The following is a 144,179-nucleotide window of genomic DNA, read 5'->3' as shown; positions in this document are numbered from 1 at the left end:
TTTCAAGTCAGAATGAGCCTTTTCAGTGTGTTTCTAGTTTTGGACACAAAAAGTCATTTTAGAGCTCAAAAGCACAATTTGCTTAGTTCTTGACTTTTTTATGAGCAGAAATGATGTTTTAGTGCATTTGAGCAAATGAACTCAAAACATGCCTAGAAGTGCTTTTTAAAGGCTGTTTCTCAGAGAGAAAGCTTTTTCATGCAGTTTCAAGTCAGAATGAGCCCTCTCTTTTTCAGTGTGTTTCTAGTTTTCGGCACAAAAGTCATTTTAGAGCTCAAAGCACAATTTGCTTAGTTCTTGACTTTTCATGAGCAGAAATGCTAGTTTTAGTGCATTTGAGTAAATGAACTCAAAACATGCATAGAAGTGTTTTAAAGGCTGCTTCTCAGCGAGAGAAAGCTTTTCATGAAGCTTCAAGCCAGAATGAGCTCTTTTCAGTGTGTTTCTAGTTTTGGACACTAAAAAGTCATTTTAGAGCTCAAAAGCACAATTTGCTTAGTTCTTGACTTTTTATGAGCAGAAATGATGTTTTAGTGCATTTGACAAATGAATCTTCAAACATGCATAGAAGTGCTTTAAAGGCTGTTTTCAGCGAGAGAAAGCCATGTAAAGCCAATAGAATGAGCCTTTTCAGTGTGTTTTTAGTTTTGGACACAAAGTCATTTTTAGAGCTCAAAAGTACAATGCTTAGTTCTTGACTTTTTATGAGCAGAGAGAAATGATGTTTTAGTGCATTTGAGCAAATGAATCCAAACATGCATAGAAGTGTTTTTTAAAGGCTGCGCCAAAGGAGAGAAAGTTTTTCATGCAGTTTCAAGCCAGAATGAGCCTTTTCAGTGTGTTTCTAGTTTTGACACAAACGTCATTTTAGGAGCTCAAAAGCACAATTTGTTTAGTTCTTGACTTTTTATGAGCAGAAATGATGTTTTAGTGCATTTGAGCAAATGAACTCAAAACATGCTCTAGAAGTGCTTTTGTGTTACAGCCGCGAGAGAAAGCTTTTCATGCAGTTTCAAGCCAGAATGAGCCTTTTCAGTGTACTTACAGTTTTAGCCACAATAAGTCATTTTAGAGCCTAAAGCACAATTTGCTTTCTAGTTCTTGACTTTTATGAGCAGAAATGATGTTTTAGTGCATTGAGTAATTAACTCAAAACATGCATAGAAGTGCTTTTAAAGGCTGTTTCTCAGCCAGAGAAAGCTTTTCATGCAGTTTCAAGTCAGAATGAGCCTTTTCAGTGTGTTTACAGTTTTGACACAAAAGTCATTTTAGAGCTCAAAAGCACAATTTGTTTAGTTCTTGACTTTTCAGTTGAGCAGAAATGCTGTTTTAGTGCATTTGAGCAAATGAACTCAAAACATGCATAGAAGTGTTTTAAAGGCTGTTTCTCAGCGAGAAAGTTTTTCATGCAGTTTCAAGTCAGAATGAGCTCTTTTCAGTGTATTTCTACTTTTGGGCACAAAAGTCATTTTAGAGCTCAAAAGCACAATTTGCTTAGTTCTTGACTTTTTGTGAGCAGAAATGATGTTTTAGTGCATTTGAGCAAATGAACTCAAACATGGTTAGAAGTGCTTTAAAGAAGGTTTTCAGCGAGAGAAAGCTTTTTCATGCAGTTTCTGCCAGAATGATTTTAGTGTATTTACAGTTTTAAGCACAAAAGTCAATTTAGAGCTCAAAAGCACTATTTGCTTAGTTCTTGACTTTATGAGCAGAAATGATGTTTGGTGCATTTGAGCAAATGAACTCAAACAAGTCTAGAGGTGCTTTAAAGGCTGTTTCTCAGCGAGAGAAAGCTTTTTCATGCAAAGTTTCAAGTCAGAATGAGCTTTTCAGTGTGTTTCTAGTTTTGGACACAATAAGTCATTTTAGGAGCTCAAAAAGCACAATTTGTTTAGTTCTTGACTTCTTATGAGCAGAAATGATGTTTAGTGCATTTGAGTTAAATTAACTCAAAACATGCATAGAAGTGCTTTAAAGGCTATTTTCTCAGCCAGAGAAAGCTTTTTCTATGCAGTTTCAAGTCAGAATGAGCCTTTCAGTGTGTTTACAGTTTTGGACACAAAAGTCATTTTAGATTCAAAAGCAATAATTTGTTTAGTTCTTGACTTTCAAGGAGCAGAAATGCTGTTTTAGTGTAACATTTGAGAAAATGAACCCAAAACATGCATATAGAAGTGCTTAGAAGGCTGTTTCTCAGCGAGAGTTTTTTCATGCAGTTTCCAAGTCAGAATGAGCCTTTCTGGTGTGTTTTGGCTTTTGGGTACAAAAGTTTATTTTAGAGCTCAAAAGCACAATTTGCTTAGTTCTTGACTTTTTGTGGAGCAAATGATAGTTTGAGTGCATTTGAGTTAAATGAACTCAAAACATGCATAGAAGTGCTTTAGCGCTGTTTCTCAGCGAGAGAAAGCTTTTTCATGCAGTTTCAAGCTGAATGAGCCTTTTCTGCATTTACAGTTTCACACAAAGTCAATTTAGAGCTCAAAAAGTACCATATTTGCTTAGTTCTTGACTTTTATGAGCAGAAATGATGTTTAGTGCATTTGAGCAAAAATGAACTCAAAACAAGTCTAGAGGTGCTTTAAAGGCTGCTTCAGCGTGAGAGAAAGCTTTTTCATGCAGTTTCAAGTCAGAATGAGCCCTTTTCAGTGTGTTTTAGTTTTGGGACACAAAAGTCATTTTAGAGCCTTTAAAAAAGCACAATTCGTTTAGTTCTGACTTTTCATGACAGAAATGTTGTTTTAGTGCATTTGAGTTAAATGAACTCAAAACATGCATAGAAGTGCTTCTTTGTGCTACTGTTTCTCAGCGAGAGAAAGCTTTTTCATGCAGTTTGTCAGAATGAGCTTCTTCAGCAGGTTTCTACTTTGGGCACAAAAAGTCATTTTAGAGCTTCAAAAGCACAATTTGTTTAGTTCTTGACTTTTCATGAGCAGAAATGCTGTTTTAGTGCATTTGAGCAATGAACTCAAAACATGCATAGAAGTGCTTTAGTTATTGTTTTCATGAGAGAAAGTTTTTCTATGCAGTTTTCAAGTCAGAATGAGCTCTTTTCAGTGTGTTTACAGTTTTGACACAAAAGTCATTTTTAGAGTCAAAAAAAGCACAATTTGCTTAGTTCTTGATTTTTTATGAGCAGAAATGATGTTTTAGTGCATTTGAGCAAATTAACTCAAAATAAATCTAGAAGTGCTTTAAAGGCTGTTTTCTCAAAGGGAGAAAGCGCCATGCAGTTTCAAGTCAGAATGAGCTCTTTTTCAGTGTGTTTATAGTTTTGGATAATAAAAAGTCATTTTAGAGCTCAAAAGCACAATTTGCTTAGTTCTTGACTTTTTCATGAGCAGAAATGCTGTTTTAGTATTTGAGTTAAATGAACTCAAAACATGCATAGAAGTGTTTTTAAAGGCTGTTTTCTCAGCTGAGAGGAAAAGCTTTTTTCTGCTTGTGCTCAAGTCAGAATGAGCTCTTTTCAGTGTGTTTCTACTTTTGGGCACAAAAAGTCATTTCAGAGCTCAAAAAGCACACCTAAGTTTAGTTCTTGACTTTTTATGAGCAGAAATGATACTTTAGTGCATTTGAGTTAAATGAACTCAAAACAGATGCATAGAAGTGTTTTTAAAGGCTGTTTCTCAGCGAGAGAAAGCTTTTTCATGCAGTTTCAAGTCAGAAATGAGCTCTTTTTCAGTGTGTTTCTACTTGGGCACAAAAGTCATTTTAGAGCTCAAAAAGCACAATTTGTTTAGTTCTTGACTTTTTATGACAGAAATGATATTTTTAGTGCATTTGAGCAATGAACTCAAAACATGCATAGAAGTGCTTTAAAGGTTGTTTCTCAAAGGAGAGAAAACTTTTTTCATGTGCAGTTCAAGCCAGAATGAGCTCTTCAGTGTATTTACAGTTTTGGGACACAAAAGTCATTTTAGAGCTCAAAAAAGCACACAATTTGCTGGTTCTGACTTTTATGAGGAGAAATGCTGTTTTAGTGCATTTGAGCAAATTAACTCAAAACAAATCTAGAAGTGCTTTAAAGGCTGTTTCTCAGCGAGAGAAAGCTTTTCATGCAGTTTCATGTCAGAATGAGCTCTTTTTCAGGTGTTTACAGTTTTGGATAATAAAAAGTCAACATTTGAGCTCAAAAAGCACAATTTGCTTAGTTCTTGACTTTTCATGAGCAGAAATGCTGTTTTAGTGCATTTGAGCAAATGAACTCAAAACATGCATAGAAGTGCTTTAAAGGCTGTTTCTCAGCGAGAGAAAGCTTTTTCATGCAGTTTCAAGCCAGAATGAGCCTTTTCAGTGTGTTTCTAGTTTTGGACACAAAAAGTCATTTTAGAGTTCAAAAAGCACAATTTGCTTAGTTCTTGACTTTTTATGAGCAGAAATGATGTTTTAGTGCATTTGAGCAAATGAACTCAAAACATGCATAGAAGTGCTTTAAAGGCTGTTTCTCAGCGAGAGAAAGCTTTTTCATGCAGTTTCAAGTCAGAATGAGCCTTTTCAGTGTGTTTCTAGTTTTGGACACAAAAAGTCATTTTAGAGCTCAAAAGCACAATTTGCTTAGTTCTTGACTTTTCATGAGCAGAAATGCTGTTTTAGTGCATTTGAGCAAATGAACTCAAAACATGCATAGAAGTGCTTTAAAGGCTGTTTCTCAGCGAGAGAAAGCTTTTTCATGCAGTTTCAAGCCAGAATGAGCCTTTTCAGTGTGTTTACAGTTTTGGACACAAAAAGTCATTTTAGAGCTCAAAAAGCACAATTTGCTTAGTTCTTGACTTTTTATGAGCAGAAATGCTGTTTTAGTGCATTTGAGCAAATGAACTCAAAACATGCATAGAAGTGCTTTAAAGGCTGTTTCTCAGCGAGAGAAAGCTTTTTCATGCAGTTTCAAGTCAGAATGAGCCTTTTCAGTGTGTTTCTAGTTTTGGACAAAAAGTCATTTTAGAGCTCAAAAAGCACAATTTGCTTAGTTCTTGACTTTTTATGAGCAGAAATGCTGTTTTAGTGCATTTGAGCAAATGAACTCAAAACATGCATAGAAGTGCTTTTAAAGGCTGTTTCTCAGCGAGAGAAAGCTTTTTCATGCAGTTTCAAGTCAGAATGAGCCTTTTCAGTGTGTTTCTAGTTTTGGACACAAAAAGTCATTTTAGAGCTCAAAAAGCACAATTTGCTTAGTTCTTGACTTTTTATGAGCAGAAATGATGTTTTAGTGCATTTGAGCAAATGAACTCAAAACATGCATAGAAGTGCTTTAAAGGCTGTTTCTCAGCGAGAGAAAGCTTTTTCATGCAGTTTCAAGTCAGAATGAGCCTTTTCAGTGTGTTTCTAGTTTTGGACACAAAAAGTCATTTTAGAGCTCAAAAGCACAATTTGCTTAGTTCTTGACTTTTCATGAGCAGAAATGCTGTTTTAGTGCATTTGAGCAAATGAACTCAAAACATGCATAGAAGTGCTTTAAAGGCTGTTTCTCAGCGAGAGAAAGCTTTTTCATGCAGTTTCAAGTCAGAATGAGCCTTTTCAGTGTGTTTCTAGTTTGGACACACAAAAGTCATTTTAGAGCTCAAAAGCACAATTTGCTTAGTTCTTGACTTTTCATGAGCAGAAATGCTGTTTTAGTGCATTTGAGCAAATGAACTCAAAACATGCATAGAAGTGCTTTAAAGGCTGTTTCTCTCAGAGAGAAAGCTTTTTCATGCAGTTTCAAGTCAGAATGAGCCTTTTCAGTGTGTTTCTAGTTTTGGACACAAAAAGTCATTTTAGAGCTCAAAAGCACAATTTGCTTAGTTCTTGACTTTTATGAGCAGAAATGCTGTGTTTTAGTGCATTTGAGCAAATGAACTCAAAACATGCATAGAAGCTTTTTAAAGGCTGTTTCTCAGCGAGAGAAAGCTTTTTCATGCAGTTTCAAGTCAGAATGAGCCTTTTCAGTGTGTTTCTAGTTTTGGACACAAAAAGTCATTTTAGAGCTCAAAAGCACAATTTGCTTAGTTCTTGACTTTTTATGAGCAGAAATGCTGTTTTAGTGCATTTGAGCAAATGAACTCAAAACATGCATAGAAGTGCTTTAAAGGCTGTTTCTCAGCGAGAGAAAGCTTTTTCATGCAGTTTCAAGTCAGAATGAGCCTTTTCAGTGTGTTTTCTAGTTTTGGACACAAAAAGTCATTTTAGAGCTCAAAAGCACAATTTGCTTAGTTCTTGACTTTTTATGAGCAGAAATGATGTTTTAGTGCATTTGAGCAAATGAACTCAAAACATGCATAGAAGTGCTTTAAAGGCTGTTTCTCAGCGAGAGAAAGCTTTTTCATGCAGTTTCAAGTCAGAATGAGCCTTTTCAGTGTGTTTCTAGTTTTGGACACAAAAAGTCATTTTAGAGCTCAAAAGCACAATTTGCTTAGTTCTTGACTTTTTATGAGCAGAAATGATGTTTTAGTGCATTTGAGCAAATGAACTCAAAACATGCATAGAAGTGCTTTAAAGGCTGTTTCTCAGCGAGAGAAAGCTTTTTCATGCAGTTTCAAGTCAGAATGAGCCTTTTCAGTGTGTTTCTAGTTTTGGACACAAAAAGTCATTTTAGAGCTCAAAAGCACAATTTGCTTAGTTCTTGACTTTTTATGAGCAGAAATGATGTTTTAGTGCATTTGAGCAAATGAACTCAAAACATGCATAGAAGTGCTTTAAAGGCTGTTTCTCAGCGAGAGAAAGCTTTTTCATGCAGTTTCAAGTCAGAATGAGCCTTTTCAGTGTGTTTCTAGTTTTGGACACAAAAAGTCATTTTAGAGCTCAAAAAGCACAATTTGCTTAGTTCTTGATTTTTTTATGAGCAGAAATGCTGTTTTAGTGCATTTGAGCAAATGAACTCAAAACATGCATAGAAGTGCTTTAAAGGCTGTTTCTCAGCGAGAGAAAGCTTTTTCATGCAGTTTCAAGTCAGAATGAGCCTTTTCAGTGTGTTTCTAGTTTTGGACACAAAAAGTCATTTTAGAGCTCAAAAGCACAATTTGCTTAGTTCTTGACTTTTCATGAGCAGAAATGCTGTTTTAGTGCATTTGAGCAAATGAACTCAAAACATGCATAGAAGTGCTTTAAAGGCTGTTTCTCAGCGAGAGAAAGCTTTTTCATGCAGTTTCAAGTCAGAATGAGCCTTTTCAGTGTGTTTCTAGTTTTGGACACAAAAGTCATTTTAGAGCTCAAAAGCACAATTTGCTTAGTTCTTGACTTTTATGAGCAGAAATGCTGTTTTAGTGCATTTGAGCAAATGAACTCAAAACATGCATAGAAGTGCTTTAAAGGCTGTTTCTCAGCGAGAGAAAGCTTTTTCATGCAGTTTCAAGTCAGAATGAGCCTTTTCAGTGTGTTTCTAGTTTTGGACACAAAAAGTCATTTTAGAGCTCAAAAAGCACAATTTGCTTAGTTCTTGACTTTTTATGAGCAGAAATGATGTTTTAGTGCATTTGAGCAAATGAACTCAAAACATGCATAGAAGTGCTTTAAAGGCTGTTTCTCAGCGAGAGAAAGCTTTTTCATGCAGTTTCAAGTCAGAATGAGCCTTTTCAGTGTGTTTCTAGTTTTGGACACAAAAGTCATTTTAGAGCTCAAAAGCACAATTTGCTTAGTTCTTGACTTTTATGAGCAGAAATGATGTTTTAGTGCATTTGAGCAAATGAACTCAAAACATGCATAGAAGTGCTTTAAAGGCTGTTTCTCAGCGAGAGAAAGCTTTTTCATGCAGTTTCAAGCCAGAATGAGCCTTTTCAGTGTTTTCTAGTTTTGGACACAAAAAGTCATTTTAGAGCTCAAAAAGCACAATTTGCTTAGTTCTTGACTTTTTATGAGCAGAAATGATGTTTTAGTGCATTTGAGCAAATGAACTCAAAACATGCATAGAAGTGCTTTAAAGGCTGTTTCTCAGCGAGAGAAAGCTTTTTCATGCAGTTTCAAGTCAGAATGAGCCTTTTCAGTGTGTTTCTAGTTTTGGACACAAAAGTCATTTTAGAGCTCAAAAAGCACAATTTGCTTAGTTCTTGACTTTTCATGAGCAGAAATGCTGTTTTAGTGCATTTGAGCAAATGAACTCAAAACATGCATAGAAGTGCTTTAAAGGCTGTTTCTCAGCGAGAGAAAGCTTTTTCATGCAGTTTCAAGTCAGAATGAGCCTTTTCAGTGTGTTTCTAGTTTTGGACACAAAAAGTCATTTTAGAGCTCAAAAGCACAATTTGCTTAGTTCTTGACTTTTCATGAGCAGAAATGCTGTTTTAGTGCATTTGAGCAAATGAACTCAAAACATGCATAGAAGTGCTTTAAAGGCTGTTTCTCAGCGAGAGAAAGCTTTTTCATGCAGTTTCAAGTCAGAATGAGCCTTTTCAGTGTGTTTCTAGTTTTGGACACAAAAAGTCATTTTAGAGCTCAAAAAGCACAATTTGCTTAGTTCTTGACTTTTCATGAGCAGAAATGATGTTTTAGTGCATTTGAGCAAATGAACTCAAAACATGCATAGAAGTGCTTTAAAGGCTGTTTCTCAGCGAGAGAAAGCTTTTTCATGCAGTTTCAAGTCAGAATGAGCCTTTTCAGTGTGTTTCTAGTTTTGGACACAAAAAGTCATTTTAGAGCTCAAAAAGCACAATTTGCTTAGTTCTTGACTTTTCATGAGCAGAAATGCTGTTTTAGTGCATTTGAGCAAATGAACTCAAAACATGCATAGAAGTGCTTTAAAGGCTGTTTCTCAGCGAGAGAAAGCTTTTTCATGCAGTTTCAAGTCAGAATGAGCCTTTTCAGTGTGTTTCTAGTTTTGGACACAAAAGTCATTTTAGAGCTCAAAAGCACAATTTGCTTAGTTCTTGACTTTTCATGAGCAGAAATGCTGTTTTAGTGCATTTGAGCAAATGAACTCAAAACATGCATAGAAGTGCTTTAAAGGCTGTTTCTCAGCGAGAGAAAGCTTTTTCATGCAGTTTCAAGTCAGAATGAGCCTTTTCAGTGTATTTTCTAGTTTTGGACACAAAAGTCATTTTAGAGCTCAAAAGCACAATTTGCTTAGTTCTTGACTTTTATGAGCAGAAATGATGTTTTAGTGCATTTGAGCAAATGAACTCAAAACATGCATAGAAGTGCTTTAAAGGCTGTTTCTCAGCGAGAGAAAGCTTTTTCATGCAGTTTCAAGTCAGAATGAGCCTTTTCAGTGTGTTTCTAGTTTTGGACACAAAAAGTCATTTTAGAGCTCAAAAAGCACAATTTGCTTAGTTCTTGACTTTTCATGAGCAGAAATGCTGTTTTAGTGCATTTGAGCAAATGAACTCAAAACATGCATAGAAGTGCTTTAAAGGCTGTTTCTCAGCGAGAGAAAGCTTTTTCATGCAGTTTCAAGTCAGAATGAGCCTTTTCAGTGTGTTTACAGTTTTGGACACAAAAAGTCATTTTAGAGCTCAAAAAGCACAATTTGCTTAGTTCTTGACTTTTTATGAGCAGAAATGCTGTTTTAGTGCATTTGAGCAAATGAACTCAAAACATGCATAGAAGTGCTTTAAAGGCTGTTTCTCAGCGAGAGAAAGCTTTTTCATGCAGTTTCAAGTCAGAATGAGCCTTTTCAGTGTGTTTCTAGTTTTGGACACACAAAAGTCATTTTAGAGCTCAAAAGCACAATTTGCTTAGTTCTTGACTTTTCATGAGCAGAAATGCTGTTTTAGTGCATTTGAGCAAATGAACTCAAAACATGCATAGAAGTGCTTTAAAGGCTGTTTCTCAGAGAGAAAGCTTTTTCATGCAGTTTCAAGTCAGAATGAGCCTTTTCAGTGTGTTTCTAGTTTTGGACACAAAAAGTCATTTTAGAGCTCAAAAGCACAATTTGCTTAGTTCTTGACTTTTTATGAGCAGAAATGCTGTTTTAGTGCATTTGAGCAAATGAACTCAAAACATGCATAGAAGTGCTTTAAAGGCTGTTTCTCAGCGAGAGAAAGCTTTTTCATGCAGTTTCAAGTCAGAATGAGCCTTTTCAGTGTGTTTCTAGTTTTGGACACAAAAAGTCATTTTAGAGCTCAAAAAGCACAATTTGCTTAGTTCTTGACTTTTTATGAGCAGAAATGCTGTTTTAGTGCATTTGAGCAAATGAACTCAAAACATGCATATAGAAGTGCTTTAAAGGCTGTTTCTCAGCGAGAGAAAGCTTTTTCATGCAGTTTCAAGTCAGAATGAGCCTTTTCAGTGTGTTTCTAGTTTTGGACACAAAAAGTCATTTTAGAGCTCAAAAAGCACAATTTGCTTAGTTCTTGACTTTTTATGAGCAGAAATGATGTTTTAGTGCATTTGAGCAAATGAACTCAAAACATGCCTAGAAGTGCTTTAAAGGCTGTTTCTCAGAGAGAAAGCTTTTTCATGCAGTTTCAAGTCAGAATGAGCCTTTTCAGTGTGTTTCTAGTTTTGGACACAAAAAGTCATTTTAGAGCTCAAAAAGCACAATTTGCTTAGTTCTTGACTTTTATGAGCAGAAATGATGTTTTAGTGCATTTGAGCAAATGAACTCAAAACATGCATAGAAGTGCTTTAAAGGCTGTTTCTCAGCGAGAGAAAGCTTTTTCATGCAGTTTCAAGTCAGAATGAGCCTTTTCAGTGTGTTTCTAGTTTTGGACACAAAAAGTCATTTTAGAGCTCAAAAGCACAATTTGCTTAGTTCTTGACTTTTTATGAGCAGAAATGATGTTTTAGTGCATTTGAGCAAATGAACTCAAAACATGCATAGAAGTGCTTTAAAGGCTGTTTCTCAGCGAGAGAAAGCTTTTTCATGCAGTTTCAAGTCAGAATGAGCCTTTTCAGTGTGTTTCTAGTTTTGGACACAAAAAGTCATTTTAGAGCTCAAAAGCACAATTTGCTTAGTTCTTGACTTTTATGAGCAGAAATGCTGTTTTAGTGCATTTGAGCAAATGAACTCAAAACATGCATAGAAGTGCTTTAAAGGCTGTTTCTCAGCGAGAGAAAGCTTTTTCATGCAGTTTCAAGTCAGAATGAGCCTTTTCAGTGTGTTTCTAGTTTTGGACACAAAAGTCATTTTAGAGCTCAAAAGCACAATTTGCTTAGTTCTTGACTTTTCATGAGCAGAAATGCTGTTTTAGTGCATTTGAGCAAATGAACTCAAAACATGCATAGAAGTGCTTTAAAGGCTGTTTCTCAGCGAGAGAAAGCTTTTTCATGCAGTTTCAAGTCAGAATGAGCCTTTTCAGTGTGTTTCTAGTTTTGGACACAAAAAGTCATTTTAGAGCTCAAAAGCACAATTTGCTTAGTTCTTGACTTTTTATGAGCAGAAATGCTGTTTTAGTGCATTTTGAGCAAATGAACTCAAAACATGCATAGAAGTGCTTTAAAGGCTGTTTCTCAGCGAGAGAAAGCTTTTTCATGCAGTTTCAAGTCAGAATGAGCCTTTTCAGTGTGTTTCTAGTTTTGGACACAAAAAGTCATTTTAGAGCTCAAAAGCACAATTTGCTTAGTTCTTGACTTTTTATGAGCAGAAATGATGTTTTAGTGCATTTGAGCAAATGAACTCAAAACATGCATAGAAGTGCTTTAAAGGCTGTTTCTCAGCGAGAGAAAGCTTTTTCATGCAGTTTCAAGTCAGAATGAGCCTTTTCAGTGTGTTTCTAGTTTTGGACACAAAAAGTCATTTTAGAGCTCAAAAGCACAATTTGCTTAGTTCTTGACTTTTTATGAGCAGAAATGATGTTTTAGTGCATTTGAGCAAATGAACTCAAAACATGCATAGAAGTGCTTTAAAGGCTGTTTCTCAGCGAGAGAAAGCTTTTTCATGCAGTTTCAAGTCAGAATGAAGCCTTTTCAGTGTGTTTCTAGTTTTGGACACAAAAAGTCATTTTAGAGCTCAAAAAGCACAATTTGCTTAGTTCTTGACTTTTCATGAGCAGAAATGCTGTTTTAGTGCATTTGAGCAAATGAACTCAAAACATGCATAGAAGTGCTTTAAAGGCTGTTTCTCAGCGAGAGAAAGCTTTTTCATGCAGTTTCAAGTCAGAATGAGCCTTTTCAGTGTGTTTCTAGTTTTGGACACAAAAAGTCATTTTAGAGCTCAAAAGCACAATTTGCTTAGTTCTTGACTTTTCATGAGCAAAAATGCTGTTTTAGTGCATTGGAGCAAATTAACTCAAAACATGCATAGAAGTGCTTTAAAGGCTGTTTCTCAGCGAGAGAAAGCTTTTTCATGCAGTTTCAAGTCAGAATGAGCCTTTTCAGTGTGTTTCTAGTTTTGGACACAAAAAGTCATTTTAGAGCTCAAAAGCACAATTTGCTTAGTTCTTGACTTTTTATGAGCAGAAATGCTGTTTTAGTGCATTTGAGCAAATGAACTCAAAACATGCATAGAAGTGCTTTAAAGGCTGTTTTTCAGCGAGAGAAAGCTTTTTCATGCAGTTTCAAGTCAGAATGAGCCTTTTCAGTGTGTTTCTAGTTTTGGGCACAAAAGTCATTTTAGAGCTCAAAAAGCACAATTTGCTTAGTTCTTGACTTTTTATGAGCAGAAATGATGTTTTAGTGCATTTGAGCAAATGAACTCAAAACATGCATAGAAGTGCTTTAAAGGCTGTTTCTCAGCGAGAGAAAGCTTTTTCATGCAGTTTCAAGTCAGAATGAGCCTTTTTTCAGTGTGTTTACAGTTTTGGACACAAAAAGTCATTTTAGAGCTCAAAAGCACAATTTGCTTAGTTCTTGACTTTTTATGAGCAGAAATGCTGTTTTAGTGCATTTGAGCAAATGAACTCAAAACATGCATAGAAGTGTGCTTTAAAGGCTGTTTCTCAGCGAGAGAAAGCTTTTTCATGCAGTTTCAAAGTCAGAATGAGCCTTTTCAGTGTGTTTCTAGTTTTGGACACAAAAAGTCATTTTAGAGCTCAAAAGCACAATTTGCTTAGTTCTTGACTTTTCATGAGCAGAAATGCTGTTTTAGTGCATTTGAGCAAATGAACTCAAAACATGCATAGAAGTGCTTTAAAGGCTGTTTCTCAGCGAGAGAAAGCTTTTTCATGCAGTTTCAAGTCAGAATGAGCCTTTTCAGTGTGTTTCTAGTTTTGGACACAAAAGTCATTTTAGAGCTCAAAAGCACAATTTGCTTAGTTGACTTTTTATGAGCAGAAATGATGTTTTAGTGCATTTGAGCAAATGAACTCAAAACATGCATAGAAGTGCTTTAAAGGCTGTTTCTCAGCGAGAGAAAGCTTTTTCATGCAGTTTCAAGTCAGAATGAGCCTTTTCAGTGTGTTTCTAGTTTTGGACACAAAAAGTCATTTTAGAGCTCAAAAGCACAATTTGCTTAGTTCTTGACTTTTTATGAGCAGAAATGCTGTTTTAGTGCATTTGAGCAAATGAACTCAAAACATGCATAGAAGTGCTTTAAAGGCTGTTTCTCAGCGAGAGAAAGCTTTTTCATGCAGTTTCAAGTCAGAATGAGCCTTTTCAGTGTGTTTCTAGTTTTGGACACAAAAAGTCATTTTAGAGCTCAAAAGCACAATTTGCTTAGTTCTTGACTTTTTATGAGCAGAAATGATGTTTTAGTGCATTTGAGCAAATGAACTCAAAACATGCATAGAAGTGCTTTAAAGGCTGTTTCTCAGCGAGAGAAAGCTTTTTCATGCAGTTTCAAGTCAGAATGAGCCTTTTCAGTGTGTTTTACAGTTTTGGACACAAAAAGTCATTTTAGAGCTCAAAAGCACAATTTGCTTAGTTCTTGACTTTTATGAGCAGAAATGATGTTTTAGTGCATTTGAGCAAATGAACTCAAAACATGCATAGAAGTGCTTTAAAGGCTGTTTCTCAGCGAGAGAAAGCTTTTTCATGCAGTTTCAAGTCAGAATGAGCCTTTTCAGTGTGTTTCTAGTTTTGGACACAAAAAGTCATTTTAGAGCTCAAAAAGCACAATTTGCTTAGTTCTTGACTTTTCATGAGCAGAAATGCTGTTTTAGTGCATTTGAGCAAATGAACTCAAAACATGCATAGAAGTGCTTTAAAGGCTGTTTCTCAGCGAGAGAAAGCTTTTTCATGCAGTTTCAAGTCAGAATGAGCCTTTTCAGTGTGTTTTACAGTTTTGGACACAATAAGTCATTTTAGAGCTCAAAAAGCACAATTTGCTTAGTTCTTGACTTTTCATGAGCAGAAATGCTGTTTTAGTGCATTTGAGCAAATGAACTCAAAACATGCATAGAAGTGCTTTAAAGGCTGTTTCTCAGCGAGAAAGCTTTTTCATGCAGTTTCAAGTCAGAATGAGCCTTTTCAGTGTGTTTCTAGTTTTGGACACAAAAAGTCATTTTAGAGCTCAAAAGCACAATTTGCTTAGTTCTTGACTTTTTATGAGCAGAAATGATGTTTTAGTGCATTTGAGCAAATGAACTCAAAACATGCATAGAAGTGCTTTAAAGGCTGTTTCTCAGCGAGAGAAAGCTTTTTCATGCAGTTTCAAGTCAGAATGAGCCTTTTCAGTGTGTTTCTAGTTTTGGACACAAAAAGTCATTTTAGAGCTCAAAAGCACAATTTGCTTAGTTCTTGACTTTTTATGAGCAGAAATGATGTTTTAGTGCATTTGAGCAAATGAACTCAAAACATGCATAGAAGTGCTTTAAAGGCTGTTTCTCAGCGAGAGAAAGCTTTTTCATGCAGTTTCAAGTCAGAATGAGCCTTTTCAGTGTTTCTAGTTTTGGACACAAAAAGTCATTTTAGAGCTCAAAAAGCACAATTTGCTTAGTTCTTGACTTTTTATGAGCAGAAATGATGTTTTAGTGCATTTGAGCAAATGAACTCAAAACATGCATAGAAGTGCTTTAAAGGCTGTTTCTCAGCGAGAGAAAGCTTTTTCATGCAGTTTCAAGTCAGAATGAGCCTTTTCAGTGTGTTTCTAGTTTTGGACACAAAAAGTCATTTTAGAGCTCAAAAGCACAATTTGCTTAGTTCTTGACTTTTCATGAGCAGAAATGCTGTTTTAGTGCATTTGAGCAAATGAACTCAAAACATGCATAGAAGTGCTTTAAAGGCTGTTTCTCAGCGAGAGAAAGCTTTTTCATGCAGTTTCAAGTCAGAATGAGCCTTTTCAGTGTGTTTACAGTTTTGGACACAAAAAGTCATTTTAGAGCTCAAAAGCACAATTTGCTTAGTTCTTGACTTTTCATGAGCAGAAATGCTGTTTTAGTGCATTTGAGCAAATGAACTCAAAACATGCATAGAAGTGCTTTAAAGGCTGTTTCTCAGCGAGAGAAAGCTTTTTCATGCAGTTTCAAGTCAGAATGAGCCTTTTCAGTGTGTTTCTAGTTTTGGACACAAAAAGTCATTTTAGAGCTCAAAAGCACAATTTGCTTAGTTCTTGACTTTTCATGAGCAGAAATGATGTTTTAGTGCATTTGAGCAAATGAACTCAAAACATGCATAGAAGTGCTTTAAAGGCTGTTTCTCAGCGAGAGAAAGCTTTTTCATGCAGTTTCAAGCCAGAATGAGCCTTTTCAGTGTGTTTACAGTTTTGGACACAAAAGTCATTTTAGAGCTCAAAAGCACAATTTGCTTAGTTCTTGACTTTTTATGAGCAGAAATGCTGTTTTAGTGCATTTGAGCAAATGAACTCAAAACATGCATAGAAGTGCTTTAAAGGCTGTTTCTCAGCGAGAGAAAGCTTTTTCATGCAGTTTCAAGCCAGAATGAGCCTTTTCAGTGTGTTTCTAGTTTTGGACACAAAAGTCATTTTAGAGCTCAAAAGCACAATTTGCTTAGTTCTTGACTTTTCATGAGCAGAAATGCTGTTTTAGTGCATTTGAGCAAATGAACTCAAAACATGCATAGAAGTGCTTTAAAAGGCTGTTTCTCAGCGAGAGAAAGCTTTTTCATGCAGTTTCAAGCCAGAATGAGCCTTTTCAGTGTATTTACAGTTTTGGCCACAATAAGTCATTTTAGAGCTCAAAAAGCACAATTTGCTTAGTTCTTGACTTTTTATGAGCAGAAATGATGTTTTAGTGCATTTGAGCAAATGAACTCAAAACATGCATAGAAGTGCTTTAAAGGCTGTTTCTCAGCGAGAGAAAGCTTTTTCATGCAGTTTCAAGTCAGAATGAGCCTTTTCAGTGTGTTTCTAGTTTTGGACACAAAAAGTCATTTTAGAGCTCAAAAAGCACAATTTGCTTAGTTCTTGACTTTTCATGAGCAGAAATGCTGTTTTAGTGCATTTGAGCAAATGAACTCAAAACATGCATAGAAGTGCTTTAAAGGCTGTTTCTCAGCGAGAGAAAGCTTTTTCATGCAGTTTCAAGTCAGAATGAGCCTTTTCAGTGTGTTTACAGTTTTGGACACAAAAGTCATTTAGAGCTCAAAAGCACAATTTGCTTAGTTCTTGACTTTTCATGAGCAGAAATGCTGTTTTAGTGCATTTGAGCAAATGAACTCAAAACATGCATAGAAGTGCTTTAAAGGCTGTTTCTCAGAGAGAAAGCTTTTTCATGCAGTTTCAAGTCAGAATGAGCCTTTTCAGTGTGTTTCTAGTTTTGGACACAAAAGTCATTTTAGAGCTCAAAAGCACAATTTGCTTAGTTCTTGACTTTTCATGAGCAGAAATGCTGTTTTAGTGCATTTGAGCAAATGAACTCAAAACATGCATAGAAGTGCTTTAAAGGCTGTTTCTCAGCGAGAAAGCTTTTTCATGCAGTTTCAAGTCAGAATGAGCCTTTTCAGTGTGTTTCTAGTTTTGGACACAAAAGTCATTTTAGAGCTCAAAAGCACAATTTGCTTAGTTCTTGACTTTTTATGAGCAGAAATGATGTTTTAGTGCATTTGAGCAAATGAACTCAAAACATGCATAGAAGTGCTTTAAAGGCTGTTTCTCAGCGAGAGAAAGCTTTTTCATGCAGTTTCAAGTCAGAATGAGCCTTTTCAGTGTGTTTCTAGTTTTGGACACAAAAAGTCATTTTAGAGCTCAAAAGCACAATTTGCTTAGTTCTTGACTTTTTCATGAGCAGAAATGCTGTTTTAGTGCATTTGAGCAAATGAACTCAAAACATGCATAGAAGTGCTTTAAAGGCTGTTTCTCAGCGAGAGAAAGCTTTTTCATGCAGTTTCAAGTCAGAATGAGCCTTTTCAGTGTGTTTACAGTTTTGGACACAAAAAGTCATTTTAGAGCTCAAAAGCACAATTTGCTTAGTTCTTGACTTTTTATGAGCAGAAATGATGTTTTAGTGCATTTGAGCAAATGAACTCAAAACATGCATAGAAGTGCTTTAAAGGCTGTTTCTCAGCGAGAGAAAGCTTTTTCATGCAGTTTCAAGTCAGAATGAGCCTTTTCAGTGTGTTTCTAGTTTTGGACACAAAAAAGTCATTTTAGAGCTCAAAAGCACAATTTGCTTAGTTCTTGACTTTTCATGAGCAGAAATGCTGTTTTAGTGCATTTGAGCAAATGAACTCAAAACATGCATAGAAGTGCTTTAAAGGCTGTTTCTCAGCGAGAGAAAGCTTTTTCATGCAGTTTCAAGTCAGAATGAGCCTTTTCAGTGTGTTTACAGTTTTGGACACAAAAGTCATTTTAGAGCTCAAAAAGCACAATTTGCTTAGTTCTTGACTTTTCATGAGCAGAAATGCTGTTTTAGTGCATTTGAGCAAATGAACTCAAAACATGCATAGAAGTGCTTTAAAGGCTGTTTCTCAGCGAGAGAAAGCTTTTTCATGCAGTTTCAAGTCAGAATGAGCCTTTTCAGTGTGTTTCTAGTTTTGGACACAAAAAGTCATTTTAGAGCTCAAAAGCACAATTTGCTTAGTTCTTGACTTTTTATGAGCAGAAATGATGTTTTAGTGCATTTGAGCAAATGAACTCAAAACATGCATAGAAGTGCTTTAAAGGCTGTTTCTCAGCGAGAGAAAGCTTTTTCATGCAGTTTCAAGTCAGAATGAGCCTTTTCAGTGTGTTTCTAGTTTTGGACACAAAAAGTCATTTTAGAGCTCAAAAGCACAATTTGCTTAGTTCTTGACTTTTTATGAGCAGAAATGATGTTTTAGTGCATTTGAGCAAATGAACTCAAAACATGCATAGAAGTGCTTTAAAGGCTGTTTCTCAGCGAGAGAAAGCTTTTTCATGCAGTTTCAAGTCAGAATGAGCCTTTTCAGTGTGTTTCTAGTTTTGGACACAAAAAGTCATTTTAGAGCTCAAAAAGCACAATTTGCTTAGTTCTTGACTTTTCATGAGCAGAAATGCTGTTTTAGTGCATTTGAGCAAATGAACTCAAAACATGCATAGAAGTGCTTTAAAGGCTGTTTCTCAGCGAGAGAAAGCTTTTTCATGCAGTTTCAAGTCAGAATGAGCCTTTTCAGTGTGTTTTACTAGTTTTGGACACAAAAAGTCATTTTAGAGCTCAAAAGCACAATTTGCTTAGTTCTTGACTTTTCATGAGCAGAAATGCTGTTTTAGTGCATTTGAGCAAATGAACTCAAAACATGCATAGAAGTGCTTTAAAGGCTGTTTCTCAGCGAGAGAAAGCTTTTTCATGCAGTTTCAAGTCAGAATGAGCCTTTTCAGTGTGTTTAGTTTTGGACACAAAAAGTCATTTTAGAGCTCAAAAGCACAATTTGCTTAGTTCTTGACTTTTTATGAGCAGAAATGCTGTTTTAGTGCATTTGAGCAAATGAACTCAAAACATGCATAGAAGTGCTTTAAAGGCTGTTTCTCAGCGAGAGAAGCTTTTTCATGCAGTTTCAAGTCAGAATGAGCCTTTTCAGTGTGTTTCTAGTTTTGGACACAAAAAGTCATTTTAGAGCTCAAAAGCACAATTTGCTTAGTTCTTGACTTTTTTTGCTGTTTTAGTGCCTTTGAGCAAATGAAGCAGCGTCATGTTTTAGTGCATTTGAGCATTGTTTGCAAACCGCTGCATAGAAGTGCTTTAAAGGCTGTTTCTCAGCGAGAGAAAGCTTTTTCATGCAGTTTCAAGTCAGAATGAGCCTTTTCAGTGTGTTTCTAGTTTTGGACACAAAAAGTCATTTTAGAGCTCAAAAGCACAATTTGCTTAGTTCTTGACTTTTTATGAGCAGAAATGCTGTTTTAGTGCATTTGAGCAAATGAACTCAAAACATGCATAGAAGTGCTTTAAAGGCTGTTTCTCAGCGAGAGAAAGCTTTTTCATGCAGTTTCAAGTCAGAATGAGCCTTTTTTCAGTGTGTTTCTAGTTTTGGACACAAAAAGTCATTTTAGAGCTCAAAAGCACAATTTGCTTTAGTTCTTGACTTTTATGAGCAGAAATGATGTTTTAGTGCATTTGAGCAAATGAACTCAAAACATGCATAGAAGTGCTTTTAAAGGCTTCTCAGCGAGAGAAAGCTTTTTCTCAGTTTCAAGTCAGAAAGCCTTTTCAGTGTGTTTGCAGTTTCAAGCTCAAAAGAATGAGTTCTTTTCAGTGTGTTTTAGTTTTGAGACTCAAAACAGTCATTTTAGAGCTCTGGGGACACAATTTGCTTAGTTCTTGACTTTTTATGAGCAGAAATGCTGTTTTAGTGCATTTGAGCAAATGAACTCAAAACATGCATAGAAGTGCTTTAAAGGCTGTTTCTCAGCGAGAGAAAGCTTTTTCATGCAGTTTCAAGTCAGAATGAGCCTTTTCAGTGTGTTTCTAGTTTTGGACACAAAAGTCATTTTAGAGCTCAAAAGCACAATTTGCTTAGTTCTTGACTTTTTATGAGCAGAAATGATGTTTTAGTGCATTTGAGCAAATGAACTCAAAACATGCATAGAAGTGATTTTAAAGGCTGTTTCTCAGCGAGAGAAAGCTTTTTCATGCAGTTTCAAGTCAGAATGAGCCTTTTCAGTGTGTTTCTAGTTTTGGACACAAAAAGTCATTTTAGAGCTCAAAAGCACAATTTGCTTAGTTCTTGACTTTTCATGAGCAGAAATGCTGTTTTAGTGCATTTGAGCAAATGAACTCAAAACATGCATAGAAGCACAAGGCTTTTCTCAGAGAGAAAGCTTTTTCATGCAGTTTCCGAGTCAGAATGAGCCTTTTCAGTGTGTTTCTGAGTTCATTTTGACTCCAAAAAGCATTTTTTCAAATTGCAACTTTGCTTAGTTCTTGCCACCAGTGTGTTTCAGTGTGTTTTCTAGTTTTGGACACAAAAGTCATTTTAGAGCTCAAAAGCACAATTTGCTTAGTTCTTGACTTTTATGAGCAGAAATGCTGTTTTAGTGCATTTGAGCAAATGAACTCAAAACATGCATAGAAGTGCTTTAAAAGGCTGTTTCTCTCAGCGAGAGAAAGCTTTTTTTTCATGCAGTTTCAAGTCAGAATGAGCCTTTTCAGTGTGTTTCTAGTTTTGGACACAAAAGTCATTTTAGAGCTCAAAAAGCACACAATTTGCTTAGTTCTTGACTTTTTATGAGCAGAAATGCTGTTTTAGTGCATTTGAGCAAATGAACTCAAAACATGCATAGAAGTGCTTTTAAAGGCTGTTTCTCAGCGAGAGAAAGCTTTTTCATGCAGTTTCAAGTCAGAATGAGCCTTTTCAGTGTGTTTCTAGTTTTGGACACAAAAAGTCATTTTAGAGCTCAAAAAGCACAATTTGCTTAGTTCTTGACTTTTTATGAGCAGAAATGCTGTTTTAGTGCATTTGAGCAAATGAATGAACTCAAAACATGCATAGAGTGCTTTAAAGGCTGCTTTCTCATGCAGTTTCAAGTCAGAAAGCTTTTTTCATGCAGTTTCAAGCCAGAAAGCCTTTTCAGCACAATTTGCTTAGTTTTGCTTTTCATGTCAAGTTTCAGCCACTTTTTGGTTACCTGTGCATTTGAGCAAATGAAGTGTGTTTAGAAGTGCTTTAAAGGCTGTTTCTCAGCGAGAGAAAGCTTTTTCATGCAGTTTCAAGTCAGAATGAGCCTTTTCAGTGTGTTTCTAGTTTTGCACAAAAGTATTTTCTCAAAAGCACAATTTGCTTAGTTCTTGACTTTTTATGAGAGAAATGCTGTTTTAGTGCATTTGAGCAAATGAACTCAAAACATGCATAGAAGTGCTTTAAAGGCTGTTTCTCAGCGAGAGAAAGCTTTTTCATGCAGTTTCAAGTCAGAATGAGCCTTTTCAGTGTGTTTCTAGTTTTGGACACAAAAAGTCATTTTAGAGCTCAAAAGCACAATTTGCTTAGTTCTTGACTTTTTATGAGCAGAAATGCTGTTTTTAGTGCATTTGAGCAAATGAACTCAAAACATGCATAGAAGTGCTTTAAAGGCTGTTTCTCAGCGAGAGAAACTTTTTCATGCAGTTTCAAGTCAGAATGAGCCTTTTCAGTGTGCTAGTTTTTCAAGTTTTTGACTCAAAATCAGATTTTAGGACTGGTCAAAAGCAAAATAGATCTTTTAGTGCATACTTCCATATATCCATTTTCTGTTTCTCAACACAGGAAGTTTCTCAAAACATGCATAGAAGTGTTGCTGTTTCTCAGCGAGAAAGCTTTTTCATGCAGTTTCAAGTCAGAATGAGCCTTTTCAGTGTGTTTCTAGTTTTGGACACAAAAGTCATTTTAGAGCTCAAAAGCACAATTTGCTTAGTTCTTGACTTTTCATGAGCAGAAATGCTGTTTTAGTGCATTTGAGCAAATGAACTCAAAACATGCATAGAAGTGCTTTAAAGGCTGTTTCTCTCAGAGAGAAAGCTTTTTCATGCAGTTTCAAGTCAGAATGAGCCTTTTCAGTGTGTTTCTAGTTTTGGACACAAAAAGTCATTTTAGAGCTCAAAAAGCACAATTTGCTTAGTTCTTGACTTTTTATGAGCAGAAATGCTGTTTTAGTGCATTTGAGCAAATGAACTCAAAACATGCATAGAAGTGCTTTAAAGGCTGTTTCTCAGCGAGAGAAAGCTTTTTCATGCAGTTTCAAGTCAGAATGAGCCTTTTCAGTGTGTTTCTAGTTTTGGACACAAAAGTCATTTTAGAGCTCAAAAGCACAATTTGCTTAGTTCTTGACTTTTTATGAGCAGAAATGCTGTTTTAGTGCATTTGAGCAAATGAACTCAAAACATGCATAGAAGTGCTTCAGACCAATGAGTCACAATAGTTTTCAGCGAAAAGTCATTTTAAAGCTGTCAGCACAATTTGCTTAGAAGTGCTTTATGAGCAGAAATGATGTTTTAGTGCAGAGCAAAGCTTTTCATGCATAGAATCAGGCTGTTTCTCAGAATGAGCTTTTTTTCAGTGTGTTTCTAGTTTTGGACACAAAAGTCATTTTAGAGCTCAAAAGCACAATTTGCTTAGTTCTTGACTTTTATGAGCAGAAATGCTGTTTTAGTGCATTTGAGCAAATGAACTCAAAACATGCATAGAAGTGCTTTAAAGGCTGTTTCTCAGCGAGAGAAAGCTTTTTCATGCAGTTTCAAGTCAGAATGAGCCTTTTCAGTGTGTTTCTAGTTTTGGACACAAAAGTCATTTTAGAGCTCAAAAAGCACAATTTGCTTAGTTCTTGACTTTTTATGAGCAGAAATGCTGTTTTAGTGCATTTGAGCAAATGAACTCAAAACATGCATAGAAGTGCTTTAAAGGCTGTTTCTCAGCGAGAGAAAGCTTTTTCATGCAGTTTCAAGTCAGAATGAGCCTTTTCAGTGTGTTTCTAGTTTTGGACACAAAAGTCATTTTAGAGGTCTCAAAAAGCACAATTTGCTTAGTTCTTGACTTTTTATGAGCAGAAATGCTGTTTTAGTGCATTTTGAGAAGAATGGAAAGCTTTTTCATGCAGTTTCAAGTCAGAATGAGCCTTTTCAGTGTGTTTCTAGTTTTGGACACAAAAAGTCATTTTAGAGCTCAAAAGCACAATTTGCTTAGTTCTTGACTTTTTATGAGCAGAAATGATGTTTTAGTGCATTTGAGCAAATGAACTCAAAACATGCATAGAAGTGCTTTAAAGGCTGTTTCTCAGCGAGAGAAAGCTTTTTTTCATGCAGTTCAAGTCAGAATGAGCCTTTTCAGTGTGTTTCTAGTTTTGGACACAAAAAGTCATTTTAGAGCTCAAAAGCACAATTTGCTTAGTTCTTGACTTTTATGAGCAGAAATGCTGTTTAGTGCATTTGAGCAAATGAACTCAAAACATGCATAGAAGTGCTTTAAACATGCATAGAAAGCTTTTTCATGCAGTTTCAAGTCAGAATGAGCCTTTTCAGTGTGTTTCAGTTTTGGACACAAAAGTCATTTTAGAGCTCAAAAGCACAATTTGCTTAGTTCTTGACTTTTTATGAGCAGAAATGCTGTTTTAGTGCATTTGAGCAAATGAACTCAAAACATGCATAGAAGTGCTTTAAAGGCTGTTTCTCAGCGAGAGAAAGCTTTTTCATGCAGTTTCAGTCAGAGCCTTTTGTGTGTTTCTCAGTTTTGGACACAAAAGTCATTTTAGAGCTCAAAAGCACAATTTGCTTAGTTCTTGACTTTTCATGAGCAGAAATGCTGTTTTAGTGCATTTGAGCAAATGAACTCAAAACATGCATAGAAGTGCTTTAAAGGCTGTTTCTCAGCGAGAGAAAGCTTTTTCATGCAGTTTCAAGTCAGAATGAGCCTTTTCAGTGTGTTTCTAGTTTTGGACACAAAAGTCATTTTAGAGCTCAAAAGCACAATTTGCTTAGTTCTTGACTTTTCATGAGCAGAAATGATGTTTTAGTGCATTTGAGCAAATGAACTCAAAACATGCATAGAAGTGCTTTAAAGGCTGTTTCTCAGCGAGAGAAAGCTTTTTCATGCAGTTTCAAGCCAGAATGAGCCTTTTCAGTGTGTTTACAGTTTTGGACACAAAAAGTCATTTTAGAGCTCAAAAGCACAATTTGCTTAGTTCTTGACTTTTCATGAGCAGAAATGCTGTTTTAGTGCATTTGAGCAAATGAACTCAAAACATGCATAGAAGTGCTTTAAAGGCTGTTTCTCAGCGAGAGAAAGCTTTTTCATGCAGTTTCAAGCCAGAATGAGCCTTTTCAGTGTTTTTACAGTTTTGGACACAAAAGTCATTTTAGAGCTCAAAAGCACAATTTGCTTAGTTCTTGACTTTTCATGAGCAGAAATGCTGTTTTAGTGCATTTGAGCAAATGAACTCAAAACATGCATAGAAGTGCTTTAAAGGCTGTTTCTCAGCGAGAGAAAGCTTTTTCATGCAGTTTCAAGTCAGAATGAGCCTTTTCAGTGTGTTTCTAGTTTTGGACACAAAAAGTCATTTTAGAGCTCAAAAAGCACAATTTGCTTAGTTCTTGACTTTTTATGAGCAGAAATGATGTTTTAGTGCATTTGAGCAAATGAACTCAAAACATGCATAGAAGTGCTTTAAAGGCTGTTTCTCAGCGAGAGAAAGCTTTTTCATGCAGTTTCAAGTCAGAATGAGCCTTTTCAGTGTGTTTACAGTTTTGGACACAAAAAGTCATTTTAGAGCTCAAAAAGCACAATTTGCTTAGTTCTTGACTTTTCATGAGCAGAAATGCTGTTTTAGTGCATTTGAGCAAATGAACTCAAAACATGCATAGAAGTGCTTTAAAGGCTGTTTCTCAGCGAGAGAAAGCTTTTTCATGCAGTTTCAAGCCAGAATGAGCCTTTTCAGTGTGTTTCTAGTTTTGGACACAAAAAGTCATTTTAGAGCTCAAAAAGCACAATTTGCTTAGTTCTTGACTTTTCATGAGCAGAAATGCTGTTTTAGTGCATTTGAGCAAATGAACTCAAAACATGCATAGAAGTGCTTTAAAGGCTGTTTCTCAGCGAGAGAAAGCTTTTTCATGCAGTTTCAAGTCAGAATGAGCCTTTTCAGTGTGTTTCTAGTTTTGGACACAAAAAGTCATTTTAGAGCTCAAAAGCACAATTTGCTTAGTTCTTGACTTTTCATGAGCAGAAATGCTGTTTTAGTGCATTTGAGCAAATGAACTCAAAACATGCATAGAAGTGCTTTAAAGGCTGTTTCTCAGCGAGAGAAAGCTTTTTCATGCAGTTTCAAGTCAGAATGAGCCTTTTCAGTGTGTTTCTAGTTTTGGACACAAAAAGTCATTTTAGAGCTCAAAAGCACAATTTGCTTAGTTCTTGACTTTTTATGAGCAGAAATGCTGTTTTAGTGCATTTGAGCAAATGAACTCAAAACATGCATAGAAGTGCTTTAAAGGCTGTTTCTCAGCGAGAGAAAGCTTTTTCATGCAGTTTCAAGTCAGAATGAGCCTTTTCAGTGTGTTTCTAGTTTTGGACACAAAAGTCATTTTAGAGCTCAAAAGCACAATTTGCTTAGTTCTTGACTTTTCATGAGCAGAAATGCTGTTTTAGTGCATTTGAGCAAATGAACTCAAAACATGCATAGAAGTGCTTTAAAGGCTGTTTCTCAGCGAGAGAAAGCTTTTTCATGCAGTTTCAAGTCAGAATGAGCCTTTTCAGTGTGTTTACAGTTTTGGACACAAAAAGTCATTTTAGAGCTCAAAAAGCACAATTTGCTTAGTTCTTGACTTTTTATGAGCAGAAATGATGTTTTAGTGCATTTGAGCAAATGAACTCAAAACATGCATAGAAGTGCTTTAAAGGCTGTTTCTCAGCGAGAGAAAGCTTTTTCATGCAGTTTCAAGTCAGAATGAGCCTTTTCAGTGTGTTTACAGTTTTGGACACAAAAGTCATTTTAGAGCTCAAAAAGCACAATTTGCTTAGTTCTTGACTTTTCATGAGCAGAAATGCTGTTTTAGTGCATTTGAGCAAATGAACTCAAAACATGCATAGAAGTGCTTTAAAGGCTGTTTCTCAGCGAGAGAAAGCTTTTTCATGCAGTTTCAAGTCAGAATGAGCCTTTTCAGTGTGTTTCTAGTTTTGGACACAAAAAGTCATTTTAGAGCTCAAAAGCACAATTTGCTTAGTTCTTTGACTTTTCATGAGCAGAAATGCTGTTTTAGTGCATTTGAGCAAATGAACTCAAAACATGCATAGAAGTGCTTTAAAGGCTGTTTCTCAGCGAGAGAAAGCTTTTTCATGCAGTTTCAAGTCAGAATGAGCCTTTTCAGTGTGTTTCTAGTTTTGGACACAAAAAGTCATTTTAGAGCTCAAAAGCACAATTTGCTTAGTTCTTGACTTTTATGAGCAGAAATGATGTTTTAGTGCATTTGAGCAAATGAACTCAAAACATGCATAGAAGTGCTTTAAAGGCTGTTTCTCAGCGAGAGAAAGCTTTTTCATGCAGTTTCAAGTCAGAATGAGCCTTTTCAGTGTGTTTCTAGTTTTGGACACAAAAAGTCATTTTAGAGCTCAAAAGCACAATTTGCTTAGTTCTTGACTTTTCATGAGCAGAAATGCTGTTTTAGTGCATTTGAGCAAATGAACTCAAAACATGCATAGAAGTGCTTTAAAGGCTGTTTCTCAGCGAGAGAAAGCTTTTTCATGCAGTTTCAAGTCAGAATGAGCCTTTTCAGTGTGTTTCTAGTTTTGGACACAAAAAGTCATTTTAGAGCTCAAAAGCACAATTTGCTTAGTTCTTGACTTTTTATGAGCAGAAATGATGTTTTAGTGCATTTGAGCAAATGAACTCAAAACATGCATAGAAGTGCTTTAAAGGCTGTTTCTCAGCGAGAGAAAGCTTTTTCATGCAGTTTCAAGTCAGAATGAGCCTTTTCAGTGTGTTTCTAGTTTTGGACACAAAAAGTCATTTTAGAGCTCAAAAGCACAATTTGCTTAGTTCTTGACTTTTTATGAGCAGAAATGATGTTTTAGTGCATTTGAGCAAATGAACTCAAAACATGCATAGAAGTGCTTTAAAGGCTGTTTCTCAGCGAGAGAAAGCTTTTTCATGCAGTTTCAAGTCAGAATGAGCCTTTTCAGTGTGTTTCTAGTTTTGGACACAAAAAGTCATTTTAGAGCTCAAAAAGCACAATTTGCTTAGTTCTTGACTTTTCATGAGCAGAAATGCTGTTTTAGTGCATTTGAGCAAATGAACTCAAAACATGCATAGAAGTGCTTTAAAGGCTGTTTCTCAGCGAGAGAAAGCTTTTTCATGCAGTTTCAAGTCAGAATGAGCCTTTTCAGTGTGTTTCTAGTTTTGGACACAAAAAGTCATTTTAGAGCTCAAAAGCACAATTTGCTTAGTTCTTGACTTTTTATGAGCAGAAATGCTGTTTTAGTGCATTTGAGCAAATGAACTCAAAACATGCATAGAAGTGCTTTAAAGGCTGTTTCTCAGCGAGAGAAAGCTTTTTCATGCAGTTTCAAGCCAGAATGAGCCTTTTCAGTGTGTTTACAGTTTTGGACACAAAAAGTCATTTTAGAGCTCAAAAGCACAATTTGCTTAGTTCTTGACTTTTTCATGAGCAGAAATGCTGTTTTAGTGCATTTGAGCAAATGAACTCAAAACATGCATAGAAGTGCTTTAAAGGCTTGTTTCTCAGCGAGAGAAAGCTTTTTCATGCAGTTTCAAGTCAGAATGAGCCTTTTCAGTGTGTTTACAGTTTTGGACACAAAAGTCATTTTAGAGCTCAAAAGCACAATTTGCTTAGTTCTTGACTTTTTATGAGCAGAAATGATGTTTTAGTGCATTTGAGCAAATGAACTCAAAACATGCATAGAAGTGCTTTAAAGGCTGTTTCTCAGCGAGAGAAAGCTTTTTCATGCAGTTTCAAGCCAGAATGAGCCTTTTCAGTGTGTTTACAGTTTTGGACACAAAAAGTCATTTTAGAGCTCAAAAGCACAATTTGCTTAGTTCTTGACTTTTTATGAGCAGAAATGCTGTTTTAGTGCATTTGAGCAAATGAACTCAAAACATGCATAGAAGTGCTTTAAAGGCTGTTTCTCAGCGAGAGAAAGCTTTTTCATGCAGTTTCAAGTCAGAATGAGCCTTTTCAGTGTGTTTCTAGTTTTGGACACAAAAAGTCATTTTAGAGCTCAAAAGCACAATTTGCTTAGTTCTTGACTTTTTATGAGCAGAAATGCTGTTTTAGTGCATTTGAGCAAATGAACTCAAAACATGCATAGAAGTGCTTTAAAGGCTGTTTCTCAGCGAGAGAAAGCTTTTTCATGCAGTTTCAAGTCAGAATGAGCCTTTTCAGTGTGTTTCTAGTTTTGGACACAAAAAGTCATTTTAGAGCTCAAAAGCACAATTTGCTTAGTTCTTGACTTTTTATGAGCAGAAATGATGTTTTAGTGCATTTGAGCAAATGAACTCAAAACATGCATAGAAGTGCTTTAAAGGCTGTTTCTCAGCGAGAGAAAGCTTTTTCATGCAGTTTCAAGTCAGAATGAGCCTTTTCAGTGTGTTTCTAGTTTTGGACACAAAAAGTCATTTTAGAGCTCAAAAGCACAATTTGCTTAGTTCTTGACTTTTTATGAGCAGAAATGATGTTTTAGTGCATTTGAGCAAATGAACTCAAAACATGCATAGAAGTGCTTTTTAAAGGCTGTTTCTCAGCGAGAGAAAGCTTTTTCATGCAGTTTCAAGTCAGAATGAGCCTTTTCAGTGTGTTTCTAGTTTTGGACACAAAAAGTCATTTTAGAGCTCAAAAGCACAATTTGCTTAGTTCTTGACTTTTCATGAGCAGAAATGCTGTTTTAGTGCATTTGAGCAAATGAACTCAAAACATGCATAGAAGTGCTTTAAAGGCTGTTTCTCAGCGAGAGAAAGCTTTTTCATGCAGTTTCAAGTCAGAATGAGCCTTTTCAGTGTGTTTCTAGTTTTGGACACAAAAAGTCATTTTAGAGCTCAAAAGCACAATTTGCTTAGTTCTTGACTTTTTATGAGCAGAAATGATGTTTTAGTGCATTTGAGCAAATGAACTCAAAACATGCATAGAAGTGCTTTAAAGGCTGTTTCTCAGCGAGAGAAAGCTTTTTCATGCAGTTTCAAGTCAGAATGAGCCTTTTCAGTGTGTTTCTAGTTTTGGACACAAAAAAGTCATTTTAGAGCTCAAAAGCACAATTTGCTTAGTTCTTGACTTTTCATGAGCAGAAATGCTGTTTTAGTGCATTTGAGCAAATGAACTCAAAACATGCATAGAAGTGCTTTAAAGGCTGTTTCTCAGCGAGAGAAAGCTTTTTCATGCAGTTTCAAGTCAGAATGAGCCTTTTCAGTGTGTTTCTAGTTTTGGACACAAAAAGTCATTTTAGAGCTCAAAAGCACAATTTGCTTAGTTCTTGACTTTTTATGAGCAGAAATGATGTTTTAGTGCATTTGAGCAAATGAACTCAAAACATGCATAGAAGTGCTTTAAAGGCTGTTTCTCAGCGAGAGAAAGCTTTTTCATGCAGTTTCAAGCCAGAATGAGCCTTTTCAGTGTGTTTCTAGTTTTGGACACAAAAGTCATTTTAGAGCTCAAAAGCACAATTTGCTTAGTTCTTGACTTTTTATGAGCAGAAATGCTGTTTTAGTGCATTTGAGCAAATGAACTCAAAACATGCATAGAAGTGCTTTAAAGGCTGTTTCTCAGCGAGAGAAAGCTTTTTCATGCAGTTTCAAGTCAGAATGAGCCTTTTCAGTGTGTTTCTAGTTTTGGACACAAAAAGTCATTTTAGAGCTCAAAAGCACAATTTGCTTAGTTCTTGACTTTTTATGAGCAGAAATGCTGTTTTAGTGCATTTGAGCAAATGAACTCAAAACATGCATAGAAGTGCTTTAAAGGCTGTTTCTCAGCGAGAGAAAGCTTTTTCATGCAGTTTCAAGTCAGAATGAGCCTTTTCAGTGTGTTTCTAGTTTTGGACACAAAAAGTCATTTTAGAGCTCAAAAGCACAATTTGCTTAGTTCTTGACTTTTCATGAGCAGAAATGCTGTTTTAGTGCATTTGAGCAAATGAACTCAAAACATGCATAGAAGTGCTTTAAAGGCTGTTTCTCAGCGAGAGAAAGCTTTTTCATGCAGTTTCAAGTCAGAATGAGCCTTTTCAGTGTGTTTCTAGTTTTGGACACAAAAAGTCATTTTAGAGCTCAAAAAGCACAATTTGCTTAGTTCTTGACTTTTTATGAGCAGAAATGATGTTTTAGTGCATTTGAGCAAATGAACTCAAAACATGCATAGAAGTGCTTTAAAGGCTGTTTCTCAGCGAGAGAAAGCTTTTTCATGCAGTTTCAAGCCAGAATGAGCCTTTTCAGTGTGTTTACAGTTTTGGACACAAAAAGTCATTTTAGAGCTCAAAAAGCACAATTTGCTTAGTTCTTGACTTTTCATGAGCAGAAATGCTGTTTTAGTGCATTTGAGCAAATGAACTCAAAACAAGTCTAGAAGTGCTTTAAAGGCTGTTTCTCAGCGAGAGAAAGCTTTTTCATGCAGTTTCAAGTCAGAATGAGCCTTTTCAGTGTGTTTCTAGTTTTGGACACAAAAAGTCATTTTAGAGCTCAAAAAGCACAATTTGCTTAGTTCTTGACTTTTCATGAGCAGAAATGCTGTTTTAGTGCATTTGAGCAAATGAACTCAAAACATGCATAGAAGTGCTTTAAAGGCTGTTTCTCAGCGAGAGAAAGCTTTTTCATGCAGTTTCAAGCCAGAATGAGCCTTTTCAGTGTATTTACAGTTTTGGCCACAATAAGTCATTTTAGAGCTCAAAAAGCACAATTTGCTTAGTTCTTGACTTTTTATGAGCAGAAATGATGTTTTAGTGCATTTGAGCAAATGAACTCAAAACATGCATAGAAGTGCTTTAAAGGCTGTTTCTCAGCGAGAGAAAGCTTTTTCATGCAGTTTCAAGTCAGAATGAGCCTTTTCAGTGTGTTTACAGTTTTGGACACAAAAAGTCATTTTAGAGCTCAAAAAGCACAATTTGCTTAGTTCTTGACTTTTCATGAGCAGAAATGCTGTTTTAGTGCATTTGAGCAAATGAACTCAAAACATGCATAGAAGTGCTTTAAAGGCTGTTTCTCAGCGAGAGAAAGCTTTTTCATGCAGTTTCAAGTCAGAATGAGCCTTTTCAGTGTGTTTCTAGTTTTGGACACAAAAAGTCATTTTAGAGCTCAAAAAGCACAATTTGCTTAGTTCTTGACTTTTTATGAGCAGAAATGATGTTTTAGTGCATTTGAGCAAATGAACTCAAAACATGCATAGAAGTGCTTTAAAGGCTGTTTCTCAGCGAGAGAAAGCTTTTTCATGCAGTTTCAAGCCAGAATGAGCCTTTTCAGTGTATTTACAGTTTTGGACACAAAAAGTCATTTTAGAGCTCAAAAAGCACAATTTGCTTAGTTCTTGACTTTTTATGAGCAGAAATGATGTTTTAGTGCATTTGAGCAAATGAACTCAAAACATGCATAGAAGTGCTTTAAAGGCTGTTTCTCAGCCAGAGAAAGCTTTTTCATGCAGTTTCAAGTCAGAATGAGCCTTTTCAGTGTGTTTCTAGTTTTGGACACAAAAAGTCATTTTAGAGCTCAAAAAGCACAATTTGCTTAGTTCTTGACTTTTCATGAGCAGAAATGCTGTTTTAGTGCATTTGAGCAAATGAACTCAAAACATGCATAGAAGTGCTTTAAAGGCTGTTTCTCAGCGAGAGAAAGCTTTTTCATGCAGTTTCAAGTCAGAATGAGCCTTTTCAGTGTGTTTCTAGTTTTGGGCACAAAAAGTCATTTTAGAGCTCAAAAAGCACAATTTGCTTAGTTCTTGACTTTTTATGAGCAGAAATGATGTTTTAGTGCATTTGAGCAAATGAACTCAAAACATGCATAGAAGTGCTTTAAAGGCTGTTTCTCAGCGAGAGAAAGCTTTTTCATGCAGTTTCAAGTCAGAATGAGCCTTTTCAGTGTGTTTCTAGTTTTGGACACAAAAAGTCATTTTAGAGCTCAAAAAGCACAATTTGCTTAGTTCTTGACTTTTTATGAGCAGAAATGATGTTTTAGTGCATTTGAGCAAATGAACTCAAAACATGCATAGAAGTGCTTTAAAGGCTGTTTCTCAGCGAGAGAAAGCTTTTTCATGCAGTTTCAAGTCAGAATGAGCCTTTTCAGTGTGTTTCTAGTTTTGGACACAAAAAGTCATTTTAGAGCTCAAAAGCACAATTTGCTTAGTTCTTGACTTTTCATGAGCAGAAATGATGTTTTAGTGCATTTGAGCAAATGAACTCAAAACATGCATAGAAGTGCTTTAAAGGCTGTTTCTCAGCGAGAGAAAGCTTTTCATGCAGTTTCAAGCCAGAATGAGCCTTTTCAGTGTATTTACAGTTTTGGACACAAAAAGTCATTTTAGAGCTCAAAAAGCACAATTTGCTTAGTTCTTGACTTTTCATGAGCAGAAATGCTGTTTTAGTGCATTTGAGCAAATGAACTCAAAACATGCATAGAAGTGCTTTAAAGGCTGTTTCTCAGCGAGAGAAAGCTTTTTCATGCAGTTTCAAGTCAGAATGAGCCTTTTCAGTGTGTTTCTAGTTTTGGGCACAAAAAGTCATTTTAGAGCTCAAAAAGCACAATTTGCTTAGTTCTTGACTTTTCATGAGCAGAAATGCTGTTTTAGTGCATTTGAGCAAATGAACTCAAAACATGCATAGAAGTGCTTTAAAGGCTGTTTCTCAGCGAGAGAAAGCTTTTTCATGCAGTTTCAAGCCAGAATGAGCCTTTTCAGTGTATTTACAGTTTTGGACACAAAAAGTCATTTTAGAGCTCAAAAGCACAATTTGCTTAGTTCTTGACTTTTTATGAGCAGAAATGATGTTTTAGTGCATTTGAGCAAATGAACTCAAAACATGCATAGAAGTGCTTTAAAGGCTGTTTCTCAGCCAGAGAAAGCTTTTTCATGCAGTTTCAAGTCAGAATGAGCCTTTTCAGTGTGTTTCTAGTTTTGGGCACAAAAAGTCATTTTAGAGCTCAAAAAGCACAATTTGCTTAGTTCTTGACTTTTCATGAGCAGAAATGCTGTTTTAGTGCATTTGAGCAAATGAACTCAAAACATGCATAGAAGTGCTTTAAAGGCTGTTTCTCAGCGAGAGAAAGCTTTTTCATGCAGTTTCAAGTCAGAATGAGCCTTTTCAGTGTGTTTCTACTTTTGGGCACAAAAAGTCATTTTAGAGCTCAAAAAGCACAATTTGCTTAGTTCTTGACTTTTTATGAGCAGAAATGATGTTTTAGTGCATTTGAGCAAATGAACTCAAAACATGCATAGAAGTGCTTTAAAGGCTGTTTCTCAGCGAGAGAAAGCTTTTTCATGCAGTTTCAAGTCAGAATGAGCCTTTTCAGTGTGTTTCTAGTTTTGGACACAAAAAGTCATTTTAGAGCTCAAAAAGCACAATTTGCTTAGTTCTTGACTTTTTATGAGCAGAAATGATGTTTTAGTGCATTTGAGCAAATGAACTCAAAACAAGTCTAGAAGTGCTTTAAAGGCTGTTTCTCAGCGAGAGAAAGCTTTTTCATGCAGTTTCAAGTCAGAATGAGCCTTTTCAGTGTGTTTCTAGTTTTGGACACAAAAAGTCATTTTAGAGCTCAAAAGCACAATTTGCTTAGTTCTTGACTTTTTATGAGCAGAAATGATGTTTTAGTGCATTTGAGCAAATGAACTCAAAACATGCATAGAAGTGCTTTAAAGGCTGTTTCTCAGCGAGAGAAAGCTTTTTCATGCAGTTTCAAGTCAGAATGAGCCTTTTCAGTGTGTTTCTAGTTTTGGACACAAAAAGTCATTTTAGAGCTCAAAAAGCACAATTTGCTTAGTTCTTGACTTTTATGAGCAGAAATGATGTTTTAGTGCATTTGAGCAAATGAACTCAAAACATGCATAGAAGTGCTTTAAAGGCTGTTTCTCAGCGAGAGAAAGCTTTTTCATGCAGTTTCAAGTCAGAATGAGCCTTTTCAGTGTGTTTCTAGTTTTGGACACAAAAAGTCATTTTAGAGCTCAAAAAGCACAATTTGCTTAGTTCTTGACTTTTCATGAGCAGAAATGCTGTTTTAGTGCATTTGAGCAAATGAACTCAAAACATGCATAGAAGTGCTTTAAAGGCTGTTTCTCAGCGAGAGAAAGCTTTTTCATGCAGTTTCAAGTCAGAATGAGCCTTTTCAGTGTGTTTCTAGTTTTGGGCACAAAAAGTCATTTTAGAGCTCAAAAAGCACAATTTGCTTAGTTCTTGACTTTTTATGAGCAGAAATGATGTTTTAGTGCATTTGAGCAAATGAACTCAAAACATGCATAGAAGTGCTTTAAAGGCTGTTTCTCAGCGAGAGAAAGCTTTTTCATGCAGTTTCAAGCCAGAATGAGCCTTTTCAGTGTATTTACAGTTTTGGACACAATAAGTCATTTTAGAGCTCAAAAAGCACAATTTGCTTAGTTCTTGACTTTTCATGAGCAGAAATGCTGTTTTAGTGCATTTGAGCAAATGAACTCAAAACATGCCTAGAAGTGCTTTAAAGGCTGTTTCTCAGCGAGAGAAAGCTTTTTCATGCAGTTTCAAGCCAGAATGAGCCTAAAGCACAATTTGCTTAGTTCTTGACTTTTTATGAGCAGAAATGATGTTTTAGTGCATTTGAGCAAATGAACTCAAAACATGCCTAGAAGTGCTTTAAAGGCTGTTTCTCAGCGAGAGAAAGCTTTTTCATGCAGTTTCAAGGTAGAATGAGCCTTTTCTTTATGTTTCTAGTCTTGGATATATAAAGTCATGTGAGTCCTCAAAGGCACAGTTTGCTTATGGCTTCTATGAGCAGAAGTGCTGTTTTAGTGCTTCTAAGCAAATAAACAAAAATTAAGCCCACATATGCTGAAAAACTTCCTTCTTGGTGGAGCAAAGCTTGAAATATGAAAAATATTTCTTATAAAAATATTATTTTGAGTATATTAAATATGAATTAAATGAAAATTTAAATGAAAAGTCTCATAATATTATTTAGAATATATTATTTATAAAGACCTCTTCTTGCTGTAATTATTTTGAAATAAGGAAGTAGAAACCTCTCTGTAGTGTGATCTGACACTCATTCTAAATGTACTGTATTAAACGTGTCTACCTTATAAAATGAAATCTTATTTGGAATGTAGAATAAGCCTTGTCAATGTGTTTCTTGTCAATGTCTCTATTTTTAGCACAAAAGCCAAGAACTAAGCAAACTGTGTATTTGAGCAGACAGTCAGAGAGTTAAATACACAGTCAAATAAAGAGTTGGGATTTTTGACTGTTGACAAAAGAGCGTTGTTTTTAAAATTGGGTTTGACAAATTCAATTTTAAATAACGTGGTTCCAAATTATTTAAATAATTATTATCTTCTGGTGAGACAACAGTATTCGTATGATATACGGGGGAATACGGGGAAGATAGTCTAATATTTCTCCATGTAAATTTAGTGTGGTAGAAAAAAATGTATTTGTATATATTAGTGCCATTGCATGAAATAAATTACAGTGTCAAAGTAAAAGATTTTATGAGTTTTAAAAGATTGCTTTGAAGATGGTTATTTGTTGAAGTCAACTGGCCTGTTTAAAGATGGGGTGGTGTTAAATATGGGGAACTATTTTATATAGTTTATATGTGCTGCACACAGCCATAGCATGTGGATTAACACTGAGGACCTCAATGGAAATAAGCCAAGGGCTTTATTGTGTTATTTATCCTTCTTTATTAACAGTTTTTTAAAATGTATGGGATACCTGTATGTAGTACAATTTTATTAAATTGTCAAATAAATTATTCAATTCAATAACAACAGAAATTGATTCTGAAGAAATGAATAGAAACGTAGCCCATATATGATGTGTGAAAAAAATTACATGCTTACACGTGTCAAAACTTTCTTTTCTTTTACCGCTACCACTACATGTCAAGGCAGCATATTATCAAATGTATATGCATACTTAGTAAGTACTTCACATATACAAATGCAATATTTATCTACTCAATTTTTAAATGAAATAAACATAAATAAAAGACACATTTTTCTTTCTTTATTTACATAAACTATAATACATCTCTATTTAAGAACAACAAAACAACTCTTGGTCAACAAAAGTCTCAGCATCCCCCCCACCCGATGAACTAGGTTCATACTCTTATTTTGAGGGTGTTTGTTTAAACTAATTCCAAGGGATATTAGCTGTACATGTCTTCTTGTCGCCAGCGATTCCAAAAGGTTGTTAGCAGTCTCTGCCGATACTTCCATCGCCGGTTTGCATGTTCTTTAGTCAAGTTTGAATAGCTGGACACTGAGACCATAGCCTTTGGCGACAGAAATGGGAAGGTGTCAAAGGTTTGGGCTCATCTGCATCACTGTGTAGGTATGAAAGTGGCCTAGAATTTAAAACTGCTTCTACTTTGATCAAAAAAAGTAAAAAAAGAAGCTTTTCCTAGGACTTTCTTCAGACAATTCTTTACTGACCTCCCTTACAAAAACGTAGTATACCACAAGTTTATTGTATTAAGTATACTGAATTGGTTCACTTCAGTATATAAAAGTTTACTTTTAAGTATATGTTAAGTATTTTTAAGTAACAGTAATAAACTTTTAATACTATCAGTAAAGGAGAATTTTTTAAATTACCATTATGGTGGTCAGTGTTTGCTTTAGTTGGCCTCTTGACCCTTGACTCCTGATTGACTGCTTGGACTAAATTATAGCAGCTAGGCACACCAAATGAAACAGTGATCAGGTGTTGGTTTTGTTTTGCTATTGCACCAGCATAATTAGAAACTTTTCAACAGCACCTTTCAGCAAATTGAAAAAAAAAGCTAATTTTCACAGACATGGAAGCAACTGTTCATCCCAACCACTCTTTCCCACATTTCTTGAAGAAGACATTTCACTGTAACAGTCAAGGGAGTCAGAAATCCAATAGGGTCAGAAATATATAGTACTTAAAAATATACAGTTGCTTGAAATCAAACTTTTTCTGGTCTACATACTAATAACTTCAGTAAATTTCCACTACTATCTGGTACTAGGTTTTACATCTCCTGTCCATCTTGTTTTGAGTTCAGGTGAATTTGTCAACAGCTTCTTAGCAGGATGTCTCTGGCAGCTGTGAAAATGCTACAACATTTTACTACTGTAAAAAATGTTACAGTACAGTTACAGTACAAAATAATGTTACAGTAAAAAATACATGTTACACAGTATAATACTGCCAAGTATTTGACTGCCATTTACTTTAATCACATCTGCTGTAATCTCCAAAAACTGTTTAACATGTTGTAACACTGTTAGAAGCTGATGATTAGAAAAAGACATTACAATCGCAGAATTTTCACTGAAAATTGTTTGCAAACAAATGGCTCAAACAAAGATCATCTTTAAACATTACACTTTTATTTAAATGGTCACATTTAAACCATTTTTTAATATTCTGCTTCACCAGTGACATAATACTGTGTCATCACACAACCATCCTGCTGCAGAATAAAATGCAGTGATATTGTTATGATGCTATGATGCACTAGGCAGAGTGGGATCCTTTTACAGCTTTATTAAGGTATGTTGTTTAGGCACACTGCAAACCAGCAAAAGCCAGCAAACAGATTACATTGCTACCCCTGCCATCGGACAGCTTGTTGCGGGTGAGTGTGCAGTTGGTCCCAAAATTGTTCACTCTGTAGCAGCCAGTCACTCCCAGAGGGAAGGTCAGTGGGTTCCCCTGACCAGGGAAACACAGGCATTCTGTCTGGCCATTGGACTGAGGGTGGTAGCCTGAGGTGAGACTTTGGAAGAAGTTAGACCATACTCATGCCATGATGTTTCACAAATTTCTGAATTTGTAGAGGGTGAAGAAATGGAGAGGTTTTTTTTGTTAGTTTCAAATGCATAGCAAGAACTTGGGGGTGGTCAAGAGTGGGCCACTAAAGTGATTATCTTGATAGGCAAGGCCTTGGAGGCATATGCTGGGATGGATGAGCAGAGAGCTGGTGACTACGAGGACATCAAGGCGGTGGTACCCGAGACAAAGACCAAATATCAAATTGGAAAGACCATTATTCTGGAACAATAACAATAGTTTACCAACATGAAAACTATAGGTATGTTATAACTGTATCAGTAAATGGTCAGTCAGCAATAGTAGACACAGGAAGTACCCAAATATTGGTGAAGCCTTATTTATTGAGTGGTGTAATGTTGACTTATGGGGAAACAATATTTTTGGGATGTGCTCATGGGGAAAAGATTTACCCAACTGTTGATGCAACAATAGTTGTGGAAGATCAAGCAGGCACTCCTTTTGATCGCATATGCATGGACATTGTTGGGCCATTAGTAAAGAGTAGCTCCGGGAACCAATTTGCTTTGGTAATCTGTGATCTAAGTGAAGACATAACTATACAAAAACTGGGAATAAAGGGTATTAGGACAACAGTGTTTCACCCCCAAACTGATGGCTTAGTAGAATGGTAGCAGTCTGTAGCACTCTGAAAAACATGTTAAAAAAGTTTTGAGATGAAACGGGTAGAGACTTGGATAATTGGATCCTTTTCCTATTGTTTGCATACAGAGAAGTTCCTCAATGTTCAACTGGATTCTCTTTTTTTGAGTTGTTTTATGGCAGGCAAATTCGAGGGCCCCTGGACATGCTCAAGGAGGGATGGACAGCAGATGAGCCAGCCCAGTGCAGTGTCGCCAGCCAGCCCAGTGCAGCCAGCCCAGTGCAGTGTCCTACATATTGCAGATGAGAGACAAACTGGAGAAGTTCTGCCATATGGCTCAAGAGAACCTGCAAATGGCCCAAAAGAAACAGAAGGTATGGTATGACAAACATGCCAGAGACAGAGACTTACTGCTTGGGGAAAAAGTACTGTTACCTTCTGGCACTTGCAAGTTGCTAGACAAGTACTGATATAACCCAGCAGGAGTACGGAAGGCAGTGTATGGCTGGCAAGTAGCAAAGACCCTATATAGTTAATCAGAGGTTGGGCCCTATAACATAGGAGATTCTGTGTCCCGAAAAGAAACATCCTAAGCAGATCCTATATGTCAACTTGCTGAGAAAGTTCAAGGACAGTTTACCTCAATCCAAGGAACAAGTGATGATGTTGGTGCAGGCTGTGGATGAGGTAGAAATGGAATCAGACCATCAGAGGAAAATTCAGACCTCTATACACATCTGAGACCAGGGCTGACACAGGCTATCACCCAGTTCGACAGAACAGTGGCTACCCCAGTTCGACAGAAACCTGTTCTGGAACAGATGGTAAAGAATCTAAAGACTGAGGTCAAGATGATGTAGAGATGGGAATTATTGAACCCTCACAGAGTGAATGGTTAAGTCCCATCCTTTTGGTTCCCAAGAAGGGTGGCGGAGTGCGATTTTGCACAGACTTTAGGAAGCTCAATGCGTATCCTGCTTTGATTCATACCCAATGCCCCGCATAGACAAACTCATAGAAGGACTAGATAAAGTCCATTATATGACCACCCTTGACTTGTGTATAGGGTATTGGCAAGTGGCACTCAAACCTACTTGCTGGCCATACACTGCCTTCCGTACTCCTGCTGGGTTATATCAGTAATGTCGTTTGGGTTACATGTAGCTCTAGCAACCCTTCAGAGACTTATGGATTGGGTACTTGCTGTACTTATGTACTTGGGTACTGTATGCAGCAGCATATTTGGATGATGTATAGTCAGACATGGCTGGAACATTTAGATCATCTTGGTGATGTCCTATAAAGGCTTCAAAAAGTTGGACTCACTATTAATTCTGCTAAATGCGTATGGGTCCAATCAGAAGAAAAGTATCTGGGATACCTTCTTGGTCACAGTCAAATTAGGCCACAAGTCAAAAAGCTTAAAGCCTACCAAAACATCCTAAGACCACAAACAAGTGAGATTGTTCCGTGCAGTGTAATGTATTTTTTTTTTTTTTTTTTTTTTTTTAATTTCTCCAGTCAAATGGAAGGTGGCCAGTCCAGCGTCACTAATGTTTGTGGGAGTGAAAGTTTGGAATTCTGTAAAAAAAAGAGAGTACATGGACATTTGAACAATTAACATTATATTGACTGAATTTCTGGTTTTATTTGTCTTACCTCTTCCTTTGGTGCTTCTTAGTAGGAGAGGCCAGCCCACAAAAACAAAGCCCTATTTATTTCATCCATGGAGGTGAGAAGTCTACTCGCTAAGTATGCGGATAATGTTTTATCTTGTATGTCTGTAAAATATGTTTGTTATGGGGAACAAATAAAATCATTAAAAGCATATGTTAATGTGATGTTTGTAAAATTATTTTGCAAAGCAATGTACACTTACAGTTAAATAGTTCCTAGTGATAAACATGGGATTTTTCCATTTGAAACTGAGGGGAGAAGCCTCAGTTAGACAGGGGACTGTTAGTCTCCAGGTGGCACCACAGAGTAGCTGACTGACAACGCTAATGACGACTCTCAAGACAGAGAGCAAGATTAATCATCTAATGGTTTGCCACCTACCCTGAAGTTCATCGACCCTTGTAAGGTGCTCAGACACAGGCATTAAATTCATCCACTTCCTGACCTTTTGTGTTGATCTCAATGGAATGTTCACCCAGCAAAACCCCTTGCTGAATGAGAGCGGAATGAAGCATATCAGATCCCACTGGATCTATTGTGGTCAGACTGTTCTGTTAGAGAAAATAGACAGAATTCAGATGTGGGTAACAAAAGCTTTAATGAACGGAAAGTATAGCGTGGATAGCTTCAGCAGAGAGTCCAAAAGATATAATAGTTGGGACCACAGCACTGGAGATTGGCTTGAAAAGCTGCCTCCAAATCTGAGTGAAACCTCCAGAGAGCCGGCAGAGATCCAGGAGCAAGCAATATACATATAATGTCCATGAAGAGCACAGCAAGATGCAAAGAAACCAATTTACAACTACAAGCACAGGAGCCTGAACGAGACGTGACAGGACAATGGTTTTAACCATAACAGTCTGACAAAAAGACAGTGAAACATAAGAAGCTATAAGGGAGAAGATAATGAGAACAGCAAGAACCAGGTGCGAGAGAAGATGAGCTAACAAGCCGGAAACAAGTAGGGGCGGAGACACAACAACAAGCATGTGGTGAGCTGTCAAAACAAAGCCATGTGCCAACACAAAACATGAACACAATGACAGCCAAGAGACAGGTGATCAGACCCAAGACCCGATAGGGCCAGGTATAGACACTACAAGAATATGATTATTCGCCCTTCAAGCAGGTTATGCAATCTCTGGATTAACTATGTCAGAGAATTTTTAGCCATAGCTAATTTCACAGACTTACCAGATATTATTACAATAGAGATTTTCTGTGATGGCATCCATGAACCTTTCCAGGGTCCGCTATCATAACTAGCCCACTAGTTAGAAGAACCTCCCATCCTGTCACAGCTATGCAAGCCATTTATGAGTCTCCATTTTGCCCAGTCACAGCTATGGAGGCCACCTATGAACTCGCAGACTGTCCTTTCTCAACTTCAGAGGCTGTTGTTAACCTCTCTGTGTCTGTGTTTTACAGTCCCACCTGCTCCATGTTGGTGCCCTTTAGCTCTATTCTGGCTTCCTGTTCCGCCCTGGAATTCTCTTGTGCCATCCTGGAGAGCTTCAGCATCGCCCTAGCGGGCTCCAACCCTGTCTACTCAGCCCTTGTGGGTCCCTGCTCTACCTGTGCCGTTGTGGCTTCCTGTGCCACTCCCATTGCTCGATGGCCCAAGACATCCACTGCTTCACTGTCTACCAAGGCTCCATCCTTTAGGCCTACCATCACTCCAAGCTCCAGGTCATAGTCCACTTCTGCATGGACCTGGCCCCTCAAATGAAAAAGCATGCTATATGACATTTAGTCCATTAATATTTATTTTGTGCATCTTTGTCCTCTGTCCTCTGCTTCATTATTAAATGTTAGAGATGGGAAATACACTCACCTTGCAATAAATGCATCCCACAAAGCAAATGAAGAAATATTCCATCCAAAAGTTCAAAATTCCTGAACTTACCTCTGCTTCAATTTCATTGGGTTGAGTTTTTAAACCAAAAATCTTTCTGCCCTCAGAACATGTTTAAGTAAAACTCCCATCTGCGAGATGCTATAATGAAATATGGTGTTAGCTTTCACTGTTATGTTCATGATTTTTTTTTTTCGGCTCGGTGAATCACTAGTTTGAGAAACGAACAGAATGCATCTGAAAAGAAACTTCTTAATGCTAAATTCTGAAATTCTTAATCATCAGACCTAAAACCCCCACATGTAATAACTTAGATCACTGTCTAACACTTATTCATCAGTTAGGAACCTAGGTGTGCTGTTTGATAGCAATCTTTCCTTTGAAAACCATGTTTCATCTCCAAAACATATCTACATTGCAACCTATGCTCTCAATGTCAACTGCAAAAATGTTAATTTGACCATTGTTAATGTTAATAATGACCATTACTGGAGACTTGAACACCTTGATAAGCTCCATGGACAGATCACGGAACCAGACAAATAAACACATACGCACACGCACACGCACACACAACACACACACACAATTGAACTGGAAATTAAGTGCTGGTCGTCCAGGCAGAGGAGAATTGCTTTCTCCCAAGGTTTTTTTTGTTTTTATTTTATTTTGATGGGGTTTTGTTTCCTTGCCACTGTTGCCTCTGTCTTTCTTAGTGGGGGACAGTTAATTTCTAGCTATTCTAGTGATTATCATTGATTTTATTACATACACCGTCTCTGCATTTAATAAGGAAGTGTCATTAATCCTGTCATAAACATCGCAATTTTTTGACCATTAGTATACCAGAAGCGGCATTGTAATCCATTTACCTCATGTACCACAGTTCTCGAGATTCTGCAGTATTTTTGATTATGGCAAAAATGTTTAAAAAAGATGTTTAATGTTAATAGGCATGTAAATATGAAGATACTATTTGTTTCTTGTTGTACACAAGTGTATTGACAGTGTGTAGTATGTCTTGCTAGCATTAATAAATTGATATAATGTTGCAGTGACCTTGCTGTCCTTTTTTGTTTGTGTTGTAGTTAAATTTTGTTACACAGGGAGATTAGGTGTGGTAGGATTAAAATATAAAATACGCTGGCTTTATTGATAAAAATTATGTAAATTTTGTAAGCACATTTGTTACAATCAGCACATTCTCACAACCATCTGAGGCAGGTTTGAGCACTGTATAATCCACAGCCACCACTTCCAAGGTTCCTTGAAGCTAGAAATGGTTTCATAGGGGGTGAATTTTTACCTGGGGCATATTAGTTATAACAAACACTGACATTTTTTGACCCAGGTCTCAACCTCTTTGTACATACCAACCCAGTAGAATATCTGCCTCAACAAGTTAAGTGTGCGTTTGATACCCTGGTGTCCCATTTTATCATGGACACTCTCAATGACTTGATCTTTTAAACTGGTTAGCAAGAGCAACTTCTAACACTTACCAAGACAAGGATCATCTACCATGAGCCCTGTGGACAGATCACTGGAACCAGATGCACACACACTCGCACACTATAAGTTCTTGCACAATCGGACATAGCTGCATTAAAAATTTAACTGGAAATCAAGCCTGGTTTCTCCCAAGGTTTTTTTTTATTTTTTTTATTCTGTAATGGATGGGGTTTTGGTTCCATGCCACTGTAGTCTCTGGCTTGCTTAGGTGGGGAAACCCTTCAAATGTACTTTTTAATAAACTATTCACCCAACACCCGTCAAACAGACATTTTTGGTTTACAGAACACTGAACAAGTTTATTGGTCATTGTTTGTTGTTTATTTGGATCCCCATTAGCTTGCACAGAGTGGATGATAGTCTTCCTGGGGTCTACAACTTAATCCAAAACAAACAGTTGTGCAAAAAATACAAAGTCACTTATCACAACACAAACTATAAATCTTCATATGGAAGCCAAATACCAAGGGACAGAACCTCAATAAAATAGTCTTTTTCATGAAATTCGTTTGATCCTTACTCACTTGATGTCTCATGTCTGAGTCTCACAAACAAACAAGCTTTTCAAAGAAAATACAAGGTGTGTGATACTTGAATAACTGAATACTTAAATAATCTTCACAGGTAGCTGCAAAAACTGAAGAGTGTGGTGAGAGTGGCATGATAAATCTGGAACAAGTTGAAAAAGAAAAATGCATGTGTCAGTATCTATGCATTTTGTCTAATGACAAAAAAAAAATAAAATACAAAAACAGAAAATCTCTCACTATTTCTGACTAAATCATGTTTGTAACTTTAATAGGAATACATCTATATTTACTTTACACAGTGAAGAGATTTTTTTTGACAAACTGAGTAATATTTTTGTGATATTTTGTGAAACTTTTATGAAATTTCAATAGTATCAAACATTTATATCAAAAGCCATATTTGAAGAAAACTACATTGTACAATAACATTCTTAAAGAGGCCTATAAACCGTAACTCAGCATATCTTGGACTGGTCCAGTATAGTCAAAGCAGGCTGTATAATAAGGGAGTACAACTGATTTGCATCCCATTGCAAATCAGTTGTACTCCCTTATTAAACAGTGCATGTACTGTTCCCGATATCTAGTTCTTAATTAAGTAACAAGGGCCCTTTGAGGTCACACAAGGAGTTCGGAATTTCAATTATGAGCTTATAGACAAATTGTGCAGCATGTCAGATGAAACACCTCCATCTCAAGAGATTTTGGAATTAGGTGGTACTGATTGTGCCAACAAAGGCAGTGGAGAGGACCATCTTGGATCAAATCCAATCTTCTTGTTCTGATCTTGGGAGCTCGGCCCACTGATGTAGCCAGGTTGCACACCAAGTTTGCGGATGTGTTCCTACGTGGCAATACAAATGTCATCCATGAACATATTGAGGCAGTCCAAGAGGTGATGCAGAGCCTGAACACTGAAGTTTAACACAAGTGCAGAATGATGTCTCCCATTTTACCCAACAGATATGGAGAGAGACACTCCTAATTCCTGCCAAGTGACTGTAAACCAATTACTTTTTTTGTATTTTGTGCCATTTACTTTTGAATTTATAAAAGTTCTTTATGAGTGCTGGTGCCCCTTCTGATTGTCTTTACTTTTTATAAGTCAAGACATAACAGTAGTGAGCATAAAAACTGCATTTTTAATACTTTAAAAAATATTAAAAATATTTTTGTGTCATGATATTTATCATGAATTTGGTTTTGACATGGGTCTTTAAAAGCATAGCTCACTCCAAAAAGGAAAATTCTGTTAGTAATTACTCACCCTAATATGGTTATAATCCTTGAGAACTTCAGAACACAAATTATGATATAAATGACGAAATCTGAGAGCCTTCTGACCCTACACAGACAGCAAGAGTGCTACCATGATAAAATCACAGAAAAATATAAAGGACAAATATAAATTTCAAGTATCTTATGAAATTGTTAGACTGATTTATTAGGAATTCTTATAATTCAAAAGTTTTATTTAGTACAATAAATTCTGTATTAAATCAATTTACAATTAATGCAATTCACTAATAAATTTTTTATCAGTAATATCAAGATAAGCAGAGCTAGCATTCAGCCTACCTCTCATTATTCCTTATTAGCATTTAAGACCCACAAATTATGTATCAGATGTAATTTCCTCTTGTGTTCTTCGAGTTTTAGATGTTGTAGGCCCAAACATTATCAGTATTATTAACAGCAGCCTCATAAATGTTATAGTTCTGTTTTGCCTAAAACATGCTATAATACAACCTCTTTTGAAAAAGACTAGACTGGATCAGTATTAAATAACTATGACCCTATTTCTAAGCTCCCTTTTAAATAAAAATATCAATTAATTATAATTAATATAATAATTTATCATCTGATTCTTAAAAATTTAGTTTAAGATAAATTTCAGTCTGGTTTTAGATCAAAATAAAGTACAGAGACTGCCCTTTAAAAGTCCACAATGACTTTTAGAATACTTCCTCTAGATTCAGGAAAGGGTGCCATGTTTATTCTTCCTGAACTAAAGGCAGCATTTTAATCATGATTAATCATGATGTCCTTTTAAATCAAATAAGTCAATGGGTGGGCATTCAGGAAAATGGTTTGCCTCTTACTTAAAATACAGCAGGTCTGTAGTTCAGTTGGGCAATTACTTGCTTCGTTTTGTGGGGTTCCTCAGGGATCAATTTTGGGGCCCATTTAATTTTCTTTATATATGCTTCCGCTTGGTTTTATTTGTCAGAATTACAATATATCATATCACTTTTATGCAGATGATGCATAACCTCATCTTCCACTGAATGCAGGTATAACGCCTGGCCACCAGAGGGAACCCTCACCCTAATACTAGCTCGACTCATCCGTTACCGCTTCATGGGTAACTTCCTGTTTTGAGAGCTATTTAAACTCTTCCACCTATGCTTTGTGAAGTATTGCTAGTCTTACTGCCTTACCGAGTGTTGTTTCCCATTGTTCTGATTGCTACCACAGGTATGACCTTGCCTGTTTGATTCTCCTTCGTCTCTTGGATTCTGTTTGCCTGTTGTGTTTGCCTACTGACATCGTATTCGGATCTTCCTCAAGTCTGTTTGCTGTTTGGACTGTCTTCCTGGTATCAACCCTGTACTGTTTTACTGTTTATGTCTATTGTCTTAGTCTTCATTAAAACTTCCAAACATGGATTCTACCACACCTTCTGCGTCCTCATTACACCAGGTAATTGTGATGAGTCAGGTATACTTGCTATTATGAGATTAGGTTATGGATGGCACAATTTTCTACAATTAATTGAGACAAAAACAGAATGCCTATTATGTCTCTATTATACTGTCATCTTTATGTTTACTGGTCCTACTGAAAATTTGCATAAGCATGTAATAAAACTGGGAGTGTTTTTTTTCCAGTTCAGAACTTAAATTTGATAAACTAGTAAACTCTGTGGTAAAGGCAGGATGTTTTCAGTTATAAAAAATATCACAAACATATAAACTTTCTTGGTTTTGTTTTTTTGATGCTGGTTAAACATGCTTTTATTATGTCAAGATTGGACTACTGTAATTTATTATTCTGTTAAATCATCTACAAATGTAATATTTGTAGATGATTTAACAGAATAATAAATTACAGTAAAACAGACAATCAGACTTGCCAATGGAAATTAGATGTTGTACACCCCTAGGTCATAAAACACTCCTGAGAAGGCACTTATTTGCCAGGGCATATACTTTGTGATAGTTGGTATATATCTGAGGATCTTGTGTTTATTGTCTATCTAATATTGTTTTGTTTTTTTTATCTTCCTGCTATTTTATTTTTCTTGTGTCTCCCCGAACTGCCTGCTGAAGATGGACGTGAGCTGAGTCCCATAGCCTCTCATGCTCACGGAACCAGTAATCTACCGCTGGGTCTTGATCTCCAGTCCAGGAAAACAGAGGGGGTTAGTAACCAAGGGGTTAGACCAGTGGTGCTTTGAGGGAATTTTGGGCATATTTGTCCTAGGGTAGAAACTGGCTCCAGCTATCCTTATGTTGATATCAACCAATTTCTTGGACTTGGGTGACGTGACACCAGTGTTCAGGCAGATTGGGTAAGTAGATAAGGATATGATCAATCTAGATGAGTACAAACCATCTCAAATTTGTGTCTCTGAAGACTTTATTCATGAAATTTCGAAAGATGGAAGGTAAGTTTGAAAGCCCATGCGGCATCACCCGATATTCATAGTGCCCAGCAGGGGTTATGAAGGCTGTCTTCCACTCGTGCCCTTTGTGGATCCGAATGAGGTTATATGCACAAGTCTAATTTACTGAAGACCCTGTATAGGCTGATGTAATACTTAATAAAGTAGTATTTGTTGGTTGAGTTATTATGGATGTAGAATGTTAAAATAGGGGTGTCCTGTAAAAATGTTGGGAACCTGCTACAGAGGACAGAAGGGTCAAACCAACATGAAAACACTATTACAGTGCAACCTTGGGTGGATATAGTAAAAACTGAAAAGAAAAATACAAATATTTTCAACTACAGTATGTCAGGTAAATTCATATCAATATTAGGCTACTGTCATTGTCTCAAATCTCCAAATCAAAGTGTTCCTTAAAATAGGCAAGAACATGGAAAAACACTTCTAAGTTGATGGTTGAGATCATTATACTGATCCAAAAAGTGAGGGGAGGAAGGATGTGTACACGTATAGTAACAGTACCCCACACTACAGCTGACGATTACCATACATCAGGGGAATTACATAAACAGAGATGTCATCCCCAGAGCCAAGTCGATCATTGCTGATTCGCCAGCCATGCTCCCTGAGAACCCCTCTGGCACGCATTACCAGGTCTTGGGCTGCCATTGTGTACCTATGAGAGAAAAAACAGGTAAAGTATATGCCCTGAGAACAATTGTTTTTAGGTAAGAATTTTTATGTAATTCTTAAATAAAATGTCTGTCAGTGATATCATTGTGTTATGCTATGCTATTGGCATTCCTTTAATCAGTAAACACTGAAGAGGACATGTATCATTTGATATTCTTGATGCTGCATTGCTGCACTGTATGTTGTGAAATGTTACAAAAATGTTATATTTAGACTGGTCAGCAGTCTATTTGTTTGAATTCCAATGTGATGCTTCAGTTTTAATGGTGAAAGAGTTCAAGGTAAGATACATGCTAGTTGTCTTATGTACAAATTGTAAATAACCAGTACCACAAACTACTCAACATCATGGGATTTTGATTTTGAATCACAAGGCCGTGTGATAATACTTTGCACAGCCCTTGCAACAGCTCTGTACATAAATGTAAAAACCTGTGAAGGTCATCAGGATCACAGTTGACCAGGAATGAGGTGACAGTCTCTGCTACTTCCTCATTGGAAAGTACATCCCACAGGCCATCAGTTCCCATCACTAAAACATCATCTGCTCCATGCTCATATTGTGTCAAGTTGTACACTTTCACCTGCAGAGGAAGTATAGCTCAATTCAGCAAAGTTTTAGGCTAGTGATTAAAAAACACAAAGTGAGAGATCCAGATAGTGAGTTTGGCATGCCAAATTTTTTTTTTAAATTGCACTCTTTATGTGATATATTGAATCTTATCTTGTTCTTTCTAATTGCATATTACTAGCCTGAATCCTTCAGTTAAAAACTAAGTTAGTTTAACCAGAATTCATCACTTTGCATATGTTTTATTTGGCTTTATTCTGTCATGCCGTCTCACATGTTCAGTAGTTGCAAAAGTAACATGTAGATTTGGCTTGCATGAACTTTTCAAAGGCAATATTTTCCAAAGACATAATTTGAACTGATTTTGCAAGTGACTTCATAGCATTACTCACCCCAGCTTATTTTTGCCCTAATTTTTTATTACTTTTTAATTTTTGTTAATTTTAAACCCTGCTCACCTCTGGAAAGCATGACAGAAATGGTTTAATATAGATGTTGGAGTCATGGACTTTGAGGTCATGGTCTCCTAAACCACGCGTCACTCCTATGGTGGCCATCACTCGTGCCTGTGAGTGAGAAATAATAATTTCAAACATCATAATCATAGCTTAGTAACCAACCACAAAACCACAAGAATAATAAAGTACATACCCTGAGTATAGACTGTAAAAGCAGTGTGATATACCTAATCCTGCCCCCCGTCTGTGAAATTATGGATTAAAATTTAACAAAAATATTTTAGCAAAATCAACAGCAACAAGTATTATTACAGTGCCCTGAGCCTTATACTTTAAAATAATGAGTTAATTTACCCATTTATGTTATCCTTTGCTTTGCCAGGGAAGGTTACCAACAGTCAATCTGTGTTAACAAGCATGATCAGCAAGCATTTATCAGATAAGTGTTTTGATTGTTTGGTTAACAAACTGGTTATCTTATCTGGTTATCTAGCTTTACCAATTTAGGCAGGGAAGGTTTACATCAGTTCCCTGTTTGTCCATCACTACGAGTTATGTCGTGGCGACAGACTGGGCTCTTGCTTGGAGCCCTGATTAGTTCTGATTATAAGAAAATGCCAATAAAATTTGTCTAGTGGTTAACTAATCCTGAGCCCCTCGCCGTTACGTGGGTATAGGTGTAAACACTCATTGAAATGTGCTTCAGAGCCGACAGTTTTATGACTACGAGCTTTGAAGTGCTATGCAAACAAAGTCGAGAAGCTGAAACAGAAGCTGTTCCAGGTGGTGTCGAAGGCACAATCAGCAGCATCCCTGAGTCAAACTACAGGAGTGAGGTGAGCCACCTGGCTGAGTGGTGCAGACACAACAATCTCATTCTGAACGTGGAAGACGAAGACGATTGTTGTTGACTTCAGGAGAGTGAACACCCAGCATGCTACTCCACACCATCAACAGTGTGGCTGTGAAGACAGTGAGCAGCACTAAGTTCCTGGGTGTTCACATCACAGCACTGGCCAGTAAAGCACAGCAGCATCTCTACTTCCACTGCAAAATGAGAAGAGCCAGAGCCCAGCACCCATCATGTGCACCTTCTACAGAGGCACCATCAAGAGCATCCTAACCAGCTGCATCAAGCCTGCAACAAGTCCTGCCGAAAGGCCCTCCAACGCATAGTGAAAGCAGCTGAGAAGAACATTGGCATCTCTCTCCCATCCCTCCAGGACATTTATAACACCTGTCTCACCCGCAAAGCCCTTTGCATTGCAGGTGATTCTACCCACCCGACACACAGCTTCTTCAGTCTACTGCCATCAGGGAGAAGACTGTGGACCAGTAGATTAAAGGACAGCTTCATACATCAGGCTGTCAGGAAGCTGAACTCTCTTCCATCCCTGCCCCTTCTCCCCCTCCTCTCCTTGCCCCCATGCACCACTGACCACTGAACCTCATACTCTCACATCCCAGGACCAAGTAAAAACATCGGACTTATCTCTGAGTATATTTTACATCGATAAGCTGTTTGCTGGTTTGCACTCCAATCTGCCAAGTGCCTTTATTTATTTATACTATCCATATCTGTATATAATTGTATAGTTGTTCTTATATATATATATATATATATATATATATATATATATATATATATATATATATATATTTTTTTTTTTTTTCATTTATCTGTAATATGTATATTTTTATTGTTCATCTAGGGTCTGAGAGTAACACAATTTGAATTCTCTGAATGTCCACACGGACAATACTGCGGCTGTGTCATATGTCAACCACCAGGGGCCTTACGATCACACCGCATGTCACAGCTCACCCACCATCTCCTACTCGGAGTTCAGATCATTGCACACTGCAGTTTTCCCAGAGAATGGTGACTCCACCCCAAGGCGATCCAGATGATTTGGAGTCAATTTGGAGAAACGTGATTTTCTACAGGTTGTGGTGAACACTATTACCCTAGCTAAAGCTAGTCAATCAATCAATCAATCAATCATTTTTATTTATATAGCGCTTTTAACAACACAGGTTGCATCAAAGCACTGTACAGTATAATGACAGGGATATATAGTGACGAGAGTGACCAATTTCTTATTAAATGCAGAGACGGTCTCTGTAGTCAATTCAACGATAGTCACTAGAAGTTAAGTGTCCCCAACCAAGCAAGCCAGAGGCGACAGCGGCAAGGAAACAAAACCCCATGCATATAGAATGGAGAAAAAAAAACCTTGGGAGAAACCAGACTCAGTTGGGGTCAGTTCTCCTCTGACCGGACGCCCAGCACTTAACCTCCAGTTCAATTTTAAACGCAGCTGTGTCAGGTAGTGTAAATGACTTAGTGTGTGCGTGTGTGTGTGTGTGTGTGTGTGTGTGCATCAGGATCTGGTGATCTGTCGACGGGCGCATCTAGGTTTTCTGGTCTCTGATGAACATAATCTCTGGGTGCTGATCCACCATCTAGTCTGGATACAAACTGTGAAAACAGATTGAGAAAGAAACAGGACTAATATTAGCGTAGATGCTATTTCTTTTACGATGTCACAAGTACATCGTATTTTTAGAGTAGTGTTCCCGGTTCCAGCAAATCTAAGTAATGCAGCCTAAAAATCCTTTAACGGATTTGAATAATAAAAGGTGTGTTGGTGTGTTATGTGTAGGCTAAGTTAAAAAGATGTGTCTTTAATCTAGATTTAAACTGGCAGAGTGTGTCTGCTTCCCGAACAGAGTTAGGGAGATTGTTCCAGAGTTTAGGTGCTAGATAGGAAAATGATCTGCCGCCCGCAGTTGATTTTGATATTCTAGGTATTATCAAATGGCCAGAGTTTTGAGAACGCAGCGGACGTGCAGGACTATAATGTGATAAGAGCTCGCTCAAGTATTGAGGAGCTAAACCATTCAGGGCTTTATAGGTAATTAATAGGATTTTAAAATCTATTCGATGTTTGATAGGGAGCCAGTGCAGTGTTGACAGAACCGGGCTAATGTGATCATACTTCCTAGTTCTAGTAAGGACTCTGGCTGCTGCGTTTTGGACTAGCTGAAGTTTGTTTATTAAGCGTGCAGAACAACCACCCAATAAAGCATTGCAATAATCTAACCTTGAGGTCATAAACGCATGAATTAATATTTCTGCATTAGAGGTTGAAAGCATAGGTCGTAATTTAGATATATTTTTAAGATGGAAAAACGCAGTTTTACAGATGCTAGAAACATGATTTTCAAAGGAAAGATTGCGGTCAAACAGCACACCTAGGTTCCTAACTGACAATGAAGAATTAACAGAGCAGCCATCAAGTGATAGGCTGTGTTCTAGATTATTATATGTGGGGTTTTTAGGTCCAATTATTAGCACCTCTGTTTTTTCAGAATTTAACATTAAGAAGTTACTCATCATCCAGCTTTTTATATCGACTATGCATTCTGTTAGATTCTCAATTTGGTGTGTATCACCAGGCTGCGCTGAAATATAGAGCTGAGTATCATCAGCATAGCAGTGAAAGCTAACACCATGACTAATGGTAATTGAACAAAACTTGGTTTACAAACTTGTATTTTCTGTCTTACTAATAATGTGGGCCATAACAAAACCTTGACCAAAAGGGATTCAAACAGCCAGCAGTAAGATCCTGATTTAAAGTCTTCATGCAGACAAGAGAACAAACAATGGCAATGCTGGAAAGGAGGAGAAAGATATAAATGTATGTGGAGCAAGATAAAGGGCTCAGAGTAGGGTTTGACACTGTACCATCAGTAGCTGGGTTGTTCTCAGCCCGAGATGTAGTGAGACAAAAAAGAGACCAAAGACTGAGGTAAACAACAACCCTGTTTTTGGTCATCTCTCCCTGTTATTTTATGCAGGGTAACCGTTCAGCAGTGGACTATGCCATAGAATTTTGAATTCTCGCTGCACAAAGTGGATGGAATGGTGTGGCCCTAAAAGCTACGTTTCGTAACAGTCTGTAACCAGATCTACAAACTGAGGTAGCATGTAAGGGTGAGGATTTGTCCTATTCAGATTTCGTCACCTTAACCATTAAGATCAACAATCTGATGCGACACCCTAGACGCAAAAAACATCACCACGAATCCATTTCCACTTTCCAGTCAGCTGCCTCACCAGAACCCACCTCTGAGGAACCCATGCAATTCAATAACTCCCGACTATAAAAGAGAGAGAGAGAGAGAGAGAGAGAGAGAGAGAGAGAGAGGAGCCGCATTCATAAATTGTGATATTACTGTGGTGAAGCAGGTCATCACAGCATGGGTGTGTCTGCCTTCTGCCATGCTCACTGTTTCCCTTATAAACCTGCACCCTGTATGACTACCAGTATTGAGAGTCCGGCCATTCAACAGCCAGATAACATCCCCTTATGCTACCAGGACCTCCTAGATGTGTTCTGTAAAGTTAAAGCAACGCAGTTACCCCCTAATCAGACATGGGACTGTGCAATAGACCTCCTGCCCAATGTCATGCCTCCATGGAGCAAGGTGTATCCTCTTTCCAGAGTTGAAAGTCAGGCAATGGAGGAGTATATAGAAGAGGCCCTGCAGTCCGGTTTTATTCTATATTTCATGCTTCAAAAGGGTTAAGAAAATCACTCTGGGTTTAAAAGGGTGATAGCCACCACATTTTGGAAGACGTGAAATAACATGTGCGTATTCGTAATAATAGATCCCTCAAATGACTCAAGGGGGTGAATAAAGTCTTCCTGTAGTGATTCTATGCATTTTTGTACAATAAATATCCATATTTCTTGATGAGCACTTAATGAGCACTTTTCTGGAGCACACATCTGAAACATCTCCAGTTTGATGTGATTGTACAGACATTTTGCAATTGAATAAATACTCTTCTTGTCAAGACAAAACTGACAAATATAACAGTTATTAGTGGGTTGGCCAACTATGCCAGCAGTAAATAATTTTAACAGATTTAAATTACAACATTAATTGCCTACATTAACAAGCTAATAAATGAAACCATTAGTTATATTCTAATCACCTTTCCCTGTTCCTGTTACCCAAATACACCCCCATCATCTGAAACCCACTGTGAGGGCTGTTAAAGTTTGGCTGGAAGAATCAGACTACAGCAGTTTCAAAACACAGACTGGAATGGGTATGCCTTTCGAGCCACACTGGACTTCGACACAGATATAAATACCTAACGCAGCTCTGTTGTGCATCATATCAACAGATACGATGACAAGAAATTAAATTGTACCCCAATCAGAAACCCTGGATGAAACAAGGAAGTCCAGCTCCTGCTGAAGTCATGCGACGCTGCTTTCAAATCTAGTGCTTTCAAAACTATAACTTATCCAGTTTCAGTCTGAAGAGGGGAATTCAGTCTGCTAAATACTATTACAAACTGCGCAGTGAGAATAGATTTAAAAACAACGACTCTTGGCACATGTTGACTGGCATCCATGACCTCACAGTCTATAAACCAGCAAATAGCACACCCCAAACCAGCAATGCCACACTCCCGGATGAACTGAACAACTTTTATGCTCGCTTCAATCATGGAAACACAGGTCCACACATCAAAGCTGTGTTCCCTTCCTGATAACCTGCTGCTCACACTTTCCACTAGTGACGTGTGCTCAACCTTGTGAAAGGTGAATATACATAAAGTTATTGATACTTATTGGTAAGTGCTTAAGATCAGCTAGCTGAGGTCTTCACATTTAATTTTAAACCTTACCTTGGCACAAGCCATTGCTCCCAACGGCTTTAAAAATGCAACCAATTCACCTGTAACAAAACATGCAGTTGCAGTGGCCCTCAATGTCATCTGTCTTGTTGCTCTTATTCTCTTTGTTGCAACGTGTTTTAAAAAGTTTGTCCTCTCTCATCTAAAAACATGTTTGCCCTCAACATTGGACCCATATCAATTCACCTACAAATCCAACTACGGATGCAATGGCTCTCCACTCTACTCTGATGCACCTGGATATAGGCATATGTCAGGATGCTATTCCTTGATTTCAATTATGCCTTAAATTCTCTGATGCCATCAAAGCTGATCTTTAATCTCTGTGATCTTGGATCTCTGTGACCTCCCTCTGTAACTGGACCCTGGTCTTTCTTACAAACAGATCACAGTCTGTTAGAATCTCTAATCAGACCTCCACCATCCTCACCTTAAACACTGGGGTACTACAGGGCTGTATGCTGAGTCCAGTCCTCTACTTTCTTTTCACCCATGACTGCATACCTGTGCATGGCTCATTATCAAGTTTGCAGATGACACCACAGTGATTGTCCGCATCTAGCAATGTGGTCTGCCAACAACAACCTTGTTCTTAACACCCAGACGACCAAATAACTTATTGTAGACCACCAGTGAATTGAAAAAGACCACAGCACCATTTACATTGATGTGGCTAAAGTGGAGCACATGGCTAGCTTTAAGTGACTTGGTGTCCATCTCTCTGAGGATCTTTCCTGGACTCTTAATACCTCTACTCTGATCAAAAAGGTGCAATGACACCTTTACTTCCTCAGTAAACTAAGGGAAGCTCACGTGTCCCCCTACATCCTACTTGACTTGACTTTTACTGTTGCCCTGAATCTGCATTACAGTGTGGTTTTAGACCAGAAAGCCCTCCAGCGCCCAATACATCACTGGTTTTGTGTTACCCTTAACAAATGCTGCCTAAGAACAGGGAGAAGTATCATCAAAGACTCCTTTACCCCAACCACAGATTGCAAGTATTGTACATTTAACGTAACAAAACAGAGGTTTAATATAAGCAGTAGACCCCATTATAGATTTTACTCAGGTGGCTGACTTTTTTCATAGCTTCATTCTCTGGTTTTCCTACCAGGAAAATATCCTTTCTTAGAGTTGATACAAACTTACACCGAACAGATTAGTTAATAGTTTAGAAATTTAATCCTGCTACATTACTACTGGAAGCTGATATAAATCATTAAAAATTTATCAAAAATAATTGTAATTATTTATATATATTTCCCTTTTGAGCTAACTTGCTACACTGTCAAGATTCAGACTGCCTGGCACATGACTCACTCTTACCTTGAGTAGTTGGCTAATACGAGATAAAATAGGAGATGCAGGCTATCACCGTTATGGTGTCTGACTGGACAAGGATGTGGTACCTCTTAAAGGCTGAAAGGAAGGTTTCTAGGCCCAGGAAAACTGTAATCATCTTGGGACAGTTGATATGGAGATGTTGCTCTGGGGCTGAACTATGAATTGGCCTACAATAGAGTCCCCACTTTGAGGGTTGTCCATGTTTTAGTGAGTTCTTTGTGAACTGCAGACAAGAATTATTTACAGCTCCCTTCAGATACCACTTGTTGAGAAGGCCATGGGTAGGGTAAATTTACCACATTTAAACATGCAGATCAGCTTGCAATCTCCTCCTCCTCTCCTTCACAGAATGAAATTAAGCCACTTGCAGCCGACAAGGGGAACTAATCTTCCTGTGTGCACTGCCCAGACAGGTGACACAGCCCACACTAAATTATACTTGACACAAAGATGTTTTAGGATATTCTAAGCATTTGTTTTGTGTAATGCACACAAGTCAGTATCTCCAAAAGCTTTTAACAAACCTTATGATTACAACCATTCCTTTTTTGTAGTTAGCATCATTAATTTACTTATTAGTGATCTAGAAGAAAAACACACTTTTATATATCAGATTGTGTGTGTGTTTTAAATACAGCTTTGTAAAGTAGTTTTCCTGTCATTCACTATGAGACTATGTTCACTATGTTGTGAGACTGGGGTCTTGCATGGAGCACTTATTAGCTCTAAACGTATTAGCTCAAATGAAATTTGGCAAGTGCTTAACTAATCCTGAGCCCCTCCCCCTCAAGCAGGCATAAACAGGCTACTAGTGTAAGCACTCATCAGGTTTTGCTTTGTAGCCGACAGTCATTGACTATAAGCTTGAAGTGCTACACAAACAAAGAGGAGAAGCTGAAACAGAAGCTGTTATGGGTGGCGTCGAAGACACAATCAGCGGAATTCCTGCATTCCAGCGATTGCCCTGCGTGTTTCACCTAAGAGAGTAATTTCTGTGCATGGTCGTTTCGCGGCTTTTTAATCTCGATGATTGTCTCATTCTGGCTCAGTCACAGGAAAAGTTGTGCAAACACAGGGACTTGGTGCTTCTGCACCTTGTGTATTTAAGTCCTGTGTGTTTGTATTCCGTTTGTCCGAACGTTGAGGTTATATACGTGGTTTATGTCATGCCTGCCTGCCTGTATCTATTATTATTTTTGCCCGTTATTGGATTAAATCCGTTTAAGTTTATGTTACTTGCCATGTGCTCCTTTCTCGCGAAACCACAAATGTGACAGTACGTTCGGACCCCATAAAAGTAAAGCGGAGTATTTCCCCTTTTGTTTTTTGTTTTGTCATGGATTCCCCTTATGACGACCCAAACTTCCTCATCCTCCTGCTGGAGCAGGAGGATCGCTCTCTCGAGGGCTATACGAAGGACTTCCTCGCCCTCGCGAACGACTCGCACTACCCGGTCAGCTTCCTCTGCTCAATCCATTCCGCGGACTAAACACCTCCACACGAGCGACGCTGTCCGGGGACGGCCCTCGAGAGAGCCTCGCCAGCCCATGGACAACGACACCAGCCCCACTCAGGATCCAGAGCCCAGCCCATCATCTCCCCGCGTCGCGGAGCCCAAGCCTGTGCCCACCGATGGCGCAGTCACGGAGTCTGGCATGACCACGGAACCATCGCCGTGGAGAGCCACCGGACCCGAGCCGACTGCGACAGACCAGGTGCGTGAGCTGGCAACAGAGCTCGCCACAGTGGAGACAGCCGACTGCAACGAGAGTGTGGAGTGGAGTGGAGCCCACTGCACATCGGATGAGGATGAGCTGATTATTCACCTGGGGCTGCTGGATCTACAAGAGGAGCTGGAGAATGTTGACCTGGACTTAGACTGGGCACCTCCCCTCTATCCAGAGTTCCTCTTCCCATTCAGCTATCCCGTTAGCATGCTGGTACCCGCGCCTCGTGCACTCCGTCCAGTGCCCGTGCCACGTGCGCTCCGTCCAGTGCCCGCGCCACGTGCGCTCCGTCCAGTGCCCGCGCCACGTGCGCTCCGTCCAGTGCCCGCGCCACGTGCGCTCCGTCCAGTGCCCGTGCCACGTGCGCTCTGTCCAGTGCCCGTGCCACGTGCGCTCCGTCCAGTGCCCGCGCCTTGTGCGCTCCCTCCAGTGCCCACGTTTGTCCGAACGTCGAGGTTATATACGTGGTTTATGTCCTGCCTGCCTGCCTGTATCTATTATTAATTTTGCCCGTTATTGGATTAAATCCGTTTAAGTTTATGTTAAGTTAAGTTTATGTGCTCCTTTCTTGCGAAACCACGAACGTGACAATCTAATTCTTTTCTTGTTTTTCATCTATTAAATGAATCTTACTTTTCTTTCCAGTTAATTTCTTTTTTGCCTTGACACTTCTGTTCTAGTGACATGTCTTGTGTCTATGCCTGACCAGAGCTGTCCTTTGATTTGTTCTTTTTGCTTTAATTTGTCCTCTGATTTTCTCACCAGTGTTACCTTTTTTCCTTCTCCATATATCAAAGGAAATCTGAGGTCCTCATCCTCAATGGTTTTATAAGCCCTGTTAAGACAAATAAGGAGAAAACATAGTGGGACTTCAGGTATTAAAACACAAGTGTGAAGCAAAAACAAAGACAGAAAGAAAGATTTAAAACTTTTTTTTTTAAATAAAAAAATCCATTAAACAGATACAACAGGACAATCACAAAAATCAATAGTTCTACAAAGTCAATAGTTCTTTTTAACAACTGTGTGTAAACTTGATCAATTATTCACAATGTACATTTTTGCGATACTATACTTTTTCAATGCACAAAAAATTTGATATTTAATAAACTTTTGCTATTGCACTGAAGAACTACTGAAGCAGAATACTTTTAATTAGTGCATACATTTAAAAACAATTTTATTTAGCACAAAAAATATGAATGTACTAGAAATGCATTTGCTTGTATTTAAGTATTGTATTATATTAATATTATATTATATTATATTAATTATATTATATTAAGTATTGTAATATTATAGCGGTGGGCCATGCATTTCCCACTTAGGCCTTCAGTGGCGTCCTACATGAACTATTCAATCACTTCTTAACCATTATAATAATGACATGGTAATAGAAACCATAAATATTACACAGAAATGCACTGCAATCACACACAGGTATGTCATGTAACCTTTGTGAGAAGTTGCTGCTGCTGTGCAAGGTGCATCAAGCATTCACCTGACAAACAGACACAAATACAGTCGACCAGATGTGCTTACAGACATTTATTAATTCTAACGTATTTATTCATATATAGATAAAATATATATAGAAACTATATTCATATATAGATAACATTAGTATAAGACATATAAGGCGACTACATGTGTTTTCAACTCTTCTAACTAACTGCTTTCTGTCTGCCACTGCAGGAGGAAAATACTAATTAGGGCAGCTTTACCAGGAAAACGAGCAAGTGACATTAAAATAATCTATACAAGGCGGTGAAGACAAGTGTAACTTTTCGAGCGGCACCAGAAGAGTACACATAATGGAAGTGTACTTGTTTTTTTTACCTGGGTTTAAATTTAACCTACCATAGTGATTTCTTTCACAGAGGTGCAGAGTAATGGTTGTGTGGTTGTTTTTTCTGGTTATTCAGTATTTTAGTAGATTTACAGAAGGCAAATATTATTCAGAATGCACTGAACAGAATATACTGTATGAAACTTGAAAAACACAAGGGGCGAGGAGCAGGCACTGGAGGGCGCTCTTGAGGAACAGGTACTATAATAAACTGATTAGCACAAGACAGAAACTAGGTCACACATTAAAATAAACACAAAACAGTCCAGAGATGTGACACTAGCTTTGAATAGTACACTCTCTGAACATCCAATCAAAGGACAAGCAGGCTGGGCGGGGTTCTTCGCACACAGTGACAAACCCACTGAGAAACCTGATGAAAGTGCTCTAGTAATTACCGATTCAACTGTATGGAACCTAAAAATAGAGACACCAGCCACCATAGTCCAATGTTTACCCAGAGCGCCTGACAACTTGGCAAATTTAAAAGTGCTGGTTAATGCTTAACGTAAATTCAGTAAGATTGTTATTCACGTCGGCGCTAATGATGTTCGATTTCGCCGGAGATCACTAAAAATAACATTAAAGAGGTGTGTGAATTGTCGAAATCATACTCTAGATCTAATACTGTCACAAGGAATGGATGTTAAAATGGTTAAAATTTTGCAGCAAAGATCACTATGTAGTCATCAACCATCATTTCCACTACAAAAGAGTGCTTTCTAAGTAACCTCCCTTCCTTAGTGCATCCAATACAGCAAAAAAACTGGATGATGTAACAGAAACTATGCACTCTCTTTTTTATAGCACTTTAGATACAGTTGTTTCTTTACGCTTAAGAAAGATGAAAGAAAACAAACTGACTCCATGGTATAATGAGAACATTTGCATACCAAAGAGAGCAGCCTGGAAAATGGTGCGCAGGTGGAGAATAACTAAATTGCCTGAAGGTATCCTAAGTCAAGTCACTAAACTTCTGCCTAAGATGACGTCGAACGATAACATTGAATCCTAACTGTTAATGTTTGAAACAGCTGCAAGGGATGAAAGGCACCCAGATGACTGGGCTAGAGTGTTGGCACCTCTCCTTACTTGTGAAGCCCAGCGAGCCTTTTTATCTCTTGCCCGTGAGGCAGTGACTTCCACCAACTGAATGAGGTATCTGAGTTCGACGGCTACCCCATGCCTTGGGTGGATGAACTTTTGGATTGTCTGGGAAGGGCCTGGTACATTTCCACCCTGGAACCTCTCTCGCCAACCTAAAACAGCTTTCTCTTCTCCACTGGCAAAAACCTAAAATCGGCCGTGGTTAAGCCTCTCATTAAGAAACCACATCCTGACCCCAAAAACTTTCAGACCAATCTCTAATCTCCCTGTCAAAAATACTACAAAAGGTATCTTCATAACTATATTCATTATTAGGGAAAAATGGTATCTGCAAGGATTTTCAATCAGGATTCAGACCGGAGAATGCTCTCATTAGAGTTACAAATGACCCACTTTTATCATCTGATTGTGGTTGTATCTCTAACATCAGACCCTGAATGGTTTAGCTTCCTCAATACCTTATCACATTATAGACCTGCATGTTGGCCGCATTCTCAAAACTCTGACCATTTGATATTATCTACAATATCAAAATTGACTGCGGGCAGCAGATCCTTTTTCTATTTAGCAACCAACCCAAACACTGGAACAATCTCCCTAACACTGTTTGGGAATCAGACACACTGTCAGTTTAAATCTAGATATAAGAAACATCTTTTTAACCTAGCCTACACATAACACATTAATACGCTTTTATCAAATCCGTTAAGGGATTGCTATGCTGCATTAATTAGACCAGCTGAAACCGAGAACACTCCCTATAACACAAAATGTACTCGTTTATCATATGTAATTGTTTACATCTCATCATTATACATCACTATCATTGTATTCTCCTAATTTATACTATTCAGTGCTTTGATACAATCTGAGGCATGCAACTAAACTACCGATCGAATCTTAAGCTATGAAATCCACAAAATAATCTCACAAGCATGGTCCTGATTAGTTTAAAAACTTAATGTACACACATATATATGGTTAAATATATGGAGTACTCACAAAGGAGTCTGGAGTTTTGGAGTCTGTAGAGGGGGGTGTTACCTTGAAAAATTATGTTCAGACACCATGTGAAAGTACATTTTGGCAGGTGCTCTTTAAATCCTTTTGATCTTTGTTCCTCACAGAACGTATCCTCACATTCACAGAATGGCACAGAAACTGCCTTCACAAACACTGTAATAACTTCAGACCAACAAATGTGTAAAGTACAAATGTCTCCCTTTGCTGCATGCTTATCTAGGAATGTTACATGCTAACTCACACACCACAGCACAACACACTGGGAAACCCAGTAAACCAATATACAAAACCACCAAAAAAATGTAATTGGTGACACTGACACAACAACAATGCAATCCATGTTCACGGGATCATAGGTAGCATCTCATTCTTTTTCTGGGAGTTGATTCTACATGTGATGTGGAAGCTTAATTTTCCCCATCTAGAAATCTTTTAACTTTTTTCAAGACCGAGAAAGAGGCTGGGGTGCATGGAAGGTGCTGTCGATTCTGAGCCATCAGAGCTGTTCCAGTATGTTGTTTGCAGTTTGTTTCAGTACAAAAAGTGCTACACTTTGACAAAAGATATTTTTTTTGTTATACTTGTGATTTCATCAAATGTAGATATCAATCCAACCGAAAAAACATTTGAAAAGATATTTAATTTGTTCAAATAACAAATAGTGAAGCTCTACAGCCATCTAGTGGTAAAAATGAAATTTTTTCATTTTAAAACTGCATTTTCTAAAAGATGGGAAATTCATGTCAAATTATGTCAAATGTTTACTCCAAAAACTACACAAATGAAATAAACATTATACTAAAAGAATATTCTCTTTAAATCTTAACTTATAATTCATATTCAACATTGATACAGTTGAAGTATTCTGTCAGAACTTCTACAGCTTTGTCATAGTCATCACTGGCACCATTTTCTGGGATTGCTGCATAATTACAAAACCCTGTTGAAAATTTTACATTCATTGTTTGTCCTGAACAAACTGCTTGCTGTTCTTCAGAAAAATTCTTCAGCTCTGACAAATTCCTTGTTTTTCTTTCATAATTTTTGTGTATTTGAACCCTTTCCAACAATGACTGCATGGTTTTGAGAATCACCTTTTCACACTGAGAACAACTGAGGGACTAAGGTTCAAAAGAAAAGGTTTAAACTTAGACAAGGCAAGGGGATTCTAGACATGCAGGAGAGAGAGATTAAACTCTAACAATTGTACATAGAAGCACAATAATCTGGCAATGATGCAAAGAAACACACAAAGAGAAAGAGGGCAGCAAATCAGCAATAAACAGAAACAACTGCCTTTTCAATCAGCGCTGGCGCTGATCTGGATAATGAACAACTGAGACTAATATTGCCTATGGAAAAAGGGGCAATAACTTTAGGTGTGAATTTCTGTGATGGAGAGTAAAGGGGTAGGTTTCAAGTGAAAATCCACACTTTCTGGCCAAACACATATTTAGGGGTCTTTGAGCGATGATGATTTGCAGCCCAACAGCTTTACATTTATCATTTACCAAACCAAAACCAGAATACATTTGGCAATGTTATGAACAGATTACTTCCAAACATGATGGAAGTTGAACTATAATGCAGACATTCATTTGTTCATCACTAGTTGAGTTTATCTAAGATGTAGGGGCTAGAGGGTATGCAACTATCATACGTTTCAAAATGGTCAATCCACAGTAAACTGCACACAGCGTGCATAAAGTAGCTTTGATTTTTCTCAAGCCACTGTGACTTTCGTAAAAATGTGACCTGTGTGCTCACAGGTGATCTGACAGGATTATTGAATCACATGAGACCTTTTTACTGTTCAGGACAAACAAGGGACTCATGAACAACTAAAAAAACAAATCAAACAAAGAAACTCAGTCATGGATCATTCAGAACTTTTAAACAGAGTAATTTTTGTAAATTCAACTATTATTTTGTTTTTTGGACTGTTGTGTCTTTTATGTGAAGTTTATCATTTGGGTCAGTACTAAATAAAAAAAATATATGATCCCTCTGATTTTGGTCAAATTCTGTAATGAGTATGTGGTCTTTAGACATCAACTGTACCCATTTAAATATTTTGAGAGAGAGTAGAGAGAAAAAGTTGCTAATAACTTTGGTATTCATTAAAACTGCAAGGTAGCCAAAAATTTAATCAAGTATAGAACCTAATTATACTTACTCAAACACTTTATACCACTGAACAACAACTAAAAACATTCAATTTAAAAAAAATCCTGGAGGAGACCATGAATTTATTAGAAATAAATGTTGGATTCCACTATTGCCATTTAAAGGTTTTGAAATTAGTTTAATAACAACAAGTTTAGATTTAAAGAAGGCAATATTCCTTGCTACACAAACAAACACAATCGAGATATAATATGACAGCCAATGTTATATTCTCACCAGCCAGTCATGGCAAAGTTTCGGTACAACATCTTCTTGCCGACCTCCTTTCGTTGCACCCTTCTGGGGAACTCTAAGTGTGTGAACTCTCCACCTAACAGATGGGGGTGCATGAAACCCTAAAAACAAATACAGACAGAAATAATCATCAAAAACCTAAACAAAGACATGGCAAACTATAAGTACAACATTTTAGCATTTGAACCAATCAGATACAATTTTTCATTAGCTTAAGTAAGAATCACAGACCCTTCACCCAATATACAAACTGGATGCCAGTAAGTCTGTGATTGACCCGCAGGCCCCCGGTTACCATGGCAACAGGACACCTCCACCAAATGAGATAAAGTTTATGACTTAAATGTATGTAGAGAGAATCTCCCTTTCCACTAATTGTTTCTAAAACAGACACATACTGCAATAGGAAATTACTCCTTTCATTAAGTCCTCAACAATTTGTCCATGAATTTCCTATAATACATATCTTTCAGGTCAATGTGCATATTGTTATTGATCTTTTATACTGTTTTATGCACATGATAGATCACTAGTTAATACAGAAATTATCACATAGATTTAAGACATGACTTTTGGAAGTAAAAGATATAGTTGTTAAGATATAACTGTAAGTAGGAAGTGTGTTGTTTTCCTTAAATTTAGCATCTTATTTTTGCTTGATTTGCTTCAAACTTTATCAGAATACTGACAAAACAAAACTGCTGAGGGGATATTGATATCTAATATATTGAATAGTCAAAACTTGAATATTCTTTTTTGTTGATTTTGAGGCAGATTACATGCTCAGAATCTCATTAAACTTAACAGACACCAAACTTTATACAAATGTTGCTCTCATCAAGTCAAAAACCTAAATTTTTGGGAAAATAGCTCTAACCCTCTGTATGAGAGGGAGAGGGCGTGCCTTTAAAAAAATGAAGATAAATAAAGATAAATATAATAAAGATTAAAATTAAAATGTAATATTAAGTTAATAAGTTAATAAATGCCATATAATTACCAATTAAGTTATTTAATACAGTTAGTATTACTATAAAGAGTTTCCAAACGTTTATACATATTTTCTGTGTTTGTGTGTCACAGTCTTGATGATTTGGCTTAACCCTTTCATTGCTGTATACTTAAAACCGGACATCCAAATGGGTTACTGTTTGCATGATGCCACTAATGGCGAAGGCCTGCCATGGCTGCTTGCAGCTATATTTATTATTATTAAATAGCTTATTTATTAACTTATACCTGGTGTTCTAGTTTAACTTATTGAATCAATATAAGAATATCCATCATTTTAAAGTTAAAATGGAGGAATGAGTAAAACTATTCAACAGAAATTCAGGACCTGATTAAACATTGTAATTATACTATACAGAGATTTGTGAAATAGATTTCCATGACTTTTCAAAAACTCTCTGGGCCTGGAAATTACGGTTTTAAATTTCCATGTCTTTTCCAGTTTTTTTTATGACCTAAAAGCCTATTTTTAGGACATTTAAAAGGTCAAGAGCTTTAAAACATGTTTTTCTAATATCTTTGAAATATTAAAATAAACATGGCTTTAAAATATATTTGAAAATATTTATGAGGTATAAGACAATTTATAATCATAAAAAATATTAATAACAATAACGTTTTTATAATAAGATTATGTTAAAAAATGGTTACCTTAACATAATAGAGTAATAAATAAAAAATTTCAATGAGCAAAAAATATTGCAACTTACAAGGAACTGAAGTCTTTGTCTCTCTGATTCTGGGGTAAACTCTGTAGACATAGGAATTATTTCACCATTTCTAATTATAATGGCTCTGAGGAATAAAACACACACACACACACACACACACACACACACACACACACACACGCATATATGTACATATAAGAAATCTGTATACATGTGCATAAAGGTACTCATACAAGAGCTGTTTGGAACGTATCCAGCCATGTAATATGAAAAATACAGACATTTATCAAAGAAGATACAAAAGACACAGGACAATGGCACCTCAGTCTCCTTTCAGTGTAGACATCTTAGGACCTCACATGGTTCACGGTGTTTAAAACACTCAAAATCCTTTGCTGGAATCGGCAACAGCTGCCTTGTTATATTTTACGCAATCCCACTGTAGTTAATTTTATTTTTGTGAAAATCCATAAATTGCAGGGTGCCAAATCTGGGCTGTAGAGTGGCTAAGATACCTGGGGGATTTGATGTTTCATCAAAAAACTGCAAATGATATATAATGGGCCCATTGTCGTGGTGAAGCTGCCAAATAATTTTTTTGCACTGTATTACATCCCTTAATGTTGTACTTTTCACATTGCATCGGTGAATACTTTCCAGACAGTTCTTGAATATATGTTACCTGCTGTCTCCGGCATTAGCAACAAACAGCTTTCCCAGCAGGAAGAGCACTACAAGCACAGTGCAGCCACCAGAAATATTGTATATACCTTTGTCCGTCTCGATTTGGGCATCCTAAAATAAACACAAATGCATGGAGAGGAAATATAGAATTTTTTTTTCAAAACTATTGTAATCTGACATATGCACACATCAGCTGAATTGTATAGTAATGCATCAAAAATATACAATATGCATTTAAGAAATGTTATTTTGCAAAAGATTTTAACAAAATTTTTTAATTGTTTATAGCAAATGTAAACACATTGCTATAAACCTCATAGCAGTACAGCAGACCTGAATAATCACATCCTGAGATAAGCTCAACATTTACACACAGTACACTTTTTTTTCCACTTTTTTATGCAATACCACTGAATTTTTTGTTAGTTTTATTGCCATTTTTACTTCTGGCAAACTATTTATTATTTTACCTTTGATTGTGATACAGGACATGTTGCTTAAGACAATTAACTTGCCAACTCTTCAGTAAGAGAAAAAGGCTTTCAAGAACTTTAACATTTAAGTTTTAGGAAAACATTATTGTAATACAGTTTAAAATTGAAGCCCTAAAGTAAATCCAAACTTCAAAACAATATATATCAAAAATATTTATGTGATAACATTACAAATATTTACATTTTATACAGGTCTTTCATTCTTTATTTTCTAATATCACTAAACCTGGAAAAAAGTGAGTAACTCTTTTTCTGTTGAAAAGAGTAACTCAAACCAAACCACATACAGTACTTTTGTGAAAACTACACAGATTTGTACCTCACCATTTCCTTGAAGGCATTCTCCAAGGCACCAATGACAAGGCTTTCAGGTTGGATCTTCTTTTCCACAAAAAAACGTGTTGGAGGGGTGCAAGGAGAGCCAGGGGCACCAGTGGCACCACGTAGGGAGCCAGGCTGGTTGAAGGTCCTTTGTGTGCCAGGGGATGGATGGTAGTTGGATTCTTCACCCAATACAGTTGGGGGAAGAGACGCCAAGTTAGTCAGGACCTCCAGAACACCATGAAGCTGCTCCACAATGTGTTGGTGTAGCAGTCTGGAAGCCACCACTGCTGCTCCTGAGCCAGCGTGACCATCAAACAGAGCCCAGTAATGGAAGACCAGCCCTTCTGAGTCTTGTGGACAAATACAATCCTACATAATACAACACAGCAAACAGCACCTGCTTAGCAATTTCCAAGCAATTTGTGATTTATAGTTATTTTAGAACAGCTAAGGGACATTGTTAGACATGACGTTGATGGGGAGCCTAAAAACTTTTGCTATTCTAAAATCACTTTAAACCACAGTTTACATATTTTATTAAATGGTTACATCACACACTTCAATTATTCAATTTATTCTTTTTTTGTGTAGTTGCAGTTGTAGTTTTTGCATAATAATTAGACAATTTTATATTCTAATTACTTGTTTTATGTTTAGTACATTTTACACAAACCAATCTTAATAATGTTTTCATTATATACTCTGTACCTTAAAAAAATGTTCAAAAAGTTTTAAATTCATTGTCATTGTTATGTTGAAGATACCAAGCTATATTTCTATATTTCGTCTAGACCATATAAAAAATTCACCAAGTTAACACATCCAAGTTATGACATACTTAATACTGGATACACAGAATTTTCCTCTATTAAATTTTGATAAAACAGAGGTATTATTAATTGGACCAAAGTGCTGTACACATAAGTTTCACAATTAAAAGGATGCATTGTTGCTTCTTCTTTTACAGTTAAAGGCCTATGTGTCATTAGCAACTAACCTTTTAAAAATCAAAACATTGGCAAGTTAGGAAAAACTTTACCTGTTTCAGATGCAGAAAGGCTAGTTCAAGAATTCATATTCTCAAGACTGGATTGCTGTAATGGTGGTAACCATAAGTTTTGACAAGAGTTCAGTACTCAGTTATGGAAAACTTGCACAGGGTGATTCACAGCTCAAGTAATTATAAAGATTTCTGTATATAATTGAATTACAATTTAAAATAATGTCTGTTATTGATTATATATATATATATATATATATATATATATATATATATATTGTGACTGGGTGAAAAAACAAACACATGGCAAGGAGGGCTCAAATCAAGACCCCAGAGGGTGGATGTATTCAACAAAAAGTCAAACAAATACGAATGAGGGTGAAAGTCTGCGTGCTCAATGGTGCTGAAGTGCTCTCTCTTTTCCTTTCCTTCCTCCTGGTGCAGTGTGTCTGTGCCGTGGGGTGCAGGCTGATCGTTCAAACGCTGCTTTCTACAGGGGATAAAAGAAGAGTCATTAATGTCAGCGGTCATGGAGGCGAATGCTCCAAGTTGGCGTGCCGCATGGCCTTTTTATACCACTTGGCTAATTGGGAGCAGCTGGGACCGAGCAGCTAGGACCGATCAGCCTGTGACGGGTGTGTCCAGGTGCTCTTCATTGGTAACCAGGGTGACGCTGATGGCCGCTCGGGACACTCGTCACAATATATATATATATATATATATATATATATATATATATATATATATATATAGTGTCGGGGTAAAGAAACACACGGCAAGAAAGTGGAGGGTGGATTTATTAGATTTGACAAGAAATCCAAGTGTCTGTGAAAGTCCCAAGGTGTGAGTGGTGCTGCAGTGTTCTTCAGGCTCTCATGATCGTGGTGTAGTGAGTCTGTGGATGATCGGTTATTCACTGCTGTCTGCGAAACACAAGGAACAGAAAGTTACTGCCAGCTTCAGTGGAGTTCATACCCCTCTGGTATACCTCGTGGCCTTTTCAAGCCAGAGGGTAATGAGTTGCAGCTGCGACCGACCAGCCTGTGACGATTGGATCCAGGTTCTCTGTGTTTGTTTCAAGGGCGACACTGATGGCTGCTTGGGACACTCGTCACACTCCCCCACCCAAGCGTTGTCCTGGTCTTGTAACGAGATGTGTGAAAGACAGACCTGCAAAAGCTGCCCAGATCTGAGAGAGGCCGTCTGCATTGGCGTTCGCTGCTCCAGGTCGGTGACGCACAACAAAGTGGAAGTCCTGGAGCGCAAGAAACCACCGGTTCACCCTGGGATTTGTCTCTTTGGCCCGGGCAACCTCTGGCATGCGTCGCTCCTGGCCCACCCTCTGGGGAAATAGTGGAGCTTGCCAGACCGCCAGCTCACAGTCATCCAGCTCCTCCTGTAGATCCAGCAGCCCCAGATGGATAATAAGCTTACCCTCAGCTTTGGTGCAGTTGGCGAAGTTCCACTCCATGCTCTCACTGTACCAGGCTTTCTTCCATTGTGGCATGCTCTCTTGCTGGCTCACACACCTGGTCTGACGTTGTTGGCATGACGATCCAAGGCTCTGTCATCGTGGCCAACTCCAATCCACCACCATTGGTGGGTTCTGGCTGTGACTTCGCAGCGCGGAGAAGTAGTGGGCTGGGCTCTGGATCCTGAGTAGGACTGGTGTCGCTGTCCATAGGCTGAACAGTCACTAACAAATTATTTGACACCCACTCGATGTAAGCGACTAAGCTCTCTCGAGGACCGTTCCTAGACAGCTTCACATGAGTGGGGGTTTTAAGTCTGCGAATGTATTCACCAGGAACCTGAAATAACCCATGTGGTCCTTGAGAGAGAGATCTCCCTGATTATTACCTTGCTGCTTATTAACTGTTTTTTTTATGGTCCGGTCTTGTCACGGTGTGAATGAAGGAAGGAGCACTCGACGAGAATATAACACTTAACAGTTTTTAATCTTCCATAAAAGAAAAAACAATAATACTACAGGCAGGCAGTCAGGCTATAACCACATGCATTAAAAGATGAGACCGGATGATTAGAACTGAAATAATTTGGAACTTATAAATACACAGGAAATTAATAAATTAACAAGACACACCTGAATACAATGAGACAATTAACAGAAAGTAGGGCACACAGAGCAGATGGGAGAAGAAAAACAACAACAAAGAGTCCAAATACGTGACAGCATGCATTATGCATGAACTAACACACAAAAAATTGTATTGTCTATTTGCACAAATCGCTGCTCATAAATTTAATTCTGTAATTTGCATATAAGGTATAAAAAGCATTTGTTCATATTTAGTAAGCTACATTTGAAACATCTCAGAACATCTCTCTGCTCCTGTCCAGCAAATTCAAAGAGATGCCAATGGCCCTCAAGGCCAGGCACCAGAGCCCAGCTGACCAGTGGACGACCTCAAATATGCATAACACACACACACACATATAAAGACATTTCCTTTATTTAGACTATAATTAATCAGTTGGTATGCTTATGCTTCAAATGCTTACGTTCAACTGTATGAAAGTATCTTTGGTGTAAAATTGTCTAGATGTTTCTTCCATAAATCTTTTAATATCCATGTTGATAATGAAAAAGACACACTTAGGATCAGCTTTCTTAGATATTCTGAACTCCATTGGGGTTAGACAACACGTGTCTGGACCTATTCATTGTCGAAAACATACTCTAGATCTAATACTGTCACATGGAATGGATGTTAAAATGGTTGAAGTGATTATATTTCAGATCACTATCTAGTCTTGTGTGAACTCTGTATAGCTAAACCTGAAAATTCTGCACCTTATTACAAGTATGGTAGAACCATCACTTCCACCACAAAAGAATGCTTTCTAAGCTATACCCAAGAGTACAGCAGTAATGACTTTATGAATTTCTTTACTTCTAAGATTGATACCATCAGAGATAAAATTGTAAAAATGTCTGTTCCCCGAATTAGAATATGCAGAGAACGTCCAAACCAAATTAAAAGCAATAACTTAATTAATGTCCAACAAATTAAAACTACCTATAATTCAAAGAAGCATGCGATAAAACTTGTCTCGCTGAATATAAGATCACTTTCCACAAAAGCACTTGATTTGATGATTTGATCAAAGATCAGAACCTAGATTTGCTTTGTTTGACAGAAACCTGGCTAAAACCAGATGAATATATTACTCTAAATGAATCTACCCCCCAAAATTATTGCTATAAAAATGAGCCACGCTTAAAAGGTAGAGGGGGAGGTGTTGCTACAATTTATAACAATATTCTTAGTACTTCTCAAAGGGCAGGCTTTAAGTATAACTCATTTGAAGTTTTGGTGCTGCATATAACATTATCTACAGAATCATGTGCTAGTGATAAATCTTCTGTTATGTTTGTACTGGCTACTGTATTTAGGCCACTAGGGCTGTCATGAACAGCACCTCTGTGGCTCTCTCCGACCACCACCGGAGGGAGCTCTCACCGGAATACTAAGACTACATTTCCCACAATCCCGTACCTTGGGCTGATTACAGCCACCAGGTGTTCCGCATTATCCAGCCCTTATAATGGACTCTCTCACGTTCTCTCATCGCGAAGTCTTGTTTGTGTTTACTGCAATTCTGAGCGTTTATTCCCGTGTTTGTTTTCCTGTTGCCGACCTGTGTCCTGTTTACTCTTGTGATTGATATCTGCCTGCCTTCTGACCTTCTGCCTGTTATCGTTTACGTCTCTTGGATTTCCCTCGTGTATTATCGTTTGTTCCTGTCTGACCCTGCCTGCCCGACCACGATTAAAGCTCTGTCGCAAATGGATCCCCACGTCTCCGATGTATCATTACAGAAGACTTCGCCACAAACGGATCCAGCGGAAATGTATCTTCTGATGTCTGAAGTCTCGTCTCAAGCTACCACTCTCGCCACGCATCAGCAGCAGCTGCACAGGCTCACCACGCTGACGGAGGAGCTAGTGAGATCGATTCAGGCGCTAACCCTCACGGCCATCAATCCAACCCAGCACATCGCCCCATCTGCCCAGCCCACGCAACCAATCCTGACGCCGCCTCAACCTAACCTTAATCCGCCTCTCAGTCTACCTGACAAATTCGACGGGTCAGCCTCCAAATGTAAGGGTTTTTTATTACAATGTTCCTTGTTCATTCACCAGCAACCGGGTTTATACCCCACAGATGACAGCAAGGTTGCTCTGATTTGTTCCCTGCTCACCGGGAGAGCGCTTGATTGGGCCACGGCTACTTGGGAGGCGCGCCGTATGTCTTTTCCCTCCTATAATGATTTCCTGCGTGAATTCAGGGAGGTTTTCGAGCATGTAGCCGGAGAGGAAAGAACCGAGAGCAGCTGCTCGCCTTATCGCAAGGTACCGACACAGCTGCTGATTACACGCTCAATTTCCGCACACTCGCCGCTCAATCAGGCTGGGGAGAATCGCCACTCAAGCTAATGTATCGAAGGGGTTTGAACACCGAGCTCCAAGCGGAACTGGCGTGTCGTGATGAGGGCAAATCTCTGGAGGAATTCATGGAAATCACCATAAAGTTGGATAATGTTCTCAGAGCACGTCGTGGCAAGTACCCGATTCCCTCCTTCTCACACCCTGTCCATTCACCAGCATCGGAGCCTATGCAGATCAGCTCAACTCACCTTGATCCGGAGGAGAGAGAGAGAAGAGTTCGGGAACGGTTATGTCTCTACTGTGGTCAAGCCGGTCATTTTCGAGCTTACTGCCCAACACGTCCTCAGCGCCAGCGCCAGCAACCTGCTTGGTGAGATCGCACACTCATCCTGACTCCTTTGAAATCGAGGTTCTGTTAAAAGTTAAGTCGACATGGATTTCTGCAACGGCTCTTATTGATTCAGGAGCGGCTGGTAATTTTATTGATAAAGCCTTCGCGGACTCCAACAGAATCCTCTTGTTCCTTGTGTACCCCATGTCGCAGTGGCGGCGGTAGACGGACGGCCAGTCGGATCTGGAACTATTTCTTCTGTTACCCAACCTTTAACACTGCAAGCAAGCCCCCTTCATTCGGAATCCATACGCCTGTTCGTAATCCACTCTCCCAAGCATCACCTCATCCTCGGACTACCCTGGCTCGAGATTCACAACCCCACTATATCATGGACAGATCGTCAAATAACACACTGGTCAACTAACTGCCACAACCACTGTCTTAAAGCCCCAGTGCACCGGTCTCCTTCTAAACCGCTTCCTGCTGAAGAGGAGGTCATCAATGTACCTGAACTCCCCGCAGAATATCAAGATTTAGCCCTTGCTTTTAGTGAAAAAGGAGCAACACAATTACCACCTCACCGTCCATACGATTGTGCTATCGATCTCATGCCGGGTCGCTTCCCTCAACGCGGTCGCGTCTTTCCCCTCTCACAACCCGAATCAGAGGCGATGAGATCCTACATCGAGGAGGAGTTGGCAAAGGGATTCATCCGACCCTCTACGTCACCAGCATCGGCAGGGTTTTTCTTCGTCAAGAAGAAGGATGGAAGTCTTCGGCCTTGCATTGATTACCGCAGTCTGAACGAGGTAACTGTCAAATACCGTTATCCGCTGCCTCTCGTACCAGCCTCTCTAGAACAACTCCGTAAGGCTAAGTTTTTTACTAAATTAGACCTCAGGAATGCGTATAACCTGATCCGGATCAGGGAAGGAGACGAATGGAAGACTGCTTTCTCCACTACATCTGGGCATTATGAGTATCTCGTTATGCCGTTCGGGCTCGCAAACAGTCCTTCTGTCTTTCAGGCTTTCGTAAACGAGGTATTTAGAGACATGTTGCACCAATTCCTCATTGTTTATATGGATGACATCCTAGTGTACTCTGACAGCTTCGAGTCTCATGTTACCCACGTCAGAACAGTTCTTCAACGCTTGATTGACAATCAACTGTACGCCAAGCTCCAGAAATGTGAATTTTATAGGACCCAGGTGGCTTATCTGGGGTACATTATCAGTTCTGACGGGGTGACGATGGACGAACACAAGGTCAAAGCAGTCGTGGAGTGGCCGCGCCCCTCTACAGTCAAGGAATTGCAGCGTTTTCTGGGGTTCTCTAATTTTTATCGCAGATTTATCCGCAACTATAGTATCATTGCCGCGCCACTCACCTCTTTGGTTAAAAGAACCTCTCATCGCCTATCGTGGTCACCCGACAGCATCCAGGCTTTTGATCAGCTCAAGGAAAGGTTCACGACCGCTCCCATACTTCATCACCCAGACCCCAATCGGGAATTCATAGTTGAGGTAGATGCATCTAATGTGGGCATCGGCGCCATTCTGTCTCAACGTCACGGGCAGCCAGCTTTTCCCTTGTGCTTACTTCTCCCGCAAGCTTAATCCTGCCGAACGCAATTACGATGTGGGGGACAGAGAGCTCCTCGCCATGAAATCAGCCCTCGAGGAGTGGCGACACTGGCTAGAGGGAGCCAAACTGTCATTCACCGTACTCACCGATCACAGAAATCTTGAATATATCCAATCCGCCAAGCGTCTAAACTCAAGACAAGCCAGGTGGTCTTTATTCTTCTCCCGTTTTGATTTTAAAGTCACTTACCGCCCAGGGTCAAAAAACACCAAAGCGGATGCTTTATCCAGGCAGTTCGAGAATATCCCTCAAGAATCCCCTCATGAACCCATCCTACCGTCAGCCCGCATTATCGCTCCAGTCCAGTGGGACATTATGACCGAGATCACAGAGGCTCAACTCTCCGAACCAGCGCCTTCAGCCTGCCCCCCTAATCGAACCTACGTACCACAAGCGTTACGACAAAGAGTTCTGCACTGGGTTCATGATACCCCCAGCGCCGGTCATCCAGGCATCACAGCCACTCTCCAGCTAGTTAACAACCGTTTCTGGTGGTCAACCATTCGTTCAGACACCATCCACTTCGTTCAACAGTGTGAAACATGCAATATCACCAAGACCTCCCATCAACGCCCAGCAGGACTCCTTCAACCACTACCCATACCGGAAAGACCTTGGTCGCACATAGCCATAGACTTCGTAACCGACCTACCAGTCTCCAACTCCTTCACCACGGTGCTCACAGTCATAGACCGGTTCTCTAAGTCATGCAGATTCATACCATTGCCCAAACTACCCACAGCCTGGGAAACCGCCGAGGTCCTCTTACAACAGGTATTCCGCTTTTACGGGTTACCGAAGATATTGTGTCTGATCGCGGCCCACAGTTCACCTCTCGAGTCTGGCAAGCATTCTGTTCACAACTAAACATCAACATAAGTCTCACTTCAGGTTATCACCCTCAATCCAATGGCCAAGCCGAACGGCAGAATCAAGAGCTGTCACAATTCCTCCGGAGCTACTGCCACAATAACCAACAGGACTGGAGTCGTTATTTAGTTTGGGCTGAGTATGCACAAAATTCTTTAAGGAAACAATCCACTGGACTCACTCCCTTCCAATGCGTTCTGGGCTATCAACCGCCTTTGTTTCCTTGGTCCGGGGAACCCTCAGCACTGCCCGCAGTCAACGCATGGCTACAAAGAAGTGAGGAAGTCTGGAATACCGCCCACGTCCATCTCAGAGGAGCTGTCAGAAGGTTCCAAGCTCAGGCTGATCGTCATCGCCGAGATGCACCCGAGTACTCACCTGGTGACTGGGTTTGGCTATCAACCCGAGATCTCCGCCTCCGATTACCCTGCAAGAAACTGAGTCCAAGGTACGTGGGTCCCTTCAAAATCATCAAGCAAGTTACACCAGTTTCATATCGTCTTGACCTACCTGCTAATTACCGCATTGCCTCTACTTTCCATGTCTCACTGCTTAAACCCGCCGGTGGTCCGGGAGGAGAGAGGGACCAGGAAGAGGTTGCTACCAACGACGCCCCTCCCTTGATCATCGACGGCGAGGAGGCCTACCAGGTTCGAGAAATCCTGGACTCTCGACGCCGAGGCAGAGAACTTCAATACCTCATCGACTGGGAAGGCTATGGACCCGAGGAGAGGTCTTGGATACCTGCTCGAGACATTCTCGACCCCACTCTCACTGCCACCTTTCACCATGATCATCCCGACAAACCTGCTCCCAGACCCCGTGGAAGACCTCGGCGTCGAGTCACTCCTCGCTTCCGGAGCCGCTCGCAGGGGGGGGGCTCTGTCATGAACAGCACCTCTGTGGCTCTCTCCGACCACCACCGGAGGGAGCTCTCACCGGAATACTAAGACTACATTTCCCACAATCCCGTACCTTGGGCTGATTACAGCCACCAGGTGTTCCGCATTATCCAGCCCTTATAATGGACTCTCTCACGTTCTCTCATCGCGAAGTCTTGTTTGTGTTTACTGCAATTCTGAGCGTTTATTCCCGTGTTTGTTTTCCTGTTGCCGACCTGTGTCCTGTTTACTCTTGTGATTGATATCTGCCTGCCTTCTGACCTTCTGCCTGTTATCGTTTACGTCTCTTGGATTTCCCTCGTGTATTATCGTTTGTTCCTGTCTGACCCTGCCTGCCCGACCACGATTAAAGCTCTGTCGCAAATGGATCCCCACGTCTCCGATGTATCATTACAAGGGCACAGCACAGATTTCATTAAAGAATTTGCTGATTTTCTAACTAAGTTAGTACTGGCCGCAGATAAAGTCTGAATTGTTGGCGATTTTAATATCCATGTTGATAATGAAAAAGACGCATTCGGATCAGCTTTCTTAGACATTCTGAACTCCGTTGGGGTTAGACAACACATCTCTGGACCTACTCATTGTCGAAATCATACTCTAAATCTAATACTGTCACATGGAATGGATGTTAAAATGGTTGAAGTTCTGCAGATCACTATCTAGTCTTGTGTGAACTCTGTATAGTTAAACCTGTAAACTCTGCAACTTATTATAAGTATGGTAGAACCATCACTTCCACCACAAAAGAAAGCTTTCTATGTAATCTTTAAAAGTGCTGGCTAATGCTAAACGTAAATTTCGTAAGATTGTTATTCACGTCGGCGCTAATGATGTTCGACTTCGCCAGTCGGAGATCACTAAAAATAATATTAAAGAGGTGTGTGAATTTGCAAGCACGATGTCGGACAATGTAATATGCTCTGGTCCCCTCCCTGCTTACCGGGGTGATGAGATTTACAGCCGACTGCTGGGTCTCAATGGCTGGATGTCTAAGTGGTGCCCGCAGAACAACATAGGCTTTATAGACAATTGGATGAGTTTCTGGGGCAGACCTGACCTGTTGAAAAGAGATGGTCTTCATCCCTCCTGGGGTGGTGCCGCTCTTCTATCTAGAAATATGGCATATAGTCTTATAGCTCCAACATGACCAACTAGTGCCCAGGTCAGGAAGCAGACAGACCGGCTAAACCGACCGTCTGCTAGCTGCCTCACGTCACAGAAGGCAGTTAATTCTCAGCACATAGAGACTCTTTCACCTAGATATCACACTATAGAGACTGTGTCTGTTCCCGAAGTAGAATATACAGAGAACGTCCAAACCTATTCAAAAGCAATAATTTAATTAATGTCCAACAAATTAAAACTACCTATAATTCAAATAAGCAAACGATAAAACTTGGCTCGCTAAATATTAGATCACTTTCCACAAAAGCACTTTATGTATATGATTTGATCAATGATCAGAAGCTAGATTTGCTTTGTTTGACAAAAACCTGGCTAAAACCAGATGATTATATTACTCTAAATGAATCTACCCCCAAAATTATTTCTATAAAAATGAGCCACGCTTAAAAGGTAGAGGGGGAGGTGTTGCTACAATTTATAACAATATTCTTAGTACTTCTCAAAGGGCAGGCTTTAAGTATAACTCATTTGAAGTTTTGGTGCTGCATATAACATTATCTACAGAATCATGTGCTAGTGATAAATCTTCTGTTATGTTTGTACTGGCTACTGTATACAGGCCACCAGGGCACAGCACAGATTTCATTAAAGAATTTGCTGATTTTCTAACTGAGTTAGTACTGGCCGCAGATAAAGTCTTAATTGTTGGCGATTTTAATATCCATGTTGATAATGAAAAAGACTCATTAGGATCAGCTTTCTTAGACATTTTAAACTCCATTGGGGTTAGACAACACGTCTCTGGACCTACTCATTGTCAAAATCATACTCTAGATCTAATACTGTCACATGGAATAGATGTTAAAATGGTTGAAGTACTGCAGCAAGGTGATGACATTTCAGATCACTATCTAGTCTTGTGTGAACTCTGTATAGTTAAACCTGTAAACTCTGCACCTTATTACAAGTATGGTAGAACCATCACTTCCACCACAAAAGAAAGCTTTCTAAATAACCTTCCTGACTTATCTCAATTCCTTAGTTCATCCAATACGATGCAAAAACTTGATGATGTAACAGAAACTATGCACTCTCTTTTTCTAGCACTTTAGATACAGTTGCTCCTTTGCACTTAAAAAGATAAAAGAAAACAATCTGACTCCATGGTATAATGACAACACACGCACCCTAAAGAGAGCAGCCCGGAAAATAGAGCGCAGGTGGAGAAAAAACAAATTAGAAGTATTTCGTATTGCCTGGCGGGAGAGTATGCTGTCATACAGAAAAGCATTAAAAATAGCAAGATCTGATTATTTTTCATCCCTTTTAGAAGAAAACAAACACAACCCCGGTATTTATTCAGTACAGTGACTAAATTAACAAAAATAAAGCATCAGCAGGTGCTAATATGCCCCAAGAGTATAGCTGCAATGAGTTCATGAATTTCTTTACTTCTAAGATTGATACCATCAGAGATAAAATTGTAACTATGCAGCCGTCAACTACAGTTTCACATCAGATAGTGAGCTTTAGAACCCCTAAGGAAAAATTACACTCTTTCTCTATTATAGGAGAAGAAGACTTGTACAAACTTGTTAAATCATCTAAACCAGCAACATGTATGTTAGACCCTATTCCATCTAAACTATTAAAAGATCTGCTTCCAGAAGTCATAGATCCTATTTTGAACATTATTAATTCATCATTGTCATTAGGTTATGTTCCCAAAACCTTTAAACTGGCTGTAGTTAAACCTCTTATTAAGAAACCACATCTTGATCCCAAAGACTTAGTAAATTACAGACCAATCTCTAATCTCCCTTTTCTGTCAAAGATACTAGAAAGGTAGTATCCTCACAACTGTATTCCTTTTTAGAAAAAATGGTGTCTGTGAGGATTTCCAATCAGGTTTTAGACCGTACCATAGTACTGAGACTGCTCTCATTAGAGTTACTAATGACCTGCTTCTATCATCTGATCGTGGTTTTATCTCGTTATTAGTGCTATTAGATCTTAGCGCAGCATTCGATACTATCGATCACAACATTCTCTTGGATAGACTAGAAAACTATGTTGGCATTAGAGGAAGCGCCTTAGCATGGCTTACATCATATCTATCTGACCGCTATCAGTTTGTGGCATTAAATGAGGAGGTATCATATCGATCAAAAGTGAAATATGGAGTTCCTCAAGGCTCAGTGCTAGGACCGTTACTTTTCAACCTTTACATGTTACCTCTGGGAGATATTATCAGGAGTCATGGTGTTAGCTTTCACTGCTATGCTGATGATACTCAGCTCTATATTTCAGCGCAGCCTGGTGATACACACCAAATTGAGAATCTAACAGAATGCATAGTCGATATAAAAAGCTGGATGATGAGTAACTTCTTAATGTTAAATTCTGAAAAACAGAGGTGCTAATAATTGGACCTAAAAACCCCACATATAATAATCTAGAACACAGCCTATCACTTGATGGCTGCTCTGTTAATTCTTCATCATCAGTTAGGAACCTAGGTGTGCTGTTTGACCGCAATCTTTCCTTTGAAAATCATGTTTCTAGCATCTGTAAAACTGCGTTTTTCCATCTTAAAAATATATCTAAATTACGACCTATGCTTTCAACCTCTAATGCAGAAATATTAATTCATGCGTTTATGACCTCAAGGTTAGATTATTGCAATGCTTTATTGGGTGGTTGTTCTGCACGCTTAATAAACAAACTTCAGCTAGTCCAAAACGCAGCAGCCAGAGTCCTTACTAGAACTAGGAAGTATGATCATATTAGCCCGGTTCTGTCAACACTGCACTGGCTCCCTATCAAACATCGAATAGATTTTAAAATCTTATTAATTACCTATAAAGCCCTGAATGGTTTAGCTCCTCAATACTTGAGCGAGCTCTTATCACATTATAGTCCTGCACGTCCGCTCATGCTCTCAAAACTCTGGCCATTTGATAATACCTAGAATATCAAAATCAACTGCGTGGCGGCAGATCATTTTCCTATTTAGCACCTAAACTCTGGAACAATCTCCCTAACTCTGTTCGGGAAGCAGACACACTCTGCCAGTTTAAATCTAGATTAAACACACATCTTTTAACTTGGCCTACACATAACACACCAACACACCTTTTATTATTCAAATCCGTTAAAGGATTTTTAGGCTGCATTACTTAGATTTGCTGGAACCGGGAACACTACTCCTACAATACGATGTACTTGTGACATCGTAAAAAGAATGGCATCTACGCTAATATTAGTCCTGTTTCTTTCTCAATCTGTTTTCACAGTTTGTATCCAGACTAGATGGTGGATCAGCACCCAGAGATTATGTTCATCAGAGACCAGAACACCTAGATGCGCCCGTCGACAGATCACCAGATCCTGATGCACACACACACACGCACACGCACACACTAAGTCATTTACACTACCTGACACAGCAGCGTTTAAAATTGAACTGGAAGTTAAGTGCTGGGCGTCCGGTCAGAGGAGAACTGACCCCAACTGAGTCTGGTTTCTCCCAAGGTTTTTTTTTCTCCATTCTGTATGCATGGGGTTTTGTTTCCTTGCCGCTGTCGCCTCTGGCTTGCTTGGTTGGGGACACTTAACTTCTAGTGACTATCGTTGAATTGACTACAGAGACCGTCTCTGCATTTAATAAGAAATTGGTCACTTTCATCATTATACATCCCTGTCATTATACATCCCTGTCATTATACTGTACAGTGCTTTGATGCAACCTGTGTTGTTAAAAGCGCTATATAAATAAAAATGATTGATTGATTGATAATCTTCCTGACTTATCTGAATTCCTTAGCACATCCAATATGACGCAAAAACTTGATGATATAACAGAAACTATGCACTCTCTTTTTTCTAGCACTTTAGATACAGTTGCTCCTTTGCACTTAAAAAAGATGAAAGAAAACAATCTGACTCCATGGTAAAATGACAACACACGCACCCTAAAGAGAGCAGCCCGGAAAATGGAGCGCAGGTGGAGAAAAACTAAATTAGAAGTATTTCGTACTGCCTGGCGGGAGAGTATCCTGTCTTAAAGAAAAGCATTAAAAATTGCACGATCTGATTATTTTTCATCCCTTTTGGAAGAAAACAAACACAACCCCCGGTATTTTTTCAGTACAGTAACTAAATTAGTACAGTACAGTAACTAAATTCCCCAAGAGTATAGCAGCAATGACTTCATGAATTTCTTTACTTCTAAGATTGAAACCATCAGAGATAAAATTGTAACTATGCAGCCGTCAACTACAGTTTCACATCAGATAGTGAGCTTTAGATCCCCTGAGGAAAAATTACACTCTTTCTCTATTATCGGAGAAGAAGACTTACAACGACGTACAAACTCGTTAAATCATCTAAACCAGCAACATGTATGTTAGACCCTATTCCATCTAAACTATTAAAAGATTTGATTTCAGAAGTCATAGATCCTATTTTTAACATTATTAATTCATCATTGTCATTAGGATATGTTCCCAAAACATTCAAACTGGCTGTAGTTAAGCCTCTTATTAAGAAACCAACTCTTATTAGAGTTACTAATGACCTGCTTCTATCATCTGATCGTGGTTTTATCTCGTTATTAGTGCTATTAGATCTTAGTGCAGCATCTGATACTATCGATCACAACATTCTCTTGGATAGACTAGAAAACTATGTTGGCATTAGAGGAAGCGCCTTAGCATGGTTTAAATCATATCTGTCTGACTGCTATCAGTTTGTAGCAGTAAATGAGGAGGTATCATATCGCTCAAAAGTGAAATATGGAGTTCCTCAAGGCTCAGTGCTAGGACCTTTACTTTTCAACCTGTACATGTTACCTCTGGGAGACATTATCAGGAGACATGGTGTTAGCTTTCACTGTTATGCTGATGATACTCAGCTCTATATTTCAGCACAGCCTGGTGATACACACCAAATTGAGAATCTAACAGAATGCATAGTCGATATAAAAAACTGGATGATGAGTAACTTCTTAATGCTAAATTCTGAAAAAACAGAGGTGCTAATAATTGGACCTAAAAACCCCACATATAATAATCCAGAACACAGTCTAACACTTGATGGCTGCTCTGTTAATTCTTCATCATCAGTTAGCAACCTAGGTGTGCTGTTTGACAGCAATCTTTCCTTCGAAAACCATGTTTCTAGCATCTGTAAAACTGTGTTTTTCCATCTTAAAATATATCTAAATTACGACCTATGCTTTCAACCTCTAATGCAGAAATATTAGATTATTGTAATGCTTTATTGCACTGTTAGCCCAGATTTTGTATCTAATTAAACAGTTTAATTGCAACATACTTAAATTATTTAAGATTTAGTTCATTAATATAAAAATGCAAGTCAATTCTACTACGTTTGTAGACATAGTGAAATGTGCTAATAAGTTTAAGTTTAATTGATTAAATTTCAAAAGTTTTTGATTGACCACGCCCCCTCTACCCCCCAGTGATTGATTCAGCTGTTGCAATGCAAAGTTTAGAAGACGCCATTTTTTGCATGTGATTTCATAGAGTTGTTGGTCAGCAGTTAGAACGTAAACGTTTTATCCCGTTTGTGTTTCATTTTTTTTTTCCATCGAGAGGTTGTTTGTGAGTGCTGGAAATCACTGTCTTAAATAAGTTTTCGCTTTTTTTCTTCTACGCGGTTCTGGCTTGAACACCTGGAAGGAGAATTTGGCGGGCATAGTCGTGACATCGGCTGTTATATTTTTTTCTTCTCATCAAAGGGGTGTTTGTGAGTAAAATTATTTTAAAATAATTTAGGGCATTTTGTGGTGAAAACGATCATGTGTATGTGAAGTTTTCGCGGACGTTTTAGTCAGTTTTGTAAATGGAGTTGTTTGAATTGTTTGCCAGCACTGTCGTGGTACTTTCACCTGTGAACTAACGGTGTAAAGCCTTAACGCTAACTCCCGTGAGGCCGTTTCACGGCCCTTTGTCATCGATATATTGTTCTTGCTTTTTCGTTGAGGGATTGTTTGCGATCATACGAAACATAATAACAGGTCACTGCGTTTTCACCTAACGTTAATTAGCTGATTTTTGTTACTGGCTTGCTGTAGACACTGTCCCGTTTAATCCCTTCGAGTTAGACACGTATACTGCGGTTCCAGTGGAGCAGATGGTGTGACAGGACGACCACAGTTTAATCAGGCGAGTGAATTTAAACTTAACTTTAAAAATCAAGTTTTGTTTTGATACTGCCATGGTTTAATATAGAATAAGTTAAATTAACGTATAAATGCAAACACAAATGGATGCTTTCTAGCAATAAACTTTGTTTCAGGTGACAAGGCAGCATGCATTGGAAATGTAAGTATTGTTCGTTTAACTGTGAAAAAAGATCACAGCTATTTAAACATTATAGACTGAAACATGGAAGTTATGCTAGAAATGAGCCATTTCCTTGTTTACACCAGGAATGTTTATGCACTTTTAAATCATTTAATGCCTTAAAAGTGCACTTATCTCACTTTCACACCAATCCGCCTGGTCAACAGGCAAGTGCAGATGCAGCAGTTAAGTTTAGCTGTCTGTCTTGTGGGTTTGCTGAGTATTGCTCTGAGGCTGATTACTTGATTCACTTGCGTACTGTACATTTAAAAGTAAATCATAAAGTTGCCTGCCCTTACAAAGACTGTAACTTTGAAAGCAGTGTCTACTCCACTTTCAAAGCACACAAGAGTAAAAGACACAAGGAACAGAACTGGAAGACATTCAAATCAGAAATCATCGGTCATGATTATATTAGCCCAGACAGTAATGCTGCACAAAAGCAAATGTTCCATGCTGATGATATAGAAGAGTTAGAAGAGCCGAGTGAAGAAGCCAGTAGTGATCTTCCTGATTTAGAAAAACAGCTTGAGCACAACTTGTCATCTCTTCTGTTAAAGATGCAAAGTGTTCTGCACATACCAGAGAGTTCTGTGCAAGAAATTGTAGAACAACTTTGTCAAATTCATAATCTCTCACAACCACTTCTGCAAAACAGAGTCAGAGCGGTGTTAAGTAAATATCCTGACTTGGATGAGACAGTTTTAAGAGAGGTTATAAGTGCTGTATCAGAAAGTAACACAATGAGTTATTTGGCCAAAGATGGACCCTTAGGAACTGCTAAAAGGAGAGCAGCCTATGTACGTCAACAGTTTCCACTAGTTAACCCCATTGAATATGTAGTTGAAAAAGGCCAAAAACCGCTTGCATATGTCCCCATTCTCTCCATGCTACAGAAGTTGCTTAACAAAACTGATGTGTTAAACAGAGCGATGTCAGAAGAGGTCCGTGTGGCACAGGAATACAGATCGCATGTGGATGGGCAGTACTTTAATAAACTCTTTTCTTACAAGAGATGAATTCACAATTGCTCTGGGCCTTTACATCGATGACTTTGAAATAGCCAATCCCCTTGGAACATCAAAGCTGAAACACAAAATGTGTGCTGTGTATTGGGTCATTGCCAACATACCTGCAAAATATAGGTCAACCCTCAATTCAATACAGCTTGCTTTACTATGCAATACATCTACAGTCAAAACATGTGGTTATGCAAAAGTTCTGCAACCCCTTATCTATGATCTGAAGATGTTGGAGCAAAATGGTGTTTACTTGGAAAAACTTGGTAAAACTGTGAGAGGTACAGTATTATTTGTTGCAGCTGATAATCTTGGTGCCCACTCTCTTGCAGGATTCCTGTAGAGCTTCTCCGTTGAAAGATTTTGCAGATTCTGTATGGCAGGCAGTGGTGATGCTCAGCAGCAAGAGGTATGTTCTGGTTTCTATCAACTCAGAGACAAAGATTCCCACGATAGACAGGTGCAGGAAGTGCAAAATAACCCAGAATTGAGTCGAACTTATGGTGTGAAAGGTGCCTGTCCACTGACTGCGAATCTCGATCACTTTCATGTGGTCACTGGGTACCCTCCTGACATCATGCATGATGTCTTCGAGGGTGTTGTTCCAATTGAGCTGTCCCTCTGTCTCACAGACCTGATAGGCAAGACTTATTTCACTCTAGAGGTGTTAAATCATGCCATCAAGTACTTTAATTACACATTTGCTGACAAGACAGACAGACCACAGATGATTGGAAAGGGATTTTCCACCAAAGGCACCATTGGTGGAAATGCCCATGAGAATTGGTGTCTCATACGGCTTCTTCCATTTCTCATTGGTAGCTATGTCCCAGAGGGTGACAACACTTGGGAAGTTCTCATGCTTCTTAAAGACATCATTGAGCTAGTTGTGGCACCAAGGCATACTGAAGAGACACTGCATTTCCTGGAATGTAAGATAGCAGATCACAGACAGCTGCTGCAGTCAACATTTCCTGATTTTCGTTTAAAGCCGAAACATCACTACTTGGAACACTACCCTCAGCTAATGAGGAAATTTGGTCCCCTGTGTGAAGTTTGGACTATGCGCTTCGAGGGGAAGCACAAGTTCTTTAAAAGGGCAATTCGCAATGCACAGAATTTCAAAAATGTTCCACTGACACTTGCTACAAAACACCAGAAAGCAGTCAGTTACCATCTTGATTGTAGCTCATTTTTCAAACCATCAGTTGAACTCTCAAAGGTCACACCAGTTTTGCTTGCCTCTTTCTCCACGATTGTTCAGAGTGTAATCACTCAAAACAATCTCGCTCAGTCTGGGTCAGTACTTGTTGCATCATCTGTTTGTTTGGATGGAATCAAGTATCATCCAGGCATGATTCTCTGTACTGGCTCATGCTCAGGTCTTTCTGAATTTGCCCAGGTTGAGAAGATTGTTGCTGCTAACACACAAATTTTGTTTGTCTGCCACAAAATGACAGCATGGTACTGTGAGCACATGAGATCATACCAGCTTCAATGCAGTGATGTCACTTCAATGTGTGTGGTTAGAATTTCAGAGTTAAATGATGTCTTCCCACTATCAGCATACAAGGTGCAAGGAGAACTAATGGTGACACTGAAACGATATGTTGTCTGCTAAAAATCTTTCATATGTCTTTTCACAGATGGCTTTCCAACAGAAGTTAACCATGAGAGTTATCGTCTCCGAGGGAGATATAAGGAAAATGACTATGACAACACGGCCTGACAGACTTGAAGATTTGATTAAGTGGCTTAAAAGCAATCTCCAAACAAACTACAACTTCTCATTACAGTACCAAGATCCTGAATTTGACAATGAATTGTGCAATCTTACAGATCTTCTTGAGCTTCCAGAGAAGCCAACCATCAAAATCATTCCTACGATTGAGCTTGAACCAGTCACCGCAGAAACTGATTTTTTGGAAACAGACAGCCAGGCAGACACAGAGATCCTGTCTGTCTCTTCTCTGGATAGAAGTTCTCAGTGGCCAGATGTATTTCCCATTCCAAAATTTTCAGTTGATGTCGAGTATCGACTTCGTCAAGGCAACCTGCTATATCTGAGAGATGAAACAAATCTTAAAGTCCCAAAAGAGATGAAACATGACATTCTGGAGAAACTGGCTGAGACCATATATGGGTTTAAAGCGTATCCAACAAAGGAAGAATTTGGTGCTGTTGCAGAAGCCTTGGTACAAACTCACCCATGTCTTAAAGAGCCGGCCTCATCCTCTGGCTGGGAAGGATGGAAAAATAGTTTAAAATTCAAGATGGGAAATTACAGGAACAAAATGCGCAAGCTGGGTCGACTTGAAGTCAGTATCAACGCTGGTAAACGTGGGAGGCACACTACAGTCGGTGACCCTCCCAACAAAGACATCAAAAAACCTAGGAAAGGGGAAATAAACTTCTTGCCTGAAAATCCAGAGGGGATGGACGACCACAGCCTTGAAGGTGGTCGTCAAGTCCTTGCCAATGAAATGAAGAAGACAAAGCCAAATGGATCCCTTGTCAAGAAACACATGGACATGACATTTGCTCTTCGCAGGAAAGAAGTTGTTAATGAGAAGCCTGACATCAGCCAAATGGTTCTTCGATGGCCAGCTCTGTTTACAGAAAGCCAGGTACAGCATGCATTTTTTTTTTTAACTTGAGTATATTAATACACAAATCGGTGGATGAGACGGTGGGTATTTATGACCATTTGAGGGTTGGTCAGCACTGTCAGTCGTGTAGTGTTCGCCAAGGCCTAATATGGCTTTACATGTTTTATATTTCAGGTTTATTACGAGTTCAACCGAGTGGTGGGGAAAAATCTCAGAGATAACTTCCTTGATGCTCTAGACCATCACTCTCCAAATCTGATGGACATCTTCAGAAAGAAGAAAGGCCTTGCCGGTCAAATTTTGGCTGAGCTTTTACGTCAGACAAAGGTAGTGGTGTGTGTGGTGTCTTTTTGTTTTTTTTTTCCCTCTCCCAACTCCCCTATATTTTCCCACTTTTCTCATTTATCTGCCTTCTCTATTCTTTCTTCCTGTTTGTATAATCTCCTCTTTTTCTTTTCTTCCCAAAATCGGAATAATTTGGAGGAAGTTTAGTATTTAAGTACATATCAAACAGAGTTGTACAATATCTCCCTTATTTCCAGACGACCGAGCCAACAGATGTTAGGTCCCTTTGCCTTCGTGGACTGCCAGTCATATTGGGTGATGACCCATCTGCCTTCTTTAAGACCTGCTCTGTAAGTTATTAAATTGTTGTACGTGTTTCCAGTACAAAGTAACATTTTAAAGGGATACTCCTCAACCAAAATGAAAATTTAGGCATTTATTACTCAACCACATGTAGTTACAAACCCGTAAAAGCTTTGTTTTCTCGGAAACGATTTAAGATTTTAGATGAAATCTGGGAGGCTTTGACTGCTGGTAAATTACACAGTCATGCTCCAGCAAGTCTGAAAGACGTCGTCAGAGTACTCCATCTGTCATTGGTGGTTCAATCATAATGTTATGAAGCGACAAGAATACTCTTTGTATAGATTGAAAACAAAAATAGTTGTTGTTGAACATTTTCAGCAGCATATTTCACCGTAGCGCCATTTTGAAAAGTGCCTGGCTGGACACACTTAGCGTACGCTGCTCTCCGCTTCAATGTAAAGATTCATCTTCTACGTAGGGCTGGACAAAATACCGCACGATAAGATCATGCGCATCTCGTCAGTAAAGCAGGTTCCGTGATTAGCGCTAAATCTCTATCAGCTGTTTTCAAATAGAGCGTGAGTTAATACACAGAGCCATAGTTCACCCACAAGCTACGCAAGATCTATCGAGTCCTTTATTGAAGGTGATTCATCTGCGATAAAGGACTTGATGTTGCATAGCTTGTCAGTGAACTACGGCTTTGTGTATTAACTCATGCTCTATTTGAAAACAGCTGATAGAGATTTAGCGCTAATCACGGAACCTGCTTTACTGACGAGATGCGCATGATCTTATCGTCTTGTATTTTGTCCAGCCCTACTTGTACGTGTATTTAAGCTTTGATTTAAATTAGTGCTGTCAAATGATTAATCGCATCCAAAATAAGTTTTTGTTTACATATCTCAATGTGTACTGTGCACATTTATGTATATATAAATACAAATACATACGTGTTTAAGAAAAATTGTTTATATTTTAAATACATTTATATACAATATAAAATATAATACATAAATTTATATACATGCAAATATTTTCAAAATATATACTGAAAATGTGTGCATTTATATATAATAAATAAACAAACAGTACACATGTAAACAAAAACATTTATTTTGGATGCGATTAATTGTTTGACAGCACTAATTTAAATGTAAATAGCGTATCTTTCAATTGATGCAGATGGAGAGCAGCGTATGCTAAGTGTGTCCAGTCGGCGCTTTTCAAAATGGTGCTACGGTGAAATACGCTGCCGAAAATGTTGAATAACAGCATTATTTTTGTTATATAACATTATGATTGAAGCACCGATGGCAGATGGAGTACTCTGACGATGTCTTTCACACTTTGCTGGAGCATGAGCGTGTAATTTACCGGCAGTCAATGGGACAGTCACAAGCCTCTCAGATTTCATCTGAAATATCTCAAATTGTTTTCTGAGGGTAAACAAAGCTTTTACGGGATTGGAAAATGCCTAAATTTTTATTTTGGAGTGGAGTATCCCTTTAATCCATCAAAGGGATAGTTGATCACAAACTGGAAATGTGATGTTTATCTGCTTACATCTTGGATACCATAGAGGTAAGCGGATAAGTCTTATTTTCATTTTTGGATCAACTATCTCTTTAAAAGAAGACTGTCTGCTGCTATTTTTCAGAATCATGTGATGAATATTTCCCAGACTTTTATTTTCAATGTTGAATACCTTCCTTACTAGTTAATGTGTTAATATGACAGACTGAAACTGTTTATTTACATTTTTTTTTCTTTGTTAGGATGTCACTGACAAGGACTCATACAACCAAATACCAGTAGGAATCCTCTGCGCTGATGAAGAAAGTCCACAGCTAAACCCTTCCAGAGTGTGCATCATCTTGGAAGGCAATTCAGTGATGGAACCAGACAACCTTCCTCAGGCCTTCTGTCTTCTTTTTGGACTGATATATGCCTTGCACTTGAACTACCCAAAGTGTATGAAAAACACTTTCTATTTTATCCAGCAGGTATTTCTTAACCTTGGAAAGGTTGAGCTGGCCCCCAAAATTCAATCTTTGAAAAATCAGCTTGCAGTTACAGTGTAAAAGGGTCTACTCCACAAGATGTGTATAAAATGTTTGTTTTAATTTTTTTTTTAATTCCTTAATTCATTTTTCTGTTTCTGTTACTCAAATTCTGTTCAAGTTCAAATTTTCACTTGCTTTGTTTAATGAAAATAATGCTTGTTTCTCTTACAATATTTGGTTCTACTAAGTGAAGTTTTGTGATCGGCTGATCCATATTTATGCCTCCTAAGCTGAGAAACTTTGTACTTTTGATAATAACCTGTTCAAGCACATGCACAAGTAAAATTTGGCAAAAAATTTTATAGGTCCCTTAAATGGGTCATTAGACTGGTTTTAAGAGTTATTTTTGTATTTTTATTTTGTAAATAGAGAATGTATACCTTCTCATCCTTGTAGCATTAACACAAATTCGCTTTACAATGTCTATTCTGAACTCTGGTATAAAAGAAAACAGTTTGTTACATTTGTATAGACTTGTATATGTTAAAAATACACAATGTGTACAGTACGTTCATGTGTTTAAGTGCAAATATTTAAAACAAGCTTTTATATTATACAGGAATTCTATATTCAGTCATAGGAATTGTTCACACATTTTGCAAGTTAAGCATTTAAAACTAGGGTTGTTATTAGCTCTATTGTTTGGTATGCACTCTTATTAGAGAGAAAAGTATGAAACCTGATAGACAAACTTGTCTTCACTGTACTGTTGTATTTTGAAATGAAGATTTCTAAATAAAACAAACAAAAAAATACTGTTTCTGTAATTTAATGCAATTAAAGAGATAACTGGAGTAATTGGACAGAAATTAAAAGCATCAATTAAATTAAACTTAAAATAGTTGTTAAAATGACTCCTATATTTAAGTAATGATTACTTCAAGTTTTCAAGTAAACATTACTTAAATTTTTTAGGGCAACCAGTTTCCTCTAATTTTTTAAGTAAATTCAACTTAACCGGGTTTAGAGTGTGGGTGATTGTTCTGCATGCTTGATAAACAAACTTCAGCTAGTCCAAAACGCAGCAGCTAGAGTCCTTACTAGAACTAGGAAGTATGATCATATTAGCCCGGTTCTGTCAACACTGCACTGGCTCCCTATCAAACATCGGATAGATTTTAAAATCTTATTAATTACCTATAAAGCCCTGAATGGTTTCGCTCCTCAATACTTGAGTGAGCTCTTATCACATTATAGTCCTGCCCGTCCGCTGCGTTCTCAAAACTCTGGCCATTTTATAATACCTAGAATATCAAAATCAACTGCGGCGGCAGATCATTTTCCCATCTAGCACCTAAACTCTGGAACAATCTCCCTAACTCTGTTCGGGAAGCAGACACACTCTGCCAGTTTAAATCTAGATTAAAGACACATCTTTTTAACTTAGCCTACATATAACACCCCAACATACTTTTTATTATGCAAATCCGTTAAAGGATTTTTAGGCTGCATTACTTAGATTTGCTGGAACCGGGAACACTACTCCTAAAATACGATGTACTTGTGACATTGTAAAAAGAATGGCACCTACGCTAATATTAGTCCTGTCTCTTTCTCAATCTGTTTTCACAGTTTGTATCAAGACTAGATGGTGGATCAGCACCCAGAGATTATGTTCATCAGAGACCAGAAAACCTAGATGGGACACACACACACACACACACACACACACACACACACACACACACACACACACACACACACACTAAGTCATTTGCACTATCTGACTGCGTTTAAAATTGAACTGGAAGTTAAGTGCTGGGCGTCCGGTCAGAGGAGAACTGACCCCAACTGAGTCTGGTTTCTTCCAAGGTTTTTTTTTCTCCATTCTGTATGGATGGGGTTTTGTTTCCTTGCCGCTGTCGCCTCTGGCTTGCTTTGTTGGGGACACTTAACTTCTAGTGATTATCGTTAAATTGATTACAGAGACCAACTCTGCATTTAATAACAAATTGGTCACTCTCGTCATTATACATCCCTGTCATTGTATTCTTCTACCTTATACTGTACAGTGCTTTGATGCAACCTGTGTTGTTAAAAGCGCTATATAAATAAAAATGATTGATTGATTGATTGATTGGAGCAGTCAACCCATGGATGAAATGACAAAGTCTTTACTCCTAATGGAATCCATCAGGGATACATGCACCAGGACACTTTACGCAGCACCAACAGAACTGATGCAAGTGACCGGATGTTCTTCTTCTTCTTCTTCTTCTTCCTCCGCTTATCCGGGGCCGGGTCGCGGGGGCAACAGTCTAAGCAGGGATGCCCAGACTCCCCTCTCCCCAGACACTTCCTCCAGCTCATCCGGGGGAACACAGAGGCGCTCCCAGGCCAGCCGAGAGACATAGTCCCTCCAGCGTGTCCTAGGTCTTCCCCGGGGCCTCCTCCCGGTGGGACATGCCCGGAACACCTCCCTTGGGAGGCGTCCGAGAGGCATCCGGAACAGATGCCCGAGCCTCCTCAGCTGGCCTCTCTCGATGTGGAGGAGCAGCGGGTCTACTCCGAGCTCCTCCCGAGTGACTGAACTCCTCACCCTATCCCTAAGGGAGTGCCCAGCCACCCTACGGAGGAAACTCATTTCGGCCGCTTGTATCCGGGATCTCGTCCTTTCGGTCATGACCCAAAGCTCATGACCATAGGTGAGAGTAGGAACGAAGATCGACCGGTAAATCGAGAGCTTCGCTTTGCGGCTCAGCTCCTTTTTCACCATGACAGACCAGTACAGCGACCGCATTACTGCAGAAGCTGCACCGATCCGTCTGCTCTCGTTCCATCCTTCCCTCACTCGTGAACAAGTCCCCAAGATACTTAAACTCCTCCACCTGAGGCAGGAACTCCCCACCAACCTGAAGGGGGCAAGCCACCCTTGTCCGACTGAGAACCATGGCCTTAGACTTAGAGGTGCTGATTCTCATCCCAGCCGCTTCACACTCAGCTGCAAACCGCCCCAGCGCACACTGTAGGTCTTGGCCAGATGCAGCCAGCAGAACAACATCGTCAGCAAAAAGCAGAGAAGCTATTCTGTGGGCACCAAACCAGACCCCCTCCGGCCCCCGGCTGCGCCTAGAAATCCTGTCCATAAAAATAATGAACAGGACCGGTGACAAAGGGCAGCCCTGTCGGAGTCCAACATGCACTGGGAACAAGTCTGACTTAATACCGGCAATGCGAACCAAGCTCCTGCTCTGATCATACAGGGATCGGACAGCCCTTAGCAAAGGGCCCCTAACCCCATATTCCCAGAGCACCCCCCACAGGACACCACGAGGAACCCGGTCGAATGCCTTCTCCAAATCCACAAAACACATGTGGACTGGTTGGGCAAACTCCCAGGAACCCTCCAGCATCCTGAAGAGGGTATAGAGCTGGTCCAGTGTTCCACGTCCAGGGCGAAACCCGCATTGTTCCTCTTGAATCTGAGGTTCAACTATCGGACGGATTCTCCTCTCCAGTACCCTGGCATAGACTTTCCCAGGGAGGCTGAGAAGTGTGATCCCCCTATAGTTGGAGCACACCCTCCGGTCCCCCTTCTTAAAAAGAGGAACCACCACCCCGGTCTGCCAGTCCAGAGGCACTGTCCCCCGCGTCCACGCGATGCTGCAGAGGCGTGTCAGCCAAGACAGCCCTACAACATCCAGAGACCTGAGGTACTCCCGGGCGGATCTCGTCCACACCTGGTGCCTTGCCACCGAGGAGTTTCTCAACAACCTCAGTGACCTCAGCCAGGGTGATGGTCGAGTCCCCCCCCAGGTCCCCGGCCTCTGCTCCCTCAGTGGCAGACGAGTTGGCGGGATTGAGGAGGTCCTTAAAGTATTCCTTCCACCGCCCGACAATATCCCCAGTCGAGGTTAGCAGGTTCCCACCAGCACTGTATATGGTGTTGGCAGGGCACTGCTTCCCTTTTCTGAGGCGTCTGACGGTTTGCCAGAACCTCTTTGAGGCCGTCCGGTAGTCATTTTCCATGGCCTCCCCGAACTCCTCCCAGACCCGAGTTTTTGCCTGCACAACCACCCGGCCAGCGGTCCGCTTGGCCCACCGGTACCTGTCAGCTGCCTCTGGAGTCCCATGAGCCATCCAGGCCCGATAGGACTCCTTCTTCAGCTTGACGGCATCCCTTACTTCCGGTGTCCACCATCGGGTTCGGGGATTGCCGCCATGACATGCACTGGAGACTTTACGGCCACAGCTCCGGACGGCTGCGTCGACCAAAGAGGTAGAGAACATGGTCCACTCGGACTCAATGTCTCCAGCCTCCCTCGGGATCCGGTCAAAGCTCTGCCGGAGGCGGGAGTTGAAGATCTCTCTGACAGGGGTCTCTGCCAAACGTTCCCAACAGACCCTCACGGTGCGTTTGGGCCTGCCAAGTCTGTCCGGCCTCCTCCCCCGCCAACGGATCCAACTCACCACCAGGTGGTGATCAGTTGACAGCTCCGCCCCTCTCTTCACCCGAGTGTCCAAGACATGAGGCCGGAGATCGGATGATACAACCACAAAGTCGATCATCGACCTCCGCCCTAGGGTGTCCTGATGCCACGTGTACTGGTGGACACCCTTATGCTTGAACATGGTGTTCGTTATGGACAGACCGTGACTAGCACAGAATTCCAACAACAGAACCCCACTCAGGTTTAGATCGGGGGGGCCGTTCCTCCCAATCACGCCCCTCCAGGTGTCACTAGCATTACCAACGTGAGCGTTGAAGTCCCCCAGCAGGACGACAGAGTCCCCGGTTGGAGCACTTTCCAGCACCCCTCCCAAGGACTCCAAGAAGGCGGGTACTCTACACTGCCATTCGGCCCGTAGGCACAAATGACAGTGAGAGTCCTCCCCCCTAACCCGAAGTCGCAGGGAGGCGACCCTCTTGTCCACCGGGTTAAACTCCAACACATGGCGGCTAAGATGGGGAGCTATGAGCAAGCCCACACCAGCCAGCCGCCTCTCACCGCGGGCAACACCAGAGTAGTGGAGAGTCCAGCCCCTTTCGAGGAGATGGGTTCCAGAGCCCAAGCAGTGCGTGGAGGTGAGCCCGACTATATCTAGCCGGTATCTCTCAACCTCCCGCAACAACTCAGGCTCCTTCCCCCCCAGAGAGGTGACGTTCCATGTCCCTAGAACTAGATTCTGAGTCCAGGGGTTGGGTTGTCGAGGTCCCCGCCTTCGACTGCTACCCAAACCACAAGGCACCGGCCCCTTACGGTCCCTCCTGCAGGTGGTGGGCCCACGGGAAGATGGCCCCACGTCGCTGTTTCGGGCTGAGCCGGCCACCAGGCGCTCGCATGCCGGCCCCAGCTACAGGCCTGGCTCCATGGCGGGGCCCCGGCTGCGCCATACCGGGCGACGTCGCGACTCTGGTATGTTTATTTTCCATAGGGGTGAAGTGGACCGCTCTTTGTCTGGCTTGTCACCTAGGACCTGTTTGCCTTGGGAGACCCTACCAGGAGCATATAGCCCCGGACAACCTAGCTCCTAGGGTCATTCAGGCACTCAAACCCCTCCACCGCGTTAAGGTGGCGATCCTCGGAGGAGGTGACCGGATGTTAATCGTTTTAAATTAAGATTATATAATTTTTCTTAAGTTGTGATTTGATGATGAGTAAATCTCTCTCTTGCATGCAAGAGCACCCTCCCTCTCCCTCTGTGATACAATGTTTAATTTGTAAAATTTGATAAATTTTTAGTGGTTGAAAACCAAATGTGGTCACTTTGCATATAGCTAAAACATGTTGCATTTAAAGAACAATGTCTGAAAAACAAATAATAATAAAAGTTTATTTTTAGTATATTTTTTCACTCTATAAAGACAATGTCATAGAACCTGTCTGAATGCCAAAATGTTCTTTTCCAAAGTTTTCATGTCTGCCACCCAAAAGCAGACTTGTCAATGATTCAAAAACAAATGTGAATTTGTGTTTATCTATTCATAACTATTCACAATCTGTAAATACACAAATAATCACAGTGGTGAGTAATATGACACATCATATTATGAGCAACCAACTCCAGGTAAAGTAAAAGCTGTGTGAAATATAAAATACTTTCAAATTTTCAATTAAAGATTCTCACACTTGGAATAATTCAGATGCTAGAAGAAATATTTGTTAAAATATAAAAATCTAAAAGAGTATTTAATAATTATCTTATTATCCTTGATACGTCACGAATGGTCACCATTGCCATATGATACAACAGATTTTACTCACAGAATTTCAGATAGAAATTGTAATTCTGACCACTTCTAATTCAGTAAATGTGGCATTTAATATTTGGGCTATTATCACTATGCATGTTTATCTTTCTTTAGAAAACGTTTTGACAAAATCAAAAGTATGAGTTGGGGAACTTTGGTTGATTTGACATGGAATGACCAACCTTTTTTCTGAGAATGTACCATCCTTGGCCAGCTGCTCTCTCTTGCTTGGTGAGAGGTACTAAGATAGTGTGCTCAAATACTGTAATGCTAGCCAAGATCAAAAACATTAGCATAGCTACTTTTAGAATTTAAAAATTGGACACTGTATTAATGTGTATGCTATTTTTAAAGCCTCAAACAGTAAATAATAATCCCAGATATTACTAATAACATGCTCTTTTTTCAACCCTGGTACTGTGAACAAACACTTACATTATTTTCCAACATGCCCACACCATCGCTATTCAGAATAGATGACCTCCTTCTACTTGCAGCCAGCTTTCTGGGTGTCAAGGATCCTATAGGTTTCTTCTTAACCAGTACAACCTCGCAGCAAGCTTGGTCCTCATTCAGTGCACTCTTACCTGCATTTATCACCCTGAAACACAAATACCATAACAGACATTAAAGAGTTGAAATTAAAGCATTTTTATTTTAATGTTTTAAGGGCAACAAAAATTACAATAAAATTACAAAACATAAATGTAAAACAAACAAACAAACAAATTACTTTGTACAGGTTAACAAGCAATAATTTGCAATGGCCATATGATTCTGCGCACTTCATAAGCAAACTTCCAAAACAGAGCAGCTAGAGTCCTTACTAGAACTAGGAAGTATGACCAATTTTAGCCCAGTTCTGTCAACACTGCACTGGCACCCTATCAAACATTGGATACATAGGAGCTCCTCGATACTTATAGTCCCACACTTCTGCTGCATTCTCAAAACTCTTGCCATTTGATAATACCTAGATTATCAAAGTTGCCTGTGGGCATCAGATCCTTTTTGTATTTAGCACCCAAACTCTGGAACAATCTCCCTAACACTGTTCGGGAAGCAGAAACACATCAGTTTAAATCTAGATTAAAGACACAACTCTCTAACCTAGGTTACACATAACAAACTAATATGCTTCTATTATTTAAATCTGTTAAAGGATTGTTAGGCTGCTTAATTAGAACAGCCGAAACCAGGAAAACTCCCCATAACATACAATATACTTGTTACATCGTAAAAAGAATGGTATTTATGTTAACATTAATTCTGTTTCTCAGTTTGTATCCAGATCAGATGGTAGATCAGCACCAAGAGATTACCTTCATCGGAGACCATAACACCCAGATAATATTTCAGATCACTGAAATCAGATGCACAAACACACTATAAGTCCTTTACGTAATCTCACATGCACTTAAACTTTAACTGGAAATTAAATGCTGGGTGTGAACTGGCCCCAACTGAGCCTGGTTTCTCCCAAGTTTTTTTTTTTTCCATTCTGTCATGGACGGGTTTTGGTTTCCTTGCCACTGTCGCCTCTGGCTTGTTTAGTTGGGGACACTTAATTTCTAGTGACTATCGTCAATTTGATTACAGACACGGTCTCTGCATATAATTTAAAAAGTGTTAATCATTATACATCACTATCATTCCAAAATTCATCTAACCTGGATTAAGCATAAGATTTTCTTTCCTTTCCTTTCCTTTTCTCTTCTCTTCTTTTTTTTTATTTTTATTATTGCTATCACATGTAAAGCATAGTCATAGATCAAGTGGTATCCCCTTCTAAGAATCACTGATATATTACTAAATCCTGGGTTACTGTTATTATTTGAATACTTGCAATGGCAACAGTCATAACTAGATACACACAAATTCACATTGGTTTACATTGAAAATGAGTAAAATTAAACCATTTGGGCATGGATCCACATTAAGATCCTGATATCTTTGAACAATACAGAACCTTAAAAATTAAGATTTCAATATTTTTACTCCAAGGAAAATATTCTATACAACTGTCTTAATAAAGAGAAACAGGAAACTCTAATATTATTTGTTTTTCAGATATCGTTCAATAAGTATCATGTATGCAAAGTGACCGCATTTGGTTTTCATTCATCAAAAATAGGTAAAATTCAACATTGTACTCAACTCCCTATATTTCTATGACTGAACCACAGGAAAGTTTATTAAGAACCATTATTTTAAAATTATATTGATATATCTTTATTATTTCTTGAGTATCAAGCAAACATTTTTTTTCCATTCTTTGGAAAATGAATATTTATGACATGCAGACAGGTCTGTTTTATGGACTCTGATAGAAAGTTTCAAAAATATTGGTTCTTCAGTTATTTCTCTTTTACAATAAAAAAAACAAGCATGAGCTATATGCAAAGTGAGCCACATGTGGTTTTTGACCACTGAAAATGTGTACAATTTAACAAATTACTCCTATTGAGATTTCAATATTGCTGGATTGTAGATACAGCATCAAAAATGAAGATACCAAAATAAATGTTTGTTAAAACCTAAAATGGCTTTAAGATATCTGTAATATTGTTTTTAGTTACAGGCCTGCAAAGGTTGTAGAAAAAAAAACACAATTTCTGAACTGTTAAAATCATATAATGATACTGTCATCTTTCTAAAGTCATAGTGACACCTCCCCCATCTTTGTAAAGTCACGCGCGGTGATATATTCACGCGCGGTGAAATATTGCATACATCACCGCGTGTTAATCATCCTACACTGGTGCATTAGTGTTTTTTAAACAGTGTTATTTTGCAAAGCATAAAACGAGCTGCTCTTACTCGGCGTATCCCGTCGCCCACGGCAACCTGCGAGTCTCTTTTAGGATCAGGATAGGTCTCGCGATGTGATCCGCCGAGCACTCTATCTCATCTGCCGACAGTCCCAGAAACTTGGGTCTCATGTAGGGGTATTTAAGCGGCAGGTCCGAGCCACCCGAGCGTTCATTATTATTATTAGAAGATCCGGCCATGATTCCCCCCATGAAGCTAGCCACGGCGGATTTGACGCGAGTGAGCATGTCTGCGGAGCGCCGCGTCTCCGTGCGTCTCCTTCTGCCCGATGTTCCCCCCAGCTCGATCCAAGGCGTTGCGACACGTTAAAACAAATTAATAGTACTCAACTCACAGCTCCTCCATTCACTGTCTGAGCCAATGCGGAAATAGTCCAACGATTAAAGCTCATGTGATCTCATGGATCTGTTTTCTGAGCGGCTTATACGATGACAGCTTGCGTGGGACTTGCGCAGGAATTGATGGGGAATACAATTAACCTCGCATAAGGTGAAACAATGTACAAAAGCATGTTCTCATAAACTGGTTTATTGTTAACCCTCTACAAATATATTCATCTAGTAACGGAATAGTTAGGCTACACCAGTTGTCAGTCACACGTGCACGATCAGCCCTGATGACGTCACAAACACAATACCTCAAGGCTTGTATTTTTTATTTTTACTTTTTTAGGATAGCATGATATACGTGGTTGCACAAAATATAACAAAACATGTATTACTCCATATAACAAAGTATAGAATGAATGAACGAACAAATTAATAAACACAGGTGTGGACTGGCCAGAATGTTTGCACTCAAATGTACACAATACAAAAGAAAAGATTTACTACTGTTTCATTATGACTAATTGGCAGTTGTTGATAATCATATTTAAATGGAAGGTTCTCCCATAATCTATGCCATACAAATGACATTGTGTGTAGGAAAGAGGATAGACCTTGCATTGGAGAACTAAAGTTGTCAAAGAAACAGCTTAATTATATTTGTGGTTTTGACTCTTTCAGCTACAGCAAAATTATCCAAACAGTTTCTAAACTTAAAAAAAACAAACAAACAAACAAACAGTTGATTGAATTTTTAAAAACATTTTAATTAACAAGTCAACAAAAATTGAGAGGGGGCATACAAGTACAAAAAAAAAAAAAAAAACCAGCAGTTAATGTATCTTAAGTAAATCTTGCTCACAGGGAATGTGGTGCTGACCACGTCTACTGCAAAAACATGTTCCACAAATTAAATAGTGCTGTTTAAGTATTTGCTGCAAGTGCCTTTAACTCTTGATTATTCCAGAAGAACAACCCGTATTTAAACACTGCAGACACTAGTGGTCCATAGGCAAATATTGTGTCCTGGAGGGTGTTTTCTGCATTCAAGCATTATGACTTCAGAGGTCCTCATGTTTTTTGGGTGAGTCACCAGTTTGCGAACCTTCAGAATCAAAGTCAGGCACTTCCTTATTCTCTTCTGATGACACACAAAAAGATAAAATTACAAAAGTAGGAATTTGTGTGTAAACAATGAGAAGTTATTATATATATATATTCATTTTTTTTTTTTACATTACAAATTTTCTTTTTAAAGAGTCTACTGCACAAAGCATTGACTAGGGTTCAAAGAATTGTTGCCAATATACAGCATGTAAGTAACATTATCACTGCAATAAGAAAACTGCATGCCCTGATAACATCTTTTCTCAAGGTGTCCAAAATGATTTGTTAAAATATACAGGTCTCTTTTCTGAGTGCTATTGGTCTACCACTGGAAAACAAAACTATACTACAGTATATCTGAATTTTCAATTCATGCAAACTGTACTAAATAGTTAACCAAGCACTATCATTAAATTACATTTTCAAGTACACACACACACACACACACACACACATGTACGTACGCACATATGTATATATGTATATGTCTATGTCTATGTCAAAGAACACCAGAAACAAAATCGTAGACCTGCACCAGGCTGGGAAACCTGAATCTGCAATAGGTAAGCAGCTTGATGTGAAGAAATCAACCATGGGAGCAATTATTAGAAAATGGGAGACATACAAGACCACTGATAATCTCCCTCGATCTGGGGCTCCACGATAGATCTCACCCCATGAGGTCAAAATGATCAATGAACTGTGAGCAAAAAAATCCCAAAACATCATGGTGGGACCTAGTTAATGACCTTCAGAGAGCTGGGACCAAAGTAACAAAGGCTACCATCAGTAACACACTGCGCCACTAGGGACTCAAATTCTGCAGTGCCAAACGTGTCCCCTTGCTTAAGCGAGTACATGCCCAGGCCCGTCTAAAGTTTGTTAGAGAGCATTTGGATGATCCAGAAGAGGATTGGGAGAATGTCATATAGGTCAGATGAAACCAAAATAGAACTTTTTGGTAAAAATTTAACTTCTTGTGTTTAGAGGAGAAAGAATGCTGAGTTGCATCCAAAGAACACCATACCTACTGTAATATGATTTTATACCTATGGTATACTTATGATGAAAATTACAGGCCTCTCTCATCTTTTTAAGTGGGAGCACAATTGGTGGCTGACTAAATATTATTTTGCTCCACTGTATATATGCAACTATACCGCTGAATTTTTACTGGTAAGTGTTACTGAATTTTCATTTTTTGGATAAGCTATGTAAACACAGTGTATTTTCTTTTATTATGCAAGTGCTCTAAAACCAGTAGTATTAAATAACAATTCCTTCGGTCATAACACATTCTTGGGGTTCCTGTTGTACACTAAAGAACTTAAACTCCAGTCATTGCCATTTAGGCTATTCCCTAATGAAAAGTGATACCTGTGCAAGTGCCTTCTTCATCCTTATAACCATCAGCACAGTTCAAGCAGTTGTTGGCACCAGGTCCTTTGCAACCAAAGCATCCGGTATTGCATTCTGAAATATAAAATAACGGTAATATTTTATAGTGTCCTTGTTTGACATGTAATTATGCATAATTTAGAGTTACTAAACCTAAGATAACCCTAAGCACATGTCACAAGAACAGCAGCAGCAGCAAGAGAAACAACAACAACAAACCTTTACATATGAAAGAACCATCTGTATTTAGGCAGTATTGGTTTTCTTTGCACAGATCTGGATCTTCAGTGCATTCATTAGTGTCTGTATTGGAAAAACGCAGGATCGTATAGGTAAAAGACAAATGTATGGGCATTAGAAATACACAATTAAAATAGGTAATGTATAACATTACTTTTACAAGTAATAAAGTTACTAAATGTGCAATAGGTAATTGTCTATAAAAGCATTTTTTGTTATGCTGGTTGTAAGGCTTTTCACATCCCAATAGCAATTCTAAAAAATAAATAAATAATATATATATATATATATATATATATATATATATACACACACACACACACACACACACACACACACTTGTGTCCGGCAGATATTCTCTGGTGCTACAATGAACACAGAGGACATAGCAGTTATTTTTATTTTTTTGAATACCAAAAAAACAAAACATTATTCTCGTTTCATAAAATACATATTTAACCAAGGATGGCAGATAGACTATGGCAATGCAAATATATGCTAATAAGCAACTAGTTAATATTGAACAGTATTGCCTAATCCAATCCAAAGTGTTATTAAATTTTATTTTGGGGATAAGCTGTGTAAAAATAGTGTAAGGCTCTATTTACAACAAAAGTGATCATTTATCATAAATGTGGTCTAAAAACCACCAACACACCATCACATAAGGCTTCCTTTATTGTTAAAATATTTACAGTGTTCCTGGTATATACACACACACATGCACACGAAAGAGCAAAACCTCTAAAGGCATTGCTGTTCAAGCTCTTCCCTAAAGAAAAGTGATACCTGTACATGTGCCTTCTTCATCCTTATAGCCATCAGCACAAGTGAGACAGTTACTTGATCCAGGTCCTTTACAACCAGAGCATCTTATATCACATTCTGGGATACAAAATAAAAGTAACATTTCATTAATGCATAACTTACAGTTAGTAACCCTAAACTTACAGTAAGCAAATACTTATACGAATTGTAAGTGCTGAAAATGTTTGACTTATTTTGAATTGTGATTTGTATTTCCTGGTGATGTGTCACATGGCTGGTGCAGGTGGATACTTATTACCTACTGCGTTTCCTATTTGAGGTAATGTGTCGAGGGGGTGAGTAGCAGGAGCGCTCACTTTCTTTTGACCGGCACATGCCGTTATGCTTTGGTTTTGTATCTGTATGTTACATTTTGTTAATAAATTTACTGATACTGAAACAAACAGGAACGCATCACAGAGGTATTCCTTCTACTCTCAGCGGCTATCTAGCTGCCACTATGCTAATACTTAAACTTAAGAACTAAAGCAAATGTTGGAAATTAATATTACTCTGTACTTATTTGTATATGACCATATAAACTGTGATGACTGTATAAAGTATGCATGCACTTGGGAATTTGAAATGTGCAAGATGTTTAATCAATTTTTACATGCAATAGGGAGTAAAAAAAAAAAAAAAAAGAGGCACCATTATACACCCAAATGTGCCCTTCTATGACAGCATGTGTATAACCAAAGCACTAAATAAAGTATTAAAGATTAATTTTTTTTAATCTTATTTAAACAAACCTTTACAGAAGAAAGATCCATCCGTGTTTAGGCAGTATTGGTTATCTTTGCATTGAGCTGGATCTTTGGTGCATTCATTGATGTCTAAAAACACAAAACCAATACCGGTTTAGACAAATAGACAAATGTTTGGGACTTAGAAATACATATGAAAAATGTAATACATAAAATATGTAAAATGTATTATGTCAAATTAAATACATAAGCAAAAATGTATAATAAGGTGTAATTAAAGATGTGATTGTTTGACTGCACTGGTAAAAACATACACATACAAACATCCTGCTGCAAGTCCACATTGTGTGAGTTAAGAATAAAACAAAAACATATTTGATAATGGTGTTCATTATTAATAAGTATCTGTATGCATACTACTGAAAAAAGGAACAATTTCTAAATAATGCATAGACATTTTTATTACAGAAAGAAAAGAGAGAAAAAAACATACATGGCTAAAGTACTTATACAGCCAAAGTATCTTAGCAAGCAGATGTTTTAAGTACAGTCAATCTTATTTTAAAATTCATTTAAAATTTAAATAGTAAATTTGCATAATTAGCATAAAGTATAGTAAATGTTAATATCAATAAAAAAGCATTTAAAAAATAAAAGATTTGCATTAACAATACAGCATATTTATTGGAGTCAGTTTCTCTAGGTTGATTAATCTACACTCACATTAATAATTAAATATATTTGTTAATAAATTTACACCATATCATCGCCTGGGGTAGCTGTAAAAGTTGTGAGGTTAACGCAGGTGCAATGGCCAAAGCTTTGTGATTGCTGCACCAACAGATTTTTAGAAGAATCCAACAAGGAACCACATGCCTTGGACTACAAATAGCCAATTCTGTTGGTACAGAACAAAAGACAACTGTCACCTCTGTGAGGCTCCAAGTTCAAACTCACAGCACATGTTGGTTGGCTGCAAGAACACCTTGGTAGAGAATTAGTATATACACTATATTGCCAAAAGTATTTGCTCACCCATCCAAATAATCGTAATCATGTGTTCTAATCACTTCCATGGCCACAGGTGTTTAAAAATCAAGCACCTAGGCATGGAGACACTGTGAGAGAATGGGTCGCTCTCATGAGCTCAGTGAATTCCAGCATGGAACTGTGGTAGGATGCCACTTGTGCAACAAATCCAGTTGTGAAACTTCCTCGCTCCTAAATATTCCACAGTCAACTGTATTATAAGAATGAAGTGTAAAGTTAGGTAGAGGGGGATCATGGTGTGGAGTTGTTTTTCAAGAGCTGAGCTTGGCCCCTTAGGAACTCTGAATGCTTCAGCATACCAAGACATTTTTGACAATTCCACGCTCCAGGCTTTTTCGTCCAACATCACTGGGTGACCTCACAAATGCGCTTCTGGAAGAATGGTCTAAAATTCCCATAAACACACTTCTACACCTTGTGGACAGCCTTCCCAGAAGAGTTGCTGCTGCTATAGCTGCAAAGGGTGGACCGTCATCATATTGAACCCTATAGATTAGGAATAGGATATCGCTTAAATTTATATGTGAGTCAAGGCAGGTGAGTGAATACTTTTGGCAATATAGTGTATGTAGAAATGAGTTCTGACAGGCTCTGCATAAGATGATGAAGATCCTTGACCTACATGAAAACAACCATGATTCATGGGAATAGCAACGCAGAATTCACTTTGATATAGCTGGATCACCCTTGAATACATTTTAGAGATAACAAGAAGCTGTTAAAAAAAAAAAAAAAAAAAAAAAAAAAAAAAAAAAAAAAAAAAAGTAGGTTTCTGGCATTGTTAAGAAAAAAAACGGTGGTATCAAACTCAGCTCCTAGAGGGCCACTGTCTTGAAGATTAAACTTGTCAGAATAATGAAAGGATGACTGCAAACTACCACTTGCATATAAATCCATATCTAGATCATTAAATATTTTGAAACAGAACTATTCAAATGCCTTCCCTATGTTAAAGTACATAATAAAGTCCATTAATTCTCAAGTTTTATTATTTTCCGTTTGCTTTCTAGGCACTGGAATTAATATTATAATTTTGTTTCTTACCAATGCATGCTCCTTCTTGGTCTTTCTCCCAGCCATTCCTACATTCTTTACAATCGTGATTGGTTCCTCCGATGCAGTCAACACAAGACTCATGACACTCTCAAAAATATAAAAAAATAATAATAATAATAATAATGAATACATTCATACATTTGCACACATACATACATACACATATATATATATATATATATATATATATATATATATATATATATATATATATATATATATATATATATATATATATATATATATATATATATATATATATATATATATATATATATATATATATATATATATATATATATATATATATATATATATATATATACATATATATATATATATATATATATATAAAATAAGAATTTAAGGAAAGTAAAATACTGAATCATTGTTGTAGTCTCAATTTCTGTTAGAGCTGTTCCATAATTTATGCATTCATTATTTGTTCTGATTTCTATCACTCATAGTGATGTAGTAAAAAAATATATAACTGAATATTGTTCTCTAATTAATTAACTATTTCAGAAACAAAGTACCAGAAAAATAAGGAATAATAATGATAATGGTAATAATAAATTATATTGGCTTTACTGCACACCCCTAGTTATGACTATGAAACATGATGTTGATCAAGTTTATTTGATGTGTACCTTTGCACAAGGAGAATGTATCATTCCTCAGTGCACTAAAATAACCATCACTGCAGTCCAGACATAACTCCCCTTTATATCCCTTATCACAACTGCACTTTCCATTTCCAGCCCTTGTTCCATCTCCATCACATTTGCCGTTACCATGGCATGGTTTGTCAGCACCTCCAATGCAAGCTTGAAATGAGTCAAAACAAAAAGAAATTTGATCAATTTCATAATCTCAAAAGGGGATACGGCACAAGAGGAAATATTATTTTTCAGTCTATTTGCATTTCTTCACACAATGCTTGCATTCCCACAAGAAACTTTGTTTAGTATTTATATTTTGTGTTAGTATTGTATTACCCCAATCAATTTTGCGTACAAAAGCACTGTAATAAAGTTTCCTCCATCTCATGACGTTCATCAGCAACAGAGATTTGTAAGTAATTGCGTTGTCTTCTACTGTTTTTTGTTATGGTCACAATAACTCAAAAACATATGTTAAATATCCACAAAGGACTATGGACATGCAATGCTTTGGCTAAGCGTTTGTGTTATTAAAAATGTTAATCCAACACTTACTGTTGCAGTCAGGACCAAATAAGCCTTTTGGGCAGCACATTTTAATGGTCTCTATACAAAACCATTTGAATAGATCGGGGTGTTTTGTTTTCCTGCAAAAAAAAATAAAAAAATAATTAATTTAAATAAATAGATACTTAAGAAGCCTTAAGCCTTAAGAATGAAGTTTTCAGGTATTATGGTACAAATTCTCTATTTGAGTTTCTGACCTCTTGAACCACCATGTCTCAAAGTGTTCTTCATTTTCTTCCAACATGTGGTTACACTCAAAACTGCTGCTGTCACACAAACTCTCCAGTATCTCCGTCAACCTAATCTCACTAAAGACACCACAAATTTGTGAATTGTAACAATTTTATCCTGATAGACTGAGTCAAGATAACAAACTACAAGAGTGCATTTCATTAGTGCATGCAAGAAAAAAATTCTTTATTACTTCTCACCTCAACACATATTTGGAGAGTTTTCGCTCTTCCCATTCTGTGTTTCCACCACCAAAATTTTGCTTTGCCGTTTTATCCAGACCCTGGCAAAATGAATTTATTAACAATCAAAGTAACCCTAACAGGCATTCAGATATTTACAGTACAACACGTCTAAATGTCAGTATTTTGTGATATGATATCAAAGTAACTCTTGTAAAGAAGTGATGCTAGAAAGAACACCTTTCTGAACCATTTCTGCAGAAATAACTGTTTTAACTATATGTAGCTTATGTATGAAATATTTGTATATACATGTTGAACTAAGACGTAACAACATTCAGGCCGTTTTGAACGGAACAGTTGTTGTTTTTTTGTAACTAACATATCTTATGTAATGAAATAAATTGTTTTAAATACGCAATTTTCTTCAAGATAGGTCGATAAATAAACAGAAAAAACAGAAACATACACACATACCTTGTCAAAATTGTCGACTAATTGTCTGCATGTTGAACATAATGACTTAAAGTCCTTGGCATGCAAAGATCCAAGTGCTAGAAACAAAATAACAACACTCAAGCGAAAAATACTATATGATCGTAACATGCTTTCTTGTCTAGCTCAAAGGTTGTCCAATAAAAAAACACTGTTTTCTAGGTTGTCTCCACCCAGTTAAGATCCCCTGCATCAACATCTAGTGTCCGAAATTATTACACGTTTATTATAAAGACATATAGATTGTCATTTTCAGAAATTTCCATGCCGCCTTCTAACCAGCTGGACATTCAGATTTCCGCGTCAGCCCATCGGTAACACTGTGTCTTTATGTAATTGGAGAGTTCTCCTGGCCATCAAGGTGTGAGCCAATGAAATGCCGCCACGCGCGGGACAAAAAAAAAAAAGATATTCGTAAACCCACGTCGCAATTCTCATGCTGTTCAACCTATCAGAGATTAGGATTTGGTTGTCCAAAACAGGATGAATTATTATAATATATGCCATTAATTTGGTGACGATCTGTCGTAAGCAGGAAAACTGATGAAATAACAATCAGGAATACAAATAGTTACGATCAGATGATAATAATTGTACTGACCAGGATTAGTTTTGAGTTGGCAATATATATATAAACATATACATTTTTATTACCAAAACATATTACCAAAACAATCCTCATTTTAAAAAAACTAAATTGGACAGTGCAACTGATAATTTATTAGGTAAGTAGTTACATTTTAATATAAAAGAAAGGCCACCGATATGTCAAATATGATTTGGAACACAAAAAAAAAAAAAAAAAAAAAAAAAAAAAAATCGACATATTTTTATAGTTTATGAGGTTTGTGTTTCCACATGAAGTCTAGAAACATTTTATTAATTCTTTTAGCGGTAGAGTCAATAACGAATAGAGAAAGAGAAGGATATATAAAGATATAAAGCAAGATAATATTTCTGCTTTGGACAAAAGTACCCTCACATAAAGTGAAAGGTCTCTTTGAAGCCAAAAGTTAAAGATACTTTTTTTTTTTACTCTACCAGAAAAATTAAGCTGTTGTCTCGCAGTTTTTAAAAATGACAAAAGTGAAGGGGAAAAACAAGATAAATCTTTAGATACACCATACCGGATAATTCTCAGAAAGCGTTCGTGGCGCCAAGCACCGCCCCTGTCATAGCTTGCTTTTCTGTCAATTTCCGTTCTACCCATTTGTTTTTTTAGTTTGGACTTTGCGCATGCGCTGGGACAGTACTACTGGTACAGCGCGCTATTATGGCTCAAAAGGAAGCTGTAAACGAGCGTCCTCTTTTATTTTTAATAATTTGTATTGTATTTATACATTTGTTTATCTGTCCTTACACCAAAGTTGAGGAAAGTTTTAACTTACAAGCAATTCATGATGTTCTGTATCACAGATTTGATTTTGAAAAGGTAAGTGCTAATCTCCAAAACGATTGTTGTTATTTTTTAAATCATATTTAACCTTAAAACACCGCGTTTAATTGTTTAAAGTATAACGTGTTCTCAATGCTAATCCTGTGTTTTAGTGTGTTAAACCTAAGCTTGTGATCTTTGATTAAATTTGCTAAGAATGCTGCAGCTGTGACGTCTAAACTCGGAAATGGTGAACTAAAACTGTTGCAGCACTCTGTTGTAGTGCTATGGTGCTTTAGTGTCGTGTAGCATTGAAACAACTAGAGCCGCATGAAGACTTTACTCCTTGTTATTACTGTTCCTCCAGTATGACCATCATGAGTTTCCTGGTGTGGTTCCACGTACCTTTCTTGGACCCCTGTTCATATCCGCACTCAGTGCACCAGTGATTTGTGTGCTTGCCCTCTTTCAAATACCAAAGTTTTACACTCAGATCCTTGGTATGTTTGAGATCACAACATGTAGCTTTTGACCTACTTTAAACCCAGTTTATTCATTTCAGTTTCATCTGCTTTATGTTCTTCTTTGTTCCACAGTGAGAGGAGTTCTTGGACTCTGTGTGATTCTGTCACTATGGCATATGCAAAGAGAGGTCCGCAGGCGGTTTGGGTCAATGGTGGCCAGTCTGTTTTGCTTTATCTGCATCACACAGTTTCATCTGATGTTTTACAGTACCAGAACCCTCCCAAATGTGTTTGCTTTGCCTTTAGGTACAGACTATGTAAAGTACAAAGTATTGTACAAAGTATTTTGGAGCAATATTTAGTTTTATATTAAACATTTTGTTGTTTTGGCTTTGAAAACAAGGCTAAAGCAACTTGACTTGCTGACTTGCTTTATAGATCACATTTATAAAAATGTCAGTTTGTAATCGCATCTTGGTCTAGTAATCTAGTAGTATGTTGTTTTGTCTAACTTAAATTGTGTCAAATTGTGTTTTATTGAATAGTTTTGCTGGCATTCACATCTTGGTTGGGCCAGAGACACGGTGCCTTCATTTGGCTTTCCGCTTTGGCTATTATTGTGTTTCGCTCTGAATTGTGTCTCTTCTTTGGCTTGATGTTGTTGATGTCACTCCTGAGCAGGAAACTTCATTTTCTACAGTTGATTTACCATGCCGTACCTGCTGGTGTTTTATCTTTGGGTCAGTGATGCACAAAAATTAGCATATACTATAATTGTTTAAAGTTATAGACAAATGTTTTTCATTTGTTCATATGTTTTGCTTTTTTGTTTTTGTTTCTCATCATGCACAGACAAAGATCTTCACAGACTGAAGTATGTTTGCTGTCTTTTGTAGGTCTCACTGTCATGGTTGACACAGTTTTCTGGAATAAGCTGCTCTGGCCTGAGGGTCAGGTACTATGGTACAACACTGTGTTGAATAAAAGTGCCAACTGGGGAATATCCTTTCACAAAATTATTTTAAAATGCTAGTAATTTAAAGCAATAGTTTAGTTTAAATAAAGTGCAATGTGTCTCATGATAATCCAAGCCCTTATTATTTCTGTGGAGCACAAAAGCAAAAAAAACAGACTAGTTGCTCTTTTTTCATTTACAAAAAACGAGCACTAGAGATTTCAGGATTTAAAATTTACCAAAAACAATTATTGTAAAGTTAACTACTAGGTTTGTGAGGAGAGTGCATTTGTATGGGATAACAGAAATAGTGAAAATAATTGAGAAAGCTGCTTATTGCATGTACGTGCTAGTTAAGTGCTAACAGTGCATTTAAACAAAATACTTTTTTCTTGTCTTTTACTGTAACAATTACTCAGTGTTTCAGGCTCAGTGGCTCTCAATGAAATAGCTAAGGTTTTAACAGCTGAATGTGGAAGACAAACTTGTACTCTGCTTCTGCATTCCTTTTGATGCTTAAACACTGACCAGTAAACTATTGTATTCCAAAGAAGAAAGAACTACAGATTTTATGCAACATGAGATTGAGTAAATGATGACAGATTTTTCTTTTAACTATGGACCAACTAAAACAATAGTAAGTACTGTTATCACAAAAAATGCAATCTTGCATGATTAAATCTCCTGTCAAAATATTATCTTTCCTTGACTTTTTTCGTGCCTCAAACTTCCCCATTTCTGTGGTACTTCTACTCTGCTCTCCCTCGAGGTCTTGGCAGCACAATACTATTTATTCCACTTGGCCTGATGGATAGACGAACAAGAAAACTGCTCATTGTAACTATAGGCTTCATTCTGCTATACTCCTTTCTGCCCCACAAGGAGCTCCGTTTCATCATCTACACCTTTCCTGTGCTCAATATGATTGCTGCCTGCGGCTGTTCCTTTATGTAAGTTAAAGATATTTTGATAATTATTTGGTATTTTGATAATTATTTGGTAGCTGTATTGAATTTGCTTGCATGAAACCCATTTTACTTACATGAATTGGTGTATTTCAGAGCGAAACAAAATTGTGAATGAGAAAAATGTATGATAGGATTTTATTTTATCCATCTGGGACCTGATTGGGATATCTATCCATCTATCTATTAGCAGGGCAAGTCTATCAGTAACATGATTTCAAAAATGATTTCAGAAATTCTTATTGACACAACATACACTGCTCAACAAATCACTTATTACACTTTGATTACACTGTTAGTTATAGGACAATCTGATCAAAATAAATGCAGACTTAAATGTAAATGCAGACTTATATTTTGATTTAAATTGATTTTACAAGGTAAATATTTTTAAAGTAAAACAATCTGAAACAAATAACCATGAACCTTGTTAATTTAATATTAATATTAGTTAATATTAGTATTTGTCAGTGGTTCCTGTAAATTATGGGCAGTTTCAGTTAACACAACCCCTAGTGATGCCGGCTAAAATTTTCATATAATATATATGGCTATTCATTTTACTCTAACTGGTCCTGCATACCCACAGATTATTTTCATGCACTTTAGTAATATATAATCAGAATAATTCAAAATCCTGTAAATGATCGATATGTTTCATATAATTTTTACACTAGTTGACTACAACATTTTGTTTAAAGGGAAGATTGAATGCCCATTTGGTGTTTGTGAAATCCATTTGTAAAAATCACTCAAACAGCACTATTTTTACTTGGTCAAAAACAGCTGTGTTCACAGTGACCCATTGGTGCAAGTCTGTTTCTTTCCTTGTCCACTGAGCTAAAAAACAAATGTGATATATTCAAACAGACTTATCAGCAGATTAAAGCTGAATTAAATGTTAAAATTTGCATACTATACCCTCTGTTTTGGTATGGAACAGGTGGTATTAATATTTCTTCCATACTTATTATATCATAGTTATAGATTATAGATATTATAGTTTTACTTTTGTCTTCTTTTTTGTTACAGTTTGAAGAATTACCACAAGTCATGGATGTATAAAATTGGCTCCATAGCTATGGTAGGACATTTGATGCTCAATGGAATATACACAAGTATTTCTCTTTACGTTTCCCATCACAACTACCCAGGAGGCAAAGCAATGCAGGAGATACATAGAATAATTCCAGCAACAGCAGGTATATTGATTTGTATTGCTTGTTTAGCATTGAATTATTATTGAAAAATGAAAGCAATCTGATTGCATTTCATACTTCTTACACAGATGTGTCATTGCACATTGATGTACTTGCTGCACAGACGGGAGTCTCACGTTTTCTGGAGCTAAATAGTAAATGGAGGTGTGTTCACTTATCAAAGGCAGTGCTATACATGTGCAACATTGCTGATTTACCTGAATGTTTTTCTTTTAACTTTCTAGATATGACAAGAAGGAGAATTTGACTTTTGAAGATGCAGTCATGAAAACGTATTCACACCTGTTAATGGAAGCAAATGCAACTAAGATATCGCTGCTCAAAGACTCTCACAAACCTTTGGTCGTTTTCTCAGGATACCAAAATCTTGTGTTTGAGATGTCCCAATTTCCACCTATCAAAATCAAGCTAAACAATAAGCTTGTGCTGCTAGCAAGACACTCAAATAATGAACACAGATAGTAAACTGAAATTGTTATAATAAAAATATTTCATATGCAAAGACGGATACAAATAAATGTTTACGTAGTGGTTCTCTGAATAATTTTAATGGTCTGTTTTACTGGGAGGGTAGATGTCCTTAGTTAAGGTGTTTCAGTAGCTTGGTCATTTGCTCACTGCTTCCTTTTGTAATCAATTGAAACATGTTATTGCTATTAAATGTGCTATGGAAGGTCACCTAAACATCTCTGACTGCAGAACATGGCCTACACATCACATTTTTTCCCCCAGAATTGCAATCAGTATACTGTATAAGTTCAGCAAAACATCAACTACCATTACTCTTATAGCAACTATAGTATGTCCTTTGTACACAACTAGCTTTAGTAATACCTAAGCCTCTTTTCCCCAGTTTGTATTAGAATTTAATATAGATTTAGCAAGATAATCCAAATTTGAATACTATGCATAAGAATAATGCATAAGGTGACAATAATTAAAGACATTCGGAAGACCAAGGTTTGAAACATTAAATTTAAAAGCAACATGGTTTTTAATTTGTAAAGTTTTATTTACAAATTACCACAAAAAGAAAAAAAGGTTCCAGTCTCAATTATTCCTCTGTCAAATTATATTTTGGAAATTTATAAAATGTACAGTACATTTCCTTAATGTCTCATAATTTAAACCCTTAGATAAAAAAAAAAAAAACATTTGTGCTTCACAAAAAATTAACCTGAAAGTACAGCATTATGTACATTTTAATAGCTACAAACAAAATCAGCAAAAAGAAAAAAAGAACTAATTCTAACAGTACCATTTACCACAAAAATCACAATTAAATAAAATACATTTAAAACATCTCTCAGTCACAGCATTTATTTTGGGCCATGTATTTATATAAAAACAGTATTCAGCATGTAGTTTCAATTTTATAAAATCATTTAAATCAGAAGACTATGACTTGCTTTGCACATCAGTTAATATTTACAGCATGTTGACCTGAAGTAGTTTGTATAAGGCACAAGGAGAGAGAAGACAAAGATACAATAAATTTTATAAAAGGAATCAAAATACAGCAACAAACAATAACTACCCATATAGCTAGCTAACCCTCCCTCCCTGAAAACACTTTTCACCAGGAATAAGACTCCAGTTATCAAGTGTACTTAACAGTAGTACTCAATCAATCTTTCATTCAATTAAATATCCAAATGCTTTGTGTATTGAAGAACATGAACCTCAGTAAAATGAATTGTTTAGTTAGGCCTTCTCAGAAAAGTTACTTGAGTGGTCCTAGGTTGAAGTTCATAATCTAAGAAACAGCCTTGCAAATATAAATACGCAATCATCAGTACTGAAAATATATCAAAGGAAGGTTGACCTTTAAAAAAAGAAGTCCTTCAAGGTTTTCTAGCAATGGCCGGGACTGATTCAGGGCACAGTTGACACTTGATGTGCTAAAAAGTGTGTCTGCTGGTACAATGCTGGGTGGACAACCCACATAGCGTACAGCTACTTTGGCAAGTTCAGGCCACAGTAACTTCTTTAGGTTCCAATAATCCAGAGGATCACAACTCTGGTCAAGAATGTCTTCCTCCAAATACTCCAGCACTGCAAGCTCCAATGATTTTGGTCTCTCCTCCTGCTTGATTTTCTGTCTAATGTCATCCATAAGAGCCCATAGGTTTTCTTTGTTTGAGGCCAGGCTGTTTGATGAAGCTGGTATTTCACTGCATCCATTTGACAGTGGTGGTTTAGTCTCCACAGAATTAGATACAGACACCTCAAGCTCTTGTATGAGGTCATGCTTACACTGCTCTGCTTCTTCCTCAGTAAAAAGGGAGGTCTTATACCTCGGATCCAACATGGTTGCCCATATGTACCTTGGGTCATGAAGTGTAGGGGACATTTTAGTCACCATTGCTTCCTTTAAAGACTTGAGCATATTATCAATACCCATGGTCTCATCAAAAAGCATATCTATTTTTCGGTTCAGTATGTGAATGAGTGGAATGACCTGACCTAGTGTTGCTGTGCGATTGCTCATCTCCCTGCAGGCTACCTCGAAAGGCTTAAGAGCATTGCAGACTGACTGCATGACTTCCCACTGGTCACAGCTTATCAGTTCCCTGAAACTGCACTCTATTGACATCTCATCGATGGCTTTCTTTTGCTCTACTAATCGCTCAAGCATAAAATATGATGTTTTCCACTTAGAGGGAACATCCTGAACCAGCTGGTTTTCAGGTAACTGATAAGTTTTTTGCAGCTCTGCCAACTTCTCCTTTGCTTTAGCAGAACGATGCACTCTCTCGCAAATTTTCCGAGCAATACTAAGCAAGTTCTGAACCATTCTCTGACTTTTTATGGCTTCGTTAACAATGAGGTCTATGCTATGAACAAAACACTGCATGGTGGTGTGATCACTGCTTTCTAGCATGCTTCCAATAGTTTGATTATCCGTTACAGTAAATCCAATTTTAAGGCCTGAGGAACCAATCCAGGTGTCCCAAAGATATTCAAGCTGTTTCTGTATGTTCATTACATTGTAGTCACAGTCAATTGAAGAAACACCAAGGAGGGCTGAGCAGTGGAAATCTTGCCCCTGAGGCAGAACTTGAGACTCAAATGTTACCCAGTGGGCTGTAAGAATCAAGTACTCTTGAGTTTGGCTGCTCACCCAAACACTTGTCGTGAAATGAATGATTCCACCTTCAGCCTCCTTGAGGTGGGTCAGAACTACTTCTTTCACACTTCCATACATTTCTGGGATTGCAGTGCTGGTAAAGTAGGATGAGGAAGGTAGAGAATACTGTGGCTGGAGGTATTCCAGTAGTCGGTTCAGGCCAACATTTTCCACTACAGTTGATGGCTGAAGATCCAGTGCAAGCATTTCAGCAATGAGTTTGGTGATTTTTTTGGCAGCTGGGTGGCATTCAGTGAACTTCTCTGAATTCTCCTCATAAGTAGAAATGTCCATGAGCTCATGCTTAACTTGAATTTCAGCAGATGACACATCACCTGAGATATTACTATTATTTTCAAGCACATGCCCGTGAAATCTCTGCATGTGCCTAAATAAGCAACTAGTGCCTAAATTGGTTGTCTTTTTGCCTCTGCTAATTGTGCGGCTACAGTGCAAACAGACCACCTTTGTTGGGTCTGCAGTGGAAATAGAAAAGTGATTCCATAGCTTTGAAGTCTTTTTGCTGAAAACAGGCAGGGTGTGGTGTTTGTTTTCAGCAGCAGGGCTGTCTGTTGCATTTGTTGTCATGTCGTCCTCTGCAGCAGGAGAACAATGGGGAGACTGAGGTGAGGAAACTTTGTCATTTGTGCTTTTTTGGGTTTTGAGAACATCAGGATGCCGTCGCATTAAATGTCTCATTAGACAGCTTGTGCCAAAGTCCCCTCGTTTACCACGGCTTATAACACAGGGACAATACCGACACAAAGCTTTGAGTTGGTCAACAGGAGAGACAATGAAATGATGCCATACTTCTGATTTCACCCGTTTCATTATTTTTTTGTTTTGTTGAAAAACTGAGCTGTGATCTTGGGATATGCTGTGCCCCTCAATGTGTTCCTCTGGCGAGGATGACAGAGGTATATTTTCCCCTTTCAGTCTAAAAGATGCATCAAGTAAGGATTCTTGTCCAGATTGATATGTAGCATCATTTGCTTCATCCTCAAGAGGCATGTGCTCACTGTCATCAATGGGCACTTCATCTGATATGGCATCAGAGCGATGTGAGGTACAGAGGAATTCCTTTTTGACCTCTGTGGAGTCTTGTGTGCGTGAGAGAAATGTTGGTGGAGTGGTGTAAGGCGGAGGAATGCTTGAGCCCTGTCCATTTTCTTCAATGACTATGTCTCGATGGGCCCGCCACATGTGGCGAATAAGGCAGCTCGTTCCCAAGTCTTTCCCATTTTTGCCACGACTGAATTCATTCATGCAGTGAATACACACTGCTTTCGAGCTGTCAGCAGGGGATAAATAAAAGTGTTTCCATACTGCTGAGCGCCGCCGTGAACTTGAACTCTTAGGGGCTGATCCAGGGCATTCACTCCCCAAGTCTGTGGCGGCATCATCATTATGGTTGTTTAAGGAATGTGGGGATGGAACCACACAAGAGTCACTTTTGATGCTCTTTTCTGATTTTGGTTTGACCTTTTGTAAAGAGTCTTTGGACACTACGTCTGTGGCCTCAGCTAGAATGGAGGACAGTGGATTAAGGTTGTCTGTAGGGGGCTTGATGCATACAGACAAGTCTCCATTGTTTGGTGATAAATTGGGAGGTATTAAAGATGAATTATTGGACAAATTATTTACTGAGTCACTGTCTTGCAGAAGAACAGTTGGGTGAGCCCTTCGCACATGCCTCATTAAACAACTAGTACTGAGATCTTTCTCATTTTTTCCCCGGCTGAACTCTTTCATACAGTACATACAGATTGCTTTGGTACTATCACGTGGTGATATGAAAAAATGGTTCCAAGCAGGGAATTTTTTTCTAGGGTTAAGGGGACTTCTTATGGATGATAGAAGGCTTTGTGTGACAGCATCCATTGCAACATCATACAGAGTACTTGAGTACCCACTGAACAAACTACCATAATCATCATCATAACCTCTGGTGGCAAAGGGGCCGAAGGCCCCATCAAATGATAACTTTTCATCATCCTGAGCAATTTCACCCGTTTCATTTGGTTCTGCTTTGATACATACACTTGTTTCAATTTCTGAATTATTTATTTCAATGTTCTGGCTCTTATTTGAAATAGATGGAGATGTCTGAGAGTCATGCTTTTCACAACTTTCTGCTGTTGAATCCTCTGCTAAAAGTCCATCGACCTCAGAAGATCCATCTTCCTCTGTGCCCTCAAATGACAAAGACACCACAGAGGAATCTTTTGTTACGGTCTCAGAGGGACAAGTGTGGGGTTCTGCTTCCAAAACCTCTTGTGGAGTAATTCTGTATGATTTAAACACATAACCATCTTTCCCTTCTATTTTTAAACAGGTTCCTTTGGCCTCTATTCTCTTGTTATCTTTGGAGCCATTATGCTCGTGGCTTGTATCCTCAGTCTTCTGTGAGAGGCCGTCCTCTCCGTCCATTATCGCAGAAAAAAATTCTGCAGGGAAAGAAAACCTTCTCTATTCAAAGCAGCTTTGTAAGTGTTCAAGTGTCATGGGTGTGGCTCTCTCTTCCATCCAGATGTTTACTTTAACATGTTTTATCTGAGTGCAGATGCAACAGATATGTTGACCTCCATTTAGGATAGTGTAAATCACTTGTGTTCATTTGTAGAACCTGAAAAATTAGATGGGAGATAGAAGAATATTAAGACAATTAAAAATACAATTAGCAGTTTAAGGATGTTTATAGCAACTGGATGTTGCAATAAAGCATAACTCAGATCCAATGTTTATAAGTAGTTTTCTAAGAAAAACTTTTTTTTCAACTCCGAGTTAGTAATTAGTATATACTGAGAAATTATATTATTATTATTACTACTATTATTATTATTATTATTATTATTAATAGTAAGTCTCGCCAATGAAATACCCATATAGGCCTAACAGCCAGTTAGTCAGTTATCAAAATAACACAAAAATAATTCTTATGTATGGCCGGTATTATTATTAGTGAATACATATATTAGGGATCAATAGCAATGATCAATCATACATAATATATGATAACCCACTGATCCATGTGAAAATAATAATGATAATTTAAAATAGGAAACGTGTCCAATATTGAAATAATTATATAACCTACAAAAGGGTGCTGTGGATTCCTATAGATCAGTAATTTTGTGCACTTTGACGCCTTCCAAATGTTTTGTGCCTGCAAAAGTGCTGTATATGTAATATCTGTATTAATCTGGACCTGTAACTACACAAAGCTATGCGTAAACTGTACACACACTTAATTTATTAAATTGCAACAGTGTTAATCGACCAAATATTTTCCTCTGTATACACTACATATAGTAATTTATATTACCATTTGAATCCTTGGCTGTTTTTCCCCTGAAGTACCCCTATATTTAACAGTCATACAGCCCTTTCCTGTTTTTTTTCACCTGTTCATAACTGATAATAGAGATCAAGATAACAAAACGCCAGTTGTTCTTATAAATTAAGCAACCAACTATAATACTTATGGCCGTATGCGGGTGTATGTTCTAAGTAATCCGAATAAAATTATGTACAATTTATCTGAGCTGGATCTAGTAAGAAAGTTGGTGTGCTGCTTGAGGTACTCGTCTCAACACACGCTCTCGCGACCTCACGAGATGTAGGCGCTAGCTATAGCATACATGCTAGCGGCTAGTGCATTAGCTCGCAGACAAAACAACAGGAAAACACTTCACGCTACTCTCCTGCCATATGGACATAAACCCCCAATTACTTTTGTGTGTTTTATTATTTAATTTGTAAGTACTGTTTGGGATTTCAAAATGCCTACATGGAATAATTTAATCACGTAGAAAGACCGTATTTGACTTAGTGACAACTCAATTGTGTGGTTACGTTAGGCCACACAGGACATAACCTGATGAGGCAGAACCGGATCCTGGTCGCACAAAACAGAGAAGCTCGTCGAACTAGCCGGGTCACTGGATCTAAACCAAAATCATGCATGCGTCTTCCCGAGACAATATGAACACCATAGTATAGACATAAGTATAGCTTACCTTTTGTGTCCTGAGGTTAGTTTCGGCTGTGAAATGGTTAAATAAAGCGCACGGTTGATCCAGTGTTGTAATTGAGTTGGTTGCTTTGTCTCCTGTGCCGTAAACAGTGCGCTGTAGTAGCGCCACACGGCGTCAGACGGAAGAAACATGGCTCTATGGCGTCACAGAAGCTTTCGATATAGTGGGTGGGGTTAATAAAACAAAACTACCGTCATTTCCATCCTATAGTCGATAAGATACCATAACCATGTAAATAAAATTACGAAGTATTTGATTCTACAATTTGCATACTTACGCATGGACATTCACACCACAGATAACAAATAATAAGGGTTTACTAAAGCAAACACACGGGGTTTCTTGACCCCAGGGTCTCTCTCAGGGGCTGTCCGGCAACAGAAGGGGTGGGGCAAAACACACAGGCCCTTTGATGTTTAAATGTGTTTTAGGTCAATTTAAAACATCAGTTCCTGGATTTAGTCAGTTTTTGTATTTGCTGTTGCAAATCAAACTATATGTTTGTGCTTGCAGAGGTTTACAAACGATGTAATTGTTAACGTAATTAATATTTTGAACTAAGGATGAAAATTATTTGTTTATTGTTGTACTTTATTGGGCATAAACAATATTATAAATTTAAAATTACGCTGAAATAATTACAATTATTTGTATAACAGTGTATAATTAATATACACACGTGTGTGTGTGTATATATGTATTAATTAATACGTTTTTTCCCCTTTAAAACATTTACCTTTGGGAAATAGCACGGTCACAATGAAGTGATGTTGTGTGACCCTATGAGCGAGCTGGGTACGTCATGACGCCATGCGTTGCGGGTGGGACTTCTTATTCGTAGTGAACCATCCGCATTGTTGTTGGTTGCAAGCGGAAAATCATATCGCTGCTGCAAGGGAACCGACGTTGTCTTTGAATGGCAATCAAACCGAGCGTTTTTGTATTGATTATTAGTTAATAATTATAGTCCTGGCGGTCGCTGTGGTTCAGCGTTTGCAGTATTTCAGATTTATCCATGCAAATGTAAATTGGTGGTCCTTGTATGAGAACATTGTGTACGGAATAACTACAGGCCACCTCGCCAGAAAGCTGCTCCTTTCTTTATTCAGCAGATCAGAGGTAAAATGATCGATCATAAGACAACGGTTATTGTTTTGCGATTTGCACCTATTTTATAATGCATTGGAATATGAAGCGATATGATTGGAATGTGTATCTTCATAGTAACGTTTTCTCAAAGCAAAGCGAACTGCCTACATGGACAATATTTTAGGGGATACGCGACCTCCAAAACGCTGCCGTGATGTTGAAAAAAATGTTTCGATTGTAATGTTCGGGATGTACATAAAATGGCCAAAATGTTTTGACTTGTACGTCCGAATGATGTCTCTGAACTCACTTGTAATGCCCGAAAATGTATCTTAATTGTACTTACGCTGCTATAGTAATTAATGCTATCCAATAGTAACTTTTAATAATATTTAGAACTGTACTTGAAGTACTTATATTCTGGGCTTTAGTGCTGGTGTATACACCAGTACCAAAGTAACATATTTGCATCATTGTAGCATATTAACAGTACTAATATATAATTTCCTTCACTGTAACATGGATTATTTAGATGTTAGTAAATCAATGTGGTTTAATTTTTGTGGGTTCTATCAACATTTAATTCAAATGCACAATTGTATTAGGAATAACACTTGTTCTGTTTTCTTTTCAGCTTTGTAAGGATCCTCAATGAAAAGAAAATCTCTGCCTCACAAAGTATTCTCCCCTCAGTGTCTACCTTCCCCTATCAAACTTTCCTCAAATCGTGAGACGCTGACTTACGCCCAGTCCCAGAGGATGGTTGAACTAGAAGTTAATGGCCGGTTGCACCGGATCAGCATCTTTGACCAGCTCTACATCATCACAGATGAGGATCCCATTGCACAGGAAATTGTGGAGTGTAACAGCAATAAGGAGAATGCTGAAAAACACCAACAGGTCTTAGTACGTTCTGTACGCCTCAGAAACAACCAGCAGAAAAAAAACACTGCTGTCACTGCACAAAATGCTTTAGTGCAAGGCAGCACTCTTCCTGAGCCCAAATTCCGCACTGTGGATTACAATCTTCCAGCGATCCCACGTAGACCTTCTACATACTACAAGTATGAAGAAAAAACTTCAGAAGAGCTGAATGAGGAGGTGGAATATGATATGGATGAAGAAGACTTTGCCTGGCTTGAGCTAGTCAATGAGAAAAGAAAGAATGAAGGACTTAACCCGGTTTCTCCTAATGCCTTTGAGTTCCTTCTTGACCGTTTTGAAAAAGAATCATTTTTAGAGAGTCAGGACCAACAGAGTCTACAGTCCTTAATCGATGAAGATGCTGTTTGCTGCATTTGCATGGATGGAGATTGCATGGACAGCAATGCCATCCTGTTCTGTGATATGTGCAATCTAGCCGTTCATCAGGATTGTTATGGTGTTCCATATATTCCAGAGGGACAGTGGCTTTGCCGACATTGTCTGCAGTCCCCAACACAACCTGCTAACTGCATCCTCTGCCCTAACAAGGGAGGAGCAGTCAAAAAGACAGAGGATGACCAGTGGGGTCATGTTGTTTGTGCTTTATGGGTTCCTGAAGTTGGGTTTTCCAACACAGTCTTCATTGAACCTATTGATGGTGTTTCAAATATTCCGCCAGCTCGATGGAAGCTTACCTGCTACCTCTGTAAAGAAAAAGGTGTTGGGGCTTGCATCCAGTGCCACAAAGCAAACTGCTACACTGCTTTTCATGTCAGCTGTGCACAGAAAGCTGGTCTCTTTATGAAAATGGAGCCTATTAAAGATTTGACTGATTCAGGTGTACCAACTTTCTCTGTGAAAAAGACAGCCTACTGTGGGGCCCACACCCCAAATGGCTCCATTAAAAGACCACTTACAATTTATAATCAAACGAAGACAAATGACAAATTTTGTCAGTCAGTGGATAAAAAGAGCAGGACTAGGTTAAAAAAACAGAAGAGACTTAAAAACAGTGAGGCGGAAGTTGTAGGCCCAGTTCCAAATGCATCTGTACCTAATTTGTCACTTGAAAGGTTTGTTCAACTCTTTGATTTTACAAAAACTGGTGAGATATTGGACTTCTCATTTTATTGTATTTTGTCATATTCTCCTACAGGTTACACACAATCCTCAACCAAGTTTCTTTACAGAAGAAGAAGGCATTTGGTGAACTTGTCTTGAATTATTGGATGCTTAAGAGACTTTCAAGGAATGGAGTGCCTCTTAACAGACGCCTCCAAACTAGTCTATATTCCCAAAAAAACACACAGCCGGTAAGTACAATCAAACCAAAATTTGTTCAGACACCTTCAACATTTCTCACATTATGAAAGCTTAGGTTAGACAATGGTAATAAAATATGACAAGAACACCAAGTTAAACTGTGTCAGAATAAATCTTTTCAGATAACTTGATTAAAAAGGCATGTAAAGGATTAAAATCAACCAAAAATGATTCAGCTGTTAAATTTAAGTACGCAATTAGATAATGCCAATCTTGGTCAACCAATTACAAAGCAATGCTTAATTTTGTTCAGTCTGTTGTGTAAAGACCAGGACACACCAAGCCGACGCCAACTAACTAGCAGCCACGAAAGCTGACAGTGTTTTGCTGCTTGTCTGCAGACTACAGCCGACAGCAAACTAAACTCATGCATTCTGTGCCTGCGTGAGTTAGCGGTCTCTTTCTGCAGCTATCTATAGTAATTATTCTTCATTCAAACAGAAAAACCAGAACAAAGATATACTAGATAAACACAGATATATGAAACAAAGCAGCGTTTACGTACCATTTTGAGTATCAGTAACATTGATAACTTTCTTCGTTTTAAGTGGCTCACGTTGTTATAACATTTACATATTGGAATGCTTGGGGAAGATCACTTAACATTAGAACAGTCTTATATTTGTATCGTCTTCACGAAATTAGGCACCCAGTCTGAGTTTTAACTTTCCCTCATAACTCTGATGCTGATTCAGGCTGACATAAGCCTGATGAGAGATGATGAGTGGAACACACCAAACCGACTAGCTCAGCTGTCGCTTGCCGTCAGCCCCACCATCGGCTTGGTGTGTCCTGGCCTTAAAAGGTTTGCATTAGCAATTAAAGAAAAAAAAAACCAAAACATTGTCAAAGTGTCTAAAAAATTTTTGACTGGTAGTTCACTGTATAAAGAAATGTTGAGTATAAAATATTCAGACTTTTTTTTTCTATCCTCACTTACGTTAATGAACTTTAGTGTCTTGGACCACTAGTAAAAAAAAAAAATTAAAAATCTAATATTATACCTGGTGTCTGAATAATTGTGTCTAACTGGTGTCTAAAAACATGTAATGACAGAAACAGACAAAAGAGGAGACTGAAGCACTGAAGGAGCAGCTGAAAGAGTGGCAGCGGTTGAGACATGACCTTGAACGAGCAAGACTCCTGCTAGAGCTGATAAGGAAGAGAGAGAAACTCAAGAAAGAAGAGGTATGAGAACAATATGCTGCTTTAAATCAAGAGTTTATAACAGAAGGATTTGCTAATGTAGTTTTTATTTTGTGCATTTGTGTTCTTGATGGCTCTTGTTGTTATGTTGCAGATTATGCTTCAGCAGACGTTAATGGAGGTCCAACTTACTCCTTTCACAGTCCTTCTGAGGACTGTGCTGGACCAGATACAGGAGAAAGACCAAGCAAATATTTTTGCACAGCCTGTTAGCATTAAAGAGGTTTGACTGAGGTTTCCTGAACTTTGAGATTAAATTATATCAATCACATTTTTTAAAGACCACTTTTCAAGGGAAAGATTTGCTTGTAGAATTTTTAAATCACATGTATTACATGTTCAAAAACAAAAAAGCAGCACAAACTTATAATAAATGAAGTATATTAGAATGGTTAATGGTATTTAGAAGCAAATGTAAAAAAACAAAAAAAACAAACAGTTTTTGTCAGACATGTCATTATTGATATAGGACTTCAAGGACTTTTGTGGATACAGGACTGTTATGAAGAGGATTCAGAGTCTGTGACACTGATCAGAATTTCATCCCTTTTTTTGTGTTCCTCACAGGTGCCTGACTATATGGACCACATCTTGCACCCAATGGATTTTTCCACCATGAGGAAACGCATTGATGCACAAGGCTACAAGAATCTGGATGAATTTGAAGCTGACTTCAATCTCATTATTGAAAACTGCATGAAGTACAATGGCAAAGATTCATTCTTCTACAGGGCAGCTGTTCGATTAAGAGACCAGGGTGGAGCTGTGCTAAGGAAAAATCGACGAGATATTCAGAGAATTGGCTTTGATTTTGAAACTGGCATGCACCTGCTTGAGCCACCTAAGATCGAGCCACCTGCACCTTTCTCCTGGGAAGATGGTAAATACACAAAATCTGTAGTCTCAATGGTCTTTTGCTTTGTATGATTTGTAAAAGGTAATTTTACAAATCATATAATTAACAATAGCATGAGATAATTGGATATGTGTACATATAAAACAAAATGAAAATCACACATGCATACTGTTTTTCTTTTTTGTTTTTTAAAATATAGTTAAACAAATCACTAATTATTAATTATTATATATCCTTGTCTTACATAAGAAATTGTTTCTTTTCCACTGTCATCATGCAGCATTCTTCTCAGTTTAGTGCTTCCTTGAAATTATTAATCAGTAAATCTAAATAATTATGTTTAAAGAGTTGTAACTGTGTTTGTATTTTCCATCATCTTCATTTAACAAATCAATTAAATTATTTATATATATTATTTTTACTATTTTAGTGGACCGCTTATTGGTTCCAGCCAATCGAGAGCACATGTCATTAGAAGAACAGCTGAGGGAGCTACTGGAAACCTTGGATCTGACTATAGCAATGAAATCCAGCCCATCACGGGGGAGACGTCTAAAGCTGCTTAAGAAAATCATTAGTGATGTAAGGATGGAGCTGAGTGTGAAGAAGGCTTTTACTGCTGTTGAACATGAGAATGCTGTAGAAGTAGCCAGCCATATCCTTCAAAAAGGTTTGTTTGAAAAATGTTGTGGGGGTGTGTGTTTTTTTTTTTTTTTTTTTTTGGTTTTTGTTTTTGTTTTCTCTCAAATAATAATCAGCTCAACATCTGTCAAATCCTTGTTTGTATAACTTTGACATAACAAGTTTAAGTCCCATCTCATGGTCATACTGATCCTGTCCCTCTCATGTCGCTTCCTGCCTCTGCTAAGCTGTCCTAACCAATAAATGCTTAGATTTAAAATACACTTAATATAAACAAGGAAACTACTTTATTTACGTTTGTGTTTTTGATATTGGCTAAGGTAAGCATCACTGTTATTTAAAGTAAGTGATTTGCACTGAGACATAAAAAAAAGGTACAGCAAACTTTTTAGTAAAAGGAGAGGAAGAGGGGAGCTTAGTGTGGAAGATGTTTATTCAAATGGCATTCTGTCCCTTGGCTTCATTGATTGATAAAAAAATGTAGAGTGATGTAGAATGACAAGGTTAAGCACTTATTTTTCATTAAATGCAGAATCTGTTTTATCAGATCAACGCTTTATTAGATTCATAGTTTTATTGCATGGTGTTTCTGAGAAAGATCAGTCAAGAAAATCATGTTTTAATCTGAAATAGTAAAGCAAAAATGTTAACTGATGTTCAGTAGACTTTAATACTTTAAGACTTCTATACTGATGTATAGAAGGCTTTAAGCAACTACCTAACTACTGTAAAAACATTCTTTGGAATAGGGCTGCAAGATGTAAAAACATCTATGCTATGGTATGTGGTTTGTGTAAATTATTAAACCACAAATGCTGCAATTTAATCAAATGAATAAATGCATCTCAGGTTTCAGATTGAAGCTTGGTGTTGTGTGTATATGTTGTGTGGCTTTAAAACATAAGCTAATAGCTAATAAGCTAATAAATAATAGTGCATAAAATAATTTTTGTATTAAAAATGTAATTATAACAGGATAGTTATTTTTAATATTTATAATCATTGTATAATAATATATAATTTATAGTGACACTAATATACACTAACTGTGTATATCTTGCTCTACTGATCACATAAAAAAAAAAAAATAAAAATTTTACTTTGGCAATACTGTAACAAATGTCATGCCAGTCAAACGAGTTGAATTTAAACTATAGTGGCAAACCAAATGTAATTGGGTCTTTCTGAGAATATTCTAAATTTAACTTATCATACAGTTTTTCGTATAATATTTGACAGTATTTCCTTGTTTCATTACAGGTGATAAATCTGTCCCACCTAAGCTTGAGCCATCTGTTTCTGTGCCACCCTTCATTAATGTGGGATGTCACTCTGAGCCACCCAAACTGAAACCCATTGAACCCAGTCCCAAGAAAACACGACACCGTCAGGATGGCATTTCCCAGCCACTTAATGGACACTCCCATCTGCAGTTAGAGGGCCGGAATGTCAGTGTATTAGCTACATCAACTCTGGCCAAGCCATCAAGCCCAGTAAACCGGCGGACATCTGTGCTTTTCCGCAAATCAAAAAGTACAAGTCCCCATAAGCCCATGAGAAGTGAAACTCAAAAGGGCAGTTCTCGGCTAGGCACAAAGACATTCCTGTCAGTCGTCATACCACGACTAGAGACATTGCTTCACTCTCGAAAGAGACCACGAAGTACCAGTAGAGACAGTGTTAAGGATGAATCACCCATCAAACGCCTGGACACAGGTAGAAATTGCAGGACAACAAACAAAAAGGGCAAGGCATACAGTATGATCAATATAAATGTGCATTAATAAAAAAAGCTGTTTTTTGGCAGGCCAAAGGACATTTAAGGCTGTTTATAATCAGTTCTCTAGAATTGCTTCATAGGAAAGTGCAATATGAGGTCATTGCCAGGGTCAAAAAGTAGTCTCTTATGTCAGTAATAGCCCTGTCCTGTGCGATTTGTCATGTAAACAACCAGTCTGCTATTAAAGTCAAAATACTTCACATAAACACTGTAGTAAACGTAGTTTCTTGGTAGGTTTTAGCACTAGTTTCAATAGATTAAATTGATTACTCTCTTTCTCATTTCTTTGTGTCTTTCAGAGCTGTCAAACGGTTTTGATCTGGAGTCAGATAAAGAATTGAATTCTAGCAGTCAGTTGGAGCCTCGGCGCAGGTGTGCGTCTGAATCTAGCATGTCCTCCAGCAGCAGGTGGGTAGCTGACAAGTACTTTTGAAAGGATACAATGTACAGTGATATGACATGCTATATTCCATCAAAAATTATTTTGCTTATTTCATGTCTCACAATGAATGTTAAAATGGTGTGAAGACAAATAAAATGGTGTCTAGAAATGCTGCATGATGTGGGGAAAAAATCTAGTTCAGTGTTTTCAGTATTTTCAAACATGTTTTCTTGTCTGTCTTTAGTAGTATTGCAATCAATCTACCGAAGTGTGGAAAGGGGAAGCCAGCCCTTATCCGGAGGAATACAGTGGAGGACAAGAATGATATTATAGCTTGCATTGAGAGTAGAAACTTTGCCAAGGCTGCTAGAATAGCTGCTGGTAGGTATCCATATCTTATGACTGAACTGTAACATACCTGTGTCAAATCACACTGGATGGGATAATGGTTTTTATTTTAGGTAGATATGGCACACTGCCTTTAAATGGTGTAAAAAAAAAAAAACACAAACAATATTAAGTAGACTAAAGTGATATATTGCAAACTTTTTTAAAAATTACATAAGTTTTGACAGATTGACAAAAAAAAAAAAAAAAAAGAATAAATGATTGTGTAGCTATTTGTCATGCTGATATTACATATCTTAATTTTAGCAAACTAATTCTTAGAACACACTAAAAGATCCCCCCACCAAAGGTCAGGAAATCTATCTGTTCCTTTAACGATGCATGTTAAAAGCACACCGGGGGCATTATATGGATCTGTTAGGTTTAATCTATTAAGCTTTGCTATGTACTTTGAATTAAAGTGCACAATGCCTTAAAACTCATGCTGATGCCATTAATTTCATATATGCTCCCAACTGTTTTTGTCTGCCAGCATTGGGGGGTAAACAGAATGGGTCATGTGACAGCCGGAGCTTTAGAGTTTGGGCTCTGTTTTTGATTGTAGCTTGTAATAATATAGTAATGTGTGAGTGATTGGGCTCTCAGTTTACAGTTTACAGCTTTTGTTGAGATCCTTAAAAAATTAAACACAGCCACAGTTTGTTCAGTAAACCACAGCCTGTATTGAAAATGTAATAAACTGAATTTAAGACAATTAAGTAAACAACACAAATTATTCTGTACTGTTTGACTTCCATTTTCCAATATGTAAAAATAGATACATGATTTGTTTAAAAAAAAATGTTGAAATATTATCTTTACTATATCACTTTATATGTCTGCACCATCAATAACATGGTTATTAATATTTCTGCTTTAATAGAAGTTGGAAACAGCAGTATTTGGATGCCTGCTACTGCTGCTACTGTTCTGGAACCTCTCAAACTAGTTTGGGCTAAATGTAGTGGATACCCCTCCTACCCTGCCCTGGTGAGTCTGCGTGTGTAGAAAACTATTTCCATTCTCAAGGGATATAAAATAATTCTCCTATTTCTAAAGGAGTGAATTAAAACATTTTCAGTTTACATTTTTGGATAGTCACTGATTTGGCCAAACCACTTATAACTTCAGTTTTATGCATGAACTATACTTCATTTTTCACTTTTGGAGAGTTTTTAAAATATTTGTGATGATCAATTTGATGTGAAGAAAACATGTCATTGGGATATATTGAATGACTGTATTTATTTTTTTGGTTTCCTGACTGACAATTTATTGACAAAATAAGTACATTATTTTTAGACATGTCAATTAAGTAGTTCTTCAGTCTTATCCTGTTATTATATATTACCTTAAAGTCTACATTAATAATAATAATAATAATAATCTATATATAGAATCTATCTGGTCTCATTATTCCAATCAGTTAGTGAGTATCACACTAAGATTACAAATGTGATATTGATTTTATGCAGCAGTTCTATAAACAAGAAGTTAAAATTAAGAGACATAGAGCAAAAACAAGCAATATAATGTCAAAATGTGTGGGTTTTTTTTTTTTAATTAAACATAACAAACATTCACAGGGGATACACAACAGAAATTGCTTTTAACAGGACAGTGACTCATATTGAAGCACAGCAATAAAAATACTTCACAATGAGAATACAAAAATGTAAATGCCATAATAATAAACATGGAAAACAAATTAATAAATAGATAACTGAAATGAAAAGGGAGATAACCCTTATCTATCCATCTTTTTTTTTTAAATGAAATAACCAGAATTCATTGCATGCAATCATGTTGGGGGGGCGTGAGGGGGGGTTCTCCTAGTTAGGCAACTGTCATAAAATCTAGGCTTTGGAAAAACATTTGTTCTGATCACATGCTATCTTTCCTGATTTTTGTGAATGCAGCATTGTACTTTGCTCATATAGCTCCAAACCCTATTACACACCTAAACCAACTAATCAAGGTCTTACTCGGCATACTAGAAACATCAGGTAGGTGTATTGAAGCAAGTTGGAGATAAACTGAACAGTGGCCCTCCAGGACTAAGTTTTGACACCCCTGACATAGACTATGCATTTAATAACAAGTGAATATTTATATACAATGACAGAGATTTTTGACTGTTTTCAGGATTTTTCTTATTTTCTGTAACATTTTATTTGTTTTATTAAAGATAATAGACCCTCACATGCCACGAGTAGGGTGCCAGCACAATGGAGTCTCTATCCCAATGCCCCCGCTGGATGTTCTACGGATTGGAGAACAGATGCAGTACAAGTCCGAAGAGAAACTTTACCTTGTTCTCTTCTTTGACAACAAACGTAGCTGGTGAGATTTACAGAGTCATTTTTGGTAATTGTTTGCCAAGTCAAATATCAGTATTATTATTGTTGTTCGTATTTAGGGATTGGAGCAAACTAAGTTTTAAACTTGTACAGTTAACTATATATAAAACTTGCCCCTTTTAGACTTAATTTATTAACAGCACTTAATTAGTACTAAATTAATGTATTATATTCTTGTTTTTCTCAAATAAACAAACAAATAATGACTAACACCTATTCTCTTGTCCTAACCACTTAGCAAGGATATCTGTGATTCATAATTGTAGTTTTGATAGCTGTAAAAATAAAATTAAGTTTAAGTGTTGTGCACATATATATATATATATATATATATATATATATATATATATATATATATATATATATATATATATATATATATATATATATATATATATATATATATAAGGAGCTTTAACCAGCTAAATGCAAGGAAAAAATTTAATTCAATTCAATGCACATTCAATTCAGCTGATTAAGTGACTAATGTATTTAATATTGTGAGAGCTGAATAAAAAGAAAAGCAGCAACAAACATGTAGATTAACAATTGTTTTGATGTATAAGGTTTTTTCCAGCATAGCCCAATTCAATATTTCTAAAGTAGCAGATGCAGGAAACTCATTTATTATTACCAAACTGCCTGAGGTTTCAGATGACAATGTGTCAGTTTATATATACCTGGCTTTTAATGTGGTTATAGGTTGAATTGCATCAAAAATGCTAGCATAACACAGATATGCCCAATGTATGCAAATCTAGTATACTGTAGTTTTGGTAATGCTTTACAGTAAGGTGTTATTTGTTAACATTAGTTAATGTATTAAGTAACATGAATGAAGAAGGAACAATGCATTGATCATAAGTGTTACCATATTTTTTTTATTATTAAACATTACATTTTTTCATCTTCAAATCTTTTCTTTGTAAGGAATTAAGCCAATAAAAATGTTAAAACTTAAATCTAGATATTCAAAGTATGATATTTTAATAACCTTTGAATCTAATGTCAACAAAATGTGACAATTATTTTGATCTTGACTTCATCCAGTGTTCAGGTTTTTTAAAGTCAATTTTTTTCCAATTAATCTATTTGATTGTGTGTGTGTGTTTTTTTTTTTTTTTTTTTTTACCTTGTCCAGGCAGTGGCTTTCAAAATCCAAGATGGTTCCTCTTGGTATTGACAAAACCATTGACAAGATTAAAATGATGGAGGGCCGCACATCAGCCATCCGCAAGGCTGTCCAGACTGCCTTTAACCGTGCCATGAACCATCTGAGTCGAGTCCAAGATGAACCTATTAGCGACCTCAGTGATGTTGATTAAGATTTGCAAATGTAGACAAATTTCAAAGCCTTACTAATCGTCATTGCTAAATGGCAGTTGCTGTGTGACTTCTGTGCAAATTAAAACAGGAGTGGCAAGTATGAAGTAAATCAAAATACAGAAGTCTCAAATTAGTTAAATCAGTAAATAATGTAATGTAAATAATGTAAATTGTTTATCAGTAACTTATTCTTCAGATTTAAGTAATGAGTACATACTTTTTTTTTAATACTATTTATACATTTTAATGGATTATTCACGGCATAAAAACTCACTGATGCTGGAACAAATGGACAAAAAAATTGTTATGCTTAAAGAATACTGTAATCAGGGCTGGAACATGATGTGAGAGTACTTGTTTTTTATATTTAAATGATTAAAGTTTGTATACAGGCTTTTATTTGGCATTGTTTTTGTAACCTAAGAATGTTTTTACAAGTTTAACCTATTTTGATGTATTTATATAACTAAATATAACTTTATTTGCCTTTTCATATTAGTAAGTCAAGTTGTTATGAAAACCTCAAGTGCGTTATTCTGATATTCTAATGAAACCAAAAAAGAAAGAAAAAACAATGCTGCCCAGGCTTTTGTTTGTGTTCAGTTAATGGTTTTGTTTAATTTTTTTTTTTTTTTTTTTTTAATGTTTGTATTTGTATATGGGAACTCCATGATGGCTGTAGGATACTGTAGTTGTACTGGTGCTAATTTATTGTGTTGGGTGGTATGTTTATTCACTGGGAAAGAATTTTTTTTTTCTTTTGGACTTATTTGGAATTATTCTTGGTTTTTTTGGGGGTTTTTTTTATCAGAGCCTGTTTACATTGACTTCCTTAATTTAGTTTTACTATGGGTTTTAGTATGTGGATTTTGAATACTTTTTTTAATTGTATGTCGTATATATGTTGTTTTAGTTGGTATTACAACTGTTGATTGAATTGTCCTTTTTTATTTTTATTTTTAATAAATTCATAACCAAGTTATGTCTTGTTTATTACAACAGTCTGTATTAATATGTATTGTGTAGTGTATATTATTACTTGTATGGCACTTTAAAGCAACTTTGTCATTTTTTTTACTTGTAATTTCAGTTTTGTAACATACCTGTCGTAATTAGTGGATAGAATGGAAAAGAAATAGAAGCCGACTTTTAACAGAAACCGATTTTGAAACCGATATCAACTTAACAGTAGGGGCTGCAAAATCATATATACAATTTCTTGGTACAGATGTTTCATGTTGTTTCTATGCTAAGCTTATTATTATGTTTGTTATGGACAGAGCTGGGTAGTAACTAATTACATGTGATGTGATGATGATTTAAAATTACATTTTAAAATACTCTAAATTAGACTACGATTTCTTTTTAGTAATTCATAAACATTCTTCATATTTAAAATTTATTGAATTATTATCCGTAATTCCTCTTTCATCTTTTACATTTACTTTTCTTAAATAGCCCATATCTTACATGTAGAAAATCTTTATTATCATTAGTCAAATCGTCAGTTTCCGGGTTCAAAGAAGTATTCATCAGTAGTTAAAGCAATGCTGAAACACATTCATTTTTATTTGAATTCTCTGTAGCTTTTTTAATCATGTCTTTTATGAATTTAGAAGGCTTTAGAATTTCAAACATGCAGAAATTTACAAACATTTTATCTTTCACCTAATATATTTAAGTATCCCTGATATTTTAAATATTATAATAATTAAGTATCATTTGCATGTTCATGTTGGTTATGGTTACATGATGTGGGCAAGCAATATATTTATTTTTTTAGTTTTTAATTTAATTTTAATTATTTAATTATTAGTTCTTTCACAGCCTACTCTTGTCACTAGAGGTCACTGTGAATCTATGACAGTAAAACAGAAAAAGCAAATTCTGCATTTTCACTAAGACAATGTCATCAGGACACTTCTTCAGAAAGAGTAAAATTAAGAAGCTCCTGGATTATGGGATTGTTCTGAGGGTATTAATGCATCACTTTTCTTAAGTATATATATATCAACCTAATTACATTGTCGGAGTTTTACATCTCAAAGCGGTTGAAACACCAAATAAGCAATGTTTAGAGGAAACTGGTAAATTCAAACTCTTTTATTGGTGTTGCGCTGAAATCGACCTTGTCAAAAGTGTTTAGAAAGCTTTTGATTGTGCTGAACTGACAGTGGTGCATTGTGTCTTCAATTCAAATATGTTGCTGTCTCTGTTTGGTGTCTAATTGCTTTGGGAAGTAAACAGCATGCTTGAGTGGATGGCAAGTGAGGTGAAGCATGAATATCAATCTCTCACATCAGTGTCATCAAATGACTTCTACAGAGTTGAAGTGCCCTAATTAGCTGCTGCCCCAGTGGCCCTACTCTGATGGCACAGGTCTCTAAGATGTACTGATGGATATCAGCAGGTGCACCTAGGTCTAAATAATTTATTATTCCACACATGCAGGTTGTCATTTGGTTCAGCATGGAGATTATGTTTTATGTGGATTTTCTATATCAGCTGTCACTGTTATAAGGCAGTATGCAAGAAAACTTGTTGTACAGGGGCAAGTTGGCTCTGACTATTTATACATATGTCATGAGCTAGTTGACAGATTATCTGATCATGCTCCTCACGATTCTCATTAATAAAACATATAAATCATGAGCTAAAGACAATGCTGCTTTCATCCAGCTTAAGTCAGTTCACATTTTGATCCCATCCAGTTTGGCCATTTTGACAATGTTATTTAAATACTGGATACTGATTTACGATTTCCTGAAACTATTGATTAAGTAAAAAAGTGCCAACCTACTGTTGGTTCTCAGTCATCTTTCTGTGTCCACTTTTTCCTCCATCATTGCCTAAAGGAAAGATTGTTCTTGTAATCTGCATTCTGTCTTCTGTCTGCATGCATGTCTCAGTCCTGTGCAACTCTTTTCTGGTCTCTTCTCTCACACAAATGTTTGATTCATTAAAGCCCTGAATAGTTGCAAGATATTACTAGACTGCAACAGAAATTTATTTTATTATAATTAAAACAGTATGTTCCATAAAGGGTGGGATAACGGATAAATCATCTTAAGATGGTTTTGTTCTTGGCCTTGATAACGCTTAGAATTCTATCCAAAGCTTACTCAATTGTTTACAATGGAAACCCTTTAAATCTGCAAAAAAAAACACTGGAAACATGGCATGACAAAACCGTAAAATATGTAAAATATAAAATGTAACAATTTAAAACATTTGACAACATGAATAATGGCGATTATAGCAATACACAATGTTATGGAAAATAATTCAGCAGACACAAGTAATGATTTTATGAATAGCTTTGCTTGCAAGATTGATAATATTAAAGATACAATTGCAAGCATGCAGCTATTAAACTTGCTAAATCATCGAAACCAACAACATGTACGTTAGACCCAGTTCCATTTATGCTACAAAAAGAGGTGATTCCAGAAGTCATAGATCATCTTTTGAATCACTGTCACTTGGAAATGTACCAAAAACCTTCAAATTATGGCTGTTATTAAGCCTCTCATTTAAAACAAAAACAAATTTTCATCCATCCTTCCATGCATCCATCTATCTTCTTCTGCTCATCTGGGGCCGGGTCACGGGGTCAGCAATTTGAGCAGGAATGCCCAGTCTTCCCTCTCCCCGGACACTTCCTCCAGCTCTTCCGAGGGAACACTGAGTCGTTCCTAGGCCAGCCAAGATAAATAGTCCCTCCAGCATGTCCTAGGTCTTCCTCAGGGCCTCCTCCCAGTGGGACATTCAGAACAAATGCCCAAGCTGCCTCAGCTGGCCTCTCTCGATGTGGAGGAGCAGATTGGCTGCAAATCCCCCCAGTGCCTGCTGTAGGTCTTGGTTTGATGGAGCCAACAAGATAACATTATCCACAAAAAGCAGAGATGAAGTCCTGAAAATGAACAGGACCGGTGACATAGGGCAGATCTGTCAGAGTTCCACATGCACCGGAAACAAGTCAGACTTACTGCTGGCAATGCAAACCAAGCTCCTGCTACGGTCATTCAGGCCCCGGACCCCATACTTCCAGGGTACCCCCAACAGGACATCATGAGGAACATGGTCGAAGGATTGGGTCACCAAACACAAAACAAAGAAAACCTCACAAAAACTTGCCCCAACTTAATTATTTACAGACCAATCTCAGATTTTCTGTCAAAAATATTAGAAAAGATCACAATTATGTTTCTTCTTAGAGAAAAAATGGTATCTGTGAGTATTTAAACTGTATCATAGTACGGAGACTGCTCGCATTAAAGATGATATAACAAATGTCCTGCACTTATCATCTGATTTTGGTTGTAATTTTTTGTAATCTGATTTTGTATCTCTCTGTTGGTGCTACTGGATCCTAGTGCTGTGTTTCACAATATCAACCACATCATTATTTTAAATTGGGCATTAGTGGAAGTCCATTGAAGAAATGTATATATGCTTTTATTGTCTATGTTAAAAAAATACTATGTGCCATGCTATCAGTCTTTGCAATTCACTGCTTCACTAGATTCTTACTGCAATAATTCTCTTTAAAATAATAATAATAATAATAATAATAATAATAATAATAATAATAATAATCAATTTTAGCAACATATCAGTGAACAGAACATAACCATTGACATACAGACTACACACACTTTTCTCAGTTCCATCATTTGAAATTTCTCCAGGAGAAAGTTAATTTAATGAACATTATCATGGCTAATGGGAATTAGAATTAGTCAGATAAAGAAGATTATCTTGGCATAATTACCACTATCTGTCAACCTCAATTAAAATAATGGGAATTAGGAGAGGGCTTAGTATAGCTACTGTTATTGGAAAAGCAACGTTTTTGGTGACTCTGACAAATCTCTTTCTCTCTTAAAACACACACACACACACACACACGCATAATCAATTTCCTCCACTCCTCCCCCACCCCGACACACACACTAAGTACAATAATAGGCATGCATACTGTCCTATTATACCATAAAAACACAATAGAATTGTGCTTTTTAATATTTGACCACAACAACAAAAAATAATTGTCTTTGAATAGTCTATGAAGAACTGTCTATGAAAAGTAGACTGTACATTTCACTTAAACTTTGTTTACTATTTTACACAATATCTACAAGTCTAAGACATAATGACAAGTATGTCATGATAATATAAACAATTGCTGACACACTATAAATAAGTACATAAATAAATACACACACACACACACACACACACACATGCAAAAAGTCCAAAAGGTGATTCCGGTGCTCTCTGTGGGAAGGGGCTGATCGGTCACACACTGCTATCTGAAGAAGAACAAGAGAAATGGTGTTAGCTCCTACTCTCATGGAGACAATGCTTAACCTCTGACAGGCCTGCAAAAGATGCCCAGATCTGAGAGAGGCCATGTGCGTTGGCATTCGCACATGGCATTCGCACAGGTGACCCTGGAGTTGGTATCCTTGGCCCGGTTCATCCATTAAAGGGCCGCATGGCCAGTGACCAAGGTGAACTTCTGGCCCAAGAGGTAGTAACACAGCTCCAAGACTACCCATTTAATGGCCAGGGCCTCCTTTTCCACTGCTGCGTAGTTCCTCTCAGCTGGGGTCAGCTTCCTGCTGATATACAGGGCCTCTCCTTCCTGAACCTGTTACCCCCAACTTCAGCATTTGTTATACTTCGTCCTCTATAGTTTGATGACGAGCCTTAGGGACACGATAGGGACGCTGTCGGATGTTGACTCCTGGGGCCATCCGGATGTTGTGTTCCACCACGTTGGTCTGCCCGGGGCGAGTAGAGAACACATTGAAGAACTGACCAATCAGGTGCTGGAGTTCTCATTTCTGATAAGTGACTGGCCCAACCTTTTCCAATACCGTATATGGGCCCAGCAGGAGGCTCGGTCTCTGGGTTCGAATTAACGTGGTTGGGCTGGCCTTTACCAACTCGGCTGGTTCATTTAGTGCCCATTTAGTTGGCCGTTCTGTTTGCCTATCTGTGCTTTATGATTTTGGAGTTCTGACCTTTAGCCTGACCATATGCTACACCTCACAAGGTCCATCACGATGCCCTCAAAAGGCACGTCGATAATGTAAGGGTCCCCCTTTTCCTGCAGAACAGAATCCAGAGGCCCTGGTCAAAGGTTAATGCGTGTTCTTTTCTTTGCGTCTCGTTAAAAATCACTAATATTTATTCATCGTTTGTGTTTCCAATTATAGTACTGGCCTTAGACATAATTTTATCTGACTCCAATCTTTCGTGATTTGAGTTGTGAGGGACCGAGAAGTCAAAGACAAGGAACACAAGCAGTCACTAGAAAAAGGCCTTTAATTAAACTAAAAAAAAAGTACCTTTACAAAAACCAAACCACGCAGACAGAGACAGACCAACAAAAAAAAACGCCCAAAATGGATAACACAACAGCTTATAAAGAGAAAGATGGGCCCATTACAAATTAAGAGGGAAATCAACAACACTTTACATTCAACAAAAGAAATCAAATCAAAAAGACAAACCAGACAAAAAGAAACATTAAATCATCCCCAAAGAACCCAACCCATAACCAAACAACATAAATAGACAACTAAATATAATTAATAAAATCAGCAACTTTCAAAGTGTGTGGTGTGTGTAAAAGGTGATACAGGCATATTACCACTCATGTGCCACCACTGGGGCCATCACATTAGTTATATTTATTTAAATGTAACTGCTGATCCCTCTAGTTGTGATTAAATTTGGATCATTAATGAACTATAATACTTCCTAGTTTCGACTTATCTTTCGTTAGGAGTCTGGGTCACTTAGAGACCTTGTTTGGCCAGAACAGACTCACGACACATCTGGGCTAGTCCAGGTCTTAGTCAGAGGCTACCCCGTAGATTGCTTACCTTAATGCAGCCATCTCCTCGATAGACTCAAAAAGAGTAATTTTTTATGCGTAATTTAAGTAATGGCATGCTAAGCCAGTTTGGTGGCCAGAAGTCAAGATCTCAAAAACGTGCCCTAGCTCCATCCATTGAGCGTTGATCTGACTCACCCTAGCATGCCAACAATGCGGAAAACCTCAGAAGTCACTAACCTACTAGAAAAGTTATTTCAGACAATATTATAAGTTCACCAAGATTGACGTTTATTTTGCCAGGCAAGAATAGTTTCCAAATTGGTATAATTCATAGACATTTGCACAACTGATCAGCAGTACAAAAATAACACAAAACAAAATCAAACTTCAAACTTAAAAGGCCATTATACCTGGTCTTTAAAAAGTACATAGTGTGGTCTATGGGGACACACACCACACTACGGGCCGATCTGGCTACAGAATCGCGCCTTGTTGTGTTTTGTAACTTTCCTTATATACTCAGACCAGACAAAGACATCCCAAATGTAATTGTAAAAACCTTTTGGTGTTTAGGTTCCTGTGCTCCAGGGTCACACCTAACTGGAAGACTTTCAGAGACCCAAAAGGAGGACACACCTCATTCCTAACAGAACACAGTTCTACCAAGTTCTAATCTTTTCCATAATATAAGTGATTATTGTGAAATTGAGACCAATTTACCAATCGCAAATGAGACCAAACATGAAAGTGAAGAACAATAGGTTCATAAGACACATGATCTATAATGCCTTGTTCCTAATGAACTTTAAACCAACTCTTTTGGGCAGAAGGAGGGGAAGAGCAGAGGTGAGGAGGGTGTCATAAAAGCAACAGGGGGGTGGTGTTGTTTACTCTCTTTTTGAAGTCCTTTTGTTCCTTTGGATATCCCTTCTCAGAATAGTCTAATTGCATTTACAGGTTTTGATTCAGCTCCTTATAATAATGGGTAATGGTATCAGCGGGCTGGGGGAAGGAGTCCTGGGCGATGTCCTTTGGCAGTTCTGGCAGGCTTGACAGAACCACCTCACGTCAGCCTCCAGGTGTGGCCTGTGAAAGTGGTCCTGGATGTTGTCTTCTTTTTGGGCTTTGGCAAATGAGCCCCCTTCCGTAACCATCTTTCCCGTTGTCTGAGGTATTGGTGCATTCCTTGAGCTGGCCTCCATCTTCGGCGGCTCTCTCTGGAGCTGAGAGGACAGCAGCTAGGAGGCGGATCTAACCCCAGCCAGTTTTTCCCGAGCCAGAGGGGTTGCATCGTCGACGGCTTTAGCAAGAGGCGCGCCCTTGCAGCAAGTCTGTGATGCGGCAGGTTGGTCCTCTCCGGACACATTTGTTAGATTTTATAGTTTGGATGTCCATGCTACTCCGGGTTCGCATGTCCTTGAGTCGACATCCCAGAGTAATGTCTGAGACCTCTTCAGTGTTGCGCACACACACTACACAACGCTGGGGGTCCAGACACTCCTAGTGCGGCGGCGTTGGTATTCTCGTTCCCATTAGCGCATTTAGCGCAGCATCGAGAGTAGCTTTTGATAGGGAACGTCTCGGGTTACTTGACTGTAACCCTGTTCCCTGAAAAAGCGGGAACGAGATGCTGCGCCTCTGTTACAGCTCCCTATTTGGTCGGCAGCTAGGGATATTTGGGAGGTAACATTTGAAATTTAAAAGATAGTAAAAATAGTTTGGCTACTGCTGTTTCTTGCTTTGGAAGTGTGGTGTGTGATTAAGCAGGCAGAGGCAAATTGTTTCTGATTTTGTTTAGTGAAGGAAAAGTTTCACCGTAACAAAAAAATCCCCAAACAAACAATAATAATAATAACAATCAGAATAAGCAAACCCAAAATACCTTTAAACCAACAAATACCTATTTACAATTTATATACAAAATAAATTGACGACAACATAAGCGAGGGACAAGAGCGGTGCTGAAAGAAAAGAAAGTAATAAAATAAAACCCTCTAACTAACAACAATCAAGCTAATTTAGCTAACAAATGATTAGCTAACAAAGAAAAGAAAGTAACATCTTCAGCGTAGAACGCCACTAACTACGCTAACTATCAAATATAAATACAAAGTTGCACCCGCTCTCTAACTAGTGTGATTAGACAAAATGTTACCCTGTGTGTTGTAAGATGTACGTCACGTGACAAGCTCAGCTGGTTCCATCACTATGTGTCGAGGTAGAACAGAATTCAACTCGGAAAACCAAGAGATGAGTCACAGCACGAATGCAGTTCAATAGTCAAGTTCTTACAAAAGCAAAAGAGAAACAAACTTAAACACACAGAATCAAATGGGAGCAAATAAAGCAAACGTTAGAGAGGAACAAACAAAAAGCAAATCGCTCCTTCTTGATTTCACGTTTCATCCGGGTCTTTATACGAGACAGTTGACATCCGATTGGCTACAGGTGTAATGCATCGATAAAGATTGACAGTCGTGTTATCCAATCACAGATCCTGTGAGATGATAGTAGAGAGAGATTGAGAAATAAACCCTCCCCAGGACAATACGGACGTAACAGCCTCAATGCCGCACTGTGGGCGTGACTGGACGTCCTTTCAGACAAAAATTTGACCTGAGGATGTTTCCGAGTCACATCTATTTATAACCTCCAGGTGTTCGTGATCGGGTGACGTCACCTGACCGAGGTTATATAAGCCAAACTTTGGCGTGTTTGACACGCATGCTTCAACAACCGGTCGAACAAAAGACGTTCTCATTAGCGCATTCAGCGCAGCATCTCGTTCCCGCTTTTTCAGGGAACGGTTACAGTCAAGTAACACGAGACGCTTTAGCTGATGCGGCTGTATTGCTTCTTTTTAATATTATTGGCTTAAACCCCTCATAAGTGTGCATTAAAACATCCAACTCCGCCTCTGTGAAATACGTCGCTCTCTTTTTTTCGATTTGAGTTTCCATGGTGACTCATGAAATCGGCGAGCCATTGAAAATGTCTTTATATATGCACCGTGCACACGCATTAACTCTGGGTAACCAGTTGGAGGTTGATTAAACTAACTCTTCTCAGGTGTTTTGGAACCAACATACTCATGGTATGCCTGTTTGGGGTAAATCAACCCTGAGGTTATGATTTATCAAATGGTAAGTTAACCAAGCTTTCTGGAATACCCCCCTGGTCTTTAAAAAGTACATAGTGTAGTGTATCAGGACTCACACCACACTACGAGCCGATCTGGCTACAGAATCGCGCCTTGTTGTGTTTTGTCACTTTCCTTATATACTCAGACCAGACAAAGAGATACCAAATGTAGTTATAAAAACCTTTTGGTGTTTAGGTTGCCGTGCTCCATGGTCACCCCTGGCTGGAACACGTTCAGAGACCCAAAAGGAGGACACACCTCCTTCTCAACAGAACACAGTTCTATCAAGTTCTTAATCTTCTCCATAATATAAGTTATTACAGTGAAATTGAGACCAATTTACCAATCGCACTGAGACCTTTCAAATGAGACCAAACATGAAAGTGAAGAACAAAAGGTACATAACACACATGACATATAATGCCTTATTCTTGATTAACTTTAAACCAAGTCTTTTGGACAGAAGGAGGGGAAGCAGGAAGAGCAGAGGTGAAGAGGGTGTCATAAACACAACGGGGGTAGTGGGGTGTTTACTCTCTTTTTGAAGTCCTTTTGTTCCTTTGGATATCCCTTCTCAGATCAGTCTTATTGCATTTACAGGTTTTGATTCACCTCCTTACAATACTCTACAGACTCAACTCTTGAGTCCAACCTTCTGGTAGTTATCTTCAAATAACTTTGTCATCTCGCTGTGGACTTTCCTTCCTTCAAGAGGAACCAGAGGAAAACCCCCAGCTCACATCTAGAGAAATCATCAAGAACTTCTTGTCTACCGCATCAGGATTCTTTTTCAGCAACAGAAACTAATGCAAGTAACTTTTCTAACTAGTTGGATGCGTGTTTAAGTTTGAGCCCCTTTTAAGGTGAATATTGATTATTTGATGATTCTCACTAGGTTGTAGTTAATTGATGTGAAATACTGCCATTCTTCTCCTTCTCTCTCTCATTCTTCCTTACTTTCCTGTATCCTATGTATAAGTGTTTTGTTAATGTGTTGTATGTTATCTATAGCCTCGTTTATTAAATCCCAGTCTCTGGGTGCTGCTCACAATTTGAATTCACTGAATGTTGACCTTTGCTACATGCTAAATTACTGCTAGTACTGCAGAGTAGGAAAGCTATTCTTCATTGGCCAGGAAAATAACCTTTCCTAGAATTGATAAATAATTATATTGTCTGCTCTGTGGACAGACAGATCAAATAATTGTGATGTTAATTCTGCTACAGTTAATACTAAGATATAATCTAAATATTTATTATTAATTAAACCTAGCTATAATTAATTATAAATATTTCCCCTTTTAAGCTAATTTGTTTCACATTGTAGGATGAAGCCTGTCAGCCATGATTGCGCATGTAGCATGGGGTCCTTGGTGGGTATGGGTGCACAGAGAGGGATCCGCCGGCCTGACTGGTCGCTGTGTGCCCTCCAGGAAAGAGTCGCTCCAG

General features: G+C 38.0%; 5 protein-coding genes across 10 annotated transcripts; 2 read left to right on the top strand and 3 right to left on the bottom strand.

Moving 5' to 3' along the window:
- Positions 1–45,054: 45,054 nt before the first annotated feature.
- Positions 45,055–100,004, bottom strand: LOC122343376 (protein phosphatase 1H-like). Of its 3 annotated transcripts, XM_043237801.1 has the most exons (11): positions 99,475–100,004; positions 97,090–97,255; positions 67,511–67,879; positions 66,691–66,803; positions 66,048–66,132; positions 64,309–64,427; positions 58,698–58,761; positions 49,321–49,371; positions 49,128–49,235; positions 48,531–48,682; positions 45,055–48,081 (listed from the first exon to the last, which is right to left on the bottom strand). In XM_043237801.1, the coding sequence occupies exons 1-11, from the start codon at positions 99,711–99,713 to the stop codon at positions 47,934–47,936; spliced, it is 1,614 nt and encodes a 537-aa protein (XP_043093736.1). In that variant the 5' UTR covers positions 99,714–100,004; the 3' UTR covers positions 45,055–47,933. The 3 variants fall into 3 exon arrangements, with proteins under 3 accessions (XP_043093736.1, XP_043093738.1, XP_043093739.1); XM_043237803.1 differs by lacking the exon at positions 49,321–49,371 and having other exon boundaries at positions 58,689–58,761; XM_043237804.1 differs by lacking the exon at positions 49,321–49,371.
- A 120-nt stretch (positions 100,005–100,124) lies between these two features.
- Positions 100,125–108,626, bottom strand: creld2 (cysteine-rich with EGF-like domains 2). The gene is made up of 11 exons (XM_043237805.1): positions 108,297–108,626; positions 107,838–107,920; positions 107,604–107,714; positions 107,395–107,486; positions 106,828–107,004; positions 106,166–106,264; positions 104,117–104,200; positions 103,347–103,442; positions 102,537–102,620; positions 102,297–102,392; positions 100,125–100,953 (listed from the first exon to the last, which is right to left on the bottom strand). The coding sequence occupies exons 1-11, from the start codon at positions 108,423–108,425 to the stop codon at positions 100,874–100,876; spliced, it is 1,131 nt and encodes a 376-aa protein (XP_043093740.1). The 5' UTR covers positions 108,426–108,626; the 3' UTR covers positions 100,125–100,873.
- Positions 108,627–109,548: 922 nt separating this feature from the next.
- On the top strand, positions 109,549–113,971 carry alg12 (ALG12 alpha-1,6-mannosyltransferase). The gene is made up of 9 exons (XM_043236578.1): positions 109,549–109,746; positions 110,057–110,189; positions 110,286–110,459; positions 110,699–110,893; positions 111,050–111,153; positions 111,835–112,058; positions 113,106–113,275; positions 113,362–113,437; positions 113,518–113,971. Exons 1-9 carry the CDS (start codon positions 109,588–109,590, stop codon positions 113,753–113,755), a joined length of 1,473 nt encoding a protein of 490 aa, XP_043092513.1. The 5' UTR covers positions 109,549–109,587; the 3' UTR covers positions 113,756–113,971.
- Positions 113,972–114,347: 376 nt separating this feature from the next.
- On the bottom strand, positions 114,348–120,838 carry LOC122342621 (zinc finger BED domain-containing protein 4-like). The gene is made up of 2 exons (XM_043236577.1): positions 120,443–120,838; positions 114,348–119,049 (listed from the first exon to the last, which is right to left on the bottom strand). Exon 2 carries the CDS (start codon positions 118,851–118,853, stop codon positions 115,086–115,088), a length of 3,768 nt encoding a protein of 1,255 aa, XP_043092512.1. The 5' UTR covers positions 118,854–119,049; positions 120,443–120,838; the 3' UTR covers positions 114,348–115,085.
- A 381-nt stretch (positions 120,839–121,219) lies between these two features.
- On the top strand, positions 121,220–133,714 carry brd1a (bromodomain containing 1a). 4 transcript variants are annotated; one of them, XM_043237808.1, is made up of 13 exons: positions 121,222–121,579; positions 122,184–123,546; positions 123,630–123,786; positions 124,853–124,984; positions 125,097–125,225; positions 125,570–125,882; positions 126,289–126,528; positions 127,761–128,216; positions 128,580–128,688; positions 128,910–129,043; positions 129,933–130,039; positions 131,238–131,392; positions 132,551–133,714. In XM_043237808.1, the coding sequence occupies exons 2-13, from the start codon at positions 122,201–122,203 to the stop codon at positions 132,732–132,734; spliced, it is 3,462 nt and encodes a 1,153-aa protein (XP_043093743.1). In that variant the 5' UTR covers positions 121,222–121,579; positions 122,184–122,200; the 3' UTR covers positions 132,735–133,714. The 4 variants fall into 4 exon arrangements, with proteins under 4 accessions (XP_043093745.1, XP_043093744.1, XP_043093743.1 ...); XM_043237807.1 differs by having other exon boundaries at positions 121,223–121,579; positions 128,907–129,043; XM_043237810.1 differs by lacking the exon at positions 127,761–128,216 and having other exon boundaries at positions 121,220–121,579.
- The last annotated feature ends 10,465 nt before the right edge of the window (positions 133,715–144,179 follow it).

Source organism: Puntigrus tetrazona, chromosome 4, assembly GCF_018831695.1.
Source record: "Puntigrus tetrazona isolate hp1 chromosome 4, ASM1883169v1, whole genome shotgun sequence".
NCBI classification, from domain to species: Eukaryota; Metazoa; Chordata; class Actinopteri; order Cypriniformes; family Cyprinidae; genus Puntigrus; species Puntigrus tetrazona.
Note: the sequence above shows the minus strand (reverse complement) of the source record. Positions and strands in the feature narration are given on the sequence as shown.

Excerpts from the sequence above, each read along its gene's own strand:
- creld2 (XM_043237805.1), bottom strand. The coding sequence starts at position 108,425 with ATGTTACGATCATATAGTATTTTTCGCTTGAGTGTTGTTATTTTGTTT. Across the intron at positions 107,487-107,603 it reads GAGACATGGTGGTTCAAGAG|GAAAACAAAACACCCCGATC; the intron begins GTCAGAAACTCA and ends TTTTTTTTGCAG. Across the intron at positions 106,265-106,827 it reads TACATTCTCCTTGTGCAAAG|AGTGTCATGAGTCTTGTGTT; the intron begins GTACACATCAAA and ends TATATTTTTGAG.
- LOC122343376 (XM_043237801.1), bottom strand. The coding sequence starts at position 99,713 with ATGCTCACTCGCGTCAAATCCGCCGTGGCTAGCTTCATGGGGGGAATC. Across the intron at positions 66,804-67,510 it reads AGAATGCCTTCAAGGAAATG|GATGCCCAAATCGAGACGGA; the intron begins GTGAGGTACAAA and ends TGTTTATTTTAG. Across the intron at positions 66,133-66,690 it reads GCTAATGCCGGAGACAGCAG|AGCCATTATAATTAGAAATG; the intron begins GTAACATATATT and ends TTTATTCCTCAG.
- LOC122342621 (XM_043236577.1), bottom strand. The coding sequence starts at position 118,853 with ATGGACGGAGAGGACGGCCTCTCACAGAAGACTGAGGATACAAGCCAC.
- alg12 (XM_043236578.1), top strand. The coding sequence starts at position 109,588 with ATGGCTCAAAAGGAAGCTGTAAACGAGCGTCCTCTTTTATTTTTAATA. Across the intron at positions 112,059-113,105 it reads GCCTGCGGCTGTTCCTTTAT|TTTGAAGAATTACCACAAGT; the intron begins GTAAGTTAAAGA and ends TTTTTGTTACAG. Across the intron at positions 113,276-113,361 it reads AATAATTCCAGCAACAGCAG|ATGTGTCATTGCACATTGAT; the intron begins GTATATTGATTT and ends CTTCTTACACAG.
- brd1a (XM_043237807.1), top strand. The coding sequence starts at position 122,201 with ATGAAAAGAAAATCTCTGCCTCACAAAGTATTCTCCCCTCAGTGTCTA. Across the intron at positions 124,985-125,096 it reads AGAAACTCAAGAAAGAAGAG|ATTATGCTTCAGCAGACGTT; the intron begins GTATGAGAACAA and ends GTTATGTTGCAG. Across the intron at positions 125,226-125,569 it reads AGCCTGTTAGCATTAAAGAG|GTGCCTGACTATATGGACCA; the intron begins GTTTGACTGAGG and ends TGTTCCTCACAG.